General features: G+C 41.6%; 1 protein-coding gene and 1 pseudogene across 2 annotated transcripts; one reads left to right on the top strand and one right to left on the bottom strand.

The window, feature by feature from the left end:
- Positions 1 to 45,180: 45,180 nt before the first annotated feature.
- On the bottom strand, positions 45,181 to 45,861 carry LOC116880875 (annotated as a pseudogene).
- An 8,128-nt stretch (positions 45,862 to 53,989) lies between these two features.
- Positions 53,990 to 132,438, top strand: DPP4 (dipeptidyl peptidase 4). 2 transcript variants are annotated; one of them, XM_032880292.1, is made up of 26 exons: positions 53,990 to 54,243; positions 54,771 to 54,882; positions 76,478 to 76,573; positions 76,972 to 77,063; positions 78,401 to 78,481; positions 85,021 to 85,073; positions 85,190 to 85,262; positions 86,302 to 86,422; positions 90,440 to 90,600; positions 92,065 to 92,177; positions 100,415 to 100,550; positions 102,342 to 102,386; positions 104,848 to 104,955; positions 105,197 to 105,264; positions 106,387 to 106,440; positions 106,820 to 106,941; positions 109,321 to 109,368; positions 109,649 to 109,747; positions 112,103 to 112,172; positions 114,530 to 114,724; positions 117,292 to 117,346; positions 117,933 to 118,032; positions 121,184 to 121,248; positions 130,275 to 130,347; positions 130,610 to 130,683; positions 132,243 to 132,438. In XM_032880292.1, exons 1-26 carry the CDS (start codon positions 54,238 to 54,240, stop codon positions 132,342 to 132,344), a joined length of 2,322 nt encoding a protein of 773 aa, XP_032736183.1. In that variant the 5' UTR covers positions 53,990 to 54,237; the 3' UTR covers positions 132,345 to 132,438. The 2 variants fall into 2 exon arrangements, with proteins under 2 accessions (XP_032736183.1, XP_032736184.1); XM_032880293.1 differs by having other exon boundaries at positions 53,991 to 54,243; positions 54,771 to 54,858.
- Positions 132,439 to 133,115: the final 677 nt, after the last annotated feature.

Here is a 133,115-nt window from a genome sequence, read left to right as displayed (position 1 = left end):
GCTTCCTAGAGTTCCGGTTTGGCACCTCGATGGTAGCATTCACTGAAGGGTAAATACTGGATGGGGAGCAGGTTTGAACGACTAAAGGGAAAACAGTATTTGGTTTAGGACATAGGAAGGATATCCAGTTGGCTTCTGCGCCCACCCCCACTCCAGAAGAACCCACTAAAACTTGTCCCACAAAGGAAGAATGGAGCAGAGCAAGTGAGAATGCATTAAGAAGAGACAAGAAAATGAGGGATCCAGATAACCAGCGTAGACCACCGTGATCTCTCAAGTTCTGCCGGAAAGAAAAGGAGTAGGAGCAGCTCTAAGGTTTATGCATAAAAAGGACATAGGAGCAGGGTGATTAGAAGAGGAATGGGAGTGATGCTAGATTTGCATAATGTTTTAGATAAAATTGAGAAGATTTGCTCGTTGCTCCAGTAGGAAGAGAAAGGGGGAGGGAGAGAGCGGATTTGTAGCAGCAAGAGGTGGTTGTCAGTTGATGGAATATTTCTTGGTCGCTTTGTTAAGACAAGATGACTTGAGAACAAATTGGTATCTCGTCCCAGCTGTGGCAGACCAGGTGCAAAGCTGAATGGAGAAAGGCTGTTGCAGAGACGGGCTTGCACTCTCTTGCCTTCCCTAGAGGGGACCAGAGGAGGAAGAGGCCAAGAGATGGATGGCCGCAGTCCTTACAAGGCAGGTCAAGCTACACAGGTAACAGAAACCTGCTGAGGAGCAACATGGTTTCAGAAACATCAGAAGGCAGAATACGAGCTTAAACCAGAACCTTGCTAGAAAGTAACTCTGAAGTTTGGTTCTTCAGAAATGATATGTTCCCCGGGGGAAATTACAGGGTCCTGCCAAGACAGAAAGAGCTCTTGCTTTCCCCCCAGTGTTTTTGCATGATCCCTCTCACTGTTCCAACAATTATAATTTCGTTTTTGATGTTTGAAATCATTTCCATCTGACATCTGGAAAAAATACATGGCATTTCTAGGAAACTAGCTTCTCTTTTTGTTCCCCCAAGAAACTTACATTTATAGTAACACCTCTTCCTTAGAAGTTCATGGTGCTTCAGATTCTTAACAACCAAACACCCCAGCTAGAGAACAAGAGCGTTTAGCAGCAGCAGATCAAGGTGGTAGACTAGAAAGAAGATAGGCTTTGAAATCAGGCAGAGTGGGGCTGACACATCAGCTCTATCAAAGACTAGCCGTACTATCTTGCCTCTCCAAACCCCAGTAAGATAAGAATAACGATCCCTACATCATGGTTTTGTTGTGGTCTGTAAGTGAGAGATTCATGGAAGAGCCGCTTCGATAAGTGGGATCCTCTGCTACATAAATTATTTTAAAACCAGTGATGAGGAATTAATGTTACCCATAGTCTAGTAAGTACACACTAGTGTTATTGTGGCTTTGATGATGGGAACATAATACTCGATAATCGTTACAAAGCCAGAAATGGTCTGTTAAATAAAGCCATGAAGTTCAAGACAAGCACAGATATTTCCATGAATAGGGCGCTCGTAGTTCACCACAAACTTCGCTGCTTAAAACAACACAAATGGTTATCTTGCTGTTCTGCAAGTCAGAAACCCAAAATGAGTTTCAATGGGCTGAAATGAAATGTGTTGGCAGGGCCATCCTTTCTCCAGGGCGCTAGGAAAGAATTTGTCCTCTTGCATTTTCTAACTTCTTAGAGGCTGCCTGCATGCATCTGCTTGTGGTCTCTTCCCCTATCTTCCCAATGGGCCTCTACCGTCTCAACTCCAGCCTCAAATCCCTCTTCTCTCTCCCCTTAATCCTCCCACATCCCTCCAAGGACATTGGCGATAACATTGGGTACCTGCGGCTAGCCCAGGGGAATCTCCGCATCTCAAAGTCCTTAACATCTACAAAGCCCCCTTTTCCACATACAATAACATCTTCACACGTTCTGGGGATCCGGATGTGGACATTTCCGAGGTGCAGTTACCTATTACCTGACACAAAACCCAGAACATGTCACACAGATAGGACAGGCAGAAAATATCACTTTTACAGTAAAAGTCTTGAGACTTATTGTGGGACATTATCTATGCCAGAAACAAACATGAAATGTTATAATTTAAACCATAAATATACTACCTGGGTAAGAGAACAAGAAAATGTTGCTGTTTACTGACGGCTGATTAGGACTTGAGCAGAGATGCTATCAGTGTATATATATAGTGAGTTGTGGAATAGACTCCAAAGAGGAACATTTTAAATTGCAAAAAATATTGTGGAGGGGGGATGGTATTCTGAAAAATAAAGGAATAGTAACTGTATACCGTGGGGTGGGGGAGGGGAATAGCATAAGTCTTAATAATTAATTGCAAGAGTGTGGAGTGTGGGCCAGAGATAATTAGCGGAGAGGTTGATCTTATCCCTCCCATAGTCACAGAGAGCTGGAAAAGGAGGAAATGAGCCAAACTGCAGTGAGAAGCTGGGTTTTTAAAAAAGGAAGTTCTTGACCATGAAGATCAGACTACCAAGGGAAGCTGTGTAATCTCCATCCTTAAAGAGCTTTAAAAATAGTATAAACAGCCATCTGCACAAGATGATTTATGCATTGACCTTCAGGAGGCGGGCCCAGATCATCTCATGAAGTCCCTTCCAAGTGTGGGATTCTATGATTTAATCAGTATGTGATTTTTCTCAGCTCCACATTTTGTGAGATAACCAGCAGATGGAAGCCACAAATTCCCCAACATCATACCAAAATCATGGTTCCTCACACTGGTAGGGCCCGGTCAAGCTTGCCAAATTGGCATTGGTTGTAAAAATCATTGAAGGACCCACCTCAAACATTTATTTATCTCCTCGTGGGTGTCTGGACCACCCATGTCCACAAAATACAGATAATCCTTATCCTGATTCATGTGCATTTAGCTTTGATTTTGCACAGGAGAAAGTTGCACACATTAGAAACACTTGTCTGGTTTTGAAATCCCAGGCAGTACCTCTCAGAAATGTTATTAGAAATTTCCAGACCCTAGTCTAAGCAGAAATGAGGCCAATTGGGCATTTTGCTTTGAGAAGATTCACAGCTCACTTGGGCCTTCGAGCTTCTCACTTAGATGACAGATACGGTTCTCCGTGTACATTCATTTGTTCACTGAACAAATATTTGAGTGCTGACTGCATTCGAAATTATGTACAAAGCATTGGGATGCAACCGTGAGTCAGACTCTGCCCTTCTCTCATGGAGCTTAGAGTCAACTGGGAGAGACAAACAAATAAACAGGACATTTTGGTGCCGAGCAGTAGAAGCTGCAGCATAGTGAGGGACAGGGTGCTGACTTTGAGGGGCAACCAGCCCAGCAATAGGGGACCCAGGAGGAGTTCTGGAGGAAGTGATGCCTAAGCTTGGGTCTCAAGGATGAATGGACACTGCAGGGGCAGGAGGGTGATGGAAGGACCATTTCATGGAGAGGCAACAGCCTGGTTGAGAGGTTGGTGGAATGCATGGTATGGAAGTGACCACCTGTGAGTATGGAGGGAGCATGCGTGGCAGGCAGAGAAGGGTGAAAGGTGGGTGGGAGGGGGAAGAGGCCATGGGACAGTTAACAATGAGGACTGAGAGATCACCAGAGGCCTCCTAGGCTTGCTAAAGGATTTGGACTTGGTGTGAAGATAATGAGGACAATGCAGTCACTGAAAGAAAAGATAGAGATCAGGTCTGTCCTTTCAAAAAATGCGGTAGTACAATGTTGAATTCAAGGGAAAGAAAAAAATTTGCATTTATTTCTGCAAGAGGAGGAGTTTATCAGGAGGATATTAAAAATATAAGGAATCAGAGTAAGACCTGAACACGCAAGCGGATTGAAGGGCGGCAGTCTGTGTGGGAAGCGACCAAGCCAGGCCCGGGAGCATCGCGATGCCTCGTGCATCTTCCATTGCTGCTCCTTCGTGCCTCACCCCTTCCTTGCTCTTTCTGTTTCCCCAGTTACACTCAGGGTCACCAAAAGCTTCTGCACTTTAAGCTCTCAGTCCTGACAACTCAGAAACAGACTGGGTCCAGTTCTCTCATCCCTAAATCCAAAATGTCAGTGGAAGGGACGTCCAGGTCCTGCTTTAGTTCAGGAGCTCATTTGTTGAACAGGGAGTGGGCCAGGGAGCGAAGGAACATGACAACAAGGCAGCCCGGCTGCAGCAACTTGGATGGGGAAGGAGGGCTCCTTCCCAGAAACGATAGGGCTGCTTTGCCGATTCATCTGTGTGTCCTTTCTGCGGCTTGAACTAGTGGAAAGCCTGGAGGCCGAGCCACTGCGGGTATGGTTGCATGTGTGGAGCTTAGATCTGGGCTCAAGGAGGAGAGTTGAAGCCTCTGTTAAGCCCAAGATCGACGCAGGCACACAAGCCGCATGCCCAGGGCAAGCTCTGGACCTTCATTAGACTCCACAATCCAGAGAACAGGTTTCTGGGAATGGGTTCTTATTCAAAACTATAACTACTGGCAAGTTCTCCTCTCATATATGAATTTCCAATCAGCATGCTTTTACTCAAAGTGTTCTTTTGTTTCATCGTGTTACTAAAAAAAGTATGACAGGTTGGCATGCTTGTTTATGTGAATGTCTGCAACCATAATTTCTCACATGTTAATTTGGGATCATTATATAGGTTACCATTTATAATAGTCTCTGAAACAATAAAATCATATTATCAGTATTAATAAAATCTTACTTAAATTTGTGAAGTGTGACGTGTACACCTTTTTATTAATGAATCATTTACCTCCCTCGAGTCTCCATCCGTTTTAAATTCTGGCCAGCAGATAATACATTAAGCGATATGTATGCAGTTACCTGTTTAGCCACTAGATGGCACCATACATCTTTCCTTCTAATTTTATCTCACACTAGCATTTTCAGAAATGGGATTTGCTTTTTGTTTTTATTGTTTTCCGAAGAGTTAATGGTATACTTGTACCATTTATTGAATAGTCATCAGTGTCACTACTTATTTATGGTACTACCTTTAATCATATACTAAATTTCTATATATTCCACACTGTGTTTCCAATTTTATCATTTTATCTGTCAATCTTTATGACAAAACCATGCTGTTTTAATTATTTTAGTTTTACAATACACTTTCCTATCTTCTATCACCATCATTTCTCCTCAATTGTGTCTTCAATGGCAAAAATCTTTCTTACCCCTTAATTTATCCATATGAAATCTAGGGCCATTTTATCATTTTAAAAATATCTACTGGTACTTTTATTGAAATTGTCAATAAATTAAAGAATAAATTCACTGGTTAATTTGGGGGGAAGTTACATCTTTGCGATATTCATTTCCTTCAGTAAGATGAATGCATTTGAACCAGTGATGTGGACGAGAACATATGCTGAATTCTTGGCATGTGCGTGAACATGTGTGTGTGCCCATGTGCAGATAAACAAGTATATAGAGAGGGACAAATAATCCTTACAAAAGAGGAAAAATTGGGAGAACTTCTCATGTCCAACTGTAGCCAACTGGCTAAATAAAACATGTAATATTGCTTTCAAATGATTGTCAAATGATAAAGTGCTCATAATAAAAGGCCAAGTAGATACAGCATGTGTAAGTATATACAGAATATGAAAACAGTTTTGTTTAAAAATAGAGACAGAAGGAAATAGGTAATATGCTAACCCATTCTCCCTGGGAGCAGTATTACAACTAATTCATATTTTCCTAACAATTTTTAGAATTTTTTATATTTTCTACAGTGAACATGTATTTCTTTCTTAATCAAAAAAGTGAAACACACTTCTAAACATTTAAAACAAATAAGCTTCACGGAGATTGCAAAGGTAAATCATATACATATATATGCATATATGTATATGTATATACATATATATGCATGCGTATAGTTATTCCTCAATTTTTTAGAAAAATTACCTATTATATAAATACTTTTGTAATATTCAAAATGAAAAAGTTTCCCTTAACTCAAAAAGTACCTTTCTGATACTTTTTCTACATATATACTATTCCCTCAGAAAGATGCAGTGACCTATCCCAAGTTGTAAGTACAGTCACCAGAAACCTTACTGTGTTAAGACTCACCATCTTGACTTCTTTCGTACATGTCTAACCTCTCAAATTTTTCCCAGAGACCAAGTCTTCATCTTCCAGTAAGTAATAAAAATCAGTGGGCCTCAAACTTTTTGGTCTCAGTGCAGTGGCCTTTTATCCTCTTCAAAATTATTGACTACCCCAAAGACCTTTGCTAATTTAGGTTATACTTATTAGTACTTAGCAATATTACTTATGAATATTTATTAATACACATTAATATTTATTGCTATTTGAAATGGCTGTATTAATATTTTAAATTAAAAGAGACATTTCTAAATATCTCTTTAATTCACCTAAAATAAAAGTATAAGGAGGGGCTTACCAAAATGGATTTCTGACCCCACTTCCTCCCACAGACACAGAAAATGTACAGTTACCTACAAAGAAATTATCCCCAAAGGAAATCCAGGAAGTATCTAAGTAACTCTTACACATCAGATGAACAAGAAAAGCCCTATACTGAATGGATAGAAATGTCTGAGATACACCCTTGCCGTTAGCTCACCCTTGGTACAGTGCCTACAATCAGGAGGGATGCCCAACTCTTAGCTTCTCCCTGGGGAGTGAAGGGTTTTGACCCCACCTGGAGTGCTCCAACTTTTAAGACTCCTGCTTAAGAGATGGGCCTCTAATCTCCCAGCTCTGAAAGCCAGTGAAGATTGCATCCATGAGACTCTCAAGACCACAGCAAAGTAACAGTTCTTAAGAGGAACGAAAGCATTCATGCAGCTATCTCCACAGGGCTCAGCACGTAGGAAGCAAGGAAAACTGCCCATCTCCCAGTCTTTCCCTAAATGGGTCCATCTGTAAACTTTGAAAGCTGTGGATCAGTCTTCTAATTTAACATACATCTAAAGGCTGACTATGTTCTTCTCCAGAGGATGCCCACTCTCACCACTTTTATTCAACATAGTACTGGAAGTCCTAGCCAGAGCAATTATGCAAGAAAAAGAAATAAAAGTCATCCAAATTGGATAGGAAGAAGTAAAATTGTCTCTATTTGCAGATGACATGATATTATATATAGAAAATCCTAAAGACTCCACCAAAAAAAAAAAAACCTGTTAGAACTAGTAAAGAAATTCAGTAAAATTGCAAGATACAAAAATCAATATATGAAAATTGGTCACATTTCTATACACTAACAGCAAACTATCAGAAAGAGAAATTAAGATAACAATCTCATTTATAATAGCATCAAAAGGAACAGGATGCTTAGGAATAAATCTAACCCAGGAGGTAAAAGATTTATACACTGAAGCTGTAAGATATTGATGAAAGAAATTGAAAAGAATGCAAACAAATGGAAAGATATTTTGTGCTTGTGGATTGGAAAAATTGATATTGTTAAAATGTCTATATTATCCAAAGCAATCTACAAACTTAAGGCAACACCTGTAAAATGACAATGGCTTTTTTTGCAGATATTTTTTTAAAAAAGCAATCCTACAATTCATGTAAAACCACAAAAGACCTTGAATAGCTAAAGTGATCTTGAGAAAGAACAAAGCTGGAGGCATCGCACTTCCTGACCTCAAAGTATATTACAAGGTTGTAATCAAAACAGTATGATAATGACATAACAATAGATACATAGACCAATGGAACAGAATAGAGAGTCCAAAATAAACCCATGCATATATGGCCAGCTAATTTTTGAAAAAGGAGTCAAGAATATAGAATGGAGAAAGAAAAATCTCTTCAATAAATGGTGATGGGAGAACTGTGTATGCCAAGAGTGAAATTGGACCCTTGTCTTGCACTATATGCCAAAATCAACTCAAAATGGATTAAAAACTTGACTGTAGGACCTGAAACAGTAAAACTCCTAGAAGAAAACTCAAAATGCTCCTTGACATTGGTCTTGGCAATGATTTTTTGGGTTAGATACCACAAGCAAAGGTAACTTAAACAAAAATAAAGTGGGGCTACATCGAACTAAAAGGCTTCTGCTCAATAGGAGAAAACATCAACAAAATGAAAAAAGAACAGCCTATGGAATGGGAAAAAATATTTGCAAACCACATATCCAATAAGGGGTTAATATCTGAAATATATTAACTCATGCAACCTGTAGCAAAAACAAAACAAAACAAAAACAAACAAACAAAGAACACCCAAATAACCCAGTTAAAATTGCATGGAGCACTGGGTGTGGTACAAAAACAATGAATACTGTTATGCTGAAAATAAATTTTAAAAAATGATTTAAAAAAAAAACTGGGCAAAAAAAAAATAGAAATTTTTCCAAACAAGACATACAAATGCCAAGAGATACATGAAGATATGTTAATACCATTAATCATCAGGGAAATGCAAATCAAAATCCCAATGACATATCACCTCATACCTGTTAGGATGGCTAGTATTGAATAGACAAGTAATCACAAATTTTGGCAAGGATGTGGAGGAAAAGGAACCCCTTTACACTGTTCGTGGGAATGTAAACTGCCATGGAAAACACAATGGAGGTTCCCCTAAAAATTATAAGTGGAATTTCCATGTGATCCACAAATTCCACTTGTGGTTTTATATCCAAAGTAAACAAAACCATAACTCAAAGAGTTATCTGTAGTCCCATGCTCATTCAAGCTTTGGCCACAATAGCCAAGTTATGGACACAATCTAAGTGGTCCTCAAGGGATGAATGGATCAAGAAAATATGGCCTTTTAAAATTATTCAGCCTTTTAGAAAAGGAATTTCCGTCATTTGTGATGTGGATGAACCTGGAGGATATCATGTTAAGGGAAATAAGCCAGACCCAGAAAGACAAATATTGCATACTATCACTTGTATGTGGAATTAAAAAAGAAAAAAGAAGGTCAAATTCTTAGAAATGGAGTAGAGAAGTGGTTGCCAGGGGCTGGGGAGTGGGCAAAATAAGATGAGACTGGTAAACAGAGTTTGAGTTATAAGACGAATAAGGTCTGAGGAGCTGATGTATATATAATATGGTGACTATAGATGATAACACTGGATTGTGTAATCGAAATTTGCTAGGGGAAGAGAACTTAAGCAGTCTCACACACACACAAGTCCTGTTAATTAACTTCATGGGGGAGTCCTTTCACAATGGATACAGATATCAAATCATCATGTTGTAGACTTACCATTTTGTCAATTATGCCTCAATATAGCTGAAAAAGAAAGATTTTGTCTGAGACTTCAGCCTTATTTGAGATGCTTCTGGGGAAGGACGTGCTTCCCATCTCACTCAGGCTGTTGGCAGAGCTCAATTTCTTGCCATGGTAGGACTGAAGGACTTGGTTTCTTGCTGGCTGTGAGTTGAAAGTCACCCTCAGTTCTTTGAGGCCACCTGTAGTTCCTTGTCACATAGGGTTCCACAACATGGCTACTTACCTCCTCAGAGCCAGGAAAGGAGACAGCAAGCAACTCCAGCAAACTGAGCACTACATTCTTTTGTAAGAGAATTACTAATCACATATATCCCACTATATTTGCCATATTCTATCGGTCAGTGTCTTCAGATGTGTATATGGAAGAGGCTGGCTACAGAAAACTTCAGGTAATTTGTCTGATACAGTGAGAAAGAGCCTTCCTGAGGAGGAAGTATTTTAGCTAAGACCTTAAATGAGAAGGAACCAGCTGTGAGAAGATGGGGAATGGAGGTGAGGGGCATTCTGGGAAGAAGGAACAGAAAGTGGGAAATGTAGCTCTGCTCCCATACAGAAAATATTATCATAGCATTGTAACTTGTGTCTTATTTCTGTGTCTGTTTTCACCACCATCCAGTGAACTATATAAATGATCTCAGAATCTCCAACATCTCTTGCATGGTAGACACTCAGTAAATTTAAAAAATGGGCGGATTTAAAAACAAACAAACTTATTACAAGTCAACATAAATAACAATTTTTATGGGAAAAAATGATAGTTTCCAAAACAGAAATAAAGAAACTGCAAAAACTTGTCATTGTCTTACATCTTTTTGAAATATCCTTAATTTGTAGCTTAATAGAAGACAGCTGGATTCTCATGCCTGCTTCTGCACTCAATCTGTTGTGCTATCATATGTCACGTAGCCTCTGGAAAAAGCCACTGCACATTCACAAGACAAAAATAAAAAATGGGAAAATGATATCTCCTTTTTATTATGCAAATAGTTGTGACCTGAAAAAGGCCTTGGGGTTCTCCAGGGGCCCCCAAGCTGCACTTTGATATTAATTACATGTCTAGATTAAACTATTAACATAACTAACTAATTATCATAAACTATCATTACTGCACACTCTTTCCTCACTCTTTCTATTTTAATACTCATGTACTCAACTGAAACTGAAAAATAATGATAACGAGAATAAGAACACTAGCGTAAAACAATGGTCCCTCATTATCCGCTTGCCTCCCTGGAACACCTGGGGAACACTATAAGCCATAATGGTATGCCATTCTAGAGGTTACTGGATTTGTTAAAGTCATCTAACACCCTCACCTCATCACTGCCCCTCTACTTGTTTACTCGTTATACAGTCTATTTTTGGACCAATAATTACCTTTCTTCCCAGCTCACGTCCTAAACCCCAATTCCTAACAACCCCCAATCCCACCAACACCTCCAATCCACTGATCTTACATTTTCACTGGTTCTCCTTATATCCTCACACACATCCCCCATCATCCAGCTTAAATTCCATGGTCACTTATTATAATCATTCCCTTAAATTTGTCCCCAACTTCTTTGCTTTGCTCTTGCTTCATCAAACTCCCTTGGATAAAAACCAATGCTGGTTAAATTCAACATTCTGCCTACTCTGTGCCTACACCCACACAGATGAACATATCTAGAGAAAAATCCACTGATGACATCAATGTAGATTCATGATCGCCAACATTATGTGGGTGATTAACCCTGTCCAGCAATTACATTGTATTTCCCTAGATCATTTACTCTTCTAAGTGACTGTCTTACTTTCTTTCTCTTCAAACTCCAACGCCTCCTCCATCCTCATTCTCAGATGATAACTCTGACTCCTATGCAACTAAGAAAACGAATGCGATCAGAAGGGCCCTGCCACATCTACCCACACACCTGCACGTGTCCTCATGCTCTGCTTCCCTTCTTGCACTAAGGTTGAGTCATCCATCTTCCTAAAGACCAACTGCTCCAATGGCGCACTAGATCTCATTGCCTTGAACCTACTCAAGCCATTGCTCCAGAAATTTTCCCTCTCTCTCATCCAATTTATACCTCTCTATTGAGTCTAGCCCATCAACCTACCAACATGCTTTCATTTCTATATTCATTGATTAAAACTCTTCATCCAATAACTCTCTTCAGCCATTTTCCATTCTTCTCTTTCCTTAACAACAACAAACTCCTTGGAAGAGCTGTCTATACTTTCTGTTTCAATTTAGCTCCTTCTATTCTCTGTTGAACCTACTCTAGTTGGACCCTTATTACCATTACTTCACCAAATTTGCCTGTCAAGCTCATTGGTAACTTACACAAGGGTAAATCCAATGATCAATTCTTGGGCTTCATCTTCCTTGATTATCAGCATTTGACAGACTTCTACAATCCTTCCTTTTTACAACACTTTCACCTGGCTTCCAGAACACTTTACTTGCCTGGTTTTCCTCCATAAGACTGCTATGAGGGCAGAAGGGAGTTTGTTTGAACTGAATTGTACAAGACTCTGTAGTCATTAAGAGATTGGGTTAGTGAGAATAGTCAAATAGAGAAAGCTCAGAAGCCTCACCTGCCTTTGAAGGAGGAAGAGTAACTGACCCTTCCATGAAGCAATAGGAGGACGCTGACCCTAGAAGGATGGTCCAGGTGGGCAGGTAAATATTGGCATTTAGGACATTTGGTCATCAGAGATCTAGGCAAACAGCCAGGAGATGCAGTAATGACAGGTAAGGGTAAAGATAAGGTAATAATATTGGAAACCCCAACTCCAGCCTGGTAACCAGATTGTACTGATAATAGTACCATTCATACCTTTACTACCTAACTCATACAAAGTGCCTCATGCTTACTGTTTCTGCACACTGTTTCTTTCATGGCTATTGTCATTTCCAAGCAATGCAGCTATTTTTTTAATCCTAATTGTATGGATGAAGAAACCGAGGTGAAATAGGTTTCATACAGGTCGAAACAATTGTGTAAAACTATACAGAGAGTTATTAATAGAGTTGAGACTAGAACTCAGATCCGAGAAAACCAAGAAATAGTGCCAAGGCACCAGCAAGCAATTCCTAAAACCAGAAATTCTGGTCAAGAGAGTCAGAAGCTTCTGATGGTGTGGTCCAGAAAGATGAGGGAATCAACATCAGATATTGGAGACTGGGGGCCAGATACAGATGGGTGTAGGGATGGGGTGGGAATAAGTAGCAATACTGACAAGATGGCAGGAAGGGGTACTTCCTATGTGCCAGAACTCAAGTATGAGCAAACAAACTGAGCTGGGCACAGGTAAAAGGGGCAGGTGTGTTTGCCTCAATAAAGGAGGAGGGTGGAGGTGAAGTTGAGTCATTTGACAATAATTCTAGAGAATAAATAAAACCGGTTCTCTGAGGAAGAGCTCATGTTTACTTCCTGGAATGCTTTGGCATCTGGCCTAAGGAGAAGCAAATAGTTGGCATCTAGTGGGATAGCCATTGGGAGCCTCAAAGGGCTGAGCGAGGGTTGGAAAGGGTAGAATTTTTCCCTACGTTTAACTAGATCACCATCCAAAAGATTTTGGAAATGGAAAATGCATAATCCTTAAAAAGTGGAATAAGAGAATTGACAAATAATTTTTCTGGCATGTAATTTGTTACTTCTTCTTAGAGCAGGAGTTTTGAAATTTCAAGTGCAACAGTGTATTGAACAAGTATGACCCATGATGAAATCACAGCACCTGTTTTTATGATCCACAACCACTACACATGAGTTTGGGGGAATTAACCTTCCCTTGCCCTTGGATAAACACTCAAGCATATCCTATGACTTTTGTAGACACTTTCAGATATCTACATCAGGACAAGGGTATCCTACAGTCTATCCTACCGTCACTTTAGTAACAAATAGACTTAAATCCACTAATTAGAATATCTTACAAAATCCGAAACGGGATCTGATTCAATACTAAACCTCTTGCCCCCTTGCTTGGGCTGTTTCTCTGTGGATGGTTATTCATGATTTCTTCACTTTGTGCTTTTCCTCTTCCTTCCTGATGTTCTTCCTACAGCTTAGTAGCCAGTTTCTAGGTTAGAGCTAAAGCTCGGTCAAGAAAGAGAAATGGTAAGGGGATAGGCAAAGTCCTTCCTGAACTGGCTTTGCTTAAATGTTTTAAATGCTCGCAAATGAGTCTTTCTTTTAGGACTATTGTTTTAAGTATCCTGTAGGGTCTCTCTTCGAACCCTCCCTGCGGTTCCCTTGTCCTGGGCAGATACATCCCATTATGGGTTGTCGAGGGAAGGGTGACCAACCATCCCAGTTTGTCAGGGTGTATCCCTGCTTTAGCACTGAAAGCCCCATGTCCTGGGAAACCCCTCTGTCCTGGGTAAACCGGCACCCTCATCATGCTTCTATCATTCTTATTTAATCTGTTATCAACTACATCTTCTGGCTTCTGGTCCTTCACCCCTCTAGGATCCTATTAGACAAAGCCAGTGATAAATTCACATTGACTCACCCAAGTGACCCTCAGGCCTGGTCCATAGAGAATATTCCTTTGCTCCTTTGGAATCTGGACCTATAAACCCTAAATCCTGACTGAATCCAGGTGTTTGCAGCAATCATCTCCAAAGCACAGGGAAAGAAGCTCCCTGCACCTCCCTTCCCCTTCCATGGAGAAAATCACGTGTACTCTGGTCCCATTAGAATAGATTCCTTTCCATCACCTCTGAGACGATGTGGCAACACCCAACAGGCCTCAAGGGATGTCCAGGTTGGGCTTCTCTTTGGAAAAATACATGTTTCTTATGGGAATGGTCAAGTCTGTCTGTAACCCCTATGATGTGAATGGTGAGCCCCTAAGTAATCCCGACCTGGGGCCACCTACCTGACCTACTGTATGAGGTGGGATAAAAAAGACATGATTAATTAAGTCACCTTTTAAAAGACAGAATAATTTAAATAAAATAATAAATATAATAAAAATTTTTTGAAATTAAAGAACAGTAACAAGTAATAAATTTTAATAAAATTAGATTAAAAAATAAAGATAGCACTTATGTTGCCATTGACTTGTTAGGCTTTCTTTGTTCCTTTCTTTTTTGATGGAGCCTAGTTGACACAGAGTGTTACATAAGTTACAGGTGTACAACGTAGTGATTCCATAAGTCTGTACGTTAGGCTGCGTTCACCGCGAGTATAGCTCCCATCTGTCGCCACATAACACTACTACAATACCATTGGGCTGTGCCTTTTATTCCTAAGACTTGTTCACTTCATAACTGAAAACCCATTTCCCTATTTGGCTTTCTAAGGTGTAAGTTGGACACTAATCCTCTGAAAATCCCATTTGTAAGAAACATAGTTCAAAACACTCCAAATGAACCCATGGAGATCTCCTCTTACTAAAGTTGGAGCAAAGGAGGGAAGACCCACAACATTCCTCAGGATGCAGCAACGCCTTTTCCCAAAGACATCTCTACAAAATTCTCCATCCCAGCTCTTGGAATTTGAAAGTGGTTGAGGGGATTTGCCTCATGGAGTATCAATGTTGTATATTGCGAAGTGGCTGTGGAATATCAGATCAAGTCTATCTTGGTGTCTCAATCTCTAAGTTTGATTTTAACCGTTTTTTGCATGAGACTATAAACACACACACACATACACACACAAACCACCTCTACCCGGCTGGTGGCACCTGCAGAAATACATACAGAGCATTTGTAGCAGATTGTATTTTCCAAAAATTGCCATAGCAATGCTTCCCACATACTTTCCCAGAACCTTGAGATCCTTCCATCAAGCAGTGGAATCTATTCTTTCCTGTCCAATATGGGACACTCCAGGGACTTGCTTCTAACAAATACAATGTAGTAAGAGTCTGACATCCTAGATTAGATCCAAAAGGGTCTTATAGCTTATAGCTTGTTTTCTCTTTCCTTCTCCCCACCCCTCACTTCTCTGTTCTCTCTCTCAAGCAGGACTAGTTACATAATTTGTGGGACCCAGTGCAAAATGAAAATGAGCAGTCTCTTATTCTAAAATTTAAAATTTCAAGACAATAGTGACAGAGCAATAAACCAAGCACAGGCTCCTTTTGAGTGTCGAGGGGCTTGATGTGATGGCAGAGATCATAAACCCAGGAGACCAGCCCTGCCAAAGATGCTTACCCTTGAATGCCAGCCACCATACTGAGAGGAAGCCCAGGCTACCCTGAGGACCCTCATGTAACTCTTCCAGCTGACAGCCCTAGGAAGACCCCAGCCAACAGCCAACTCAACCAGAAGACATGGGACTGAGCAAGTATTCAGATCATTCCAGCATTCATCTTCCCAGTCTTTTGGATGAGGCTGCTATCATTGTGCCCTGTTCAAACAATCCATGTCTGTAATAAAATGTCCCTTTATGCCATTATGTTTTGGAGTTGTGACACAGACATCTTAAGTATAATAAATAGTATGGGTTACAGACACAACTTGTAAAAGGTACAGTCATACTGCCCACCACTGGACCCTTGGACACCAGAGTCCTCCCCAGTGTTGCTGAAAAAGTTCCAATGTTCTGGGCTACAACGATATAGCACCATAGTGACTGAAACCCAAACCCCTCCCCGCCAGACTCTAGTGTTGCCTGATGCAGCCCCTGCCTTTTGCACCCTGGCCAGCGTCAAACCTCAACCATCCTCCACAGAAGGTTCTATAGCTCCCTCCTGGGCTTCAGCCTCAAAACCTTTGAGACTATTCAGCTCTGATACCATGGGCAACCCTCTCAGGACACTCCCCAATGAGACAGGCCCTCCCACACCACCCACCCACCGAGTTCAGATTTAGGGTTGCTCATCCAGCAACTTTGTACATTAAGTTTTTCTGATGGAGTGGCTTCAGAACTTCTGTATCGTTTACATCAGGATTTCTAAGAAAATGAGGGTCTGAAACCCAAACCTCAATGTTTTGAAACCCATTCTTTTCATTAGTTAGGAACCACAATCGAGTCTGTAATCACGTATTATCCATGTGACTAAAATAGCGACGAGGGGCCAAGGATTCTGTCTTTCCACCCACTGATTTGAGTGCCTTTGGGAGCCATAGCTCTTGGAATTTAAAACACTAAACTCGAAGTAATTTAATATGCCATAGAATTCTAGAAAAGAAATACAAAAACAAAAACTCTAACTAGAAGGTTAGACGTTTTTTAGGTTTTACAAATTATGAAACCATGACCACTGAAAGAAACTCATCCATTATACAAAATGATGTTATGAGTTATTTTGAAAAATATAGGAATGTTCTCAAAGTAAATGGGGTTTTTACTATAGTAAATTTATTCCATGCAACAACTTACTAAATTATCTATCTGCTCTACTCTTGTTAGTTCCCAAATTTAGCTGTTCCTAAGCAAAGATGCTTTTTTTTCCCTGACTCTTCCTTTCAGTCATATATGAATGCATGTACCATTTCAAAACCATGTAAACAATTAACTTATATAATACATACTTTTTAAAGACCTAAATATTCTCTTGGGGCCCCTGGGTGGCTCAGTCGGTTGAGCATTTGACTCTTGATTTTGGCTCAGGTCGTGATGCTGAGGTCTTAAGACCCATATTGGGCTCCATGCTCAGCATGGAGTCTGCTTCAGAGTCTCTCCTTCTTCCTCTCCCTTCCCCTCTGCCCAGGCGCACATATGTGCTCATGTGCTCGCTCATGCTCTCTCTCTCTCTCTAAAATAAATATTTGGGAAAAAAAATAAAAAAGTAGAAATAGTCTCAAATCTTGAAAATATTTTCTTACTATCCAGTTACCAAACAGACTTAAGTTCAGCTATTTATCAAACTTGTTTTCCATACCCAAACAGCACTCTATTTGGAACTCATCATGCATAAACAAAAATGAGAGAAAAAAAATGGCATTGTATCCTTCAGGGATCACATTTAATCATTAAGAAACAAATCTGTGAAGTTTTTTTTTTTTTTCTGTTTTCTTTTCTTTTTCCTGAACTATATCCAAATTGAAACAAGCCGGATCATAAAGAAAGGTTATCAAAATATGCCATTCAGGTTTCCTCCCAGACCATTCATGCTGCTATCATACTACAGAGTCATAACACCAGTAAACTAGGAGGAAATGTGAATTCCTTGCTGAAAATCCAAAAACAGGATGTTAGAGAACAATGGAAAGCCACCCTGCCTAGCAGTGTATGTACAGTGAAAGCAGTCGGCCAACCAAATTCTATCCTGAAATAAATGGAAACAGTATCATTTTTAAGCACTTTGGAATGTTTTCACAGCATTTAACTCCAAGTAGATATTCAATGATAAACTCGTTAAATAAAATAATATAGTTTATCTCGTTTTTTCTCTCGCCAACAACTGTGCAAGACGGGTAAGACCATCCCTGTGAACCAAGGGCACATCTGGGGATTATGAAGCTCCTCGCTGCACACAGAGTTCTTCCAATATTACACATCTGACACTGTGCTTGGTCATTCCTGTTCTCATTTGTTGGCTCATTTTCTCTTCAAAGCCAAATCTGTGGTGAATACATTTGAAGAGTACCCAGTCCAGTGGGGGAGAGAGAGCCGTGACTCAAGACACTGCATTATGGAGTAAGTGGTGTGACCGAGGCAAACAGTTTTAGGGTCAGGCAGGACTCCCTAGAGGAGGTAATACCTAGTAGCCTCCTAAAGTAGAGATGATCTTAATGAATCTGTCTTAATGCACATTATCTAACTCAGCACTTCTCAACCCGGGCTTGAAGGAACACTAGTAGTTGGCTTAGTATCAATAGATATTCTGTGAATGACTGAATATCCCAATTAGCAAGAGGTGCTCTGTGCTTTGACCTAGCCCTCCAACCGTGTAAATAATTTCTGCTGGCCCACTGCTTCACCAATGAGCCAACCGAGTCTGAGCAGCCAGAATTAGTCTGACATCATCTGGCTCGTTCATTCAACAAGACCTCAGTGGTGGTCTCACCGCTGACTCTTCTGACCTCGTAGGGGAAGACACAAGACCCGAGAACAGAGAGGCCAACTGTTAAACATTGCCTCATACCACAATTCTGAGCCTTCCTGTAGCTCATACTCTTTTCTTGCTTAAGAAGACAGTAGTGTGTACCGCGGTAAGGCAGCCAGCACCCACATTTCCCGGGAGAACAGAGAAGAGAGAGCCAGGAGGTTGACTGTTTAAAGTGGGTAATCTGAGCAGCATGATGTTGAAAGCTGAAATCGGAATTAGGTTAGCCGGAAAAAATTCAAAGTGGGAAGGAGCCTCCCCACATCTCTTCAGTTGTGTACAGCAAGCCTCCGGGCCTCAGGAACCACCTTGAGAAAAGCACCCCCCTTTGTGAGTTTAGAATCTTGGCAGCAACCTAAGTAGTCCCACCTTTTCGTGTGTGTTTCATGTCATTTTTATGGAAGCCTCAAATAGGTGCTGGTAATCTCTACTACAATTTCCCTCAGGATGAAACTTGCACTCCTGGAATACTTTGTAGGGGTTCTAAGGTTTGTTTCTGCTTGCCGCCGCCGTTGGACGTGTTTGGAGCAAGACAGCGCGAGTTGAGGGCGTCGAAGGGATGCCCTCTACGACGTGACAAGGCCCAGCTCAGGTCTCTCTGCTTTAACCTCAGAAGGCTTTTGATTTTCAGCAGCACAGAAAGCTCCTTGCTGTGGCTGATATTTCCCCCTTGCAATTCCCCCCCGCCCCGACACTGTGCATCCTGACGACGTTAGCACCCAGGCTGCTGGGGGCTGCCGTCAGAGTGGCGGGGCCGACAGTTCACTCTGTGCTGGCCTCTCAGCAGTGATTTTTGCCTATCCTAGCAGGGAATGGGGACTCTCTGATTCTGAAGGACCCCAAGTTCGATTGCCACACCTGTAATGTTGTCCCCACAGCACCTGGCTCAAGACACAGCAGGAACACACATCCATCCCTCAGCCAAGATCCCAGTTCTTTCCATGACTCATGGGAAGGCTAATGTCTTTCTTATTCTGCCAAACTTCACGTGAAGTGTATTTTTACTTTGGTGACACAGGGAGGGAGGGAGTGGCAGAAAAAAGGAACAGAGAAAACCGTGCTGGTCTTCTCATGGAATAGCTGTAATTCTCTCTTTCTCAGAGGAAGTATGGACTGCACGGAGTGTCCCGTTCCTCCTCTCTCTACATCAGTCCCCCAGCACTCTTATTTTCTTGCTCTTCTGAGACCCATCTTTTGCCATAAGAAGGCAAAGAAGACGGTAAGGCAAAGAATGTTTGAAAACAGGGAGCCTGGGTGGCTCAGTGGGTTAAACCCTCTGCCTTCGGCTCAGGTCATGATCCCAGGGTCCTGGGATCAAGCCCTGCACTGGGCTCTCTGCTGAGCAGGGAGCCCGCTTCCTCCTCTCTCTCTCTCTCTGCCTGCCTCTCTGCCTACTTGTGATCTCTCTCTGTCAAATAAATAAATAAAATCTTCTTTAAAAAAAAAAAAAAAAAAAAGGATGCTTGAAAACAATTCTAGTTCTTCTTACTTCATGTCCCAGAACACATGTAAAATCATACTTTTCCCCATATGCAATATGCCCACCTGAGCACCTGCCACGATCTCACTGGCTCCAGTGACCCTTCCCCTGTCACCCTTCACCTGTCTTACCTGTACTGTGATGGAAACATGAGCAAAGATGCAACACCACGTTCACAACCTTCTGGAGGCTTATTTTTTTTTTTTTTTTTCATTTTGGAGTTTCAGAGCAAAAGCAAATTGTACTCATTAAAAAGCAAGTTTCCCAAACCAAATAATAAAGGATTTTGAAAGGAAATTTTCTAATCAGCTGTTTATGATGTTTGGCTTTACTCTGTTTTACAAACACCAAATCGGTCTTCAGTGATCTAGTTCAGTGGAAAAAAAAAAAACCCACAAGAAATAACAAAATTAAAAGTGACCCTTTTTTTAGCATTGTAATTGTAAGGAAATTTCACAATGATACACATACATGTGCATGTGAGAGTCGTCTTGTAGGTTTATATACTCGTCTAACAAGTGTTTTCCAAACATCTCCAACCCTAAGCATGCCAGCTCTTGCTAGGTGCTGAAGATAGAGGAGTTAATATAAGTAGTTTGATGAACGATCACCGTATAGCAAGCCACCCCAAAGTTTAATGCTTTGACATCAGGTAGTGGTGACAGCTGCATAATAATGCAAATGTTCTTAATGTCAGTAAACCGTATACTTACATACGGTCAAAATAATAACTCTTATGTTATGTAAAAAAAATTAAAAATAGTTCATAGTTCAGTGGGTTGACTGGGCTCTAGCTGGGCTCACAGAGTTACAATCAGATAGTGGCTGGGACTGGAGTCATTTGAAGGCTTTACTGGTCAGGACATCCAGGTTGGATTGTTTCACAACTGGGATGGCTAGAGTAACTGGGGCTTACTGGCCCTCCCTCCCTTGCTTCCTTCCTCCCTCTCTCTCTGTCACTCTCATTCTCCCTCTGTCTTTCTCCCCATGTAGTCTATGCACAGAGCCACATTACACTTCCTTAGAGCCATGCAGCTCACAGCAGTCACACTTGGGAATTCCTCCAGGAACCAGAGAGACCAACACAGACATTGCAAGGCTTCTTATGGCCCCTCTTCCAAAGTCACCAGCTTCACTTCCACTGAATTCTATTGGCTTCACAAGAAAAGCCTAGATTCCCCGGGGGCAAAAATTACCCAAGTCATGAATGCAGGGAGGTGTGATTTGGTGGAGGCCATCTTTAGCAACCAGCCAAGATAAACAAATGTGGTCCCTAACCACGAGAAGCTAATAGTAACTAAATAAACACTAAGCTAAGAGTTTTAAGCCCTGAGTACTAATTTTGGCTTTGCCATGTGGTTGTCAAAGCCATTTAATCTTTAAAAATGAAACAACAAAAAACAGTCCTTACTGAAATGGCTTTTTAATGGTGTGTAGAACTAAGTGCCACGTAACAATGAACAAATCATACCTTCAAAGAGTATTTGTGGATACTGTGCACATGGAAAGCAGAACACATCATGTATATTTGTAGACTATTCCTAATTTTGCTTAAAACACGTAGGTATATACCTACACATATAAACTCATGGAGACAAGACTAGAAAGAATCCAATGAATATGTCCCCCCCCATTTTTTTTATTTAATTTCTTTTCAGTGTAATAGAATTCATTGTTTATGCAGCACACCCAGTGCTCCATGCAATACATGCCCCCATAATACCTACCACCAGGCTCACCCAACCTCCCACCCCCTGTCCCCTCAAAACCCTCAGATTGTTTTTAGGGATTTTTAATTTTGAAGTTTATTATGTAATTTATTTATTTATTTTAAAGATTTTTATTTATATATATAGAGAGATATATAGTGCACATGCATTAGCAATTAAAGGAAGGGGCAGAGGGAGAGGGAGAAGCGGACTCTCCGCTGAGCAGGGAGCCTGACTCCAGATTCATTCCCAGGACCACAGGATCATGACCTAAGCCAAAGGCAGACTCTTGACCAACTAAGCCATCCAGGGACCCCTCCCATGAACATGTTTAAGATGGTTAGGATATGTGTTTGTTTTTTCTTTCTTTATACTTTTCTAAATTTCTACAATGAACATTTATTGCTTCTAAAACAAAAACTATGTTATAATATAGTACGTTTATAACTAACATCCTGAAGAGAAAGGAAAGTGAACAATTAGTCTTTATGCTTGTTTCTGGAACCTGGATTTCCCAAGATAATCATAAGAAGATGGCAGATTAGCACTGAATCTTAATATGATACTTGGTAAAAGTGAAGCAAAGTCTTTGGGGTGGCTGGGGTGAGGTTCATGGGACTTGAACATTAACAACTTTATAGAAGAGGAGTCAGGCAACAGAGTATTTCCTAAATCTCCTAAGAGCAGAAACTACATCTTGACATAGGAAAGAGTCTGAGTTCCCTGGGTTCTGTCCTCGAATGCTGAGGTTCTTAAGAGAGAAGTGCTTTTGACCATGATACTTGTGTGATGTCATTTGACTCAGTTTCCAAATTTCCAAAAAAGAGAGTAAAAATTTTTTTTAAAAGATGGAAGAATAAATATAATTAAATATTTATGTATGTCTCCACAGTGTATGAGTTCATCCACCAAGGCCATCCATTGGGGAATCCAATAAATGGAATGATGGTGGGAAAAGAGTCCTTTCCTATCTCACAGGAAGGTTCTATAGTTATATGGAGGGAACAGGAAGACATTTCAGTGGGAGGAGCCCATGAATGGAAAGCAGAAATGAGAACTTAGTGGTGAGATAGTGGCTAGTTGAGCACTAAGCCATAGCTCATGTGGCTCAGCCTCAAATCTATGTCACAGGCAATGAAATATAGGGCAGAAACCAAGGTTTTATTTAAAAATAACCCAAGTCCTTCATTTCTCAAGGACTGTTAAAAATACTGAAGTACACTGTTTACAACACCACCCTAAAATTTTCTTTCCCCTCCATGGGTTGTCTGCAAGTCATCTGCCCCAATGATCATTTTCCTTTTCTTCCTTAGGAGTAGAGCTTGTCATTGGGCTGGATACCTCAAATAAAATAAAAACATCTCCCAGGTGCTGCCACGTGATTACGTTCTGGGCAATGAGTTTAAGTGCAAGCGTTGAATGCAACTCCTAAGAAATCTGTTCAAAGGGTGTCAGCAGGCCTTGTCTCTTCCTTCCTCCTTTCTTCCAGCAATAAGACAGATAATCTGACCAGAACTGAAACTCCTATTTTGCACTAGGTAGAGCCTGCTAAAGACAATGGAATGAGAAGAGAGAAAGATCCCGAGTCCTTGATGTTCATGGAACATCCGTGACGGTGATGAATTACCTACATTTGGAATTCTTAAAATGGCTGAGGAAGAGGAACACTCTTCTGTCCTAGGTAAGCTACTATTCTTTGGAGAATTTTCTGTTGCTTGCAGCTAACTATAATCTTAACTGATTTGAGGTCAAATCCCTTAGATTCCATATTTCTAAACCCTCCTTTTCTAAAAATCTCCTAGAATAACTAACTGCTCCCTAATTGTGGTCTCCTGGATCCCAATCCCAAGAGGCTTTTCTCTCCTTTCCCTAGAAAAGAACATCTAACCTTCCCAGTGACCAGGCTTTTGTCAAATTCCCTCAACTCCTTTGTCCTCCTGACTCTGAGGCTCCAGTTACCTGTCCTTATTCTCAAGTCCTGCACCCCACAACCCACACAACTGGTGGCAATGGCAGGGCCTCTTTGGAAGTGGAGGGGAAGAAAATAAGCAAGCATCACCTAATCTTTCTTACGAGGAAGGGGGCAGAGAATCGTGGGGAGATTCACACATCAATAACTTTTAAGAGATCACACAACTTTTGGAGAAGTGAAATGATTAGAGAAAATTTCAATGTTGAAAAGATACCTTTTCACATTGTAAATAGCTTTATAGCAAATGCATATTTTTCTTATGATTATCTTATATTGAATTAAAAAAATGGAGAAGGTGGGGCGCCTGGGTGACTCAGTTGCTTAAGCGACTGCCTTCGGCTCAGGACATGATCCCAGGGTCCTGGGATGGAGCCTGGAATCAGACTCCCTGCTCAGCAGGAAGCCTGCTTCTCCCTCTCCCACTCCCCTGCTTGTGTTCCCTCTCTTTCTGTGTGTGTGTCTCTCTCTCTGTCAAATAAATAAATAAAATCTTTTTAAAAAAAATTGAGAAGAGAAAAATTACACAACTTTTTGAGATGATAATGTTTGAAAAAGGGCAATTCCTGGGCAGCATTTTAATTATCTTAGCCCTCACACTTTCATGGAATTTAAATGCATCGCTTCCTTTTACCTTCTAAACAACCCTGAAGGGTAAATACTATTATCGTCCTCTATACATAGAGGAGAAAGCTGAGGCTCAGAGAGGCCCAGTGCCTTGCTCAAGTTCACATTATATGTCAAGCTGTATTACTGTTCTCAAATATTGCCTGTTCCACACCATGGTAGGATTAGACCCTGTCACATCTTTGACAGTGGGCTTGGCAGTGTAACTGGCTTGGGCCAATGAAATGTGAGTAGAGGTCCAGTGTCGATTCCAAACACAGGTTGTACGAGTGATTCTTCTACATTCTTTTCCTTGCCTTGAGACCTGCCTGCCTGGCGGGGTGGGGGTGGGAAGCTGGGTCATTGAAAGACTATGTAGAGAAGAGCCCCTGCTGGTGGACACTTTATCTAACCAAGAAATATCACTGTGTTTATTTATTCTTATCATAGAATTTAGACTTAGGTAACTGATGCACAAAATCAGTGAATGGAAATCCTGGGGCTGAACACTTAGTCCACTCCAGGCAGCCCTGGCTTAGTATTCCCTGGCATTTCAGCCCAATCTAAAGAGCTGAGGGAATGGCAGGTCACTCTCCATTTCCCATTGCATCCTCTCTCTCCCATGGTGGGAATTTCAATATACTCAAACCTGGCAACTTATTAACCTAGGCCCGTAGTGATGTTTCTCAAAAGGCCTGCTGTCAGGCCATTCTAGTACAATTCAATACACAGCCCTGTTCTTGATTGGCTCCCAGTGCCCCGGGGTCCCACTGCTGTGGGCGTCAGCTGGGCAGTAGCTTCTCTGCCCACAGGAGAACTCTCACTCTGATTGTCACCAAACCCCAGCTTCTGACTCCATAGATGACCAAATGCGATAGGAGAGTTTCCCCAGAAACTTCCCTCCTTCCCTCTTCCCTGTTGGAACCCCTCAGCTTTCTAAGAGAAAAAAAGGTTTGAAATGGGGGTGGGGGCTGTCCACTGCAGTTCTAAGACAGAAGGTTTTTAACAAGCCACCAGAAACAGACTACTTGTAGCTCAACTGCATTTAAAAAAAAAAAAAAAAAAAAGGAGATCAACAGGCATCTTGTCAAGGTCCAAGGAGGAGAGCAACCATCACAGAGAAAGCTAATAGGTAGGCCAGAGCTATACCAGAACACCGACAAGGGCTGCCTAGCTGCCAAGGAAACCCCAAGTACCCCAGATTTTACAGCAAGGTGGGGAATCAGCTCAGGAACTACGTGACAGGAACATGGGTATCCCAGAAATCCACTGGGTGGAACAGTTTGTTCATCCTCTGCAAGGCTGCTGTGGCCTGAGAAATTTACGTCATACTCTGATTGTATTTGTCATAGCAGGTGCTTTTTGCCAAAAGTATTTTTCCAGGACAAACACACACATGGGTACAACGACTTGTGATGACTTGAAGCTGTGTGAGTTTTCCCATATCTTCTGATCAATAGCAGCATTGTTAGTGGCTTTGAGAGAATAATGGGGAAGTTTTAAACTAAATCTACAAGGAAACAAAATTCTACCGGTAATAGGGTTTTTGTTTTTGTTTTTGTTTTTTAAGGAAAAATACTTATCCTTCATATTTTTTCTGAGCCAATATGGTTTTAGTAACCATCTTAAAATTTATTTAAAATCTCATTTCCTCTAAGGCATATTATGAACTGAGTGGAGAAAATCTCTTTACCACAGGGCAGAGGATACAAGGAAATGTGGAGAAATGTGGAGATATATTTCTGATATATTTTGTGGACAAGAATCCCCTCTCCAAAAAGGTATTTGTAAATTCACGAAGTTCCTGTGCACCTAAGCAGAAGGCCCAGCATTTTATTCGCCCCTGCCCTTTTTCCGAAGGAGGGTGAAGCCTGAGAGAAAATGAGGAGGAACAGAAATGAGAACAGGGGACTACGCAAAGATTCAAAGGAGGAACTTTCAAATACACTTTGCCAGATCGGTTTGACTCACAGTACAGAAGTGATGCCAAGGTCAATTAGGGCTGTATCTTACTTTCTTTAGAACAAATCAAGTGTGTTTTTTAAATGGATCCCGTTCTGTGTGCAAATATTCTGGGAAAGTCCTATGTATGTTTGCGTGTGTGCGTGTTTCCCAAAAGCTAAGAGAAAAGGGGATTTTCCTCACTCCGGTGAAGCTAACGGAAGAGATCTGTTTCTAGGGACCATCAACCCTGTGGGCAACAGCTGTTCCAACCGGACAGAGGGGGGGACTGAAAAGGAAAAATGGGAACAGCTGTTATAACTGATACTATGCCCCTCAGCTCTCCCTGAAGATTCCTTTTACGAGATGTTCAAGTCTTCTTTTTCACTTGTCTACATGGCATCTATATTTTAATACTCTTTCCCCAGACCTCCTCATGGCCACTCCCTCATCTCCCTCAGGTCTTGCCCAAATGTGACCTTTTCACTGAGCTTTCTCTGCCCATTTCGCCATCTAAGAGTGCAATGCTTTCCTCTCTAAACCAACATTCCCCTAATCTCCCTTTCCACTTATTTTCTTGGTAGCACTATTTTATTCTTTTAAAATGTCATATATCATGCATACGAAAGAATATATATTTGTAAATTACAAATCACACGAATAGAATAAATACCTATGGAATTTACCACAACATAAGAACTTAAAACATTTTAAATACCCTGTTGCCTTCCTCGTTATATTCCTGATATGTGCACTAGGAGAATGTCTGTAATAGCATGCATAATTTTAACACAAAACTGAAAAGGGGGGTGCCTGGGTGGCTCAATCGTTAAGTGTCTCCCTTCAGCTCAGGTCATGATCTCAGGGTCCTGGGATCAAGCCTACATCAGGCTCCCTGCCCAGCGGAAAGTCTGCTTCTCCCTCTCCCACTCCCGCTGCTTGTGTTCCCCCTCTCGCTGTGTCTCTCTCTGTCAAATAAACAAATAAGGTCTTTAAAAAAAACCCAAAAAACTGAAAACAACACAAATGCCCATCAAAGAATAGATAAATGAACTCTGATATATTCACCCAATAGAAAACTCATCAGTGGAAATCAATGAACTACAGTTATACACAGCTAAACATGGATAAATCTTAGAAACATAATGAGTAGAATAATTAAGTCCCAGAAGACCAAACAGAATATAATACCATTACATAAAGCTCTAAAACAAGCAAAAACGATGTTATTAGCATGAATCTTAGTAACTGTGAACCCTCTGAGACATACTGATCATCTTTATCTCAGCTTACTATTCAAGTAGGACTCTTCCAGCTTCAACGTATACGTAAAACAATGTCTTCTAAATTCATGCCGATTTTAAACAATCTTAGTTCCCCAAATACAAAACTATATTTAACCTTCCAAGTTGGAAAATACGAGTCAATCTTGACATCTTTTGTTTCTTGCCCACCATATAAAAACTGATCAGTCAGGTAACTTTGCCTTTTACATCTGACCCCGATCTCCTCCCAGTTTCCCCTCTCCCACCTCCTTAGATCTGCTCTTCAACTCTGAATTCTAGATATTTGATAGTTTCCTAACCCACTTCTCCATTTCAGTCTACTCGCAGTTTTTCTGTGAGTTGTCCAGAAGATTAATTTTTTTCATTTTTATTTCAATAAATTTCAACTTAATTTAATATGAGCATAACTGATTTATCAAACACTCTGAAATTGGTGGGAGTTCAAACTTGATATTTTTATTTTGATCTCCAGTTGCCACATTTGTGCGAGGATGAACCCTCCTTTTCAGTTACTCTCAAATTACTTCCTGTTCAGTCCATTTTCATCCAGTTAAAACTTCATTCTCAAAGAGTTCCCCACTCCCCTTGCCTCCAGCTCATGCCACATGACCCATGGCCTGAAACCTATAGAGCACAAGAGGTGGGGTCCTCACCTTTCTTTGAGTATCTCCGTTACTTGGGTGAGAGTGGGCAGGTGGGGGAATTGCGTCCTATTTAAAGGGTGCTGTCATGGTTTTCACTTGACTATACTAATTATCCACTCCCTCAACGTGGCAACAGTCCAGTCATTGGCTCTTTTGGGGGCACAGTGTATGTTCACTTCGAGCACATTGTGTTCTTGAGGGAAGGCTCATCTCACCATGGAGTTCTGGGTATAGGAAATCTGATCCAGCTCAATGGATTCCAATCTCTTTATTCAGTTAGATTCTCAAGCCCACTCATACTAGCCAATCATTACATTTTCTGCAATTTTGTGAGCTGCTTATTAATCCAGTGGTAGCCTGAAATCAGCCCCAGTGGGAGAATTCACACACATTGGCGAAAACTACAAATCAGTTCTAATTTTTTCTTATGAAAAGCAAGTTGTTAAACATTTACTAGTATTTACTAGAATGTATATGGATTTCTTCTCTCCCCAGCAATCTGCTACACCACTTCTTGCTGCTAGAACCTCTTCGTCCCAGTCTTTTTGGGCAGGGGACTGACAAAATGGTCAAAGCTTGATCCCACATGCTATTCAAGTCACTCCGAGGAAAATCATGCACCCTTGCCACACCAAAGGGTATGAGTGCCAACATTTGCAAAGCCTGGATATTTACTCTTCTCATCATCTATCTCCAAATCCCTGCTCCTTCTCCTCAAACTAGGATAGTAGCTGTCTGAGCAAACAACTGCCTAAGCGGGCATACAGCTCAGGAAAGACATACCCATCCCTTCTTGGAGCATTCACAATGTCTGGAAGCAATTCTCTTGGGGAATTAACTCATCCATTGAAGAGTGGGGGAGGACTGACGTCTTGTATAAACAGCACTCCCTGATGATTTTCCTGGGGCAGCAGTCGTCAAACTTTCTATCTTAGGACAATTTTACCCTCTTAAGAAATATGGAGGACCCCAAAGAGCTTTTTTATGGGTTATGTTCTATTGAAATGACTGTATTAGAAATTAAAATGTAGGAATTTTTACAACACATAAATACAGAAGCGTACGTTCTATTAACTTCCAGAGTGATGACATCATCTCATTTCATGTAGCCTCTAGAAGTCTTCACTGTATATTCATGAAAGATTAATAATGGAAAAGGTAAATAATATCTTAATGTAACTATAAATGTTTTGGCTTTATTGACCACCCCACCGCGTAAAGTTCTCAGGGATCTTTAGAGATCCCCCTCCACTGTTGGGACACAACTCTCCATGCCTGCCTCACTAGTACAGGTACCAACTACCCCTTTTCAAAGATGTTTGTGTTGTGAACAACTTTGGAAAACTAAAGACATTGTCTCCCTCCCAGTGTTTGCTCAGAGAAAAAGGCAGGTTTATTACTGTCAATTATAATAAAGATAATGTCTCTTTCTGGAATGTATATTGCTTTAGACTGTATATTTATGAGTTATGTAACCATAACCACAGCCTAATTTTAGAACACGTTCATCACCTCACAAAGAATTAGCATTACACTCTATTCTTCCTCATTCCTCTTCAGTCTTGAATAAGATTATTAAATGATTATCTCTTCATATTTTGGAATTGGACATCAACAAAAACTTCCCTCATTTAAGTAGATGATAAGAAATTTAAAATCATTTTTATTAGCAACTAATAAAATATTTCCAGCAATTGAAATTATAAAAAATCTAAAAGGCATTTTTCCTTTTACAAATCTATTAATATTTCCCACACAAATGTGAATGGACTTCTAAATACTATTCAACTTTTTCATGTTATGTTAATTATCTATCACTTAGTAACAAATCACCCCTAAATTTAGTAGCTTACAACAATAATAAAAATGTATAATCTCACATGTTTGAAGATCAGGAATTTAGGAATGGCTAGGGTGGGCATTTCTGCCTCAGGTCTTCATGAGCTTGTAGTCAAGTTGTGAGTAGAGGCTATGATCATCTGAAGACTTCACTGGGGATGGAAGATCTGCTTCCAAGGTGGCTCACTGATATAGCTGTTCTGGTAGGTTGAAAAATAGTCCCCCAAAAGATGTCCATGTCCTAATACCAAGGATTTGTGAATATATGATTTTACATGGAACTTTGCAGATATGCTTTAGTTAAGAATCTTAAAATGGGAAGATTATGCTGGATTATCCATGTGGCTCCAATGTAATCACAGAGTCCATATAAGATGGAGGTAAAAGTATAGGATGAAGAGTAGAAGGGCACCTAGCTGGCTCAGTTGGTAGAGCATGAGGCTCTTGATCTCAGGGTTGTGAGTTTGTTAGTTCGAGCCCCATGTTGAGCATAGAGATTATCTTAAAAAAAAAAAAAAAGAAGAAGAATAAATAGTAGAATATGTAAAGACAGAAGGAAGAGATTGGAGTGATACAAGAAAGGACTCATAAGCCAAGGAATGCAGGTGGTCTTGAGAAGTGAAAGGAAACAGATTTTCCCCTTTGTACCTCGAGAAGGAGCCAGCCCTGCCAACACCTTAACTTTAGTCCAGAGAGACTGATTTGGGATTTATGACCTTTGTAGCTGTACAATAATAAATCTGTATTGTTTTAAGCCACTATGTTTGTAGTAATTTGTTATAGTAACAAGAGGAATAGTAATAGTTGGAAAATTGGGGCTGAGTAGTTGCAGAAGACCTCATTTTCCTGCCACAGGGCCATCTCCATAGAGCTTCTTAAATGCCCTCATGACATGGTAACTCATTTCCCCCAGGGCAAGTGATCCAAGAAAGAACAAGGTGGAAGCCACAATGTCTTTCCTGATCTAGCCTCAAATATCACACTCTATTGTCTCTATAATATTCTATTGACTACACAAGTGAGTCCTATCCAAGATAGGGGAGACCTATGTGGGGCATGAATTTGAGAAGGCAAGAATCATCAAGGTCCACTTTGGAAACTGCTAGCACACACAAGTATTATAGATGGTGATGAAACTCTAATTTAGTGAACACAAACATGCCTCAAAAGAGCTGTTACCTTTGTCTAAGTTTTTATGCCACTAAAGAGTACAACAGCAAGCAATGGCCAGATGACCAACATAGGTAAAGACAGGGATTGGGGGCTTTAGCTCACAGGAGAGAATTCTGATATCCCTCCTTCCCCCTCAATACTGGCCTTGGGTTGGAGCAGTGTTCCTTGGAGCCATATGAATTCATCCAGCAGCTCCATGTACCCTGTGATAGTGTGGGTTCCAAAAGCAGAGCCTGAAACAAAGGCTTGACAGCAGACAGTTTATTTGGAGAATGAGTCCAGATTAAGATCTAGAAGAGGGAAGCAAAACATGAGGGAAAATCAATAAAAAGATGGGCTTACAAATTAGCCACCATTACGGACAACTGAAGTTCATTCCCATAGGACCTTCTGGGGACCCTTTGCAAACGCATTCAGAATGATGCCAGGAGATGAAAATGGAAACTTGATCCATCCCACCCCCTTGGTCAAAAACTGCTCCACAGACTTTCATTTCTCAGACTTCCAGGTTGTGCATGTGCATGTGCATGTGCATGTGCATGTGCATGTGCAAGCTAATCCTTGTGCATGCGTAGACAAATGCTGATCCCAAAGCTATGGCAGCTGAGAAGCCCTAGGGCAGTAAGCCAGAGGAACATGGAGGAGTCACAAGGAAGGTGTTATTGGGTTGCCCCTATGGGAAGCTGTTAAGTCTGTATGGAAATTGGTCACCACAACAGGCAGTGAGGGAGCGAATGGAGAGGATTTGGAGTGGTCCATTAGTAGTGCTCCCTATTTGTTCTTTGTCTAGGATAGAAGGTCTGTAACTGGCTTGGGAAACAGGTAAGTACATGCCCAGATGGCAAAGAGCCATCTTGGCCATTCTTAACATACAAGATGGTGGCAGAGTAACACATGCTATGTGTTTCTTCCTGAGGACCTTATGGCATTCTGCCTTCCATGGGAAAGGGGAAAGCAAAGTCTTTTTGCCATTTCCTAAGTTCCAGAGGACGTACCTAGCTCCAAATGCCTAACAGGAAGCCCTCTAAAATGGGAGATCCTTACCATCCCATTTATTCTCAGATTTGGAACCTAACTCCCAATTTAGAGCCTGAAGGAAGAAAAATCTCATTTATTATTCTATTAGTAAGCATATTTTAAATCACCCAGATGACCACCATATAAGCAAACAAAAACCAAGGTGCTTTTTGTTAGCGTTCATTGTCTGCATTTGTGTTTAGTAAGATCAATTACCACAGCCTGTGGCAGTTTTAAAAAGTAGCCAAAAAACCCCTCTTCGACATTCTTCTCATCAAGACCTCAAGACATGGGTCCATGTCCCCTCCCCGTGAATTGAGGGGAATTGTGGCTCACTGCAACCAACAGAATACAGTGGAAATGACTTTGTGTGACTTCCGAAGCTCGGTCAGAAAATGCGAGGCAAGTTTTAGTTTGTGAGCTGGGTCACTCGGGAGCCCTGGGCTGCCATGTCAGCAGGCGGACTACCCTGAGGGTCCCAAGCTGTGAGAAAGCTGACACTGCCTGCAAAGGCTGATGTGGAAGCTCCTGTTGACCACGCGGCCTCCACGACCAGAGTGAAGATGTTGCCTTACCTCCAGCCCTCGAGTGTTCTCGGCTGAGCCCCAGCTATCACGCGGAGAAGACAAGCCATTCCCCACTGTGCTCAGTCTGAATGCCTGACTCACAAAATTCAGAAAGCATAATAAAGTGGCTGTTTAAGCAGCTAAGTTTTGAGGGAGACTTAACATATTAAATGAAGGTCAAAGAACTTCACAGCATGTTGTACAGATGAAAGACGCTCAGCCGTTTGAGCAGCAAAAGGAAATGGAGGAGCAGACTCCTCTTAAAACACAAAATATTATAGGCCTGTGGAACTCTTTCATGATTAATGAAATTCATTCTTTTCATGAATTTATTTGAGCAAAACATAATCCTTTGCATTAAATTAATGTTAATTTGAATTTGAGAATGCATATGGTTTTATTTTTATTTATTATGTAAATTAATTTTAGTTCTCCAGTTGTTTAAAAAACTATAAGCAAAAAAAATTGATATTTAACTAGCTGAAGCTGATATATATAGGATACATACTATAATAAAAGTCAGATAGATCCACCCTGACAAAGTCCTCAAAAATCATTTCCATTAAAAGGGTGCATGTAATAATCAAATTTGAGAAACACTGTTTGATATTGCAATCAGCTTACCTACTGCTTAAAAACCCACCGATGTACCCTATTGCCTGTTGCCTTTGGATTAAGTCCACACCCCTCCATAAAAATACACAAGGCCCTTCACCATCCACCTCGAATCTTCCTTCCCTTCTTCCATTTGCCCTGTGTTCCAGCCACACTGAAGTTCTCCCCCATCTCCACAGAAACTCCTACCCTTCCTTAAAGACTCCGTTCAACTGCCACTTCCTCTGTGAATTCTACCCACTGCGCTCCCACAGTGCTTCTGTCCAGGCCTGGTGGAAAACAGGTGGCACATTCAAATGTGTAATTTGAAAACATGACCTGAAAGAAGCTGTGACTTTTGGTCGACAGACAAAGACAGGCCACTGCTGAAGGAGCAGGAGATTGAATTCCTGACCTCGTGTTTATCCCTTCCTCTGATCTGCTGCCAGGGTCCTGTTGGCTGAACCCAACCAGAAGCCAAAGGGCAAAGAAGCCCACTAATCCAGTAGTCTGTACAGATCAGCCTCCCCAGGGAAAAGCAAGGTGGAGAAAGATGGAGGGAGGCTATGGGGTGAGAGAGGAACAAAACATACCGAAGCTTTTATATGTGAATGACAGACATTCTATTGCAATCACCCGTTTTCACGAGTGCCTTCCTGCGGGCCTCTGACCCTGCTGTCATTATCTCCATGATCTCTGCCCTTGGGAAAGGGTGCGGACAGAGCAGTCTCTCAGTAAGGGTTTATAGAATTAATGAATTGATAAGGCAGTGACGGAGCTGAGAACAGCAACAGTATAACTGGTACTCCTGAATGTTTTTCAATTTTTATTTTTAAATTCTTTCTCTACAGTTGTTTTATTTCTGTCTTTTGGAATACACCCTCCTCCTTTTTTTTTTTTTTTCTGTAATAGAGTTCTTGCATTTTTTTTTTCCTAAGCAAAGCAGCTATTTGTATTGTATTTTCGTTTATTTGAAACTTGTTACTGAGATTTTAGCTCTTCAAGCCAGTTAGGATTATATCTTATAATAAAGCTCATTTTAATCTGTTTTATTTGTGTGTATACAATTGTAGAGCAATTTAATTTATAAAAGAGGACACATTTATGGCACATGGTTTAAAATTTTCCCTTCAGTTTTGTACTGATTTCCTAAAATTCTTTACACTATTTGTATGGATCCTGTCAATCAAATTTTATTCTGTATAAGAGATTAATAGAGGAATGCTACATTATGAGCCTTCCAGTTTCCTTGAATGATTTTTAGTATTCTGTAACACTTTTTTGTAATTAAGATTTAAATACCCAATCCCTCAAGACTTGCCATACAGAGAGCTGTCAATCAAAGAATTGGCAGGCTGTACGAGCTGCATGATGAAGTCTTTATCCCTACTCTCTGATGCCTTCAAGACCAGCTTTTGCGAGCTGATCCTTCATTTCACATGTCTTAGAACTCACTCACACTTCTTACGCTTGGAAATGTAACACACAAAGTGACAACGTAATCCACAGCTAATAAGTTAGCGGCTATAAAAATGAACATTCACATAAACGTGCCAAGCATGGAGGATGGAGGTGTTACACCGTACTCTGTCTATATGTCTGCCAGGGCAATAGTACATATGCCTTTGGAGATGCTTCTAAGTTATGCAGAGAAGCCGACAATAATTCTTGAACTTTGTTGTCAGGATCCAGTTTCATTTAAGAGCCAAACCAACAGCATCAAAACACTTGGCCATGATCAGCCACAATCCAGGCGGTGAAGAACACGTGTAAGACTAGCCCTTGCGTTGCAAATTTTGGGGGGAATCAGGCTATCTCAGCTCACTTCGTTGTGTCCTAGTTCAGGGTCTATGCTTTCACTGAAAAAATAAGAGGAATGAAGGAGTTCTTGGATCTCTTTTCTGCATATCTTTTAACTCATTGCAGAGTCAAGTAAAGTGAATAATTACTATTATTATTTAGAGAAAAATTTTGATCTCAAATTTATATCATTATTACCAAGTATAAATGTATAATTTCAATGTTTTAAAATCTATATTAGAAAAGTAAAATTTTAAGTTTACTCCATTAATATTAATACTTAAAGTAATACATAATGAAATTTAAGAGTGGCCTAAAATTTGAACCTTACACTGTAAAACCGTTTTCTGCCCATTGAAATCTAATTTTAAATTTAATTATCCTAGGGACCCCTGGGTGGCTCAGATGGTTAAGCATCTGCCTTTGGCTCAGGCCATAATCTCGGGGTACTGGGATCGAGTCCCTCATCAGGATCCCTGCTCAGTGGGGAGTCTGCTTCTCCCTCTCCTTCTGCCTGCCTCTCCCCCCGCTTGTGTGCTCTCTCTCTCTCTGACATATAAATAAATAAAATCTTTTTGAAAAATTTACTTCTCCTATTCAGTAAGATAGGGTATTTGATAAACAATGCTTCAAACATTTACAAATTCTTCATGTGTGTGTCCGTTTTTAGTGTATTATATTTATGAATATTGTTTTCAATAAATGAATAAACTCTCTTAATGTCTTCCTAGTATGATTTTTTTTTTAATTGTGTGAGCTTGTGGTCACATATGTGAGGGAACAGCACCTCGAGTCCACAGAAAGGTGAGCAGTGATTTGTGTTAAGTGGGAACAGGGCTGCATGTCAGTAGAGAAAGGAGGCTAATGTTACCACAAGCCTGTTAGAGCATGTTTAATGGATCTTGTTTTAGAACTTATAAGAACCCCATGAGGTAGACATCTTTTATCCTTATACTGATTCATATATTAAATCTCAAGACGGTTGGATAAATCACCTTAATTTACAGGACTGGGAAATTGAAAGCTGGGATATAAATCCAGATCTAATTAACAGGTCTGTTCTTGGGGCGCCTGGGTGGCTCAGGGGGTTAAAGCCTCTGCCTTCGGCTCAGGTCATGATCCTAGGGTCCTGGCATCAAGCCCTGCATTGGGCTCTGCTCAGCAGGGAGCTTGCTTCCTCCTCTCTCTCTGCCTGCCTCTCTGCCTGCTTGTGATCTCTGTCTGTCAAATAAATAAATGAAATCTTTTAAAAAAATTTTTTAAATAATTTAAAATATAATAAAAAAATAAAAGCTCTGTTCTTTTTATTATCCGACATAGTTTTCCAACATATGGAAAGTAAAGCAGCCTATAAGCTCTTCAAAGATAGGAGCTCTGCCCAAAGTGCCATTGTGCGTATGTCTGCCTGTCTGTCTCCCTGTCTCTCTGTATTCATTCATTCAACAAGCAGGTGTTCTGGGCCTACTGTGAGCCAGGCTCTGTGCTAGGCCCTGAGAATACAATGGTGAATAGGACAAACAAGAGGCCCTGTCCTTGAGGAGCTGAAAAACCAGAAAGGGCAGAGCAGAGAGATTACAGTCATCTTGTGTGATCAGAGCTATGGGGAGAGGAAGGTGGAGGTTCTCAGAGAATTCAGATTTTGGGGATCTGGGAACATGACTTGGAGGAAGCAGCCTCCAAGCGGAGACTTCACAAGCAAGCAGGGATTGTCTGGGTGCAGGAAACCAGGGATGCTGCTGGAGAGAGGTCCCGGAGGAGTGTACTGTTCTTGTTCACAAGCAAAGGTCTGGAATGAAGAAAAGGGCCACACTGAGAAGGGGCAGGGTTGGCAGGGGGGTGGGGTGATGTTACAAAGGAATTTATAGACAATGTTCAAAGGATTGGAAACAATAGGATCACACTTGCATTTGAGGACAATCTCTCCGAGCAGAGTCTAGAGACCCAACAGAGGGGTTGGGGGTGACGAGGGCGAGGAGCACCGAGAGACTGAGTTGGAGGAGGTGAAGGGTTGGGGGCCTGCGCTACTGAGTGGTGCTGGGGGCCGGGAAGTGGAAAGGCTGAGTCTGGAGACTGATGTGAGGGAGAAGAGCATACCCCGGACTGTCCACAAAGGTGTGTTCAGTTTCTCAAGAATACTGATAGAGAGCCTGAAAACAATGGATAGAGGTCAAATCGCATCACACAGAACTCCATGAGAAATGGCTATAATTGAATGCTCCCTGTTAATGAAAATGGAGACATCTACGAAATATTATGTAGTCTTAAAGAATGTGAGATGTTGCCATTTGCAACAACACGGATGGACCTAGAGAATATAATGTTAAGTGAAGGAAGTCAATCAGATAAGAACAAATACCATATGATTTCACCCATATGTGGAATTTAAGAAACAAGACAACTGAACAAAAGGGGGAAAAGAGAGACAAAAAACCAGTCTCTTCAATGCAGAGAACAAACTAGTGGTTGCCAGAGGGGAGGTGGGTAAAGGAAAATAGATTAAGGAGATTAGGAGTACAGTTATCTTCATGAGCACTGAGAAATGTATAGAATTGTTGAATCATTATATTGCACACCTAAAACTGATATAACAGTGTATATAATTATACTTGCATTAAAAAAGTAAATTTTAAAAAGCAGAGACTTCTCATGAGCTCTAAAGTATAACTATTCCTGGTTTGCTGGGGGGTAGGGGGGTCGGGAGAGGGGGTGGGGTTTTGGACATTGGGGAGGGTATGTGCTATGGTGAGTGCTGTGAAGTGTGTAAACCTGGCGATTCACAGACCTGTACCTCTGGGGATAAAAATACATTATATGTTTATTAAAAATTTTTTTAAAAAATTAAAAAAAAATAAAATTTAAATTTAAAAAAAAGAAAGGAAATCTTAAAGGTTATCACAAGAAAACAAAACAAAACAAAAATCTTGAACTGCAGCACCCAGAGGGAAAGTCTCTGGTAAAAAAAGTACTCAAGCATTTGAAGGTATTTATCTCTTACAAGATTAGAGGTCTTCATCTAACTTCCTGGAATTGATAGGAAGAGAAGGAATTCTTTCCCTTCAGTCAAGATGCAATCATTCTATGATTTTGCATGTCCTTGCTTTCCATGGAAAAAGATTTGCTCCATGATTGGTGAGCCTGTTAGTTTCCTCCTTAAGTTTATGTGGCTCAGTGCTGTCAGATACAACTTCTTTATCAAGACTGTCTATTAGATGCAAAAAGATGTAAATCTTTTTCCATGGAAAGCAAGGAAATGCAAAATCATAGAATGATTGCATCTTGACTGAAGGGAAAGAATTCCTTCTTTCCTATTAAGACTGTCTATTAGATGCACACAAACTGAAAAAGAACATTAGATCTTTGGCATAATTTAGATTTTGAACTATTACCATAAAAATACAAGGGAGGGGGTTATGTTTGGACCTAAGTCAGAATTTTTTCAATGCCAAAATGTTTCATATATTTCTTGGAATTATCATTATAATGGTGAATTAAAATTTTTACTGATCACTTTTTATTAATTTTGTGTTAGCACTATTCATACAGAGTAGTTAAAAAATGTAAAGCATTTCTTGTTGAACTACACAGTCTTCGGTGAGATACAGGAAGATTTCCCGCATCTCTTCAATACAACTAACCTCTGATTCAAAGAACACAATAAAGAGTCATTTCATAAAATGTTATTGACATTAGGGTTGACAGCAAATTAATATATTTGTATAAATTAGAAGACTGATATTTAATTACAGGGTACAAAATAAAATAGTGTCTTCTCTCATTAAGTACTGGTTTATTATAGCGTGGAACATGGTATTATGTTTCTGTTTTGCTAGTATATTTAAAACAATATTTGGACTTATCTTCTTAAAATTTTCTTAATAACACTATGTTACTATTTCAATATCAATTTTATATTTGACACAGTCTAGGATGTATTGTTTTATGGATAAAGCTTAGACATATTGGGTTGTACTATATTAAATCGTCATACTATAAATCACAAACAGTCAAGGATCAGCAATGCCACATGGCTCAAATCTAACCTTTACATACCTGTTTTCTTATCCCTTTGCATCATCGGGAAGGATCATGGTTGCCCAATCATTAAGTGAATGCCTAAGAGAAATAACATCCATATGGCATATATTCCATTAACTCTAGTTAAAAGTACTTCCCCCGTACACAAGCATTAACTTCCTAAATGGGGGTCTGCATAGAAAAGAGGTCCAGAAAACTGATCTTAACGTGTGTGTGAGTTAAGTTCATAATTCCCACTAAAATAATAAGAGTCGTTTGTTTTTTCAGTAAATTCTGTGTTTGATTAAAACTTCAAAGGGAAGTTGCTAAACGAACGACCTACTTACTAAGCATCGCCTTTCAAAACAACAGGGAGGATAGTCACCGAGAACTGTCTACCAGCAATGCTTTCAATAGAGTATAGGAAAAAAACAGAGGCTCTTCTCGGGAAAACAGGAAGATCCATGGACTTTAATTGGAAAACCTGGTTTGCCTGGGCGGTTTTATTTCACTCCCCTCACAAGTGAGAATGCCTTGGTCACTCCTTTTTCAAAGCAGCTGTCTGGCCAAGAGAGGACGGCCGGACACTGGGGGCAGAGATGCAGACACCGTGCATTCTTGAGCCTCTGAGATCTGGCAAGGAGCGGACAGCTGTCAGGTGGAGGTCTCTGTAGGGCCGAGGACTGTCATGGTTTGCACCAGAACTAGCATGTCAGGAGTTGCACAAAATCATTGGGTAGAAAGAAACTCTTGCCACTTATACTTTTTATGAATTGTAGTTATCTAAAATTCTACACATATTGAGCAATCTAAGTATCTTGAATTTTTGCATGGGTTTTGTCCCTATGTACAGTCTTAGTTCCTGAGAACCCTGAGAAAGAAATAGAAAGGTTATAAATAGCATTTCAAAGATCTCTTCCCTGCCTGTAAAGTGCGTGCATTCTTGGGCAGAAAAGATGAACCTGAGAGAAAGAACGAGAGATTACATCTCTGTGCAACGATGGCCTCCTGCCCCAGGGCATTCATCCCTACAACCACTTAGATAGCACCTCCCTTCCAAGCCCCAGCACCGCCTGTGGGACAAACTGCCCGATAGGACACTCCTCGCAGTCTCTCCTAGCCAGTGACTCCCGCTGGCAAACCAATCCAGTCCCTTCTTTCTAATCATCAGCTCCTCTGACTTTGGGATCTACTTTAACCTTTGTCATGGCAGGGCAATTCCCCAGAATCCTAGAGGGAAAATTAAAATAATACTAGTGAAAAACAATTTTCTTAAGATTTATTTATTGGTTAGAGAGAGAGCACAAGCAGAGGAAGCAGCAGGCGGGATGGGGGAGAAGCCGGCTCCCTGCTGAGCATGGAGCAGGATCCTGGACTTGATCCCAGGATGTTGGGATCATAGGCTGAGCTGAAGGCAAACACTTAACCGACTGAGCAACCCAGGTATTCTGTGAAGAATAATTTTAATGACAACTGCACTCTCATTTGTGGAGACTACCATGAGCTTTTTGGAAATGTTTTACTTATTCCCCCTACCTCTTTAACCCTTAAATACTGCTTGTAAAGTACTGCTCCAAAAAGACAATGAGGCTGAGCCTGAGTGGGCAACCCGCCCATACTCTCTCTACTGTACCAATGTGTGCATCTGTCCAGTGTTAGCTACCATATAACCCAGCGATTGGAACAAAGAACGTTTGTTCGCATGACCACAAATTTCTGACCTGCCCCCATCCTCCACCCTACCCGAAGCTTCCAAAGTTTCTCGAGAAATTCTGCAATGCACTGTAAAAATCTATTGGGATTTAAATCTAAGGGAAAAGAAAATTGCCAAATAGACTACGACCCGGAAAACACCATCATTACTCATGGACCCCCTTCCCTTCTTCCTAGGTCACGTGCCACTCAAGGATATTCTTTAATAAGGGTTGGCTGAAGCCTAGGCTGTCTTTCCCCTAGAAAAGTTGTCCTCTCCCCTCTGTCTCAGCTCCTCAAAGGGCAGCTTAAGATTATTGCATGTGCATTCCTTTTTTCCTGCAAACATCTGTTCAACATCCTTCAGACTGGAACCTGTTCACGCACGGACCTTCAGGGTACCGGAAGACTGACCCACAGCTTTTTCCTCTCACAACTATTCTTAACCTTGTAGATTGTATTTTTCAACCTTTCAGTAATTTTTATGTCTCTGCTTATTCTCATTTCTCCATGTTGTGTAATATTCCTTTGAGTTCTCTTTTTCCAAGGAACGCGAAGAACTCGATGATTCAGCTCTCTGCCCACATATCCGCTTGAGGCAGGAGGCTCTCCTCCCTGCTTATCTGAGCTACAGAATCGTTTGGCTCCAGTGCAGCTCTGTTTTTCCAGCTGTCAAGCAGCAGCTGACCAGATTTTTTTTATACACGCTGAAAACTGACATGCAGCAAAGTGTGTTATGGAGTGGTAGAGTGGATGCAGGGTCTCAAAAAAGCACAGAGACAAAATAGCATCTTAGAACTCAGAGCGGCAATGAACCTACGCAGAAAGACAAGGTTGACAATTTCATTATGTGCCAGGTACCAGGCCAGCTGCTGGAAATAAACAGAATAAAACCCAGTCCCTGGCCCTTCAGAAGGGAGGGACAAAAATGAATTAGCATTTATTCATTCAGTGAGTCTGTAAACACATTATGAGCTGCTATTACGTGCCAGAATTTATTCTAGGCCCTGAGAGTATATGAGTGAACAACATAGACAAAATCCTTGGAGATCACTGGATACAAAAATGCATAGTAGATAATTATGTGGATTGGAGTTAGACCTCTTGGGTGCAAATGCTGGCTGTGTGATACTGAGAGGAATGTTTGCCTCTCTGTGTGTCACCTGTAAAGTAGAGGTGGTCACAGTCCCTACTGCATAGGGTTGTTGGGAAGATTACATGAGCTAATACAATTAAAGAACTTGGAAGAATCTCCACTACACAACATGGGATCTGTAGCCTTAGCTGTTATTACATTACGTAATGCGAAAATTAATAAAAAGAAGTCTTATTTATTTTTTCTTTTTTAAATTTAATTTAATTTTATTCTTTTCGGTGTTCCAAAATTCATTGTTTATGCACCACACCCAGTGCTCTGTACAATACGTGCCCTCCTTAATACCTACCACCAGGCTCACCCAACCCCCAACATCCCTCCCCTCTAAAACCCTCAGATTGTTTCTCAGAGTCCACAGTCTCCCACGGTTTGTCTCCCCCTCCAATTTCCCCCAACTCACTTCTCCTCTCCATCTCCCAATGTTCTCCATGTTATTCTTATGCTCCACAAGTAAGTGAAACCATATGATAACTGACTCTCTCTGCTTGACTTATTTTACTCAGCATAATCTCCTCCAGTCCCATCCATGCTGATACCAAAGTTGGGTATTCATCCTTTTTGATGGAGACATAATACTCCATTGTATATGTGGACCATACCTTCTTTATGCATTCGTCTGTTCAAGGGCACCTTGGCTCTTTCTACAGTTTGGTGACTGTGGCCATTGCTGCTATGAACATTGGGTACACATGGCCTTTCTTTTCACTACATCTGTATCTTTGGGGTAAATACCCAGTAGTGCAATTACAGGGTCATAGGGTAGCTCTATTTGTAACTTCTTAGCATAATAATAGGAATCTCCTCTTAGGAAGTCTTATTTAGATTGGAGTGGGAAGACTGGCAGGGGGAGCTTCCACGAGCAGCATTCCTCATCACTGGCAGATGGAAGAGGAAGAGATGTACCCTGCACTTACACAGACACTACTTCACTATCCCAGCAAGAGGAAGAAAGTCTCCCGCCACGCCCTCAACAGCCCAACCAATGAGAGACTGTTACAACTCAGCCAATAGAGGGCCACTATACTTCCAACTCCCAGTTTACTCCAATAGATTTTTTTGTTTGTTCATTAAACCCCCTCACAACATTCCCCTTTCCTCTGTAAAACAGTGTTTGTCTCCTTTGTTCTGAAGACTTGTGTTTGGTTTTGCCATAGTTAGTGTGTCTCCAACGGCAATTCTCTGCTATTCCCAAAGAAACCCATTTTTGCTGGTGAAGTAACCAACAGGGTTTTGTATTTTTTTGCTTAAGTTTAACAATAATTGCATTACAGAGTAAATGCATTTCATTAAAAGAAGCGAGGCATGAGGCTTTCTAGGAGCACAGACGCAAAGCCCCTCACCTGGCAGGGTGGTGGACAGAGCTTCTCAGAGGAGCTTGACACCACAGTCCAGAAGGTTGAGTAGGATTTAGCCCGATAAAAAATGTGGAATGGAGTACTGGGCAGAGGAAGCATCATGTCTGAAGATCTGGAAGGAAAGCAGAGAGCAGCAATGCTTAGAAGTGCCCCTAACTTAGCGTAGGTGGGAGAGGTGGGGAGAAGTGGTAAGAAGCAGGGTTAAGCAGAGATCAGACCGTATAAAGGAACTCCAGCTTTGTCCTTCAGCAGGAGAAGCCATTAACTGTAGATGGGAAGGTTTACAGAGGCTGCACTGGAGTGAAAGTGCAAGAGGAGAAGCCAGTCAGTGACTAGGATGGGAAGAGAAGGCCTGAGCTCACGTGAAGGTCTTGAGCTTAGCGGGGTGTGGACAAATAACAGAGATATTAAAGAGGCTGATGTGTAAGGTCAGGAATGAGCAGACATCAGGGAGGACTCCTAGGTTTCTGGCTTGGGCAATGTGGCAGAAGATACTTCTCCCTGAGATGGGGCCTGATGGACAAGGATCGAGCTTGGCATATGGGGGACCATTGGGGAGTGAGTGTGGGTGATGCTAGCAATAATGAATGATTAGCTTACTGCTGGCTACATTTTCTCTGATAGGCTCCTGAGTGACCCCGGCTGGGACATCCAAGAGCTCAGGACCCAGCAGGCAGATCCCAACTGAAGATATATGTGCAGCAATCGTCAACATGGAAAGCTTCTGAGAGTAGCTGAAATTACTCATTTATTATCTCATTAAATCTCCACAACTCTGTGAAGTAGGTTAAAAAAAAAAAGACCCACGGGCATATAATAATTAGATGACAGACCCAGGCTTGTCTGACTTTCAAATCTTCACTCTTTCCTCTTCTTCACTCTGCCTTCTGGGTGGTATGTCGAGTGCCGGGAAGAAGGAGTTGTTTCTGTGTTCTCCTTCTGTTCTGCGTCTGTATCATTTCGATATAGTAAAGGCAGTGACAGAGGTATGCACAGGGTTTATGTACCACCAATTTTGAGATTCTGGAAGGACTCTGGCCTCAAAAGTCTTGTTAAAAGTGTAGGTCCAATCAGGTCTGTTCATCAGAATAAATGGAGTTTGAGAGTGGAGAGAGGGGTGGAGAGGTGGGGCCTTTGCCTGAGAGAACTCACTTGGAGGAAGATTACGCAAGGGGATACTTGGCACAGAAGGGACAATGAGAAGAGAAGATAGCAAGCCCCGGGAGAATGGGGGGATGGGAGGAAGGGCCCTCAGGGTACTGTCCCACTCTGAAACATCAGACCATAGCTCAGTGCCTTCATGTGGCCTCTGGAAAATCTAATATTCTTCCTCAGATTCCCCGCAAAAAAAAAAAAAAAAAAAAAAAAAAAAGCTTTTGGGGGGGCCAATAAAGCCCAGTCAACTCCGGAATTTGGTCTTGGATTTTGCTAGCAAGTTTGGATGGGTTAGCAATTGTAAACTCATTTATAAACATTGTGATCTCCGTGATGGACCTGACTTGTTCACGATGAGATTCCCAGTATCTCATACTGCCTGGCAACGTAGCATTTCAGTAAGTACGAACCTTGATCGAGTTAAAGCTAAACGTAAATAAACAGTTATACAGAGAACGTTAAAAAGCTTTTCTAAAATACATATGGTAAATCTATATAGTACATTCACCATGTTGAAGTTTTTTGGTCTTCCTAATAGAAGCCAGAACGCTGAGTTGCCCATTGAGGACCTCTGATGGTAGTACTCATGGCCATCATCTAGTTTCTACCCAAAAGACTTCAGGTGGTCTTTGCAATGTTACTCATAACCACATGATCTGATTTAGAATCAATCTTCTGTTGAAAAGAACACCACAGACCTCAAATGAAACCACATAAACCAAGTTACCAAGTTACCACATTAACCAAGACTTAATATCTAATCTAATTGCTGTTCCAACCTCCTCCAGAAATGTAGTCTTCCTGACACAGTGGGGAATTTTCTGATCAGCACCAAGAAGGTAATCAGTCCCATGGACTCACCATCCCTGAATGGAAAAAGAGGGGATCCATTTCAAAGACCCCCTACCTTTCCCCGTAAGAGGAGGTTATCTTACCTGGAATAGTCCTCTCTTTTTCTTTTGTTAATAAATTCCTTGTCCCACCCTCCTTTCTATAAAGACACTTCATCATGTACAATTTCTCAGAGCTTCCTTCTATCTGCTAGATGGGATGCTGCTGGATTGATGAATTGATTAATAAAGCCAATTAGTTTTCCACTTTACTCAGTTGAATTTTGTTTTTTAATACTTCTTACCAAGCTCATAATCCACTGTTTCTTGTGAAATATTTTATAGTTTGGCCACCAACATATTAATGCTAACACACTGGTGGATGTGACAGAAAGTCTTAACTAGAAAGAGATAAATGTTTGGTTTTTTGTTTTTGTTTTTGTTTTAAGAGAGAAATGTTTGTAATGGAATCCTCAAGAAGTATTCACTTGAGCCCTGAAACTTTTCTTGGGTGCCGTCAAAGTCAAAGTCAAGTTAAGTATTCAACAAACTCAGTAGTCGGGTATTTTTCTGTATAAGATTCCTGTCAAGTGACTTACGTATATTTTTTAGGTCTTGCCTCAATTTCCAAGCATCTTTGAATATTATAACTGCTACAGTCAAATGGCCACAAAATGTGGACATGTCATTTAAATTATTAAGATACTGTGGCTGATAGAGGATGAAACAAATGATGTTGTAACAGTCTTTGGGGTGCTCGAAGAAAACAAAGACCAATGAATAAGGTATGTTTGCTGCTGAAATACTGGAGTAGAGAAATGAGATGATTATTATTTATGGTGTCTTTTTAAACATGTAAGGTCTACCATGGCTACACCTTCATTCCATATTATGGAAATAAACAAAGACCACCCAAATAAGAACGATCTAAAGCTATTTTTTCAGAACTTAATATAGGAAGGGAATTAACCACCATCACTTGGCATTTGGATTCAAAGGTAGGCAGGGGAGTGGGAGTGCTTTATAGGTTAACAGAAAAAAAAAGAAGAAGACAGGGAGATTTCAAGTATGCTCTGATTGGAAATTATTGACATGGGAAAACAGGAGGCAGGCTAACTAGAAGTGAAATATCCTGCAAGATTGGATTGGGGAGCATATTAATCTTTTTTTGGTTAGTTCCAAGTCAGAAACCTAGCCACTCTGGGCAGGTTACTGTAAAGGTTGTGCGTCAGAATCCAATTGTCATATATGGTCTGGCCACTCTCTGTGAGCATATGCAGCTTCTCAGAGTTGAGATTTCAGAGGTTAGCTTTCCCGGAAAGAGCCCAGTGTAGCTAGCGCATGCTGGAACAAGCGCTCTAAAGGAGTCACGACAGTCTGCTGATTCTGAGTACTTGCCACATTCGTGTTGGAACTGTGCATTAACCTTAAAGCAAGCATTCTTCCATATCACCCCAAAGGAGTGGTTCTTGGGGGCAAAAAGAAAAAAATTGTTACTTATATATAAAAATTGTTTCTTATATATAAAGATATCTTATATATCTTATATATATATATCTTATATATATATCTTATATATCTTAAGATATATATATATATATATCTTATATATAAAGATATAGAAAGAACATATAGTACATAAAGAAATATACAATGTATCTGTGGTCTTCAAGTTTCATAGGGAGTTCATTAGAAAAAAAATATATCTAAAGTAGTAAAACCAGGGATGCCTGGGTGGCTCAGTCAGTTAGGCATCTGCCTTTGGCTTAGATCGTGATCCCAGAGTCCTGGGATCAAGTCTCACATTGGCTCCTTGCACGGTGGGGAGCCTGCTTCTCCTTCTGCCTGCTGTTCCCTTTGGTTGTGCTCTCTCTCTCTCTCTCTCTGACAAACAAATAAGTAAAATCTTTAAAAAAAAATAGTAAAACTGGTCTGGAGTGGGGAGGGTAAAGATAGATAGATAGATAGATAGATAGATAGATAGATAGATATATGGAAACATGTTATAGAGACTTGGTAAATACATCCACCTAAAATTATTCTTTCCAGCTGTAGAGCTAAATAGCATCCAACCATCCCTCTTAGACTGCATTTGTCTTGAAGCTTCTGGCTTATCAAACTTTTTCCCAGCTGGTGTAGTTTCTGTCTGAAATACTATAACTACTGTCCTTTTTTCTCTCAAAACATGGGGAATATCACCAGAATAAAGCTCTCTGCATACACCCATAGCAAAGACCCCATGTGGTATCCTTAAGAAGATCCAGTCTCCCTCGGAGTGTTATTTTCCATGCCATATCGCCTTTATAAAGAGCACTGAGTTCAAGCCGCAGAAACCAGATGCCAGTCCAGAAAGTACATGATGAGAGGAATAAAGTTGAACTCCACCATCTGGGCAAGACCAAGGAGAGTCATAAATGAAGAATTTTAAGCTGTATGCTTAACCTGCTAAAATTACATGATAAATTAGGACTCCTGGGTGAATCAAGTGGTTAAGCCTCTGACTCTTGATTTCAGAGGGTGTCATGATCTCCAGGTCTTGGGATCCAGCCCCATGTTGGGCTCCTCTCAGCGGGGAGTCGGCTTCTCCCTGTCCCTCTGCCCCATCTCCCACTCACACAGAGGCACTCTCTCTCTCTCTCTCTCTCTCTCAATAAATAAATAAATAAATAAAATCTTTAAAATAAATAAGTAAATAAAATTATATGATAAACTTTGAACTAGTCTAGATGAAAATAAATGACTGTCCACTTAAAAACAGTTAAGATGATAAATTTTGTGTTATATATATTTTACCACAATTTTTAAAAAAAAGAGATGATGTCTTATTTTCCATGCTAGTCCAATACAAACATGAATTCTTTGCTCCCCACTTACTACTGTGATCCAGAAAACAGTACACAACAAAATCAGGAAGTCTTCTGACACAGGAATTTCTGATTATGTGATCTACCACTCAGAAGAGAATAGGTGGTCTCTCCCATGGCCAATGACATCTCTCCTTTAGTTTACTGCTGTAAACTAAAATGATGTTCTACTGATCCTTGCTACTTCTTCCTTTCCATGACAGCAACCATGAACCCCTGGCTGCTCCACTCCACCTCTAACTCAGCAGCACCCCCACCATGGGTTTAAAGTTTGGGAAACCCTAAGGAGGAGAGGTCATCACAGCCACAGCCACTGAGTGAGAATGCGGTTCTAAGGATCTTAAACACATTTGCTCATAAAGTCATAGAATTATTTGTCAGGGACTAAAATAAGCAAATTCTCCAAATTAAAACAAGACAAAACAAACAAACAAAAACACAGACTAGCCAAAGGACACCAACAAACAGAAGAGCACAGAAATGTCCTCCCGCTTTGGCTGGTGTCTGGTCTGACAGCAGCAAAAGGCCTTTCATGACCACCAAGTGGTCACCACCACCAAGAATGCCTTATTTAGCATTATTGATAACTGGGGCAAGGAAAACACACCAAACCACAGCTGAGAAACAGGTTTTAGAGAGTTACCGATAAGTACAAATCAACATGATGAAATTTTTTCACGAGAAGCTTCACAAAGAGAAGCACCTGGCCAGTTAATTTTGCAACGTGGAGCTGGTCGACCTTCATCCCCTCTCTAGTTGTTCTTTCTCTCACCCACCTAGCATATACTACTGCCTGATTCTCACAGCTGAAGTTCAAGTATGAGCTGGTTCCTTTTCCTGGTAAAAACTTGCAGTGGCTCCCTAGTACATACGAAATATTGAATTTCAGACTAAAGAAAGTTCCACAACTGACTTTTATCTCCCAACACTCTCAAACACCCTAGATTCTGGTTAAACTAAACCCAATAAATATTCCCTGAACATCTTCCCACTCTCTCATTCAACCTTTGCGTGCAGTTATTCCTTTGGCCCCAAATTTCTTCTTTCCTTACATCTAAGTCCATAGAATTACCCAGCTAGCTATCTATCTTTTATATAACTCTTGGTAGATATTTTATTGTAAATTTTGTTGCAAATAGGTTTCATCTAGGACACAAGCGGAATAATCTTCCAAACTGTAGTTGGTAGGAAAAGCAGAAAATTGAACAGAAACAGATGGGGTCAGTGTTGAAGGTAACTGGTAAAGTGAGTTTTAATCTGGATTTTAAAAGAGGTGAGATGTGAGATTTGGCTTGGGCAGCAGGAGTCCATCCCCAGATAAGTGGGGCAAATTATGGGGGCGGTTAGGTGTCCACTGAGCAAAAGAACAAATAAAAACCTTTGAACTTGGGACACCTGGGTGGCTCAGTGGGTTAAGCCTTCGCCTTTAGCTTGGGTCATGATCCCAGGGTCCCAGGATCGAGTCCCACATCTGGCTCCCTGCTCACCAGGGAGCCTGTCTCTCTGTTTGCTGCTCCTCCTGACTGTGCACAGGGTCGGTCTCTCTCTCTCTCTCTCTCTCTGACAAATAAATAATAAAATCTTTAAAATGAAGGTTAAAAAAAAAAAAAAAACAACCTTAGTACTTAGTTTACTTCTCCTCCAGAACCAAGGCCAAGGAAGAAAGTCTATTTGGTTCCCTTACCACTCCTTCTGCCCTCACTAACCTTCTCTCCCTTCTTTCTACATGTGAGATCCCATTTCTTCCACGCCTCTGGTTCCAACCCCCAAGATCACAAAAAAGGATTTAAGATATTTTTTCTTCACTTATCATTTCTTGTTTTCATTTTTTCAACTCTTGGTCATTGGAAATGTCCCATTTATTCTTATTTTCTTCCACCCTTCATTCTCCAGGGTCTAGGGAAATGCTCAGAACACATTGGTAGTCAATAAATGTTGAAACATTTGGATCTTAATGACCTCGCAGACACAATAGTTATTAGACATGTCTGTGGCAGCTGGAGATACCTCACAAAGCCTCTGGCAACCCCCAATCACAGAGTGTATGCCTAGGAGTTTTAGCACAAAGTCATGCCCTCTTTGCCAATTTATTAGTTATCTGTTCATGTATAATAAAATACCCCCCAAAACTTTGGGGCCTATCTTAGACTTTGGCTACAGTAGTCTACAATTATTCACTATGTCAAAATCAACTCCTCTCTTTTTAGAGGGTCCTGGTAGAGACAGAAAGCATGATCATGGAACGCCAAGCATATTAGTGTGCTAGGGCTGCTGCTGTACCAAAGTAAGACAAACTGGCTATTTACACAACAGCAGTGTATTATCTCACAGTTCTGGAGGCTGTGAGAGAAGAACTTGGTCTGAGTTTCTCTCCTTGGCTTGGAGATGATCATGAACTTGTGTCTTTTTACCTCCTCTTCTTTGTGTGCATGTCTGTCTCTGTGTCCAAATTTCCCCTTCTTATAACCGGTCATGTTAGATTAGAGCCCCCCCACAAGTACTTCTTTTTAACCCCATGACTTTTGTGAAGACCCTATTTCCAAATAAGACCACTTTCTGAAATACTGGGGATTAAGACTCCAACATGTCTTTTCTGGAAGAGAGGCATCCCATTATGAAGTGAAAATAGTATTTATAAGATATGGCAGGAGAGGGGCGCCTGGGTGGCTCAGTGGGTTAAAGCCTCTGCCTTCGGCTCAGGTCATGATCCTGTGGTCCTGGGATCGAGCCCTGCATCAGCCTCTCCGCTCAGCGGGGAGCCTGCTTGTCTCTCTCTCTCTCTCTCTCTCTGCCTGCCTCTCTGCCTACTTGTGATCTGTCTGTCAAATAAATAAATAAATAAATAATCTTAAAAAAAAAAAAAAGATATGTCAGGAGAGCCTGAATGGTCGAGCAGGCACAAGAAAAACACATGAACAGAGAGCTTAGTCTTCATGATGGCTTTCTGGATGGTTCCATGTCTCTTAGGACACACCTGTAGCTTCACAGGAAGTGCTGGAGGGCCAGGTAACAGGAGGGAAGAGCAAGCCTTGTGCCAAATGAGCTGGCACCAGTCCTAAGTGGATGGCTGCTCCCATCACAGCCCCATCCAGGGATGCCCAGAAATACGATAGAAGAGAAATCTTCCTAAGGGACAGAACTTTTATTACAGCTGTTTTTCCATTTTGTCTGGGAAGAGAGATGGCCTGATACAACATCAACACTGACTCACAGGTGGTGGCGAATGTGTTGGCCAGCTGGCTCCTTAGGGACTTGAAAAAACAAGACTGGAAGACGTGATAAAGAAGTTGGGGTAGGGGAGATTTGGGAAAGAATACCTTGAAATGGGAAGAGTGGGAAGGTACTTGTGTCTCATCAGCGTCTCACCTCCAGAGAACAAGTTTACCTGTCCCGTGGATGTAAGCCTTCCTCCCTCCAGCTTCCCCTTGCTGAACATACAGTGTGCTGGGACAGGCATGGAGGTTAAGCAAGGGCTCAGCTATATTGCCTTCCCTCCCCAAGGCTGGTATGACTTGTGGCTTTCCTCCCCCACTGCTTTGTGTACAAACTGGTGAGAGAGCAGAGGTGAACACTGAGCTCCCAACATGGCACCATTCCCGTAGTCTTTGTTGAACTTTTTTTTTCTTTTTTTAAGAGTCTCAAATATCAGTAAAATTTTATTTGCTTCCACTTTTGCCTTTAAGAGAAACCTGGAGAAAGCAAAAGTGTTTTGTGTTTACAAAGATAAATGGCCTCTTTACCCAGAGAAGATCAAAACCTCAAACAACAGAGAAGACTAGAGGACCCTCCCCCACATCCCCTGAGCTGCCCTTGTCATCTTAGACAAAGTCTTCAGTCCACTGACCTAGGACCCTGGGTGTGGCCAATTCAAGATTGAGGGCCAAGAAATCAGATCAATCTGTTCCTGTGATATAAAATTGAACAGAAGCTACACTAAGGGTCAAGTGCCTGTATTTTACAAGACACAGGAACCAGGCAGCTACTTATAAAAAAAAAAAAATCAAAATTCATTTCAGGCACAACTTTTTTTGTTTGTTTTGTTTTTAAATCAGTGAAAGAAAATGGACCCTAGAAGCTGCAGTGATCTGAGCAGCAGCAAGTGTGTGCATTAGTCTTTGTTTTGTTTTTGTTTAAATTACCACAATGCTGGCACACCTCATTTGCATGAAATTCTACACCATACATACTCATTGTTGTAAAATTACCCCCTCCCCAATCCCAGGAGAAAAGAAACTACTCAGTAGGATAAATTTCACTGAAATCTAACCAAACTTCATTAAGTGGACTGTGACAAGATTATAAATGGTATGAATGATATAAATGTATATATAAATGATTATAAATGAAAAATAACATTTTAACATTTGGCCATCAACTTAAGGAAATGGTTTTTCTATACAGATTTTTATGGTTTTTGTAGTTTTTAATATATTCTACCTTCATATGGTCCTCAGAATTAAAGCATAATGAACAGGAGAGAGAAAGAAAAGAACACCACTGAGAGCGAAGACAGTCCTTGCTGGATGGCTCTTTTCACAGCGCCAGCTCACAGTTTCCAGAAGCCGTACTGACTTACCTTTTGAGCAGGTGGGAAAGTGAAGAGTGGATGGATTTGAGATACACTTGTAAAGGCAGATTTGAGAGGAAGTAGTGGCCGAGTGAATGTAGTAGGAGAATAGAGAAGAAAACCTGAGGTGACTGAAGTTTTCAGTTTTTGTGAATGGTGAACAGGAATGCTTTTAACGAAGACCCAGATGATTCAAGAAGGGCAGGGAGAAACTGACAAAGGAGTTCAGTTTGAGCCTCTGGAGGTGGGTGTGGGCGAGCCTAGGTAGGTGTCATGAGCAACCAGTGGTCAAGAGGGAAAAAGATCCCTGAGATGGAAAGCAAAGTCCGCACTTGAGATAAAGGATGAAAACTTGAGTTTATTCATAAACATGTGTTAATGTCCCACAGGACTTTGCATGTTTAATCTTTTACCTCTATGGGCACAGAAGCTTTGCTTTTCCAGTGCAGTGAACCCAAGCTGAAGAGGCTTTTAAAGGGGTGGGAGTACTTATCCTCAAGAAAGGAAGTAAGTGTCACGAGACCCTAAAGGCAAATGTTTACCAGAGTATTTTATACTGAAAGTGCTAAATGCACAGGCCTCATCTATCTTGTTTCACTTCTCTCTCGAGCAACTAGAAGAGGGTCTGGCACCAAGCAGCCGCTCCAGTATTTGGGGGAGTGGGCAGAATAAATGGTAATAAATGCCACAGAGGATAGGAGGGAAGGAAGGAAGGAAGGAAGGAAGGACGGAAGGAAGGGTGGAAGGAAGGAAGGGAGGGAGGAAGGGAGGGAAGAAAGAAGGAAGGAAAGAAGGAAGGAAGGGAGGGAGGGAGGAATCCACAGGGCACAGTGGGAACTGAGGAAGGAAGAAGCCACGTGCAACCACTTTCTCCTCCCTAAACTCTCCTTGCAAGACCGAAAGATGGGAAACCATGTGAAGTGACGGTTAAGAACACCGGACTCTGTATTTAGGCTCCACGAAGTCCTAGCTGAGTGCTTCGGACCAGAGTGACTTAACCTTTCTGTGCCTAGGTTTTCTCCCTGTAAAATAAACACAGTAAATCCTTAGAGTAGCTCCCAGGGGGAAAAGTAAGTTCCACATAAGTGTTATTGTTATTTTTGGCATCTTATGAGAAGGTAAGCCTGCAAGACAAGCTGGAAATACCCTACGGAGGGAGAATTCAGCTACTTAGCCTTTAAGCGCCATTCACAAAGGAACAATCACCTTTTCTCTCCCTTTGCCTTCCAGAAGGTTGGAACACCCCCACTACCTCCCAACAGACTTTCACTAGCACAAGACAGAGGCCTGGGTTTTAGCTGGGCTGCCAGCAGTGAGGCGTGAGTTTGCAGACCCCTTGGGACGGCAGCGCCAAGGTCCCTTTCCGCTCCGGCGGACCACCTTGTGCGCGCCGGCTGCCAGGCGCTGGCTCTCCCCGGCTCCAGCTCTCGCAGCCCCGCCCGCGCGTCCCGGGGGCCCTGCACCCTGCGCGCCCCGGCTGCAGCCCCGCGCCCGGCACACGGGGGAGGCGCCTCTCGGGCGCCCTCCGGCCGGGATGCCAGTGCCCGGCGCCCGGCGCGCCTTCGCCCGCAGCCTGCCCGCGCGCGGCCTTTATACAGAGCGGGCGGGACGCTCACTAATGTTTAACTCCGGGCAGAAACTTGGGAGCGCCCAGTGACTCCGCGGCCCGGAGCGGCGGAGCTGGACGCGCGTCCCTGCGGTTCGCCTGACTTCTGCCTGCGCTCCTGCTCCCGGCGCTCAGTTCCGGGCACACGCCGACGATGAAGGTGAGTGAGCAGCGCCTTTCCTAACCCCAGGGTTGAATTGTAGGTGCTTCCTCACCAGATTCTCCCCCAAATGGACCCCGAAGCTGGAGGAACGCGACCAGGAGCTCCTCTTCGGTGGAAGCTCCAGGGCCGCCCCCTAACAGGTGAAGGGACGTCTCAGAGCCCCCGCCTGGCGCTCGGCCCCCCGGGGTTTCTGCTAGAACCAGGAGCCGAGCCTGGGAGAACGCAGAGAGCCACCCATAAAACGCCCGCTCGCACCCTCACTTGGCTTCTCTCTTACTTGGCTTCTGACCTGCAGGAGGCCGTAGAGAAGCAAACGCCAATGGGCTCAGCTGACACAAGTTCAGGGGCAGCCACTCTTGCAACCTCCGCACTCCAAACCCTCTCAACCCACTGTGCCCCTCTTCCGATGTTCGCCCATGGGCAAATCCCGCTGCCTACGGTGCAGCGCGGGCCCCGAGCCTCTACCTCTACCAGACTGGGGCAGAGGGCTCGCTCTAACTGGGTATGATCTGACCGGCTTGCAGACGCCGTGGAAGGTGCTCCTGGGACTGCTGGGGCTTGCTGCGCTTGTCACCGTCATCACCGTGCCCGTGGTTCTGCTGAACAAAGGCAGTAAGTTTGAAACATTTGCAAATGATAAGAGAGTCAGAGACCAGTATAGGTTCTATCTTACCACACTAAGCACACGGAGGAGAGCTAAGGATCTCGCTAGGGGCTTGGACCAGTTCACCAAGTTGTAACTGAGGCTTCCCTGTTGGTGTGGCTGCTTGCAGGGAGTGGCTAGATGCCCTTGCTGGGGTCTTCAGTGTTCAGTCTGCGACAGCTTTGTATCATAAATACATACTTCCTGAAATCAAGGAGAAGTCTTAAGATTTCTTTTTATTAAATTCAAGTTTAAATTTTAAATTTAATATGATTTAAAGTAGAAAAAACCCAAACCTTTGTAGTTGTGATCTTCAAGGGAAAAGATGTGGTGTTTAAAGTTTTCAAACAGTAGTAAGGATGTCATAAGAGGAGGGGAAAAAAATAACAGAAGGAAAAGCCCCCAAAGACAGTTTTGAGAAAAGACTTGGTGGGGAACCCAGTTTCTTTTCCTTCCAGGATGATGAAAATCCGTTAATCAGAGAGTTAAGATGCAGAGAAATAACTGCTTCACCATTTACAGGAATATGTCACAGTAAATCATAAAGCCGGTGTACACGGTAATATTCAGAGGTGGGTGGGATCAGTGATGTTTGGTGGATTCTTTCATTTAAAGCTGCCTTCATTTTTTTAGCTTGCCTGATGCAGTTCAGCTCTAGCTCTTACTATAAAACCTTCATGTAATGGGATACACATTATTGGATGCAAGCAAGTTGAGAACATCTAGTTTGGGTTTCTTCTGGCCTTACTTTCCTTTTAAGTAAATATTTACTTTCGTTTCAGTATTACACATTCTAGTCAGCCAACTGAAGCATTCTCTCTGGATGGTCTAGTCAGCCAGGAAATGTGCAGACAGTGCTCACATACTGAGGGGTCTTCTGTGAATTGCAAGGGGACGGTTCAGAATTAGTTTGTGAAGCTGTCAAGAGCTGTTTGCCTGGCAGTTTCAGGGCCAGGCAAAGGTGCCAAAGGTTAAGTACCTGAGAGTGCTGACCTACTGATAATGACTTTTAGTTAAGAAAGCAATTGTTAGCATCTGCGTTCAGCTCAGGTCATGATCCCAGGGTTCTGGGATCGAGTCCCATATCAGGCTCCCTGCTCAGCAGAGAGCCTGCTTCTCCCTTTCTCTCTGCTGCTGCCCCTGCTTGTACTCTCTCTGTGTCTCTCTGTCTCTCTGTCTCTGTCAAATACATTAAAAAAAAAAAAATCCTTAAAGAAAGCAATGGTTACCACCATTTAAGACAATTCAGTGGCAGACATCAGTTCCCTTACATTTGACTTTGTTGTGTTAAAATGTAACTGTTTTCATAAAATGATACTTCATATTTTGAAACAACCACATACACAAAGCTTAGTTGTAAGAATGAGTCATTCAGGGTGCCTGGGTAGCTCAGTTGGTTAAGCATCTGCCTTTGGCTCAGGTCATGATCTCAGGGTCCTGGGATCGAGTCCTACGTCGGACTCCCTACTTAGTGGGGAGTCTGCTCCCTCTACACCCCGCCCCTGCTCATGATCTCTCTCTCTTTCTCAAATAAAGAAATAAAATCTTTAAAAAAAAATGGGTCATCCATACCATCAACAGATAGTCACATGACTGACACTACGTGCCAGGCGCTGTGCTACTTGTTGCAAATACAAAGATTAAAGTTTATAAAGATCTCTGACCTCAAGAAGTTTATATCTACTGGGAGACAAATATGCAAAAACAAAACCAAAAAAAAAAAACCCAAAGTAACCTGGATAGTCCATTTGTCTCCAGAATATCACTGAGGCAGCACAGCACCACTGGAAGGATGGGTATAAAACTGTAATTATCAGCACTTTCCTTAGGGAAAGTTGGAAGGAACACTGACCTTCGATAAGCCACTTGAAATAGGCAGTGAAATGTTCTAGGGGTCATGCAACTGCCTTCTAGGGGGTTTGGTCAAGTTGACTCCGGGGGGATTTTGCTTTGCCAGCTGGGGCATGCAGACTGGGGAGGGGCTGTCTTGCCATTTCCCTTAAACACCTAGTCTCTTCCCTAAATGAAATTTGGACAGATATTTCAAGAACATTCTTTTGATGAGGACTTCTCCAGAGATTCATGTGTCTCCATCTAAGCATCAGGATTCAATAAAATAATTTAGAGAGGCTTGAGCAAACTTACCTGTGGATTAGAAGGATTACTTCTGGGAATGTCAAGGAAGTCTTCTCAGGAGAAGTTTCTTCTGTGGGGATGCTCGAATAGTTAATGTCGGTGTCTGGAGATAAGGTTTTCCAGAAAATGTAAATGCCTTATAAGTCAAAGAGACACAAGATCGTATCTATCCTCTAATTGGATCATAAAAGGACTCCTGGCAGAAGAGCAGGGTGGGCAGCAGCAAAAGGAGTTGATTTTAACTTGCGGATAACTTGCATATGCCTGGACTGTTGGGCATGACAGTGGGAATGTGGGTTGAGGGGGGGCAAGACTAGAGAGGAAACAGGGAAGTATCCCAGAAGACTGATGATGCAGAGCAGAATTTAGAGGCTATCACACTTCTCAGAAATGTGAACAATTAGGTTTCAGTAATTGATTAAACATAAAAAGAAAGGGAAGGGAGCTCAGGGTGCTTCTTGGGCAACTGGGTGGATATGTGGTTTCATTGTGTGCTTTATTTACACTTAAGAAATAACACCCAAGTTATTTCTTTTCTCATATTTCTTAGTATGTGCATATATATATATATATATATATGCATGCATATTTCAGCAGAAAAGAGAAGTCATCTTGTTTCAACTGCTGCTTTATTATAGATGAAAACTCAGGAATGTGGCATTTTCACTAAATCAACAACCTCATTCCTGGGCTATGTCACAATGAAGGACAGCATTCTTACAAAGAATTCAGAGTCACCACCCAAGAAATGTTCTCCATATTGTCAATCTATGTTTGAAGTTTAAAAAAAAAAAAAAAACCATGAAGGAAAAGAGGACAGGAGGTGGGAGAAAGGAAAGTTGAATGGAAAGAAAAGGAAGGAAGAAAAGAAGGGGAGGGAGGAAGGAAGATTTTTGATAGAAAAAGAAAGTCCTTGATCCTGTGGAGAGCTAAGAAATAAACAGCCAAAAGGAAGGAGGAAGAAATGAGCAAACCCAAGTTCATATCCCTGAGAGGTTGGTTTAAGAGAAGGTTAAGTGTTTCCATATGAAACAATGTCTTAAGCAGAACTAAAGACACCCAGAAGAGAGAGAGAGGAGAGAGACAGTCAGAGAGGCATGAGCTTAATGCTACTGTGTTTTTTTTTAGAATAAAAACTCCCTGAGGTCAAGAATTGTGCATTTTGTCCAGCAAAATTAAAAGTTCACCTCTTTCTGTGTGTATAATAAAAGATTGTATGTTTGTTTTGAACCCTTCAGATATCCTATTATAGAAGGATGTTAAATTTAAACGTTCAATTCCCCAGTCATCAGTAAAATAGATAAATATACTTACTCTTAATGAAAGTATAGTAATCCTCATGGTTTGCGGGTAATAAAACCTCTGACTCAGTATTTGTGATCCCTTTACTTCCCCTTTCATATCATATTACAGGCTATGCTTTTGAAATATTTGTCAGATAGTTTTATTATTGAGCTGTCACTCATCAAATAGTTTTATTATTGAGTTGTTATTTGTCAAATAGTTTTATTATTGAGTTTTATTATGGGACAGAAACATCTCTGTTGTTCTTTTGTTCTTTTCACCACTTTAGCAGTAAATTTCCTCCACATCATTTTTTCAGTTCATAGGAAATTTGACTGCTCACCCATCCAGCAGTAATAAAAGGAAACCCAAATGTGAAGGAGACAGGAATAATCAGAGAAAGAAAAGATAGCATCTATGAAGTTTGCCTGATCTATTCCAGGTTTAAAAGCCCATAAGTGAGCCTGAATGAAAGCTTTGTGTATTTCAGAGGTCAATTTCTAAACAGTGAGCTCTGTAAAAGCTCAAGTTGACTTCAGCTGGCTCAGCTGACTATTGTCTACCTTTGTCAAGTGCTCATGAGGTCAGTGGGTTGGTCTTCTTCAGGTCAGCGACTGTGGTTCCCTAGCCCCAGTATGTGCCTTAAATTTCTCTTGTAAGCATCTCGCATCTCATCCCAAAAGGGATCAGAGAGGAAAAAAGGGAAGACTGTTTGCCTGGTTGATGGTTAGAGAAAGACAGCGTAAAATGACTGACTAGAGCCAGATCTGTGTACTTAACAAAGTGCTGGGGGAAAAAAAGCCCTTGGGAAAAGTGACTATAAGCACATGCAGGACCACCTTGCATATGGAAGACAAGGCATGTGGACCTGTAATACCAGTTAACATGTGTTCACTCTGTGCCAAGTACTGGGCTGAGGGCTTTCAATGTACTTCTCCTTTGATCCCTAAGACCACCCTTTGAGAGAGGTTCTATTATCATCTCCATTTGTACAGAAATGTAAATTTTACTTTGAGAGGCTGCTTTAGGGATTTACTACTGCATAATGAATTCCCCCAACACCTGAAATGACAGACATTTGTCATCTCACACTTTCTTCCAGTCAGGAATTAGGTGGTGGCTTAGCTGTGAGGTTCTAGCTCTAGATTTCTCAAGAGGTTTTAATCAAGATGTCATCTGAAAGCTTGACTGGGGCTGGTGGATCCAAGTCCAAGCTCCGTCCTGTGGCTGTTAGCCAGACATCTCGGTTCCCCACTGTGTGGGCCTTTCCATGGGGTGGAAAGAAGGAGCCAAGAGAGCGACCAGGTAGGAAGCCACAGAGCCTTTTGTGACCCAGCTTCAGGAGCAATACACATCATTTCTGCTGTATTCTCTTGCTCACCCAAGCCAGCCCTGATACCATGGGAGAGGGTATGGCACAAGGGCATGAGTGCTAGTAACTGAGATCCCTGGGGATCCCTGGGGATCTTTGTAGAAGCTGGATACCCCAAAAGTTAAGGAACTTGCTCAAAGCTCCGCAGAGTTGAGATTCACACGCAGGCAATGTGACTCTAGAGTTGGTGCTCTTAAACTCCAAGTCATTCTGCTGGTTTTGATCAAGTATAAATTTATGTGGCCATATTAGCATAAAGTTAAAATTTCCCATGTATCTGCTGAGATGTCCTGAAGATGCCAACTGTCCTGAAGAAAAATTCCTGCTGCTTTTAACTCCATTCCTGTATAAAGCTGTAGACAGGGAGTGACTTCCTGCTCAGGGCTGAATTCCCATCCTTTGGACAGGTCTTACTACATATTTTTCATAGGTAGTAGGTCCAGATTTGCTTCTTGAGCTCAGTTACACTTATTTCGTTTCTAATGCATATTGTAGTATTTTATTTTATCTTCACAGAACAATCCATTAAGGTATTAATATCTTCACTTGTTACATTGAAGAAATGGAGGCATAGAAGTTTAGGGCTTTGTGAGTAAGTCCTACAACTTGGAAATCCAAACCTTTTGACTTTTAGCCTTTCCTGAGTCTGCTAATTTCCATCCATAGCTGTTTTAAAGAAGTGCTTCGGTGGAAATTTTTGTAAGTGAATGATTAATCACAGCTTTATGGTTTGACGCTAACCCATCATTTTTATAAATCAATTATCTTGTAAATATTTTTACCCTTAGTCTTCATAGCTCCACTATGACCTCCAAAGGAGGGTGTGTCTCTCAATCTAAGAGTAAACTGAAACGACAAAATCAAACTCCTGAATTAGCTGTATTAATTTTGCCAAGTACCATTTTCAGCTTTATATTTTACTTCAAAATTCTAACTTCCTAGGAAGTTTTTTAAACTTAATGATAAACTCTTGGCTCTAGTTACCTGTATACATTCATGTGCACGTTTCTTTGTTATTTGGTTCATGGGGAAGCAAGTGGATGCATGAGCTATTTCAGCATCGAAGGCCCAAGAAGCACGGTAACTCCAGGCAGAGCCAAAACCTGCTGCGACCTTGTTCCTGGCACCCTGAGGACTATGGAAGGAAGAGGGAGCAGGAGGGGTATCAAGTGGGAACCCCCACATACCCCATCCCTGACTTTATACTGTGTCCTCCAAAACTGGTTGGGAGGCCCCAGTGGCCTTGACAGCATCTCTGTGGGGCTGAGACTGCCTCTTCTTACCTTCCTCAATTTTTTTAAAGCCTGACCTGCTCAAGCTCAATTCCATGAATTTCACGGATGGCTCTATTCCCCTGTTATTTTCCTTTTTTCTTTTATTTTGGGTAGAAAATTTGTACTATAAGACTTAAAACCTCTTTGGAGCTGTGGTCCTGTGGTGACCAGATTCAGGATTTGTTAACTTACCAACATGTCTGGAACAGTTACTGCATGTCGGGGGTTATCATGGGTCTAGGGAAGCTGGCCCTAAACAGTAGAAGGGAGCTGCCTGCTCCCATGGACCTTTACCATCCATGGGGGAAGCAGGGGGGAGGCAAGCACCTGACTGACTTCAGACAGGAATAGTGCTAGTACAAAAATGAAGGGTGATAGAGAAGGCAGAGGGACACAGAAAGGAGTTTCTTTTTATTCCATGCATGAATGTGGTTGATCTCAATTCTACTTTTAAAACATGTCTCTGACTCTTTCGTACATAATAGAAGCAGATGGGGGGGGCATTTGTGAGATAATGGGAAAACGGGAGGGGGGGGGTAGTATTGGAGAGGTAGAAAAAAAAGAAAGAGAAAAAACAGGATGGACTTTGGAGGCAGACAGCGTGTGGTGGAAAGCAAAGAGGGAAGGAAGGAGCACAGATAAGGATGACTCTTGAACAGCTGTCTGTGTGGTCCAAGTGGAGAACTTTCTTTTGCTCTCAGGGCTCTGTCTTTCCCACGAGAGCTAATCTGCAGTGGTTCCTCTGAACTAATTCCTTTGTCCTGGTGCCTCTGATTCAGGGACAAGGAGGAAGTGCTCAGGGACGCCTTCTCCACTGTGCACCAAGCACATACTTGTCAACAGATGGTGGTTCTCCAGTTCAGCAAATATTTATGGAACATCTTCTACATGCCAGGCACTTTGTTACCCACGAGAGATATAAAAATGATAGGTACGGCCCTTATCCTCGAGCAATTCCCAATATTAAAGGAAGCATAAACATTAACTACAGTAAAAAGGGCTCAGTATCCTTCTAGTAAATGATCAAAGTACTAGGGAAGCACTAAAGGGCAGTGATAAATGCTGTCCGGGGAAGTCTGTACAGAAACCGACCAGGCATAACTGTTTAATAATTAATGGACCCGAATACACTCTTTCCAATACGGGAACCACAGGACCAAGTCCCAGGCACACAGTTCACCACCGTGTTTTGCCCTTAGCAATTACGGCCCCTGATTCTGTAGGAGGACTGTGTCAAACAGAACGTTTCTGGCTGCAGGTAACAGAGTACCTGCCCAAAACTTATTTAAACTATAAAGTGTTCCAGGGCACCTGGGTGGCTCAGTGGGTTAAGCCTCTGCCTTCAGCTCAGGTCATGATCTCAGGGTCCTGGAATGGAGCCCTGCCTCCAGCTGGCTCCCTCCCTGCTCAGCGGGGAGTCTACTTGTCCCTTTCCGTCTGCCCCTGGGGCTCGCCCCACCAACGCATTCTGGCTCTCTCTCAAATAAAATCTTTTAAAAAAAATTGTTAACTATAGAGTGTTACTATTGCCCTATTATTAGCCTCTAACATAACTGGATGCGTAGAAGTGGGGCAGTTCTTGAGTTTAACGCAGTGGTCCAACAACATCCTCAAGGGCCTGGCATCTTTCTGTCTTTTTAGCCGCACCCCTCCTCAGACTGTTGGCTTATCTTCTCAAGCTTGTCCTCTTAGGGTCGAGTATGGGTGTCACAGAAGCGCATCATTTGTTCACACAACTATTTCCCAGGACAGAAGATGATACTTCCTCATTCACAGTCTGTTCTATCAGGGAGAGATAGCCTTTCCTGAAGTCCCTAGGCCTAAGGCAGACATTCCCTCACATCTCATTGGCCAGCTTTGTGTCACTCACCCATTCTAATCTAGTCACCAGCATGGGGAATGAAGGTTGGTCTCTGGATTTGTGTTTGTGTGTGTGTGTGTGTGTACTGGATTAATCAAGACTCATCTTTCTGGGATGAGGAGGAAACTTCCTCCTTAACACATGGAAGGGGAAGGAGAATTACCTAAGTCGAGCTGGGAATTCCAAAAGAAAGAAATGGGTGGGGTGGAGGGTTTATGTAGGCATATTATATATTTTATCATTGTTTTCTTTTCATTAGATTGAAAGATTTAATTAGCTAAAATAGAAAATAGATGCCAAGTCCACTCTGATCTCTGAAGTATCTGATCATATAACTTTTCTTCCCCTCTTCCCACTTGGTTTCCTAACCACCTAAATTTATTGCAGAGCATACTGTTTCGATGTTGTGTTTTCTATCCTAAAGGCATTTTGGGCCCAGTACCTGCTCTAATTTGGCATCTAACGTGATTAAGAACGGGGAGGAATTGATTTGAAATGTTTAAGATACAAGTCTGAGACATAGAGCAGGTCAGTGATATCTGAGGGGAGTTACTCTCAATTTTTTCATTAAAAGCCCATATAAATTGTCATGTTTTATCCAATTAATAATGCGAAAAGGTAGTAGAAACAGTCAACAAAAAATAAAAAAAGCAATGTTTTAAAATACATGGTAAGCATTAGACCTGCAACAGTTGACCCGGGAAAGTAGGATTTGAAATAACTAATGGCCATAAAAACAAAATACAATCAGTAAATAAAAGCAAACAAAATAAATTCACTGGGTCTGGATTTGATGACCCAAATCTTTATTGTTAAATCTCTGGGTTTGGCGGGGGAGGGGGGTAGTTAATCTACATGGTAATGATTTTTTGCAGATGAAAGTGGTTTGACTGTACTGAAAAGAAAATCTAGAACCCGGTATCAGTGGCTTCTCATGAGGCCTGGCAATCCCAGGCTCCCTGCCTGCTTCCTTACTCACGCTGCTGGTGGGCTCTGTCGTATGTCTTCCTGCCCCAAGCCCCCAGCATCCCCTCAGCTGACAACCTGGATTCCTATTTTAATGAGAAAAGAAAGGCCCTCCTAAGAGAGACTAGCCTCCATTCCCACCAGCCCCTCTGAGCCTGCACCTGCCTTGGCCCCTCCTAGGGCATTAGACAACTTTTCCAGCACCTGCTAGAGGCCAGATCCTCCTTTGGGCACGGATTCTACCCCTTTTGCTTTGCATAGAAATAGGGTTCTGGCCATTTCTCCTGCTCTCTGCATCATCATTTTCTCCTCTCCATCTAATTGTGCTATAACCTCTCACGAAATGAAAGGAAAAGAGGGAGCAGGGAGGAAAGGAGAATCCTCTCAGGATCCCACATCCCTGCCAACCTCCCAGTCCTTCTCCCTGCTCTCTTTACCACAGAACTCCTCAAAGAACTTTGTCTTATCTCTGTCTACAGTTTCTCTTCCCATTCTCTCTTAAACCCACTAGAATGAGGCTTACTCCCACCCTGCCACTGAAACAGATCAGTTCTCCTCAAGGTCCCTAACCTGTGTGTGGCTGAATTCAAAGCCCAGTTCTCTGTCTGTGACTCACTGTCCTGTCACTTGGTCTTCCTTCTTTTCCCCCTCCCTCTGGGTTTCTACTCTTTTCCTGGTGTTCCTTTTATCTCACTGCATGCCCCCCCCACATTCTCCTTAGAAGTTTCTCATCATGTCTGACTTCTAACCTTGAACCCAGCAGGGCTGCGTTCTGGAACTTCTTCCTTCCTTCTCCTTCCTTCCACTGGGTGATCTCAGGTAATCCCATGGCCTTAAACACTATCTATAACCCGACAAAGCCCCAATCATCAGACCAGACCTCTTTCCAAAACTCTACATGTATATCTGAGCAGGCATCTCCATTTGGATGTTACTGGCATCTCAAAGCAACATCTTCCCAAAGTCCTGTCAAACCTATTCCTCCCTTATGGCACCTTGTCTCAGCACATAGCAATGCCGTTTCTCTAGTTGCCGAGCCCAAGATCCATGAAGCTTTTCTCTACTCCACAGACCCATTTACACTCAATATCCAGTTGGTCTGCAAAATCCTATCACTTCTGCTCTCATGTTCTTTGAAAATTTGACCATATCTCACCACCTCCATTGCTACCCCCCAGTCCCAGATTCCCATCACCTTTTCCTTGAATTCTTGCAAAAAACCTCCCAATTTCTTTAAGCTTCCACAGTGTGTTCTCACCACAACAGGAAGGTGACCAAGGGGACCAGAATTCTAAAATGACTCCCCAGGGATGCCTGAATGCTTCATTTGATTAAGGGTTAAGCGTCTGACTTCGGCTCAGGTCATGATCTCAGGTTTCTGGGATTACACCCCACACTGGACTTCATGCTTCACAAGGAGTCTGCTTGACCCTCTCCCTCTGCCTCTCCCCCTGCTCATGCTCTCTCTCTCTCTCTCTCTCTCTCTCTCTCTCAAATAAACAAATAAAATCTTTAAAATGAAATAAAATAAAATGACTCTCCAAATTTCCTCCTTTCTCCCACGTACAACCTCTGAGATCATGGATATGATGGATTTAATTCTGGTGATTAGGTTGTGTTCTGTGACACAGTCCACTTCAAGAAGGGGAGATTACCTAGATGGGCCCGACTTGATCACATGAGCCTTAAAAAAAAAAAAATAGAATTTTTCTGGCTGCTCACAGAAGGGGTAGTCAGAGATTTTTGAGGCACAAAAAAGATTTTTCACACTATTGCTGATTTGGAGGGGCCCATGTGACAAGGTATGTGAGAGGCCTCTCAGAAGTGATAGCAGACTTTGGCTGGTAGCCAGCAAGGAAACAGTGACATTGCTCCTACAACCGTGCAAAACTGAATTCTGCCAACAACCTGCATGAGCTGGGAAGCAGCTTCCCCCTCACCATACCCTTCTCACTCCCACCTCCAACCCCAGAGCCTCCAAATGAGGGTGAGGGCTCAGTGTGGCCAAAGCCTGGATTTCTGCCTTGGGAGACCCTGGGTGGGAAAGCCAGCCATGCCAGGCTACAAGTCCCACCCACAGAACCCTGAGCTAATATGAGGTGTTGTATTAAACTACTGTGTGTGTGTCATTTGTTAAGCAGCAACAGAAAACTGATATAGTGACCACTTTGAAACAGAGGTCTGATCACATTCTTCTCTGCTCAGAAGAATTGGATGACTCCCCATCTTTCAGAGCAAAAACCATAATCCCCACAAGGGCCTAAAAGGCCCCTGTGACCTGACCCTCCTCACTGCCCCTCTGAGTTCCTCCCCTGCTCTTTCCTCATCATTGTTCACACATCCTGCCTCCGAGGTTCCAAATCTGCAGATATTTTGCCAGGATCCCTCTTCCCTGGAACTGTCCATTGCTTACCCCCTTACCTCCTTCAGGTCTCCACTAAATACCACCTTAGGCTTGGGGCCTCCCCTCACCAAATTACTGAATACAGCCCTCTCTCCAAACCTGACACTCCTTTTCCCCCTCCCAGCTTTATTTTCTCCACGGCACCTATGACCACCTAACCTATGGCATTAGGTGCTTGGTATTTGTTCCTGTACCTTCCACCGTTTGAATGTAAGCTTCCTGGGAATAAAAGGTTTCCTGTTTTGTTCATGTTTTCCATATTTTGTGTCTCTAGGGCCCAAGAATATTTTTTGATTAACATTTTAATGTTGCCCTGAATCTGATTAAAATAATTATATTCATAAATATGGAGTCAAGTCACCCATTTGTCTAGTACCTCCTGTGTGTAGAGTCCAATGCTGGCTGCTATCTAATGAAGATAAAATAAGTCATCCTTCCAACCAACTTATAACTTGTTTAGTTAAGACATGATTGTCCAGATTAAATATTCAAATAATGATCTAAAATTGCCTGATTAATTGGCCAAACATATTGTACAGAAAATAAACCCTGATAAAGACCAGGAAGGAGAAATGGGTGTGGTGTAAGTAGCTAGGGGTAGACCCAGAGACATGAGGAGGAACAGTGAGAAGATGAAGACCACAGATGTGGATTGGTGATTTTAGACTTTGCTGATAAAATAAACACAGGCAGAGAAATGAGGAGATGGCAGTACAGTCAGGTAAACATTTTGTTCTGATAGCTGTACCCCGTGTCTGCTTAAGGGCAGGCCAGAGGGAGCAGCAAAAAGACATTGGATCCTGAGGGAGGAGAAAAGAAAACATGTCCCTTAGGATGAAGAAGACAAGGATTGGAGGCGCAGGTTGGGCCCACTTCTACCTCCAAGTGCTGAAGGGTGGAGGCGTGGTGGGAGGGGCATAGCACAGACACGGGGAGCGTGGTGGGGAAGAAGCTCCTCAGGGTGGCTTTCGCTTTAAAGGAAATATCATTGTATCTTTTTACTGGATGACTTCATACTCATGAAAATGGGTACTGCAGGGCCCGAGTTATTCAGGATTGTGTTATATCTTACATCTGGAAACTATGAAAAGAAAGGAAGAAAAGAAACTTATTATAAGTTCCTACTTTGGAAGAGAGAGTTGGGGGTGGTACAACCTCCTTTCCAGGAAGCCACAAAGTTGCCTTTTTTTTTTTTTTAAAGATTTATTTATTCATTTTAGGGAGGTGGGGAGGGGTAGGAGAGGAACAGAGAATCCTCAGGCAGACTCCCTGCTGAGCATGGAGCCAGACTCAGGGCTCGATCCCATGACCCTGAGATCATGACCCGAGCCTAAAACAAGAATCAGACCCTAAACCAACTGAGCTCCGTAGACACCTCACAAAATCGCCATTTTAAATAACCATCTGGAGAGAAAACTCTGGGGTTTCCTAAAAAATAAATGGTACCCCTTAGATTTTGCAGCACTAGGACCAATGATGTTCTGATACAACCTACCAGCTCCACAAGTCTAAATGATACCCCCAACCCATCTGTCTGGATTCATTGCAAACATTGAGTTTGAACACTTCCATAATGCCCAATGTATCTACAGCAGTTTACAGAAACTGCCTGTATAGCTTCTACCATGTGCAGCCACCCTCCCAAACACTCAGGTTGTTTAGAAGAGTGGTTGTAACCACAGGGTTCCGAGCCATGCTGTCTTCTTCAGGTGTAGCTTCTTGGGGCTTAGTAGTCAAGGACTTGAGTTTGCTTACCCTCTAGGCCTGTCTGCACCTCAGTTTCCTTACCTGTAAAACTGAGATGAGAATAACTTACTAAGGGTACAATGCCTGGAATAGCCCAGCACCCCGGAATAAGTCTGTAGGTATGATTCTTTATGTATTTTTAACTTTTTAATTTTTTTTAACAGTCCAGAGACTAGCACTCTAATTACACTTGTCTCACACTCTTGAAAGTTTTGCCTGGAGAATTCTGGGAAGGGCAATTTTTGTGGCAGTTTTGTTTTCCATTGAGCATCTTTCCTCATATCCTAGAAGACAAGCACTTATCACAGAGTCGCCTTGTTGATTATGCCTATAAATCTTTCTGGAAAGTTCTTCAGTGATTCAGTATTAGAGCTTGCAGCATCACCAAAGGTTGATGTCCTTTAATCAGTTTTTCTTTATAGCACAAACTAATCATTCTCGGTTTGCATGGTAACACCTTTTTTTGATGTCCCACTACAACTACTTCCAAGTATTTTTCAAGGGAAAACAGCCCTTTGCTACAAGGGCTGAATGTTTCATGGGCTTGTGAATCATTTATCCACGTAGTTCATAGGTTTCCACCTTTCAGCTCTTTCTCATCATCTGGGATTACACTGGCTTAATGTCAGTCAACATCCTGGGACGTAAAAGCCTTATAAATATGAATGTCGGCCATTATCCTACCTGTCTTATTTATTCCCAGAAGAATCCTAACAAGGGGAGAGGAAGTGACTACAGATAATAAATAAATGAATAAATAAATAAATAAATAAATAAATAAATAAATAAATCCCTTTCCATTTCAAAGAGGAATAAAGCCTCTCAGATGTTCTGTTTGGTTCAGGCTTCCGGTGTGGGCTATACTTCCTGACTCATTCCTGGGGTCAAGGCAGAGTGAGTAGGGCAGTGTAAGCTGGGTTTAGATCAGGAAGTCCCTCTGACCTTGCTCTTCTTTGCCAGTGGCTGCAGATCTCTTCACCTCGACCTGAATTGTGCAGCATGAATATTCTGCCCACTTTCGCTTTTCTGCATATATATTGGAGTCTTATGCTGATGTTCTTACTGTTTCAAGGCAATTAGAGTTTCAACCTCAATCTTTCAAAATCAATCTTGGGAGCAGTTATGTTTTTGTTATGTTTTGTATTTTTGTTTCTTAAAATTCCCGAGGAATGTCTACACAGTGTTATCAAAGAAAAGCTAAGTGTGGCCACTGTTGTTTCTAAATAAAGTTTTATTGGAACATAGCCACGTCCATTCAATTACATGTTGTCTGTGCTGTTTTCAAGCTACAGGCAGACTAGAGTAATTGCAACAAAGATGCATGACCCACAAAACCTGAAACATTTACGGTCTGGCTCCTTAAGGAGAGGTTGCCAAACCGAGGTCTAGATATTGGATATTTGGAGCCAGAAAAGACCTTAGTTGATAGGCAAAATGTGTAAGTTTTTATATTGTTAAATTATGGTGGTGTGAAAAATACAGAAATCACACTCAGTTTCTAGGAAGAGGGATTTAATATAAAAAGCGGTTGGGGTACCTGGGTGGCTCAGTAGGTTAAAGCCTCTGCCTTCAGCTCAGGTCATGATCCCAGGGTCCTGGGATCGAGCCCTGTGTCGGGCTCTCTGCTCAGCGGGGAGCCTGCTTTCCCCTCTCTCTCTGCTGGCCTCTCTGTCTACTTGTGATCTCTGTCAAATAAATAAATAAATAAAATCTTAAGAAAAAAAAAAGAATATAAAAAGTGGTTGCACAGATTAGAGAGCAGAAGAGAAATTCTGAAGTAACTCATAGACAGAAGCTGCAGGAATGGCTTACCTTTGGGGTTGGGAACAAAGATGAAGGACACAGAAAGTCTGGGCTCAAAACTCTGAGGGTTGTGAGGCACCCAGCTGCTTCTGCCAACCACTGAGAGGCATGACGAGGAAGGTTTGGGCTTTCCAAAGGAGCTAGAGGCTGAGCCAGGTGCTACTTCTGGGCACATGCTAAATGGATCAGCAGGAGGAAACAAGTTCTTTTTCTTCTCCTACTGGCCAGTCCTCTAGACCCACCTGACCAGTGCACTGCTCTTCCTACTACCACAGTCACTTGGAGTTCACAGTGTTGGTATTTGGAACCATGTTCCTGTTTGTGTTCCTGTGCTAGTATTATCTGGCTTTTATTTTTTCTTTCAACAAATACTTAGGGACCATCTTTATATGCTGAGCACTGTTCTAAGCTGTGGTGATATAATAGTAAATGAAACCAAACACAATAAAATCAGTGCCCCTGTGGAGCTTACATTCAATCAAAGGAGGCAAGCAGTAAACAAGATAAAGTAAGATATATGGTATGATAGATGGTATCACTGTTAAGAAAAAAAAAAAAACATATATATATATATATGTATGTATGTATAAAATAAGAAGGGTTCTAGAGAATGCCATGGGGGATCAGGCATCAAAAAAAGACCTGGAGATGGTAAGGAAAAATAAGCCTTGGGCATATTCGAGGTCAAGAACGTTCCAGGAGTAGGATACAGCAAACTCAAAGTCCCTGAGGCAGCAGTGGGAGGAATGTGTCTAGTGAACAGCTGGAAGGCCATTATGGAGAGAGCCTCCTACTATCTTGTTCCCTTTATCCCAAACTATTGCTGTTCTGGGAGATATGCATTGTACCATTTGGTTGGCCTTTCAAAGTAGACTTTTGGGAGAGACAGCACAGTGATTCTGTCTCTAACAAAAGTTTGGTCATCTGACACTCTGACCTTAAGTAAGTGCATGGAGGAGGTAGTCCCAGGCTCCCTGGGCTCCAACTCCGCGGGCATGCATTTATCAGGTGTCACTTGATGGACATGGGGTGTTCCTCTTCTCGAGGCGAATCTGGCGATCGTGATTATGGTCTAATGCCTCCTGTGTTGATAATCAGAAAAACATCCCTCCTCACAAATTCTCTAAGTCCACCAAGTTCAGTGTTTTCCCTCCATGCTTCAAACTGCTGATGCCCGCTGCGGATGGGAGGGAGGGCACAAGACCGGTTCAAGGGAGAGAGTGCCACTCATTAGCACTGAGCAAATGACTAGACTGTGCTTATCCTAGATGTTTTCTCAGCATGATGTTCCTATGCTCACTTATTAGGATCATTTGGGATATGAACAACCTGAAACTTGTTATTTTAACCATTATTTTCTTGCAAATCAATCTTAATCTCAGCACCCCTGCTCAGTACTTCAGAGGAGAGACTCCTCTGTTCATGTTTGTAACCTGATTGCCTAGCACATGCTTGGAACAAAACAACAATAAATAGTGTGACATATCTGGAGAGCTTTCTGAATTCTATGTCCTAAGCTAAGCATTTTACATCCCTTATCCCACTTAACCACGGCAAGTCCCCATAGGCTACGTAATGCTATATTCTGGTTTTATAGATGAAAAAGCTGAAGTTTTGAAAGATTCAGAAATTTTCCCAAGGCCTCACTGCAAGAATTAGACCTAGGCTGAAATCCAGACTCTCTGATTTCAAAGCCACCAGGGACACAACACTTTATTGGTATTTGTTGGATCAATTCAGATGGGTGGTAGCCTGCCCACATATGCTACTGGGTGATACAGGGTATGCAGTGTCTTCCAGTCAATTTCTTCTGCCTTCTTGATTTTGCTTCTTCTGTCCCCATGTCAAGGCTGCTATTTTGCTGTGGCAAATTCTGAAGCGACACGCATTTCATTTCTTTAGCATCAATACAAAATGTTAACTGATCACCATATGGAATCCAAGAACTCTATAACCAGATATCTTTTTCCTGTGTTTAACAACTTAATAAGTTTATGAGCCGTAAAGAGCACATTTCTTTTTAATGGCATTTCATTAGCTACTTATTTACCAAAACAATTTATTTTTGTGAAGTAGAAATATTACATATCCCAGCCCAACACAGACAAAAAAGTGTATCATTGGGCAGCCTGGGCAGCTCAGTTGGTTAAGAGACTGCCTTTGGCTCGGGTCATGATCCCGGAGTCCCGGGATGGAGTCCCGCACCGGGCTCCCAGCTCTATGGGGAGTCTGCTTCTCCTCTGACCTTCTCATCTCTCATTCTCTCTCTCACTCTCTCTCTCTCAAATAAATAAATAAAATCTAAAAAAAGTTTATTATTAATGTATACAAAATAGTCAAAATATTCTGCAATCATAAGGTAACAAGTGGTCAAGGCAAGATGATTCCATGGAACTACACTACGTCCTTAATTGGATCTTACTATTTTGGAAATACTTTTATTCAGAAATGATTTTGATCCTACAACAAGAAGGCATTGAGATACCATACACTTCAATAAGAATCTATTATTAGGTTGAAACATTTTAAATACTGCTATTCTACCATTTTTAACTGAAAAAATGACATTTTCAGATGGTCTAGCCCAATAGCTGTTCTCACCAGAAAAGTAAAATCTAAAGTTGTTAACATTTTTTTTTTCTTTTTTGATTTTGAAATTCAAGAAGACAGGAATCTAAGAGTTTCTATAAAAGCTGATGGGTAACATATGATTAACTGCTTTACTTGGCGAGCACAATGCTTTGAACCGATAAGTCAAATGAACGACATGTCCCAGGCCCACCAGGAAAACCACACGAGCAGCCAAAGACCTTCATCTGTTGCCACAGCAGTGCCCTGTCAGTGAGCAAGGAGACAAGGGGAAAGAAACATGAGCATGTCCTGTAAGCGTTTGACAGAATAGGTTGTAACTTGGCAACAAACTAGGAACTTGCTAAAGGTCAAAACCTGGACTTGGCACTCAACGTTTTACAGAACTCGCTTATCTAGATGTTTCAAACGTATCTTCCAATGTGCACTGCTTATCAAATGGCAAGGCAAAAAACAAGGAACATTTGTTGCTTGGTTTGCTCCAATTCAGCAGCGTTGTTCTGGGACCGGGTAGCCAGGATGTGGAAAGGAGCTCTTGGGGTCATCGTTGAGTGGGTGAGTGAGCCTGACACAAACCAGAGGCACCCCGGGGTCTTCACAGATGTCCTAGGTCATAGCAGGAGTGTAATAACATCAGTGTTGATATCTGGGACAGCAACGGATGGAATAAAATTATCGTGGGCCCAAGCAAACATGGTAGGAGCCCAAATATGGTAGACTTGATGGGTCTATGAACACTATGGTCTGAGGAGAGAATGAGCTCAGCCTTGTCTGAGACAGGGGAGAGATTAAGTGCTCAGTGAATCATGCGTCATGAATGTGAAGGTTGGCGCCAAGGGCAGCAGGTGATGTCACAGGGAATTTTGCCTCAATGATTTTAATAGTCCAGGTTTAAGTGTGTTATCCTAAAAAGCCAGGGTGAATACCCTTACATGAGATAGCGTTTAAAGGAAATAACAATGTGCGTTTTCTGTTGTAAGTACTCGGTTAATTCTCTCCTTACAAAATCAAGAGGCAGTGGGAGATGTTCTAAGTTGATATGTCTGTTTTATTAGAGATACATGTTTTAGGTTGTTCAGGCAATGCTGCATTAAAAAAAAACACCATAGACTGTGTGGCTTAAACAACAAGTGTTTTTATCTCACAGTTTTGGAGTCTGGGAAGTCTCAGTCACTGGCAGATTATGTGTCTGGCATCTAGTGAGGGCCAGTTTCCTGTGTCCTCGCATGGAAAGGACAAGAGATCCTTCTGGGCACTAATTCATAAGGGTAATAATTTCATTTATGAGTGCTCTACCTCCATGACCTAATCACCTCCCAAAAGCCCCATCTCCTAATACCATCACATTGTGGGTTAGGATTTCAACATATGAATTTTGGAGGACACAAACATTTAGGTCATTGTAATGAAGTGTGTTTGCGTGTGTATGTGTAAATTGTTCAATATCAATAGGTCTATCCAGACATCGATATCAGCAGGTGATACAGGATTGTGAATGTCTATAACCATTTATATCTTGAGTTGTACTAATTTTGGAATGTCTTTTGTGTCCATTTTAGACTAATAGCTCTTGATAACAGGATATATATATATATATATATATATATATATATATATATCTGCAACAGTATTTTTCAAATAGTACTTACTTTATCGCTGTTCAGTGCATCAAAGAACAATTAGATGAATATGAACAACTAAGGGTATTTAGTGAATAAATCTACAGATATGTAGAGTTTCAAATATTTTCTGTAGCCCAGGGCTTTACTTCTTGCTTGACAGTTGGCAAGTTCAGGGGCTGATTTTACCCATTTGCTCTATCTCTGCTAACAAATAGAAATATCTTTTTAATTTTCTGGGGTGAAATGCAGGCCTGAATGGAAAAGAAAAAAAAAGGGTGTTTTTTTTTTTTCATCTTCAGCTTATTTAGCAAACTAGGCTTAAACAAAATCAATAAATTAATAAAGTGTAACAATTTATCTACTGAAGCTGAAAGTTTTACAGGCAGAACCATGGCTATGTTATCAGATAAGATCCAAAGAAATAAAATCTTGAGAACATCTCCTGAAAGAGCATTTCCTGTGAGAGAATTACCTTTCTACAGACCGTAAAAAATTAACAAGAGAAGCTGCTATTGATTTTTCAATCCCCGAAAGAGTAAGAACAGTTCTTGAAAACTTACGATGGTGCCTGCTTTTATGAGCGTATGTTTGCAAGTATGTGGAAGGAATATAGTATATGGAAAAACTCTTTAGGCTGCTTGTCATCAGTGGGGGTTCTGTGACTGGGGAATCACGCTGGCCTCATCAGCCTTGGAGAATGATATCCCATGTCATCAACAAAAGCTGTGTGTACCTACTATGGCATAGAACTGTGCTAGGTACTAAGTTGATGAAAAAGAAACAACCAACCAACCCAAGACACTTTCTTCAATGAATAGATAGCCTAGCTCAGTCCACCACAGTGGTAGGCATGGAAAAATAGTTATCACCAGAAGTTATTAATTAGAAAAACCAAATGAGTAGTCTGGGGGCAAAAGTCAGAGGAGGCAGCACTGAAGTCTTGATGAGAGAGGAGGGAGCTGTCAGGTAGAGGACTGTGACAGCCCCGGAAGTGGTTGGAGATGCTGCAGGGGAGAGGCTTAGGACAAGGAGCAAAGTCAGAAAAGCCAAAAAGAAGGCTTACTGGGTCCAGCAGGCAATCAGTGTGAGTGGGTTAGAGGGTTCATACGTGAAGTAAGTGGAAATGAGCCTGGACAGTCTCATGCCAGACTGTGGAGACCATGAGTGCTGCGCTGAGGAGTTGGAATCTTTCTGTAGGCAATGGTGAATCAGGGGAGGCTTTTGAGGAAAAGGTCACTGGGATGAAAGTGGCATTTTGGAAAAATCTTTCCAGCGGTTGTACAGTAGAGGGATTGGACTGGGAAAAGACTTAAGGGCAAGATACCCAGAAGAACAATGTCATAGGAAGAATCAAACGGGGTTAACCAGATACAGGTGGTAGTAAAAGAGAGGGAGACATCAGAAATGATTTTCAGACTTTGAATATGGGTTTCTGGTAACAGAATCTAAAACCACACAAATTCCCTAGGGAAAATTATTTTGGAAGGAAGGCGATTAATTTAGACAAGGGAAGTGTAGGGTTAATATGGGGCAAGTCAACTAAGAAGGGCCAACTCAGCACTAGAAATGTGATTTTGAGGTGTGAAAGGCTAAGGTAATGAGTATAGGTTTTGTCATGAATTTAAATGGAAAATATGCCTGAAGCCCAAGAAGTCTCATTCTCTGGAGTCCTCTAGGAGGAAAAATGAAGAGAGACAAGAGCAAAAAGCTGAAGATTGAGTATCAGGGCATTTCTGCCTTGGAGGTCAATAGAGAAAAATAAAGAGATAGAAAATGAATGATCAGAGGTTAGGAGGAGAAGTGAGGTGTCACAGAGTCCATGGGAGGGTTTCATGAAAACCTCCCCCAAATGCAAGGAAAGGTCACCATAGAAACAAAGATCAATGCATTAAACGATCACCCTGTCTTAAAGGTCCATGCAAAGCAAGAGAGTGTGGAAAGGCACCTTCAGGCCTCTAAGAAAGACAGCCTAGCCTTGTGCCATCTACTACATGACCACCGATAGCTACTGACCAGGAGTGTGTCTAGTCAAATTAGGACATGCCATTATCATAGACGACATACTGGATTTCAAAGAAGTAGTATAAAAACAAAGAATGTGAAAGAGCTCATTAATAAAATTTAGATATTGATTCCATGTTGAAATGATAATATTTTGAATATATTGGGCTAAATAAAATATGCTACTAAAATTATTTTCACCTTACCAATCTTTGCATATGGCTACTAGAAAATGGACTCACATCATATTTCCCTTGGATTTGGGGGATCTAGACCTTCATGAGGAAGTTCACTAATGCGGGCACTAATATAGCTCAGGGAGACACACCACTCACTTGTGCTCTAACAATTAAGTGTATTTCCACTCCATCCATCCAGCCTGAAATCCTTCAGAATGTGTTCTGCATTTTGTGAGTGTAATTCCTATAGTTTGCGACCAGTGTGTATTGCAGTGATCCATTTGTTTATTTTATCCCAAACTTAGGTTATTACATCTTACTGAACATTTGGCTCTTTTCTTTAATCAACAGATGATGCTGCAGCTGACAGTCGCAGAACTTACACTCTAACTGATTATTTAAAAAATACTTTTAGGATGAAATTCTATTCCTTGCGTTGGATTTCAGGTAAGGACTTTTCTGGGGGAGGGGACAGATTTTTAAGCCTGTGCTCCTTCTAATTATGTTGTGGGACACTTTTGTGGCCCTAAGAAGATACCCTTGTTTTGTTAAGCCATATGGGAAAGTATTTTTCTCTATTTACAGGTACAAAGGAAAATAAACCTATATTTCTTTGTTACGGGCTATGAAAAGTTAAAAGTGAATTGAAACTTTGACAATAATGATGGAAAAATGGATGCATACTAGTGTAATATTCATCACTTAATGTTTTTCCAACTTCAAAATGCTTATTTAGTTCTAGTGTGAGCTTAAACCTTCAGTTTTTTTTTTTCTGTTTCATTTTTAGCTTATGGAGATTTTTAATTGCAACTTGAAATACTGATCCAGCCATTTTCTTTCTTTAGATCAGGAGTACCTCTACAAACAAGAAAATAATATCTTGCTATTCAATGCTGAATACGGAAACAGCTCCATTTTCTTGGAAAACAGTACATTTGTATGTTTGATTGCATAATGCATTTATACTTTAAGGAAATTCTGAGGATTTTTTTTTCATAACCTTTCAAATCATGAGTACTATCATTTCTCATCCTGTTGAACTCTCTCTGCAGCATATGGCACAGTGGATCTTTCTCTCCTTCTTGGAATGCTCCCTGCCTTGGCTACCTTTTAGTCTCCCTTGACGATTCCTCCTCCTCTGCCCATACTCCTAAGCGTAAGTGCCCATCAGGGCTCTGTCTTCTCTTGCTGGCCTCTCTCCACAGTTTGCCTGCTCTCCTTCAGTGAATTTCATGCCCTTCCCCAGCAAGAGGGCTCTCCTGTCTGGCCTTGATTCTCGAATGCACATTCTCAACACTAACCTTCGGCCAAGATCAAAGTCTCTATTTCGCATAGCTGGCTTGCTCCTGCCCACCCGTGACCTGCAGGTATTTTAAGCTCAGTATCCCAAACTCAACTCATTATTTCCCTTTCATTCTCCTCTCAAGCTGAAAGCACCCTATTCCTCTTCCTGAGCTCGCAATCTCGGTAAATTATGCTCCCCTCCAAGTCACGTAGGCTAAAAAGTGAAATTCTACTCCCTGAATCCTCAGAATCTTCCTTGATTCCTCTGCCATCCCTCGTATTTGGCCATTTAACAAAACCTATCACTTCTTCCTCTACAATGTCGTGTCCCTTGGATTCCTATCTCCACCGTAGAGCCCTGGTTCAAGGCCTTTTTAATCTGTGTTAGTACTCCAGTCTTGTGTCCCTGTCTCCATTCTGAAGATGAGACCATTGCGTTGCCCAAGGCCAGGGCTGATGGAGGCCCTCTCATCTCATGTCTGCCACCATGTCCCAGAGCATCTCTGTAAAGAGAGATAAGACTCTATCACATCCATGTACAAAAAGTGGTTTAGAGTTCCACTTCTTATATTTCAGGCCCAGCTGCTTTTCTAATTCCATGCCCTCTTTTATATGTTGTCTGATGTACCCTATACTGTACTCAGTTTACACCAAACCTCTGGGCACTCTTAATATGCATGCTCTCTCCTACATCTGGTTTTTTGCTCATGCTCTTCCCCCTGCTGGGAAATTTTTCTCTCTCTTCCTGATCCCTACGCTCATGGTGGTCTTCCCTTGGTTAGATTTAATTCTTCCCTGCCTGGTTCTCTAACCCTGATAACCATACACCTCGCATCATGATCATTTGTGGGGGGGGATTGTGCCATTTCTAAGAGCTCCCAAGGCATGAGCCATATGTCTGTCTAGAACTATACCCTCTATGTAGTAAGTGCTCAGTAATGATTGTTAAGTGCAATTGTTCAATTGTTCTTTTTTCTACTTGTTTGACAGGAGGAATTTGAACATACTATAAATGATTATTCGGTATCTCCTGATGGACAGTTTATTCTCTTAGAGTATAACTATGTGAAGGTAAAAGAAATGCTTTCTTACTGTGACATTTAAAGAATCTTATGAGTGTGTTATTTTATAACTGATTTCTAGTCCGTGAATATTTAAGGTTGACGTGTAAGTACAGAACAAACTGAGGGTTGATTGGAGGGAGGTGGGTGATGGGCATTAAGGAGGTACTTGTGATGGGTACTGGGTGTTGCATATAGGTGATGAATGTCTGACTTCTGCTCCAGGAACCAATATAGTACTGTACGCTAACTCACAACATTTAAATTAAAAAAAAAGAGATTGACACCTAAGTAATATGATAGGCACTAAAAGCTCATTAATTCAGCATCAAAAGAAGAAATAGCCATTCTCGTTCATAAAAGGTAGGTCCAACAACTGTTTTAAAAGAAATTCATTTTAGTGTTTTTAAATGCTAAGAAGTATAAGTAATGTATCATAGATACTAAAAGCATAAGTTAACAAAGGAAACTTGTAATTTAAAAGCAAGCTTCCATGTCTGATTTGCACAGCCAGTAATAGAACCCCTTATTTCCTTTGTCTCAACTTTACATAAAGTAAAACTCTCAATAAGTATTTACCTTACAAAGAGTTGTACTTCCTATCCTCCAGAAGAGACTTTGCAATGTGACTCAGACCACCTTGCAGCCTTCAGGTGCCACCATATACAAACAGTTCTCAAGGCAGAGCCTCAGCCCAACATCAGATCCTCACATCTCAGGAAAGTTTAATCACGCATCCTCTTCATGGTCAGGCTGGCTGCAAATCGCCAGTACCTTTAACTGTAGCTTTTTAGTTATTCCTGAATTTGACAACTGTCACCAAATACAGGAAGTTTTGAGATTTGTAGGAAACATTAAGGCGGTGGGGGGGGGGGAGGTTGTGGGGTGTAGGCAAGGAAAAAATGAAACAAGATGGGATCAGGAGGGAGACAAACCATAAGAGACTCTTAATCTCAAGAAACAAACTGAGGGTTGCGGGGGGGGTTGTGGGGGAAGGTTGGGGGTGGGGAGAGGGTGAGAGGGTGGTTGGATGATGGACATTGGGGAGGGTATGGGCTATGGTGAGTGCTGTGAAATGTGTAAGCTTGATGATTCATAGATTATTTACCCCTGGGGCAAATAATACATCATATGTTAATAAAAATAATTTTAAAAAATTTTAAAAAACCCTGTAGGGATATTCTGCTTTAAAAACAAAATACAAAGCTGGGAATCCCCACCTTTGCCCTTCTATTCTAGAATAAATAACAAATACTGAGGGGCCTTATCTCATACCCCAACGCTTCTTTACTCAGGCAAAGCAAACCATTTCCTACTCCATTTCCCATTCCAATGTGGTAACTTTGAATCATAGTATTTACCCTGAGCTCACGGTGTCTAGCTCCATTTCCTGGACATGAAGACTCTCGGATTGTACTACTAACCCTATCAGCTGGGAGCCGGTCAGAATCCTAGTTCCCAATTAATGGATTATTTACTTAATTCAGTGGTTTTTATTGGTGTCTGAAGATGAAAATAACTTGATTAGCTTCTAAAAATTCCCAGTGGCCAGGTCCAATCTCCAGATTAATAAATTAGAGCCTCAGGAGTGAAGTTGACATCTTTTTTTTTTTAATGGGTAGATTCTGAATGAGCAACCAGGGTAGAGAACTACTGAATAGCCATTGCCCATGTTCAGGACAAACATATAAAGACAATGAGGTGAAGGTAGAAACAGAAAGGTAAATGGCAGCACAATTTACTGTTTGGCCAAGTTCAGTAAGTGTCGTATGTTGTATTTCACTGGTAGACCTCAGCTGGACAACCATCACTAGTAGTTTGCATTTATGGAGTCCCTGGAGTTTCCATGTGCATTTAGCTGTTTTTGCTGTTTTCATGCTATTCCCTCATCCCACTGCCATGCATGCATTTCAGGCAGTCCCTACAGTGCTCCTTTTAAAACCTAGGGTAGGTTATATCATGCCTGTGCCTAACCCCTCATGACCAGTGGTTTCCCATCACTTTCAGAATAAAACACAAACTCTAACCACAGCATCCTCAGAAGCCTGTGTGACTGGACCTCATTCCATCCTTGCTAACCCATCGTCCGTTACCCTCTCTAGACTCACCGTGCTTGGCCAGTGCTTCTCACCCCTGCCTGAACCTTGCAGTCACCTCTGGAGGTTTTTAAAAATGCAAATGCCTGCAGCCTACCCCACACCAACTAGTTCAGTGTGGTAATGGGGGGCAACAGCAGACAAGGGTTCCCCTATGACTTAAGGGCTCCCGGGTGATTTAGTGGTCGGAGAACCTTTAGGGGCACTCTTCAAATTTCTCAAGCATCATTCATTCCCATCTAAGGGCCAAAGTATTTGCTATCGTTTCCTCCTGGAACCTTCTTCCGCTGATTATCTAACAGCGTTCCCTTTTTTAGTAATTCAGGTTTAGGCTTTCTTAGATTGCTACACCTAAATTTGCCCCCTGCCACTCTGTTCTCCCACACTCCACCATTCACTCTCTATCACATTAGCTTATTTTACTCTTTTTATACCTTTGATTGCAGAGTGCTAAATTATAAGGTCATTGAAAGTAGAGCACTCTATCTTCTTTTTTATTTCTTAAAGTATCCACTACAGTTTTCTGTACAGCATACATGTGCAACTTACAATAATTTCTGCTCATTGCCTCATGCTCCAGAATGAGTCACAGTTGCAACCCCTATCGCATGCGGACAATATTCCAGTTGACTAATCAGTTCTCAATAAATTTACCCAAAACAAAGAAAAGTCTAGTTTTATGCTCTTTCCTTGGAGGTCTGCTGTGCAAAGTTCTTTAGATTCTACTCCATGGCTTTTCCATGACAGAGTTAGTGCATTCAGAAAGAGCAGTATTACTTCTATGTTGTACCCTACAGCCTGCTATGGATGTTTCCCCAGCATCTCCATTCACTGCTGAGTGCTCCAGAGGTAATAGTTGCAACAACTATGATATGTTGACAATATTCTAGGGCCCTGCTCAGACTTCACATGTATTCTCACGAACCTCTTATGAGATTGTGGCTGACATCAGCCGCATTTTCCTAGAGAGAAAATTGAAGCTTAGAAAAAAATTGCCTGATATTACACAGCAGAGACTGGTCTTGGTCCTTTTAAGCTGCTCTAACAGAGTACCATAGACTGGGTGGGTTAATAACCCATCTATTTCTCATAGTTCTGGAAGTTGAGAAAGAAGTCCAAGGTCAAGGTGCTAGCCGTTTCAGTGTCTGGTGACATCGCACTTGATGGAACATAGTTGACCGTCTTCTCCATGTCCTCAAATAGAGAAGGGGCATGGAATATTTTTGGAGTCTCTTTTATAAAGGAACTAATCCCATACATGAGGGACCTACCCTCATGAGCTTGTTATTTCCCAAAGGCTCACTTCCAACATCATCACACGGGAGGGGTGGGGGTGGGGGTTGCGGGATTAGGATCAACATATGGATGGTGGAGGGTGGGCAACAAACATTCAGTGTATATAGCCAGACTTGAATCCAGATTAGAAGCTCCAAATCTTGAACTCTTAAACATAATCTTTCCCAACTTTGTGCTTCAAAGTCTTTCTGCTATGATGCTTTTTTAACCCCTTCCCTGTGTGGCAGTTCTCTGCTTTGAGACTCAGTCTAACAATCAACTTTTCCATTGACCTTTCTCTCTCCCCAAGGCCTGATTTGTGATTCCTGCCTCTCCCCACCTACCTCTGTTAGATGTCCTGTGGTTCTTTCCTTGTGTTTACTTGCCCATATATATCCCCCATTCAACTAGCAGCTCCTCAAGGAAATTGAGCCTGTCTTATCCAGTAATGCCTGAGAGAGGAGAATTGCCAAAGTTTCTAACCTTAATAGAAGGATGAGTCTGTTTCAAAAGACGAAGTGAACATTCCAAACTTTTTGGGTTTCTTTTTGCATCTCATGATGGATCTGTCATCCTGAGCGATCTCAAACCTTCTTAAACCTCTTCATATTTTTAGCCTGTAATATAAACCTTTTGGCTCTTTCAAGTAGAGTATTCAAAGGTTTCCCAGGAACAAGCATGGATTGTGTCAAAATAATCCAGGATTTTTAAAAAAGTATGACTTTCAAAAAGTAAGGTCTTAATACGTAATTGTTGACATGAGAGGATAGAAGGATGATAAATGATAAGTGGGAAATACTCTTCAAGGTTAGAACCTTTGGCTTGTATCTCAGCTCTGTCTTATACAAGCTGGGTATCCTTGGGCTACCCATTTCATTGACTTCATTTTCATGGGTAAAATTTTATTTTTTTGTTAGTTTGGCTTATTTCTTGAACAGAGACTATGCGACTTGCACTAGATGAGACTTCAGATTTAAAGATGAATAAGACACAATTTCTTACATCTAGGATTATGGTAGGGAAGACAGACATAAAGACATGTAATTTCTTTTAAAATATCTTTAATGTATAAATGCATCCACATATAAATATAATTTTTCATAAATGCAAATCTGTGTGCATGTGTATGTGTGTGTGTATATATACATTATATATATATATGTATTCTTCAGTCTTATCTCTTTTCCTCTTATGTCTGTCTCCTTACTCCTCATCTCTCCCCCACCTTTTCCCCAAGTATCACATGTTAATGAACCTAGTATATCTCTCTCTCCATATTTTATATTTTGCCCTTATTCAAATAATTCTATGAAGATAGATATTTTATGAAGATAGATATTATTTTAGTCATTGCTTATTCTATAAAAAATAAAATCCTATTTTCCATACTTTTCTGTAATTTGCATTTCTCAATGATTCTGTGTGGAACTTCTTCCAAGTTATCTGGCATAGCTCGAATTCATTTATTTTTAAATTAATAGACTTAATTCTTTTAGAACAGCTTTAGGCTTAGAGAATATGAGTGGAAAATACAGAGTTCCCACATACATCCTCATCATCTCCCCCCAACCTCTGTCCCAGTTTCCGATATCATTAACATTTTGCATTAGTATGATACATTCATTACAATTGATGAGCCATTATTGATACATTATAACCAACTAAAGTCCATAGTTCTCATTAGGGTTCATTATGTTGTACATTCTATGGGTTTTGGCAGATCTATAAGGTATAATGACATGTACCCGCCATCCTGGTATCATGGAGGATATTTTGCTTCAGCTTTTCATCCCTCCCTTCCTCCGAACCCTTAGCAACAACTGATCTTTTGATTGTCTCCATAATTTTGCCTTTTCCAAAATGTCATATGGTTGGAGTCATACAATATGTAATCTTTTCAGATTGGTTTTTCTCACAGGAAAATATGCATTTGAGTTTCTTCCATGGCTTTTTGTGATGTAATAGCCCATTTTGTTGGTAAATAATATTCCAGTGTCTGGATGGACCATAGTTTGTTTACCCACCACCTGTTGAAGGACATCTTGGTTCTTCTAAGTTTTGGCAGTTATGAATAAAACTAAAAATTTGTGTGGAGGGTTTTTGTATATGGGTAAGTTTTTAGTTCCTTTGGTTAAATAACAAGGAGTTTGCTGCTAAAGGTATTTGGGTTTGGAGTTTCCTTTGTGCACATGTTTTCATTTATTGATTCAATATCTTTTTAGGTATAAGACTATACAGAGTTTCCATTTTTTGGTCTCAGTTTTGATAACTTGTTTTCCAAGGAATTTGTCCCTTTTTAAACTTCTACATTTATTGGCAAAACAATGTTTATAAAAGGTCTTAAGAGCTTTTAATCCCATTTTAATCCCATTTTAAAATTTAAGAATTTTAATTCTTGAGACGGCAGTTTAAAATATCAATGGTATATATGTTTCAATGTTAACAGATACTGCCAGGTGGCTTTCTTTTTTTATTTTTTTGGCCAGGTGACTTTCAAAAAATCTGTAGCCCTTTATATTTTCATGATCAACGTAGGAAAGTATTTCTCCACATCAAACACTTTTAAGTATTTTGTCAGTAAGATGGTTGAAAAGTAAAACTTGTGGGGCGCCTGGGTGGCTCAGTGGGTTAAAGTCTCTGCCTTCGGCTCAGGTCATGATCCCAGGGTTCTGGGATTGAGCCCCGCATCGGGCTCTCTGCTCAGTGGGAAGCCTGCTCCCCCACCATCCTCAAGCCTGCTTCCCCCTCTCTCTGCTTGCTTCTCTGCCTACTTGTGATCTCTGTCTGTCAAATAAATAAATAAATAAATCTTAAAAAAAAAAAAAGTAAAAACTTGTATTTTCTTGGACAGGTAGACTTCCCATGTTATGGTTAATGTTAGGAGTGATGTTGGCCGTGAAGCAACACTTCAGCCCACTGTGATCTTGAGAAGTTTCCTTGGCAGGGGTGATGCCAGAGCTAGGTTACAGACGCGGTTCAGAGGAATTCATACTAGATATTCTCTAAGAATCTCTTCCTAATTCCAAAATTGTAAGGATTGAGCTAGGAATTATAAGACATGATAAAATGTGAGATTTATACAATGTCATATTACTTCACATGTCATCTTGTGCTCCTATAGCAAGTGGCTTAACTGTCAAGAATCACAGAAGTCTGAGATGCCTGTTTTCTTTTATAGCAATGGAGGCATTCTTACACGGCTTCATATGACATCTATGACTTAGCTAAAAGGTCAGTGACTTCCTTGTAAAATCTGTAAGCTTCTTTAGCGCAATAACATTTTTTTCAAAAAGGAAATCCCACTGTGATTTATTCATTTGGTAATGTTGCCTTTTCTCTTTTTTCAGGAGGCTGATTACAGAAGATAAAATTCCAGACAAGACACAGTGGATCACATGGTCACCAGAGGGTCATAAATTGGTTAGTGAGTCTCTTCTGTTTTCAGAAAAAAATAATGACTCAACGCTCTCACATGCAGAAGCTACATAACCTGACACAGAGCAGACACTTCAGAAGCAAATACTTCAACGTCAAAGATAGTGTTATTGCCTAAAATAGCATATTACTAGTCTAACACAGTAAATAGGATTCCTGAAAGTTTCTGAACTACTACTGGAGAATTCATTATTGACTGGGAAAATACCCATTAAAATTTTAATTTCTCTTGTATTCAGTTTGCTGCTGTTTGCTTGTTTGTTTGTTTTGGGGGGTGTACCTCCTTCCTGCTGGTTCTGTGACCTTCTCTGTGTCCCTATAGATATACCTTCATGTTCTTAATGCTAGGAGAATGTCAGAAGTGCAAAAGAGTCTGCATAGGAAGACGGGATGTTCATTTGTAGACAGAATTCTCCCTCCCAACATCCAATGCACTCCCTCAACTCACCGCCCCCAGAATGCAATGGGAAGCAGACATTATTCTGTAGAAATGGTCAGGCTCCTGAGACTTCACAGGCACTCCAGCATTCAAACAGTGGGGTTTGTGAGCTGAGCTGCTTCTTTTTAATATATTGAGTGTCTTTAGAATTATTTGGAGTTATAGCTTGTATACTTAATGATTTTTAAAATGCAAAGGGTGGGTCATCTGGGTGGCTCATTCAGTTAAGCGTCTGCCTTTGGCTCACGTGGTGATCCCGGGGTCCTAGGATCCAGTCCCACACCGGACTCCCTGCTAGGAACCTGCTCCTCCCTCTCCCTCTACTCCTCCCCGTGCTTGGGCTCTCTCTCTCTCTCTGTAATAAATAAATAAATAAAATCTTTTAAAGAAATAAATAAATAAAATAAATAAATGTGAGAGGGTAGTGAATGACTATCTTGCTGAAATTGAATAACCCAAGGTAATCATTACATTGACATGTCAATATTATTTGAGGATAAAACAGTTGACAGATATCTTTTAACTCCAGAATAAGATATGTTATAACAGGTTATTACTCACCAATCTGTTTTTCAACATTTCTAGGCATACGTTTGGAACAATGATATTTATGTTAAAAATGAACCAAATTCAACAAGTCAGAGGATCACATGGACCGGAGAAGAAAATGTAATATCCAATGGAATAACTGACTGGGTTTATGAAGGTAGAGATTTTAAAGCTTTTTCGAATTAGAAAATTTGTAAGTTTTTTTTAAATAGTTAAACATTTCTCTTAAAATGGAGAAGTTCAATGGCATTCAAAATAAGTTGCATTTTTTTTTTTAAAGTCATCAAATCTCTTTAGCACTCACAATACCAGGTGTCTCCCAGAACAAGGATTTCTTAACAGTGGCTAGTTTCCCTGATGTCCTCGTTGTCTCTCAATGCCTCTATTGTCTTCAGTCTCCTCCTACAAAGGGCCTTTCTGTATAGGTAGCTTTTCTGCTTTACTGGGGCATAAAAGCTTGCAGATTAACATCAGATGTTTCTCTAACTGGGCCTACCTAACCCAGAGTTACTAAGGAAAGCTAAATACTCCCACAGCATTCCAAGAGCTGACAAAATATTGTCTGGAGGCTGGAGAATAGAGGGGGAAGAAAGCATCTGTTTTACAGAGAATATGTGTTCATTTGAACTTGGACAAATCATAATTTCCTGTTTTTAAAGCAGGAAAAAATAATTAGAAAGTCTTCTGAAGGAAAATCAGTAAAGATAAAAAGAACTAAAATTATTAAAAAGGATTATTCTCTTTTAGGATAGAGTTTAAGAAAATATTAGAAAAACATTTTTCGCATCTATAGCTGCCAAGGTAAAAGGCATTTTGAGGCTATTCCAGACTGTTCACAAAGTTGCCTAACGCTTATTAAGTTCTCATCCTATTTCATCTTCTTATTTCTTCCTCATAGTTAAAAAAAAAAAGAAAAAGAGTTTTTCTTCATGAGTTAATTTTGGTTCTTACCCAGTACAAGTCAAGTTCAGTTAAATGACTAACATTGTAACAACAACAACAACAATCACTTTAAAAGAAAGATAAATCCCCATGACCCAGAAAAAATTTATAATGAAATTTGCTAGCACTTGTCACTTAGCAATTGAAAAACACTTGCTGGATAGCACAGCACAACCTGCAGGACCCCCAAAGCAACCTGGATAAGGCTTCTTCCCAAAGCTGCAACTCGACCCTTCCTCGAAACATCTGAGTATCTCTAGGATGAAAACACAACTAACACTATTAGTCCTTTCTTAGGTAGATAAGAGCTGGAAAGATCTCATTTTGTGTGTTGATGACAAACAGAAGAATGGCTTCCCAGTTCCAGTGTGGGTCTGTCGCTAAAAAATAGACTTTGGTTCCTCTGGGGAACTTCCTATAATTGGTTTTATATATTTATGAATGATCCATATTTGGAAAGAGCACACTTGTATCTCCATATATGAGATCTGTCTTCCCATGCAGCGTCTCCATTGCAGCCATGAACGCTTGTTGAGTATAAGACTGAACAAGTAGATTTTGAGAATTTATAGGTTCATAAGTAAAAGAAGAAAGAAAGTTGCAAAGGCCAGATGGGGCTTTCTGCCACATCATGGAGGAACACTCACACAGCAGCCTACCCTCTGGGACATGTGTCCCCAGCCCTGCCCCAGAATCCCAAATTACTTTCTTTCTCAATGTCTTAACGTTTTCACTTTGTTTTCTTTCATGATTTTTAAATTATTACTTTAGTTAACAAGTGTCTTCTTTTGTAAAAATAAGAATACTTTATCTCCTGGTTTGAAGTGAATCCCATGACATTCACTCGAAAGTATGAGTATAGTTTACCTAACAAGAAGTGAGAATGAGAATTTTGAGAGGGAGGATGAAGAGGGATAGAGAAAGAAATAAGCTTGGAAGATGGAGCCCTCTTCGCCCTATGGTAGCTGGGCTGACAGTGGGGGTGTGGGTAATTCAGAGAGTGCCAAGTACCTATGAGGTGCTATGTCAGGTTCTAGAGACACAGGGAAAAAAAGCTATCCAATGGCTGCTCTCAGGGAATTCAGCCCAGAGCGGGAGAAAAAGAGGTCAATTGGTAATTCTCATAGAGTGAATCAAGGGACCTATTCAGGGGCAGGCAGTAAGTCCAAGGGAAGGTCAGAGTGGCCAGACGGCAGGTATCACAGGATATCGCAGGTGAGGGAGGTTCAGGGGGTGGGGGAGGGGGTGCCACAGACACTTGTGCTCACAGTCAGCTTTGTATCAGAAAGCACTGGAAATCTGTTCCCCCCTCTGTTATTCTCCCTTCTCCCTACTATTCATTCTCAGAACTTGGAGTTTGACTAGAAGTAGTTTTATAATAATGGTTTTAATACATTCCTGTATGGAAGGATATGTTCTATATATAATTATAGAACAATATGTTCTATATTACCAATCAAAACATAGATATTACCTGTTACCTTTACTTAAAAGCAATTTTAAAAACCATAATCTTGCTGTAATTGTTTTCTTTTTATGGAATTTGCATCTTGATCTTAGACTGGAAACCAATGGGTAGAAGCCACAGGAAAGAGACATCCACTCATTATCTGAAGAAGTTCTTGGTAGAAACCCCTAGACTCCGAGTCACGGGCCTGTATCCCTGTCTTATCTCTGGCAATTCATATTCTCTCTCTCTAAGCCCATCAGTTGCCTTGTCTGTAAAATGGGATATAAATAGAATAGACTCATCTAGGCATCTTTGTAAAGACTAAATTAGATAAGTGTTTTGTAAATTCTAAATTACTGCACAAATGAAACTATGACATAGGTAGAAGACAGATAAAGCCAGAACAGGCTGCCTTACCCAGTAGGTTTTCTGTTACCGGAAGAACTGAAATAGGCATGGAAAGACGTAGAGCATGGAGGTGAGAAGCATGGATTCAAACTAGACAAGTCTGGATTCATTCTTGAGTCAGTCAATTATTGGCCATGTGACTATGGGCAATGACTTCTCTTTAAGCAAAACTGCCCCTTTCTCACCTGCACGATGAGCTACTGTGAGGATTACCAGAGATCATAGATGTTGGTTGCATATCAAATCTACCTCATGGTTAGCACTCTCTAAATGTTGGTTGCTCATCATAGTGATTATTATTACACTGTGTTACTATTGTTATCGTTGTTACTGTTACTGCCACTACTATTACCATTATCATTATTATTATTGAAAACCAACATTTGGAAGACACTTGTAAAGAGGCCTCAGGAATCAGAAAAGTGATGGGGACAGATGATTTCCTAACTCTAAGACTCAAGTTTCTTTACTTCTGCTTTTACCTTCCCCCCTCCTCCCCCACAGCAGAACATGAGATTTTGTAAATTAAATCTGCATAAAGGACTAGGAGTCTCCATTTGGTCTACCTGAACCCTCCATGAAAGAGGTTTCGGCATTTTAAGAGCCAAACAATGGAAGTCCCATGAAGAGACTCAATAATAAACACAGGAAAGAACTACATTTGCCAGAGAATGAGAACGAGTCCAACACCATTCTGGAGAGCAAAACCTCTCCTTTCATTTGCCTGTCTCTTTGACCCTCTTCCCTTACCATCACTGTAGGCAGCAGAGGAGTACGCTAACCCGCTAGAGTCTTTAGTTTTGAGGCTAAGCGAAGGAGATGTTTTTCAATTGGGGTCTCACAGAGAGCCTTGTCATTCTAAATCCATCCTTCCCACACCCTGTTTGTGCCAAGAGTAGTAAACTGTGGGCACCATATTAGTTCGATAGTCTGGAACCACACACCACCCACCAGTACCCTGTGGGCACAGTACAAACTGAGCCCAGTTGGGGAGAGTATGCTGGCATGTTGACTGTTTGAAAATTAGAAAGGAGAATCAGCCCCTTGTGTGAAATTTACTTTTAGTATGTTTTGCGGCATAAATTTAGAGGATTATAAGATAAAGAAAAAAATGTAGAGCTTATATTAAATATTGTGTGCTAAAATATTCTAAAATGGTCCAACGGGTTACTTATTTTTACAATCCAGATCTATCCTTGAAGATTTTATTTTTATTCATTTGTATTACTCTGAATTTGGAAGCCCAACAAATGCAAAATGGTTCATTAGTTGAACTCTACTGTAATTACTAAAGCTAATGAGAACAATATTTTGAATGCCAAAGCCAATTTATCAGCTACTTCTTGTAACAGAACAATTTATGTCTTTTTTCAGAGGAAATCTTCAGTGCCTACTCTGCTCTGTGGTGGTCTCCAAAAGGCACTTTTTTAGCATATGCCCAATTTAACGACACAGAAGTCCCACTTATTGAATACTCCTTCTACTCTGACGAGTCGCTGCAGTACCCAAAGACCGTGCGGATTCCATATCCGAAGGTCTGTGCTCCTGTTCACGTAGTGGTTCCGTGATTTGATAGGAAGAGAATGGTTTCATTTAATCCTTTCCTGCTAATGAAAATATTGTCAGTCTCTCTTCAACAGCTTGCTGTGATTACTCTTGCTGAAGTCAACAGCATCTGGCAATTTTAAAGTATTTTTATTATCCCAGGAAAGAGTGTGATTTAAGGTTTTGTAATTTCTCCAAAAACTTTGAGGAATGACAAGCCGAAAAAGATGGGGAAAATGCTTTTGAAAGAGGTAGGGGGAATGAGAATGTTTCAGTGGAGGAAAAGAGAAGCTGTCCTTGAATCACAAACTCCTCTTATTTGTAGAAGTTGGAATGTACCCTGGATGAAGTTGAAAAGCTCGGTTACATATCAGGTTGTATTGCTAATTAACCGATTCATAACTAGTTTCAGGGATTCTGGTATAGATTTGGCACTAATGTGAATTTCACACGTCCTGCATTTGGAATAATGGTCTCACATCTTGGTTTGCAAGGCTGTTCTCCCCCTACGGGATGCATATTTATGAAAATCCAACAGCTTTGTTAAGCAGTGTAAACCGAGGAAGAGGGGGATTTAGAAGGCAACCAGGATTCTTCACTAGTATCATAATATTAATGGCCACAGAATCGTCTATAGGAAAATCTAATAGTAAATGTTTCTGCTGTAAGCAACTTGGGAAAAGGGATTTTTATTTTTACCAACTCACTCAATTTTCTTCATGAAGAGCTGCCATTTTAGGAAGACAGAGGAAGTAAAAAGAAAAAAAAGGATCCTAGACTAAATATAGAGATGTATTTTCAGTGGAATGTTATTTTTTGATGAGTGAAACTGGCAAAAAAAAAAAAAAAAACATGAAATGCTCCCACTAAAAATATATTATTTCTAACTAATTTGTCAATTGAAGGTCTGTGTGTATATATAAAAAAGTTTTGTAGATTTCTGTCTTCATATTGATTGTAAAGCTCGAACGTGGTGAACTCGAATTTGGAGTGCAAATGATGGCTTCCTCATTAGCGTTATTGGCTCTTGGCTCAGGTAAACTCATTTTCCTGGTGGATTGTGTCTTTGGCTGAACCCAGGGTATTCTTCCTAGTTGTCAGCCATTAGACTTTTTGCCTTCTGGAGTCAGAGTATATTTGCAAAATAATAGAATTGATTTTTTAAAAGTTTGTCCTTGTTTGCACAAAACACATTGAGTTATGAACATTCATGATTTAAACAGGAGTGCTAGGGGCTGTCAATAGACAAGTTTCTGCCCGAACATGAAAAAGTTGCGTTTCATGACTCTCTTTTATGTTCATTTTATCTGTATTAGATTTACCTATATAGATTTTTAACGTGTCTTGTGATTATAATTTTATTGCTCTAATGTAGACATTTTGGTACAGTTGTAAACCTGTGCAAAGATGTGGTATTTTTTGTCCATATCAATTCTGTTACTGATTTTTCCTAGGCAGGAGCTGTAAATCCAACCGTAAAGCTCTTTGTTGTAAAAACCGACAATCTCAACCCAAACACCAATGCAACTTCAGTAGAAATCACTCCTCCTGATGCTATTTCAACAGGGTAAGTGTCTTGATCAGAACGTGTGGGTCGTACAGTTTCACAGATCTCAGGGAGAACATTTTAAAAATGAATGGCAGAATCAGGGTTAGTGTCCAGTGGTGTCCCCCCACGCCCAGAAGCCCTTCATCAGCCACTCTTTGGTGAGCCCCCACTTCATGTCTTCATGTTGAGCACAGTTACCGTGATGGGGTCGCACAGTGACTAGAGCATCCAGAGTCCCGGGAATCATGGAGCCTGCATTCAAGGTGGGGGAGGCAGACAACAACCAGGTGGACAGAAAATTGTGAAAACCATCAAAGCAGGCAAGGGGTTAGTGATGGTGGAGGTCAGGGAAGGAAGCCCTCTCTCACAAGATGGCCCGTGGGCAGTGACATAAGACAGAGGGCCAGCTTGCCACCTGAGTAGCTGGGGGTTCGGTATCCATGCAGAGGAAGAGCAGGTGCAAAGGCCCCACAGGGAGGCTGTGCCTGGTCTGTGAGAAGACCTGCAAGGAGGCCAAGCAAACAGAGCAGTGTGAGTGAAGAGGTGAGTGATAAGAGTGAGGTCAGATCACAAGGGCTGTGCAGGTCCCCATGAGAACCGGAGAAATTTAGGGATCCTCATGACACCGACATGCCCCAGGATGTCACTTGCTTAAATAATCGTTGGTGGTTTGAAAGTCTGCCACCGCACACCCTCAGCCCCCTGTGCTTTTCCTGTAAAGATAACCACCTGGCATTGCGTGCAGCTTACGGCTGTGAGTTGCTTTCTATTCATTTCTGTTCATTGTGTTGGTTTTCTTGTTGCTTTTAAATAATAACTAGTAGATACTGAGCGCTCACGATGTGCCAGACTCAGGGCATGATTACAGGCTTTGTATTAGTCTTAGTCTTTAAAGTAGCTCTTTCCAACAACTATAATTATATGCCTCTTCTACAAATAAGGAAATGAGGCCTAGAAGTTAAGAAAATGACCAAGTAGGAGTCTGTATTCAGTCCTGTCTGACTTAGAAGAAAGAGCTTACAAGTACTCTGCTAGCCGCCCTTCTCTGTGTGAATTCAACCACTGCTCTCAGCTTCCTGGAGTTACCATCAGAGCAACATGGAAGCAGCCTTGTCAGGGTTGAATGCACCACATCAGGAATGCCTTAGGCTCTGCTCTGTAGTCATTAATTCATTGACTTCATTAGAAATATCTTTTTAACCTATTCATTTGGAGGAAAAAAATAAATTATCAGTAAATTTTTAAAAATTGCTTTTTCTGAGTTTGCCCAAAGGTATAAAAATTTACCTGAAGGTTTTAAAATCTGCTGTGTGGCCCCATCCAGTCATCTCGTCTGTCAACATTGACTGAGCAGCTGCTGTTTACGTAACAGATGTCCATAGGGCTGAGCTACTATCTTTTTAGCACTTACGACCAAGCAGAGGATAGAATATATTCCGATAAATGACCCTGAAGGGAAATACTTCAGAGGCATACACAGAAGGGCAGAAACATTCTGAGGTGGGGGAGATGGGTTTTGATGACCCCAGGGATGAGAGAAAGTATCCTGGGGCATATGTGGCTTGAGCAGGAAAGAACCACAGGGCACAGCCCAGGGGGATGGCTCTGAAGGGGAAGGTAACCCATGTGTGGGGAGTACAGGGCTGTCCAGGGAAAGAGCAGCAGGGCCTGGAGGTAACTCTCGGTCTATGACCAACATCTTTCTGCTGGGAGAATGAGCCATAAGCCCCTACTCTGAAGAACCTTAGATCTGGAAGGGGCTTTAGACCTCACTCGTGGTCTATAAACTGTGGAAAGGACCCAAAGGCTTTTTTTCAAGTGAGACAAAACACAGCAGTGCAGGTCCAGAAACCAACCAGACCATTACCACTCAGGTTGCAGGCACAGGCCTTGTCCCCATCTGCTTCCTCCAGGAGTCAGGATATTAGACAGAACCTGTGGGCTTCCGGAACACACTGAGAACAATGCTGTGGGACACAGATGAGCTAACTAAGGCTTAGAGAGGGAAACTCTTTTGCTCAAGGTCACACAGCAGTTAGCATGGGATCTGGGAATAGGACAGAGGCCCTCACCTGCCAAACCAGACTCATCGAATAATGGGTTTTCGATGCATCAAGTGTTTCCTGTGGGTGGGGACTATGCCTGATGCCCCACTCACATCTCACTCAATACACCGCCTACCGTGTCATTGTCATGGCCATATCACAGGTCTTCATCTGTGGGCTCTACCCCCCTTAGAAGCCTCATCCAGGAGCTGAGCTTAGGAAACGTGCGCAAGTTCACGGACTTCATTTTGGCCCCGTACAAATGAACCCTTAAGTCATTGTTTGCGGTTCTTTGTGCTGCATTCCTGGTGAGGACTGCCTCACTCACTGGGGATATTTTGTGTGAGATGTATTTTACTGAGGAGTCGTTGCTGGAAATGCCTCAGGAATGTGTTATATAGGGAATTATAAATCCAGCTCTGGTCTCTATTAACACCAGGGAGGCCGCAGTTTATGTAAAACCAGGCTCGAGCTCCTCTCTGGGGAAAATGTTCTAGCAGGCAGTGATGCCCCACTTTCTGGCCTCACGCAAACCTCCAGCGGGGCCAGGTTAATACAGGCAAATTGTGCCTCTTCAGACACGGCCCAGCACCTTCTGCCGTGTTTTCTAGCCATCCACGAGCTCCTGGAGTGTAGGATCGCCTGGAGTGTAGCCCCAGGAGGGTGGGGCGTGTTTCTCCCCTCCTCTGCCCCCGTGTGCCCATCACTCATTTTCCTCTGAGGCCACGTCCTTGCTCCACACAGCTTTGAGCAAGTAAAGTCCTACCAGAGGCAGGGAGCCTCCCCGCTGCCCTCCCTGAGTTAGAGGTCAAGTGGATTAGATTCATTAGGCTGCTCATTTGTCTTGATGACTATAAGAGGAATTGGTGAGCTCAAAATCCTTGAGAGAAAACAACATATATTATAAAATCATAAACTCCCTACCTGCTTTCTTTAGAGCCTGGCTTCACAATATTTATATTTACATTTCTATATTTATATTTATATTTTATATCTGGTGCCTCTCGTGCAGGGCCTGAAACACAGCAAGTGCTCAATGAATATGTGTAGAATCAATGAATAAGCTTCTGTGTGGAGGGATGAGGGTGACTTTATGTGTGTAGAATGGTTTACACAGCCAGGACCGAAGACGACCCTCCAAGTGACCCTGCCTAGCAGTCCCTCTTTTCTGCCTTCTCCCAGCCATCTGCACATTCCCTGGCCTGAGCTAGAGGACTGGGAAGGGCACATTCTACTGAGGTGACCCCACCCCACATCTGCTGATCGGCTCCGGGGACCCATCACACCCAGCTCATGACCTGCCCCACCCTATTTTTTCTGCTCCTGAGTGATGTAATAGATAAATGCCTCCTCCCAACAGTTGATAATCCTTGATCAATAAAGTAGAGATGTCAGGGTGTGGGCTTGTCACACAGGAGATAAAGGAACTGGACTGAAACAGCCAGGAAACTAGCGACACCTCAAGACAGGAAGCCCTTCAGGACCTCATGTGCTGTGGGTGCTGCCCTCTGTGACAGGCTCCCCCTCACCCCACCTATCCTTCTCCTCAGCGATCTGTCAGCAGCCCCAGGAGGGCTGGCATCCCCATCAGAGCAGAGAGTGGCATGGAGCCCGGGGCCAGCACTGGCAGAACGCCCGCTTCCTTGGTTGATTCACCGAATTAATCACTCCACCGTCTGCGGTTGCTCTGAGGAGCGATTTCTCTCCAATATTCTTCCCAGTCAGTAATGCCGACCTGATGTTAAGTACTCTTAACATACCAAAAGAAACATTTACACAAATTAGGGGAATTAATGCAATGCAACAGACATTTATTAAACGCCTACTGTTTACAAGGCATCGGTCACTTTGCAAAAGGAGTCTCTGAAATATGCTTGAAATATGCTTCAAAAGCAGGTCTGTCCCAGCACTATCAAATATAATTTGCTTTATAGAATTCAGCTATTTAGTTTACACACACGCTGTGGGAATAAATAGACCTCATAGAGTGAGGAATTTTATCCTGAAAAAAAGGCAAGAGGGTGAAGCTAGCCCACCGTATTTCCCAGAGGGACGGGTGGAGGTTCTGTATAGAGGGAGCTACTAGGAACAGAAAATCTGAAGCCAGCTGGCTTAGTTTGAATCATGCCTCCCAACACTTCCCAGTGTGTGACCTTGGGCAAGTTACTTAACCTCTCTACACCTCTCTTTCCTTGTCTGCAAAATAGGATCCCTAGCATTCCTACCCTGTAGGGTGCCACAAGCTTTATGTTGAGCACTTGGAACAGTTCCTGGCACATAGTAAACTGCTCATGGGTGTGCACTCCTATTATTATGTCCAGAAATCGCTCCATTGCTTTAGTATTAAAGTCAACCACACTCTCCTTAAAAACAACATTGTCCCAGAAATTAGAAGAGCTTATTGAATCGCTATGCCTGACGGAGAGGCAGTCGCTGGCTCAAGGAAGGCCAGGCTGCCTGACATTCCCTCTTCCACTCCTTCCCACCATTACATAACCAGTCTGTTCAGTAGAGCCTCTCTGTTTTTACAGAATAAAATCAGCATGGAGGGGCACCTGGGTGGCTCAGGTCATGATCTCAGGGTCATGAGATCCAGCCCCAGCTGGGCTTCGCCTCCAGGCTGGGTAAGGAGTCTGCCAGCTTGAGATTCTCTGCCCCTCCCCCACTTGCTCATGCATGCATTCTTTTTAAAAAATCAGCATATAGTGCAAAGTATAGTTGATAAATCTGCTTGTTGGATATTTCTGGTCCTAAGTAGGACTTAATTAAACCTTTCAATAAAAAGTACAATTGGGCCATTGGTTCCCTTATATAGTTTTTATGATTCACTGACATCTTAGACTGGCACGATCTTGGCTCAGGGCGGGGTCCGCAGCACCGCTCTGTCTCCCTTTAATTCCAAATCCTAAAGAGAAGCTGTGATTAAACAGCGGTGTGTTTACAAAAGGATTCAAAATGTCCTGTCTGCTGGCTGGCGAGCAGCCTATACGGAGGGTGCAGCGTACACCTTGGGCTACCGAGAGTGACAGAGAGAGTGGAAGACATAGGTTTGTGAACCTTTGATCTAGAAATGGTCAGGGCAAGTGCCAGATGCATGTGCGTTCCCTGGCAGGCTTCCCAAATTCCATTACTCCGTAATTTCAAGTGGGAAAAAAGTTACTTTTCTACTGCTGATTTCTGAACCTGAAATATCGTGTATGGTTTTTATAGATAAAGCCCTTAGTAAAGGTGACCCATTAATTGTGTTAAAGACTTTTCTTTCCCCTTTGCCTGCCCTTTCCCCTAACCATGCCACTTTAGAAAAGTTTCCCATTTCTGGAGCCTGTGATCCTAATCGAGGCCATGGAGCTCTGGGTAATGTGTGCATGTATGTAAGGAGACTCCCCCACCCCCACCCCAGAGAGAGGTACCTGATTTCCATCCGATTTACAAAGGAATTTGATCTGTGAATAAGAACCACAGGCACAGAGCAGGGATCAGCACACCAGGGCCCACTGGCAAATCCAGCCCCAGGCCTGTTTTTGTATGATCTACAACTAAGAAAGATTTTTTTTTTTTTTAAGATTTTATTTATTTATTTGACACAGAGAAAGAGATCACAAGTAGGCAGAGAGGCAGGCAGAGAGAGAGAGAGGGAAGCAGGCTCCCTGCTGAGCAGAGAGCCCGATGCGGGGCTCGATCCCAGGACCCTGAGATCATGACCTGAGCTGAAGGCAGAGGCTTAACCCACTGAGCCACCCAGGTGCCCCAAGAAAGATTGTTACAATTTTGAATGGTTGGGAAGGAAAATCACCAGAAGAGTAATATTTCGTGACATGTGAAAATTATGTGAACTTGAGATCTCAGGGTTTTGTTGGAACTCATCTACAGATGTTCGTTGATATATTGTCTCTGGCTGCTTTTGTGCTGCGAAGGTGGAGATAAGTAATTGTCACAGAGCACATGTGACCCGCAAAACTTAAAATATTTACTATCTGGCTCTTGACTGAAAAAGTCTTCAGACCCCTAGTCAAGAAAGTTAATCTCAAAAAGTTTTGTTTTCTCCCTTGCATGTCATAGTTCCATCCCCTTTTGCAATGATTTATTCCTATCCCCAGCAAGATTCATTAATGCCTGTGGCTTGGGCACAGGGCAGAAGCATTGAACTCTGAGAGGCGCCGTTGGTCCTGTGCGTGCAAAGAGGGATTCGCACTCTCAGACCCTGCAGCCTGGTGGTCTTTAGGGATGAGCACCTTAAGAATGCTGATGTTGGTGCGGAAGGAGGGACTTTCCAAGAAGGCATAGTGGATATTTGAGGAAGACCTAAGGAAGTTAGAACATAGCAGTGGTTTCAGACTGAGGGCAGGTTGAACAAACGGGGGGCAGGTTGAACAAAGTGAGGGCAGCTGGGAAATCTCAGAAGGTATTCATGGAATACCAGACATGCAGATTGGATGGTGTATAGGTTTCTCCTTTCCTCCTCCTCCTCCTCCTCCTCCTCCTCCTCCTCCTCCTTCTTTTTTAATGTTCTATTTATTTACTTGAGAGAGAGAGAGAGAGAGAGAGAGAGAGCACAAGCTGGGGGCCGAGGGGAGAGAAAGGAGCAGAGGGGGAGGGAGAAGCAGGCTCCCCACTGAGCAGGGAGGCTAACGCAGGCTCCATTCCAGGACCCCGGGATCATGACCTGAGCTGAAGGCAGACGCTTAACCGACTGAGCCACCCAGATGCCCTGGTGTATAGGTTCTTACTAAGCAAGAGAAAGGCCTGAAACGGCGAGGAGTCCCTATTTATGGGAAGGTGGTGCTTTGCTGCTGGGTGAAGGGGTTTGATCTTCGTTCAGTACTTGCCACCTGCAACGGGAACAGTCAGGAGGGGACCCTGGAGGACCCAGAAGGGGACCTTAACACAGGAGATGTCCCCACCTACAGAAGGGCGATAGTGAAGCGGTGATCCATCCTAAGCGCTCAATAAATATTGGCTATTTGGTTTCATGTCTGTGGAGGGAGTGCAGACAGGACAGGGTCTGTGAATTCCAAGGAAGGACAGAGCTGTTCAGGCCACAGAGAATACAACAGGACTTTTGCATTCCACAGAATTTCAGTGTCGATTTGGTGCCAGGTACTCATTCCATTGGAGCCCAGGGACGCCCTGTGAACAAGAAAGCTGCGGCCGGTGCCTCAGAGAACTTGTAGTCAAGCAAGGAGAGCCGAGAGACAGAGGAGGGGGTGGCCACAGCCTGTGAAGGGAAGAGCGAAGGAGCATTTTAGAGCATTCAGCGTTGATGAGGAGGCTATGGCCATGGGGCCAGTCAGAAAGAAAGAGGAAAAAAGAGTCTCTTGGAATTTTTCTGACAAAAGGGAACAAAGCTTTGATCAGACAGTGGAAAAAAAAGGATTTAAGAATGATCACTCAAGATCATCACATGGGGGTGGGGGGCTAGGAGGAGCAAATCAAATAAAATAATCAATCCAGAGCAAATATTTAGGTAGGCTAGCGGAAAAGTAAATTGAGAATTCCATGCATCTCACTATAAATCAAAAGGTAGCTCCAAAAATGTTTAAAGGTATGTGTTGGAGGAAGACATACTGTTAGAGATATCTCTGTTAGCATAAATTTCGTGTTAAGGTTCCTTGATTTTTTCACATGGTTCATGTTTTGACTTTTGAGAAAAGATTTTTACAGTATAATTATTTGATTTTCAAAATTCATAGAGATGTGAGTCAATTTTTTCTCCTTTGAAAAACGAAGTTGAGAAAAGGGTCAGTTATAATTTCACCCTAAAAGTAAGAATTTTCTGGAGAAGCACATCAGATTACCAGAAAATATTCGAATCTCAGCCAGTGTGTCTGGCCTCACTGTAATGTTCTCTCAATACAGCAGTAAAGAGATGGGAAAAATGTCACCCTTGACTTCCTGGCACCACCAAAGGCCAAGTTAAGGACTTGAAAAAATCCTGAGCGGTGGTGTGAGTCACGTTTGCTAAGACACTATATAATGTTAGCTGCTGTTTTTCCTGTCAGGTATATTTTAATTTCCATTCAAAACTAAATTACACTTCAAGCTTTCAGAAAAAGGTAAAATATTGTGGTATTAAATGGTTTCAACAGCCATTTAAAATTATATGCCTATTAAGATTGATTTCATTGAGTAAAATGTCTATCTGTACCAAGGCCTGGAAATAGTTATTCTCTCTCTCTTGCTCTCTCTCTCTCCTTCCTTCCTTCCTTCCAGGGATTACTACTTGTGTGACGTGACATGGGTAAATGAAGAAAGGATTTCTTTGCAGTGGCTCCGAAGGATTCAGAACTATTCAGTCATGGATATTTGTGACTATAATAATGCCACCAACAGTTGGAGAAAACCAGAGGTAAGGTTTAATGGCAATGCTCTGCTTCTAAAGCTGCATGTGATCCAAGGACTCCACAAAAATGGGGAGAGTGAATGGTTGGGGATCAGCAAATAAAGTTTGAGCTTCTTTTCTTTCTGAGTCTGTCAGATCCTGAGGCAGTGAGTGAGTCCTGACTAACTTTTAGAGAGAATCTGATATTTGATGGTACTTCCATTTCATCTCTGCTCACTAGTCATACGGTTTCAGTTATGGATATTATCACTTGGGGAGGGGGTGGTGATTGGAAACCCAAAAGATAGAATTTGATGTCAAAATTCAGACAGCCCAAGAAGGCCAGCGGCTGCAAGGTCAACGAAGTGTGTTTCAACAGAGAAAATATGGAGAGCAGAGAATGACTGACTGAGAATGTGTGAAACAAAACTAGTATCAAAAGGCCACAAATCTCTTACCACCCTGTGACTATACCTCAGCAGTCAACAACTTTAGAACATAAATAGATAACAACCAGGCAGAGAGGGTGGCAACATTAAGACAAAGGTGAGTGTTAATTCAACCTTGAGGTGCTGGGGAATGGGGGCAGGGCATTCCCCACAAGAAACCACAAGGTTCAGCCAAGCTAGTGAATCAGGATTAAAGCCCCTTTGGGAACCAGCAGCCTCAGGAGGGGCAACGTCCAGGGAAGGGTTAGTGACATATGTGAAGGGCACCTCTCCAAGCCCTTTTCTGGTAATGGGTTCTGTGCCTACATGCTTCCCCCTCTACACACTTCCCACCTGGTTGGGCACAGTGAAGATTCTTGCCTCAGAAAGCTTGGGCACCCCTTGTCTTGATTTGTCAATTCATTTATTTATACAGCAAACAATGAATACCTACTACACCCCAAGTTCTGTGCATAGCTCTGGATTTAAAACAAACAGAAACAAACCAATGAGACAATATGCTGGTCCCTAAAACATGGTTGTTTTAGTAGGGGATACCATTAGGATAATCCATATTAATAGTCACCATTTCTTGAACACTCAGGGTAGCCAGACCGGTGGAGACAGGGGTTCTGAGAGGTTAAGAAGGTCCCTTAGGTCACGTGACAGCCGGACTCCAAACTAGGAAACCTAAGCTCTTTGGTTAGGTGGAGGTAGGCTGAGGCTCAGGCGCCGCTCTGAGGGGTTCGGACTTACTTGTAAGACACGGAGAGCTATTTCTAGGTGTTAAATAGGACAGGATCCTAATGAGCTAGAACTGTCGTCTGTTGCCAGATGAGGTCAGTGGGGGTTGAGCAGACTGGAAGAGGAGAAGAGCGGCAGGGTCACCGGGAGGTCAGGGCAATGGACCAATGGAAACCTGACGAGAACAGAAGCTAAGGCAGTAATGGTGGAGAAGGACGAGGGGAGTCAACAAACCAGGAGGCAGGGGCTGAGGAGGTGGCTCTGAAGAGAGGAGGCATCTAGAGTGACTCCCAAGTCTCTGGCTTGCGTAAGCAGTGGCACTAAGCAGAAGAACAAAGGCGTCAGAACAAGCCGGGGGGGATGAAGGCAAGATAAAGGACATCATCTTCTGTGCCGTGCGTGTTGAGTTGAAAATGCCAGGGGAGCTTCTAGGGCCACGTATGGAAGACAGAGCTCTAGGCAAGAGAGGTAAGGTCCTGATGCAATCCTATAAGCAATCTGAGCACAAATACAATTATATAAATGGAGATCGTTTTCGATTTTTTTAAGTACAATTTTGCTTCTATTACCACGAGTTGCTGATAAAAAATAGAATTAATACCTCACTTCTCTCTGAAATGCTGCCCTTGTATTTTTCCCTCTCTAGGCACAAGAACACACTGAAATGAGTACCACTGGCTGGGTTGGAAGAGTAAGTGCTTTGAGTTATGGGTTTTTTGTGGTCTGGATCAGATACTCAGAGCTATTTGATATGCATATATACCAAAGTAGGGCCCTATGTTATTTGCTATTAATAGAGCTATTAACTGACCTATTTCTCAAAATATTTAAATGCTCCCTGCGGAGATGTCTTTTCTTTTCTTTTAAAGATTTTACTTATTTATTTGACAGAGAGAGAGACACAAGTAGGCAGAGAGAGAGAGAGGGGGAAGCAGGCTCCCCGCTGAGCAGAGAGCCTGATGTGGAGCTCGATCCCAAGACCCTGAGATCATGACCTGAGCCGAAGGCAGAGGCTTAACCCACTGAGCCACCCAGGTGCCCCAGAGAGGTCTTTTCGTGGGGAATACAGAACATGCTCAGTGGGAAAAAGGACAGGACAGGTGAAAACTTGAGAGCAGACAAAACAGAAGACATCCTGTAGGTGGACGGTAGCTCCTGAAAAGTTAAAAAGCAACCACTGCTGAAAAACAGCTAAGATGCTGAAGATGCCCACTGAGCTCACCTCTAAAGGCCTGTGCTCTGGAGGCAGCAAACATGGCTTCCATCCACAGCCTACACAGATGAGCAAGGAGCCGTGGCTATATGCGGCGGCAACTCGGTGGCGACTGTATCCATCCAGCAACCCTGCTGTGCACCCCACTTTGGAGGAACTCATACTCTTGTGGCTTCACGCTTTACTAGGCCCCAGATGCAGAGTGGTATCCAAGAAAGCACAGTGACCCGCAGAGACTTGTCACGCTTCTCATTTGTGCTGCGAGCGCTATGCCTTGGGCAGAATCACCAACCATGAGGCCACCGGACTGTGGGAGGAAACACGTTATGGAAGGATCTCTAGCCGTTGTGGCCCCTCACAGAAAGACGATGAACAAATCTCACCTAATTCTTGTGATCACTTCTATTAAGCCTCCTTTAAGAGAGAAACAAAGGGACTGAAAGCAAAAGAAAATGTAAAGATTTCCTTCACATCTCTTGGGGCAGAGAGGGGAGGCCCGCGGTCCAGAAACAGGACCCCTTCCAGCTGGGCTCAGAGCTCCGATAGCATTCACACGTCCCTTTTCTTCAGGCTTTGATTGGGCAGAGGGGAGAGGTTTGCCAACATGAAAAGTGGTTTCCTCCATGGCAAGAGACACGCTACACTTCCTCACGACTCTTTGAAAAAAATATGTTTTTTCCTCTCTGTATTTAACCAGACAGATGCCACTTTTCACACATTTCTACTAGGCACAACTCCATCCAGGGGAAACAGGGAAATGTATTAAAAAGATAAGGCTGTGAACACAGGTCTAGAGAGGGGAATGTGTTTTAGAGCTCTGTAATGAGAACACCAAGTGTACCGCACGCCGCAGTTTGCTCCATAAATGAATCCACTTTGAATCACTAAATAGAAGAGGGAAGCATTTTTCTTCCTTCCCAAAATGGGAGCTGATAAGAGAGGAAACATCGAGGGTAAAGTGAACCAACAATTTTAAAAGACCATCTCCTACCTGCTCCCAAATGTAGTAAGGAAATCGAAGTCGTAAAGCGACATATTCCTTTCAGGCTGGGGTAGATATTCTTCTGCTGAAACTACATTATGTTCTGAGAACTATCTTTTATTGAACTGTGAAAAATGGAAATTTTATACTGTATTTCCATACAACTACTTTTTTGGTAAGTTGTTGATCCTATTTAGCAAAATGAAAAGGCATACAATAAAAATGGTAACTATAAGAATGTTTCCACGTGAAATACACAACAGACATTCCTTACAGTATCCAGTCCAGAAATGGTTAAAGAATTTTTGGCTTTCAAAAAGAAATATGTATTTAAAAAGGAGGAAACAAATCCCTCAAATTATAAACCACCTCTTATCTGAAACAGTAAAAATAATAGTCTGTTTGAAACAAACAAACCAAACAGAAAGCAATCGCTCATGGATGCCAGGAGGGAAGGGGTGAGGGGAATGGGCAAAATAGGTGAAGGAAATTAAGATGTACGAACTCCGACTTATAATAGTAATAATAATAGTCTGTTTCAAGAAAGCACATCTGTGACACTGAGGAAATTTACTTCTTAAAACTGAAAGACAAATGCTAAGTTTTGCACATTTATAGCCAGAAGTCATAGAGTCATCCTTCGTAGAGAGATGTCCAGAGATAACAATACCACGGCTATGTGTTGAGAGTACTGCGTAAGCCTCTTTATGTGCTTTTTCTCGCTTACTCCACGTAAAGATTTCTCTGAGAGAGATCTTTTTGTCTGCATTTTCTAGAAGGAGAATTTTCTTTTGAGACACTCTGGTTTCTTTTGAGACCCTCTGGTTTCACTTGGCAAATAAATGAAGCATGGGTTTTGGGCAGAGGTGTTGAGAGGACTTTCAAAAACTAAAGTTGGTGCTGAGATGAAACTGATGTGCCCTCATCTGTTTTTTTTTGTTCTCTATTATTCTGTAGTTCAGGCCTTCAGAACCTCATTTTACCTCTGATGGGAAGAGCTTCTACAAGATCATCAGCAACCAAGATGGCTACAAACACATTTGCCTATTCCAAATAGATAAGCAAGTAAGTATTCTTACATAATTTATTTCAGGTTGATCTCTTTTTTAATGAGACTAAGTTGAAGGGGAAATCGTTTAGTAAAGTCAGTCAGTATGTACCAATAATCCGGCTGATCGAAATTCTGAAGTGGTGTCTGGAGGATGATGGGATAGGGAGGAGAAACCCAAGGAGATAAAAGATTCAACCCTCCACTTCGATTAGAAAGTTTAATAAACATCTTTTTTTAAAAAAATAATCCCATCAGGATTGCACATTCATTACAAAAGGAGCTTGGGAAGTCATCGGAATAGAAGCTCTCACCAGTGATTACCTGTGAGTATTCTAATAATGGGTAGGATGCAAACATACTCGTTGCAATCACACCCTCTATGCCCAGAAATAGGGGAAAATCTCCTACAAATAAAGAATAGTCTATTTGGAATGTGTTCAGTACTTTTTTCTTTTTAACATACGGAAGCCTTAATGATTTTCACATATGCTTAGCAGACTTGATACCCTGCCACCAAGCAGCTCTACCTCTTGCTCTTACCTGCTTTACATTAGCAGAGCTGCAGCCTCTTTTTCTCAAGCGTCTTGGAGCACCGCACCAGCATCCGGGCATTTTGTTACATTTTAACTGGCACCGGATTTTTGGAAGGCTTGGAGAGGCTATTTCATTTTATCTGTCCACATCTCGGCCTTTCTCTGGAAAACGGAAAGCTTTGCTGAGGCTGTCAACTATCATGCACGAGTTGGTGGAAAGGGAGTGTTATTTTCCATTAGAATCTAAGGCATTTCTAGAATTCATTATCGGGTCTCACTAGGGACTATTGTTGCCACTGCCCAAAGCAGTTTTTGAAAGACATCCTTAGAAGGGGCTCTGCTCCTGTCAGAAAGATGGGGCTCCTGCCATCCAGTAGCTTGGGCTATAAAAACAGAAAATACGGAAAACAATGTAGGTACGTGGTTGTCCAGCCTTACTTTTCTCACAAAAGACCTTTTTTGAGTTTTTACTTGTCACCTGAATGAAGGGATCAATCCCTGCATCCAGATATTTTAGTCTGCTTTAAAAATGGAATCTCTGGGGCACCTGTGTGGCTTGGTGGGTTAAAGCCTCTGCCTTCGGCTCAGGTCATGATCCCAGAGTCCTGGGATCGAGCCCCGCATCAGGCTCTCTGCTCAGTGGGAAGCCTGCTCCCTCCTCTCTCTCTCTGCCTGCCTCTCTGCTTACTTGTGATATCTCTCTCTGTGTCAAATAAATAAATAAAATCTTTTAAAACAAAAAGTGAAATCTCTTATTTAGAGATGATGGGAAATATGGCTTCTGGGGCAGAGGGGGCAGGGAAGAATGATACGACAAGGGCCAGCATGAATGTTTTGTGTTGAGTCAAATAGAGTGTACTTGACTTTCTTTAAAAACATAATTAATATATATTTTATTTGTTTTCTTCCCAGATACTACATCAGTAATGAATATAAAAGAAGGCCAGGAGGAAGAAATCTTTATAAGTAAGAACTGAATCAAATTGTTGACTTGAGTCTTTCTAGCTGAAGAACAATTTCTGGTCTTGTTTTGTTTTTGTTTTTGTTTTTTTCCGTGCCTTAAGTAACTGAAGTTGTAATTGAGCACTTTCATTCCCCTATAAATCAAACTCCAGGTGTCAACAACAGAGAATGACTTTATTAGATGTTTTGTGTTATTCCCAAACAATGGAAAGTTTGAGGTTATTGTGAATTAATTCGTGTATTTGTTGCACATTAAAAAAGAAAATGTTTTGAGCATTGCCTTAGCATTCTGATATCTTTAAAACTAGAATATGGCATTATTCAATTCTGTCTTTTCATTTATTCTTTCATCAAGCACTTAATTTCCACCATTGGTTTACAGAATCCAACTGAGCAACTACACAAAGGTGACATGCCTGAGTTGTGAGCTAAATCCAGAAAGGTGTCAGTACTATTCTGTATCATTTAGCAAAGAGGCAAAGTACTATCAGCTGAGGTGTTCAGGTAAGTGTGAACTGCCAAGGGGAGAACAGCCCAGGTACCACCGTGTCTGTCTGTCTATCTGAAGTGGTTCCTTGCATTCCCTCAGCCTGCATGCTTTTCCTGCTTTCCACTCACCAGCTGACTTCGTTCCTTCCACTCTTCAGACAACATTCTTACCACTCTCCTGGTTCTTTTTTTTTTTTTTTAAGAATATTTATTTATTTGTTAGAGAGAGAAAGTGAGAGAGAGCTTAGAGCAGAGGGAGAAGCAGGCTACCACTAAGCAGGGAGCCTGATACAGAACTCGATCCCAGGACCCTGGGATCATGACCTGAGCCAAAGGCAACCAACTGAGCCACCTAGGTGTCTCCCTCCTGGCTCATTCTGCCCATCTTTCCCTTTCTGTGTCCAGTCTGGGAAACACTCTTTCTGCCCTGCTTAGTTTTCTCCTCTTGAATCTGAGGAGCTCTTGAAATCACCTGCCTCCTTCTCTTCAAGCACATCTAAGTGGTAAGTTAACAGCCTTTCCTCCCATTCTAACCAAGAGAATTGCATGGCTTGCTTTTGACTGAACGCACAAGAAATATACATACACTGGAGACTATGTATAGCTGAGGTACTTCATTTTACACACACACACACATTTTTTTTTAAAGATTTTATTTATTTATTTGACAGAGAGAGATCACAAGTAGGTGGAGAGGCAGGCAGAGAGAGAGAGAGAGGGAGGCAGGATCCCTGCCGAGCAGAAAGCCCGATGCGGAACTCGATCCCAAGACCCTGAGATCATGACCTGAGCTGAAGGCAGCGGCTTAACCCACTGAGCCACCCAGGTGCCCCACACCTATTTTTTATTGGAGATTTTTTTCATTATTATTTTGTGCACTTGCCCCTTTAGATGAGAAAAATGTATGTGGGTAGTGTCTGTCACCCACCCTTGCTCACGGCTCCATCTTCTGTTGCTTTTTTATTATTGTTTTCTTTATTGTTAATGAAGAAACTTGGCAAGGACAGACAACGGCACCTCCACAGGTCACACAGCTAATAAGAGGCACAACAGGATTCAAGCACAGGTCTCCACTCCTGAGCCCTCCTGAGCCCTCCAATAAGCCCTCTGCTAGAAGATTTCTCAAAATGAAAGATTCTGGATATTCTGAAAAAGAACTATCCCTTATAGGAAAGAGATCTCCAAACCACCTATCGGAACCTTATTTACTAGCACATTTTCTTTATTATTACATCTTTCTCTCTCTCTCTCTCTCTCTCTTTCTTTCTTTTTTTTTTTTTTTTTTTTCCTGTGACTGTTTTTAGTTACCATTGCTTGGGCAGACACTTTATACTAGGAACTGTGCTAAAAGTTTTATATTTGTAGTCTTGTTTGATTCTTAAGAAAACTCTATAAAGTAGATATTATTCTCCTTTTATATGTAAAGAGATCAAAACATAAATATATTGTCACACAGCAGGTAAGCCAGGATTCAAACTCAGGTCTTTCTAATGCCTTCACTGTGGTTCTGATCAAGAGTAAAACATTAATATTATCTAAATGCATCAAAATTAAATAGCTCACCAAATAGCTTTTCTATACATTACCTTCTAGTCTGCAACTACCACAGTTGGGATAAATAGTGAAGATATGTTCATGCGAGAAAAACACTTTTGCATGCCAGAAAGGAATCGCTTATCCAAGTGAGGCACTGTGCAGATGTGCCCCCTGGCTCACGACTCCGTGGTGTGGAGGCCGCGGGAGGGAAATCCGCCCCTCCCCTGGCTGAGGCTGGCTCCCGAGCTCCGCCCTAAGGGGGCGGGGCCGGAGAGCTTGCGTGGTCATCGGCAGATTGTCGCTTTAGGGCTGGGAAAGAAAAATAGCAGTGTCAGGGGTCCTTTGGCTTAGTTCACAGTCGAGGAAACGGGAGGCAGTATGCCCAAGGCACTCAACCGGGCCAGAGGTTCAGTTTCTGCTTCATTCTAGTGAGCCCTGTAACTTTTCGGTAATCCTTCTTAATCTCAAATTGCATCTATTTTGGGCCCCTGGGTGGCTCAGTTGGTTAAGTGATTGCCTTCAGCTCGGGTCATAATCCTGGCATCGCAGGATCGAGTCCCGCATCAGGCTCCCTGCGTGGCAGGGAGTCTACTTCTCCCTCTGACCCTTCCTCTTCTCATGCACTCTCTCAAATAAATAAATAAAATCTTAAAAAAAAAAAAATGCCCCTATTTCAAAGAAGAGGAAAAACAGCTAACTTAGTAAGTCCCTCATCTACGATGATATTTATTCTACCACAGTTAATTAGTATTAAAATCATATCAAAGTTAAGTGGTATCAAATGGCCATTTTTGAAAAAAAATATGTTAACCTTCTTTTCTTAAAAAGCCTCACCTAAAACATTTTTCCTGTTAACAGGCCCTGGTCTGCCCCTCTATACTCTGCATAGGAGCAGTGACGATAAAGGTATTTTCTAGCATTTTACTTTTCATTTTACATTTTGCTTCTTAGTGTGTGTGAATAGGATCAACATGTACTTAGCATAGTGAGGTGTGTGTTTTGTGGGGTTTTTTTGTTTTGTTTTGTTTTGTTTTTTGGCTTTAGTGTTTAAACAATGATTTGAATTCAAGGTTTATAATCTAATGTATAGTCCCATCAGTGAATTGCCACTTGTTCGTTAGCCCTTTGCACAATCCGAATTCTTCACATTGTTAATGAATTACTGCCGTCTGGAATATTTGTTTAGAATTGAGAATCCTGGAAGACAATTCAGCTTTGGATAAAATGCTGCAGGATGTCCAGATGCCCTCAAAAAAACTGGATTTCATTATTTTGAATGAAACAAGTAAGTTGAATTTCTTTAGGAATAGAACTGTTCCTGGAAACACCAATAAAAATATAACTAAATGTGATAACTTGATCTGAAAATACACATTTAATGTTATATGTACTTCTAATTTGAGGTTATTTTTCCTATGAAAAATTTTGTTATGAGAACTGCTAGTTTTTCATTCTTTTTGTTTTAAAATAGAATACCACTCTATGTAAAAGTTATTCTGTTAAAAGGAAAGGATTTGGAAAAAAAACACACTATTGCTACTTTGGTTTCATTCTGTTAGTAACTCTGTTCTACTATAAAATATTAATTGAGTGTTTAACTTAGTGTTATCCTGATATATTTTACCTTTAACCCATAGAGATTAAAAAAAAAAAATCTGAGGTGATTGTATAAAAAAATTAAGGTTAGCGTAAAATGTTAAAACTTCAGTCTCGGGAGAGAAATCTTGAATTTTTCCTGACCTTCTCCCTGCCACAGTTAGCCTGGTCCCTGTGCTGGATGCCTGAGCAGGAATGGTGTGCAGGAACCACTGAGAAAGGGGGTGAAGAGAGGTGATCTTTGAGTAGGAAAGTTTGTAGTTTGTTCATTTGTATTTGTTTGCTGTTTTTCCCATTAAGAGCTAATTACTCATGGGCGATGGGGGGATCCATCAAGATTGATTTAAGTTTTTTTTTTTTTTTTTTAAATATAGGATAATAATAGAAAAGATGCAAAAAGATCCAGTAGTAAAGATCCATCCAATTTTAAATGGCAGGAAAGGCGCTGGGGAGTAGAGGGTACTTGTAAAGAGGAGCTTAGAGCAGGGCTACTCAAACTCAACATGCATATGAATCACCTGGCACCTTGTTAAGGATCTGTGATCCAACAAGGCAGGGTGAGCCCAGGGTTTGTAATTCGCTCTTAGGTGATGCTTGTGCTGCTGGCATGATGGCCAAGGACTTAGAGTTCGGGAGAGCTACCTGGGCTGCTAGGACAGAAGGTGCTGCTGAGATTTGAAAGACAGTGGGGGACCCCGGAAGTTTTTGGTTCAGGGAAACCACAGGGTTGGATGGACAAACTGATAGAGAGGAGAGTGAGGCTGGGTCTGCCGGAGATGGACAGTCCAGCTGGGAGGTGGTTGTACGTTCAAACTCCAGAAAGTGGGGTAGGGGGGCGTTGAGGACGAGGGGCAGAAGGAGGTGGGACTGGGGATTACAGAGAACCTTGCACCCCACCCAAAGCGGGGTGGGGACAGTATCTTCAGAGAGATGGAACTAAAAACACTTCTAATCAACTAGGACAAATTCAAAGGAGAGAGCAAATGGTGGGTTTGGCATATTTATTTAAAACATCATGATCGACACATAGTTTGACATTCTACTGAAAAAGAAGAAAGACTTAAATTTTTGTTCTTATAAGCGCATTTAGCCAGAAGGGATATATTTAAAATATAAAATCCAAATTGAAGAGAAATCTATCTATATAAAGATCTTACTCTTAAACCTTTCTTTTTTCCTCAACTAAAATAATTTTAATGACAACAAAAAAAAATAAAAGAAAGAAAGAAAAGAAAGATAAACATAAAGAAGCAGCAGCTCTAGAGATATGGATTTTTTTCCCCTATAGGTTAAATCTACTGAAGCTGGAAATAATCTGATTAAAATATAGGACATCTCTCGATCTCTCTATCTTTAAGATTTATTAATCTAACTCATCATCTTAACTTGGGAGCAAAGGAAACCAATTCATTATTTAGGGACAAATTTTATTAAACTGATGCTAAATCAAGCACAGAGAATTAAACAGATCTGCAGATCATACAGAACGTACACAACAGTCTGCTCCATGTAAACCTGATTTCATTCTGTGAAACACAGAGCTGAAAATGGGAACTCAGCTTTGCGGTCTGGGATGGCAATAAGAATTACAAAAATGTTATTAAATCAGAATTTTAAAATAGAGTTAGGGCCAACTAAAAATCCTAAACATCTTCAAGGAAATTCAAGAAGAGGAAAACATTTTGGAGGAAAACTTAGAACATAAGCCATAAACAAACTAGATAAGTAGATCAGATGCCAAAGAACAGAATCATAAAAACAAAACATTAGCAATTCTAAGATGCACTTTTATTTTACAAGGCACCAATATATTTAATAGATATATTAGAAACAACTTTAGTGCTTTCATCTTAACTAGTATTCTAACCTGAAAGAGAATATTTTCATATCTTAAAGACATACTGAATCCAAGCAGTTCATTTTCTTTTTCTATCATAATTTAACAAATTGTTGAATACTAGCTATGATTTATTACCACGCAGAAACCTAGATCATGTGCTAATAGTTACTCATAATTTACTAATTAATCTTTCTGTTTGTTTAGAATTCTGGTATCAGATGATCTTGCCTCCTCATTTTGATACATCCAAGAAATATCCTCTACTAATAGATGTGTAAGTATTCAAGAGGAGGGAACACATTAGAAGTTAACCATTAGACATCCTTTACTCAGTGCTGCTTACAGAAAATTAAAGCCGAATGCATCCTTTGTCTCTTCCTGAATCACTGTGAAGCAATTTGTCTATGTCCTTCCATTTTGCAATCACATACCCAAACCTTTGTTTTCTACCATCTTTCGAATGAAGAAAGACACCCTTCTGTCGTAATGACATATGGTCCTTTAGTTTTGATTTTTTTCTCTGAACTACAAGGGAATTCCAAAGGAATTTTAGGTCACCAGTTTTATCTTTACCTTATAGACATTTTAACATGAGAGATGGGTATTAATAGCCTTCACAACTTTTTTACCCCTAAACTTGCCCAAACATCACCATTAGTGGCTTTTGATGCATTAAGACATCAAGTTTCTCTGCCTTTAGTTCCTGAAATACCACTGCCTGGTAGCTTTCATTCCCCTCTTTGGTGAAGATATGATGTGATATAGGAAATTGTTCATTACAATCCAGACTTCTTCAAGTCTCAGAGAAAGTTCTGAAATCACACATCTTTGAACAGTAAATGTAAACTCATGCAAACTCTAAATGTGACATCTTCGAAAAATGTTTTTGATAATGATTGGGAATACATTTTACTTTAATCCTTCTAAAATTGCCCTGACCTCACACATAATGCCACAACACCACTCCTTCTGTCCTAGATTGTCTCATTTCCTTGTATAAAAATAAGACAAAAACAAACCCAACAAATGTGCCCGCAGTGGGCTGCCTGCCAGGTGATTTGCAAACAAATGTGAGGAGTTCTATTGGGCCCATTATACAGAAAAGGAAACTGAGACTCGAGAACATCACTTTTCCTTGTAACCACCACCACCAGTAACAGAAGAGGGGTGTTAGCATTCAACACAGCCTTGTTGCCCTGTATTTAGAGTTCCATGTAAACAAAACATAAAACCTCAGAGAAAGAGAAAAAGGTATTTTAAACTTCCAGATGTGCTGTTTGATTTTCAGTAAGCCTAACTTTGACTAGAGTGACATTAATTTGCTTTGGGCTTCAGCCCCAATAAGGGAAGCAGATATTTTAGGGAAGAGTGAGAATTTTATCCTCCTCAACTCCCCAGTGAGGAAAAAACATGGTAAATTTACTGCCTGTTTCTTTTTAGTTGTTTTCCTCTTCCCATTCTTAGATGTCCAAATCTTTGTTTTCTGTTTTTAAAAATAATGTTGTTTAATCTTAGGGGGTAGAGTAACTTGACACATAACTAATATTAAGGGAAGTTATTACGCTACACAATCTAAAATCATTGAAAGGACCAAGGCATTTCACACGTTGTTAAAAAATGTTTACTCTCCCAAGAAATGCATGAAAGCATTCTTCTTTTTAAATTTAGAATGTTACAATATTTAGTTTACAGTGGAAGTAAAATAATGTTTGTTTAAAACCAAAGTTCTTTTGACTTCCATCCCTAGGAAGAACAAAGCCATGCAAGTGGAGGGGACAGTGAGCAGACAAGTAGGAGAGATGGGGTGGGAGGGAGAGGTACTGGAGTAGGTCTGGGTCCAGGAGTCCCATAGATCGTGCAAAGATGACATGTTTAAGTGAGATGCAAGGAGCTATCGGGAAATTGTCTTGATTAACACATGGCAATGACAGGGCTTGTTGTAGATTGTGCACCCAGCTGTGTGGGAGTGGGGTCTAGCCTGTACAGATTGCAGACAGCAGGGAATTAAGCTTGTTGATAAATAGAATGCAGTTGTCAATATCGCCTACTTCTTTCTGCTTTGAAGTTTTGAGGAATAGTGGTCGTTCATACCTTGGCTCACTCCACAGTGACTTGTGGAGCCTTGGTGTGCAACCTCGGACTTGGGTGGCGGGGGGGCAATGCAGTGCATATCACGCAGTAGTCAAGCCCTCCTTTGGGAAGTTCCAGCCTAGGAAATACACATGTAGCGTAGGAGTGCTTGCAAGCCAGAGAGAAAGGATATAGTCAAAGCTGCATTTATTGTCATCCTCATTAATTTTTCATAACACAACATCCCTATCCCAACTATTAAGTATTTATTTCTTTGATTTCTAAGAAATATACGACTTAGAAAATGTTGGCCTATGAAGTCTGTGTTTGATACTGATCTTCAAAGGTAAAACTGATGGGCATCTTTGAAGGAAACACACAGCCATTATAGTCATGTTGCCAAGTTTTAGAGGAACCATTTTGGACACCCTGGTGGCTGGCACAATTTCAGCCTCGTGGTCGGGAAAGACGCATGCTTCTTGTCCACAGGGAGTAGAAACACAGGTACTCCTCATTTGATTCAGAAAAACACAAAGGCTAACAATTTGGGATTTTTCACAGATATGCAGGCCCGTGTAGTCAAAAAGCAGACGCTATCTTCAGACTCAACTGGGCTACTTACCTTGCAAGCACAGAAAACATTATCGTAGCTAGTTTTGATGGCAGAGGAAGTGGTTACCAAGGAGATAAGATCATGCACGCAGTCAACAGAAGACTGGGAACATTTGAAGTTGAAGATCAAATTGAAGCAGCCAGGTGAGTGACTAGGAGATGAATCCAAAGGTCATCTGATTCTTCCCTCTCGATTTATATTTTAAAGTTGTAAAGTGGAAAGAATGTCAAGTGTCCTAGAGGAAGTCATTTATGTTTGGGGTACATTTTTAGTGAAGATATAACACTTAGATAAAAATGTATGTCATTAGAGACTTATATAAAGGTTAAAAAAGACTTACTTCTTAAATTCCTCTCTGTGACTCTAGAAAGGAGTTGGTATATGTGTTACCACCTTCTGGGAACAGAGACTCAAAATTCATCAAACACATGGACAAACTGAGGGATAAATGCTCCGCTGGGGTAAACATCTAACTAAACGAGTGGACCATCCCTATAGTCAATGGCAAGCGAAGGAGTCCAGTGTACTTGCACAGCATAGGAAGCTACATTACATGTGACAGCTATCTGTCCTAGGAGTGGCTCCTACAGTTGGGATGAAGGTTACTCTGGCACTGGGGGAGAATTGTGGGGCACAGCCATCTTTGCTCACAATTATAAGAGCTTCAGTAAGTATGAATCACATCTCATTCTGGTGCTTTCTATTCATGAGTCCACAGATAAGTGTTGTGGTCTGGCTTGGAAGAGATGTTACTGATGAATAATGGTTCCCACGTAGCACACGTGTACATGGGCAGTGTTTTACCTGCACTGTCATGGAAACTGCACAGCACCCCTAGGAGGTGGAGATCTGTATCCCATGCCTCAGGTAGAAAATGCAGGCTCTTAGGTTTGGTAATTTGTCAGGGGAAGTCATAATCTAAATCAAGGTCTCCAATTCAACTCAGATGCTTTCTCCAGTTCAACCGTGCTCAACTGGCAAATAGGAAATGCAGTCTTTGAGTTTCTATAACCAAGTGCCTGGATGTCTGGGGAAGCATGACAAGTGGTTGATTTAAAATAATGTTATGAAATCATAAACTAGGAAATGCAGAAAAATTATGAATGGTGAGATGGGTGGAGGAAAATGCCTTTAAGAACCAGAAACAACCAAAGAGAAGAGAAGAGGACAATTGATTTAAGTGTCTCTAAGTCTCTTACACCATAGTTAACGATGAGCTATTTTCCTTCAAAGCCAAATAGAGAGAAAGAGAAGTTTAGATTCAAGAGAGAGGATAAACGGTTCAGGAGTAGGGCTGTCATATTTTAAAACCAAAATTGTATTTATCCAGACTGATCCTCTCTGAGAGAGGGTGGAGCGTCGGGGCTTCTCAAATCCGAAATTACATAATTGGGTATCCGCAATATACATCTCAAGTTTAAAAAATTAATGAGATGTCATGTATTTATACAGTAGAATACTAATTCAGCAACTAAAGAGAGGTGTATACTGCAGTGTAGATGAATCTCACAGGCTGTTGAAGGAGAGAAGCCAGGCATGAAAGTGTATCTCCTGCATGACCCATTTTATATGAACTCCAAAACCAAGCCCAAATTGGAATCATATAAAAAGAAAACATTTCCTTTTTTTTTTTTTTTTTTTCCTTTTGCAAAGGGAAAATGACTCAGAGGCTTCCGGGGCATGATAATGCCCTGTCTCTCAGTTCAGTTCAAGGATATGTTTGTTCTGTAAGGTTTATCAACTTGTATACTCACGCTTTGGTGCACATTTCTATACATATATGTATTCTAAGTTTTAAAAGTTTACAGGGAGAAGATAATGAGTTGAAAATGATGTACTTCTCATTTTTTCTAATACTGTTTAACTTGGGGCCGCCTAAGCCATATCTATAATTGAAAACACAAAAATTCCCAAAGTCCCATATAGGTCAATGCAAGGGTCCCCCCTACTCCGCATCAGTACTATAAAGGTTAAAGAGCCGCATTTGCTAGGTTGCTTCTTAAAGCAAATTACCTTTTGATGTAAAAGATTTTAAAACGTGGGTGCACAAAACATTTTTCTCATTTCTTTAACTGGGTACAAATCCTAAGCACAATTTAATGGCAAAAAGACTTCTTAATCCATCAAGGAAAGATTGCTTCCTACTTAACGGTGCTCAACACCCAGCAGAAGAAGGGATTTATTTAGAGAATGGTGTTTAAGTTCTCAGGTAGGGGGCCCAGAGACCTTCCTAAGCCCTGCCCAGATGTTCTCTGTGCCCCTCTACTTCTCCATTGCGGGGGCAGACTCTCTTCAACTGAAAAACATCTGGAGAGATTTAAATTCAATTATGTAAAGAAAAGTGCATCTGGGCTGCAAATTTTTATATAAAGCTGTGAAAAAAACTGCCAGGATTTGTTTTCTGCGAATCATACACACAAACACATACACACACACACACACACACACACACACACACACACACACAAACACACAGACAAAATTTTTATGGACTCCAACAAAAGTAAACCTTGTTCATCTGGCTCTTAAGTTAAAAAAAAAGTAGACATCCATCTCAGGTGCTTATTTGATTGTTGGCTCTAATTAATCTTAGATTGCATCAGGAGCAAATAGCAAATGGCAGGGTTTCACATTTGTGTCCTTATGTACTTATGCTAGTTTTCTATATACAATGCAATACTAATTCGTCGACTTTTTCCATGTATTTTAGACAATTTTCAAAAATGGGATTTGTGGATGACAAGCGGATTGCAATTTGGGGCTGGGTGAGTCGTTGTTTGGCTATGAATCTGTGTCCATATAGTTAGTGATTATAACCCGGAGCATGATAATATATCTTTGGCATGTAAATATTTGGAGATGAAAATCAGGCATTTTTAATCAAAGAAGTCCCTGATAAAATGTCTTAGAACTCTAGGTGGTGAGTCCCTGCTAGTCAGGTGTATATCTCTGCTTACTATGATTAAGGAGGAGGGTTTGGGAGGTAAGAAAGGTAGAGAAAAGGGAAAGGGGCTGGGAAGGAGAGCAGGAGAGAGGGAAGGAGGGTGATTTTTCTAATGAGTCAAAGTCAGTAAAGATCTAGTGTATATTGATCTTTTTTTCTTTAAGTACTGCCTGACAATTTTTTGATGCTTTTCCCACTTAGACCTATCAAGCAAAGGGACCAGGGCTCTGAAAGTGTAGTCTTTAGATATTGTCCAATTAAGGCCAATTTAAGCCCTTCTCTACCATGCTTTCTATCTCTAAAGAGGCACAGTATATAAAGATGTGAGAAATATGGAAACTGCGACTCGCTTACCATATGTCCTGAATTCCTTTACCTCTATAAAAATAACCATTTCCATTCCTTAGTCATATGGAGGGTACGTAACCTCCATGGTCCTGGGAGCCGGCAGTGGCGTGTTCAAGTGTGGAATAGCCGTGGCACCCGTCTCACGGTGGGAGTACTATGGTATGTCATTACTTTCAGGTACAAAAAGATACAGAGTGTTGACCTTAAAGTTTCAATGACAAAACCATTCCTTTTTGAGTTTCACTGTTCCTATAGGAAATAAGCCTATTCATTGTAGATGCGCCTTATAGATACCTATAATCAAATGATCTCTCTTATTCTGCTATTGTGAAAGTCTAGGTGGTATTGTTATCTATATACTTAGTTATCAACAAATTCTGTGTTCTAAATTCCAAAATATCTGTAATGCTACATTTCTGCAGATAAACCCTTCCTTATCTTATTTTAGTTTGGGTTTTGGGGCTTCATATATTAACTAAATAAAAGAAGCATGTATTTTTTTTTTCTTCCAGTAAAGGTCAAATAAAGAAGGGCTTTGGATAGAAAGACGGGAGTAAGGATTGGGGGAATTCCTGGGTTGTGTGTTTTATTTCCCCCACTGTCTCTAAGTTAGTGAAAACCACTCTAGGATCTCTTCTTAATCACTGAGAAATAATTCTATAAGATATCATACACACGTAAGCCTTAAATTCCCCAGGGGAAGAGAGTAAACATTGGAACACTAGGTAAGGGTAAAGAGTCAGAGGTGGTGAGAAGATGAATTATTTTCCTGTATCTTTTCAGACCCCATCTCAAGTACTTTATGTGATAGACTCATTGAAACAAATATGCTCAATACGTATTTTCCCCCCATCGTGTGGTAGTACCAATCTTGTAGGAAACCCTTTTTTAAAGGCCAAGAGCATCCAATGTAATATATATATACATATATATATGGATGGATACAAATATATATATATATATATATATATATATATATATATATATCCAATGTAATATATATACATATATATGTAATATATACATATATATGGATATATATGTATATATTTCTATCTTTCTGTTAAAAAAAAAATTAGAAATCATACTTCTGATTCAGTCCACACACGATGGATTTGTTTTCATAATACTTTCCTGCTTCCTACTAATTATGCTGTTGGATAGCTTGTTTTTGGAGACCTCTGGTGGTCAATAAAATAATAGAAGCCATCTTTGTGAGTTTAGAAGTATAATGATAAAAGAACTTCATTAAATATATTTAGACCAAGTCAACTTTCTAGACGTGAGCACTTTCTAGAGATCTTACATATGTATTAATTTGAGAAATTTTACTCACAGATCAGATAGAAGGAATACATAACTGGTATTTCAAAGGTGCATTTGTAAAAGTTTACAGCACCTATATTATGTATTTTTAAAATACTCTTATTAAAATTTCAGGGGTGCCTGGGTGGCTCAGCCATTAGGCATTTGATTTCAGTTTAGGGGTGTGAGATCTAGCCGTGCGCTGGTCCTTCTCCCTCTGCCTCCTCCTCCCCTCGTCGCTCATGCACACACATTTGCACACTCTCTCTCTCTCTCTAAAAAAGAAAAAAATATATTTCAGCTCTTCTCACAAATGTAAACCTGATTAACATAATAAAAAAGAGGTATAATGTTCTAGGACAAGAATTGAAGTCTGCTGTTGTTTCAGGAAAAATTTATTCTGCCCTTAAAGGCTATTTTCAAACCTCCTTTCACATGTCCAAGCTATATTATTCATATTTAAATGTTGAAAGATAAGAACATTTTATGAAGATCTTGTATTTTTAAATGTCCCTTAAAATATTGTATTTTCTGTATTAGTGTCCTCTAGATATGTAAAATTACATATATTCTGTATTCCTTTTAATCAAAAGGATAAAATGTTGAGGTTACTCAATTTGAAAGACGTATTTTGATTTCCATAGAACAGGCATAAAGGATACATGTGAAATAACTAACACTCATTATCAGTGTAGTTTTTAATGATGCTCGTCGTTCAGAAAGGGTTAGAGTGTTGCTTAAGGTTGTTGTTTAGATGATATATTCATTTAAAGAATTAATGAGATCAGTACTGAACTACCTGTTTGATTTGCAGTGAAATTCATCATTAACCTAAACAGCACAGTGACAGCATATTATTTTATATTTAATCTGTTTACTATAATCTGGTCACTGGAGGAGGCAACTTTCAAAGCAATTACTTCAGATTTTTAAAGTTATTTTGGAATTTAGCCACAGAAAATTGTAAAATTTTCTCATGTCTATTTTAGGATATATCTATAAAATTTCTAAAAATAGGGCAAAGATATGTTTCATTATCCAAAATAACCAAACCAATTATGTATCTTGTTTTTAGCCATACTTATAGATAAAAGAGCTTACTTCATTTCAGCAGATATTAGTGTGATTTATTTCATAATACACAATTGTTATAATCCCAAAATTGAGGGCATGCCACAAAATGGGCAAAACAAATGTTTGACTTGCATTGTGATGGAGTAACTGAGCTAATACGGGGATCTTCCGTGAATAAGTGATAACTTAACTCTTTGTTTTCATTATAATGAATTTTAAACTGCCCAAAATATGATTTAAATAAGCAACTAGTAATTGAACATTAAGGGATTTACAAAAGAAAATTAGGGCATATGCTTGTGTCAGGACCAAAAATTCAAGAGAGTTGAGGCATTAAGTCACTTCCTAATTAAGATTCTTGGAAAGGATCAGATGATAATGGTAAAAGCCCTTACTTTTCAGCTCTTAACATTTGATTTTTCTGCAGATGGGTTTTTTTTTTTTTAAAGATTTATTTATTTATTTGAGACAGTGCGCGTGAGTGAGAGAGAGCAGAGCAAGGGGAAGAGGGAGCGACTGAGGGGGAGGGAGAAGCTGACTCCCTGCTGAGCTCAAAGTGGGGCTTGATCCCAGAATCCCAGGATCCTGACCTGAGCCAAAGGGAGATGCTTAACCAACTGAGCCACCCAGACACCCTCAGTAGATGGATTATTGACTGGTTTTAAATCATCTAGTTTGATCTCCCTCTACTTTCATTTGTTCCAGCTGAGCATGGAAAGGCATGAGTCTGAGCTGGTGTCCAGCTGCATTAACAAGCCAAAACAAACAAACAAACAAACAAACAAAACCTGATCTTGAAGAGACGCTCCCGAGGGAGATGCTACAGACCCACACACAAGTAACGACATATGAAAGCACATAAAGTCACCCAGTAAGAAAAAGAAAACTTTATTGTATGAATTAACTATTTTTACATTTTTTTTCATCACAGACTCAGTGTATACAGAACGTTACATGGGTCTCCCAACTCCCGAGGACAATCTTGACTATTACAGGGTAAGAGATAAGAAACTAGATCTATTTTGTAACCTATTTATAAGTTTGTTTAAGAACATTTTTAAGTGTATCTATTCTAGAAAATATATATTTTTTATTTCCAACAAAATTCTTGTTAAAAAGAAATAACACAGGTGGTTTAGAGATACTCCACTAGCTTCCCCTACTATATTCTGCATTAATTAAAGTCTTTATCGTATGCTATATAGGTCACAATATGCATTCATTTGGAAATACAAAGCAACACCAGATAATTACTTTAATTATAAAAATTTCATTTAGAAAACATGTCAAATTCGACATATTCCTTTAAAGCCCAGAAGACTCCTTAAACCTTTAGCTATATATTAGATTTTCTATGGTATTATAATTAAGATGTATGTACAAGCTTTTAATTTTCCTATTCATAGCCAACTATGTAGTTTGCTCAAACAAGATTGGAGTAAAGCAGGTGAAGAGTATAGTTGGGCAGTGCCCTGAAGAGCTCTGGAAGCCACAATGCATAGCCGCCAGCGGGGTTGGCTGACGGGGAACCCGTGGCCGGTTGCTCTCAGGCTACAGCTTTTGAAGTGCGGCCTGGAAGCCACCATGGTTGGCAGCCATGTGTGCTAGTGTGGAGGCCACCGCTGAGCCAGAACACTGTCTCTGGTGTCACACTGAGGTAGCCGCAAGTGCCAGCCTAACTCCTAGAGACCTTTGTAGCACTTTGGCCCTTCCAGAACTTTCCTGAGTTGCTCTGTCATGGTTGTCGAAAACGACGAGGTCAGTCGTCTCGTGGTTTACATTCTCCAAAGGAAATTTAAAACGCTTTTTCGACAATGAATTAAAAAGCAAGAAAAACAAGAATAAGTTAACACAATTTCTTATCTGGGCCACAACTCTCAATATGCAGGCTTCGTATGAGTGCCTCGCTCTGAGCAGTATGGGTGCATTTTCATAAAATGCCACCATTCCTATAGATTCTGAAGCTATGTGATCAAAACCCAGTAAAACTCAAATAAAATTTCTAGTTTTCCAACGTAAGTATACACAGCTTCATTTTCTCTCTTTTGGTTTCGTTTAGGAAGGCTTAGGCAGAGGGGGTGCGGGGAGGAGTACGTGGCTTGGTCCGTGTCTGCCTGTGTGTTTTCCAGTCAAGATAGAAAAGCAACAACCCGTAAAGTGAGATGCACCAATCAACTTCTGCTACCAAGCAGCCCCGGAATCAGGTTGTCCCCATTTCTGCCAGTTGTCCTCCATAATACTTTGGACTCAATTCTTCCCATTCTTTCTCCTCCACATCCAGTAAGCTTGCCTTAAACGTCCTTTTTGTTCTTCATCAGTCCCCGCATTACCACTGTCAGGTGACTGTCTGCTTTTCTAATAATAACTCCGTTGGTGTCCCCTTATCTTGTCTTTCTCTGCCCCCGTCTTTACCACAACGGGGCATGAGATTAATCCCCACGGCTCCACATACAACACTTTCATGGATCCTCCATGTGACTACTGGATTCTTCGACCAGATGCTTAGCATCCCTCTTACAATGGTCCAGTCTGCTTGTAAGAGTCATTGTCCTCTGTTTCTGGGCCTTTCCCTTTTATGCCCTTGGCTTCTGTTCCCTCTGCCTGCAATGTCATTTCCCCTATATCTCCATTTAATAAGAAATTGGTGCTGCTCTCCTGGCGGGCTGGCATCCCCTCTCGACTCTCATGACATTCTCTTGTATCTTAATCTTCAGTTTCTCTTTCTTGGACCCATGGTTCTTTCGAACCCCCATTTCTCTTCTGCATGATGATTAACTATTCACATCTCTACTCAACACTGAATTCTTTAGACGACCCAGTATGAAGTATAGCCCTTAAAAACCTTTCCTGATTGAAGAATTTTTTAAGGAAAATGTTGTTTTAAAAATTGCCTGTCTCCCTCAATTCTCTCATCTTACTTCTGGAATTTTCTTGTCCCTAACCTGACCAGGATGCTGGCCTTTGAAAGCCATCCCTCTTGTGGTATGCCGTATTTGCTGAGTTGCTGAAGGGCTTTCTCAAGTACCCCAAATCCTAAAATTCCCAAAACAGAGATGTACTTACTATCCAGGACCCCAGCCCTGGCTCTAGAACAGGGTGGATGTTGAGTCAAAAGTTCATTTCTAAAATCCCATCCTGAAAAGTCTTTGAACCTAGAGGCACAGGGCCAAGTCCAAACCCCAACATCGAGGGACGTCCACAGCATCTACCCTGATTCTCTACTTCTCTCGGTGCACATCAGCGGACAGCCAGCAAGGTCTTTCCTTTTCAGCCTGCCCTTCCCTCTTTAGGATGATTCATTCTAATCTACCCTTTCATCCTGAGTCTTTTTCCAGATTTCCCCAGAGGCTCCTCATCCCTGCATCGACCCCCCCCCAACAACCCCCACCCTCCTGGAGGTGGCCATGTTCGTCTCTCCCCTTAGGTGTTCGCTGCATGAGGTAGTCATGTAAATAGAAGTCACTTCCCACTGCCAATGGCAACACACGCACACTGGGTGCACCGAGTCACTCTTCCACTTCACTGCACAGATGGCACCCGAGGACTGTTTAATCCTTCCACGCCAGGAGTCGAGTTTTCTTGGCACCAGATTCAGTGCTGGCAATGGACACATTAAAACTGCCAGTACCAGGGAGCTAAAGGTTCCCAATGTGTTACTCGGAGGAATGATTTGGGCGGGCGAGAGTTAAGGTGTGGAGGGAGAGGGAGGCGAAGAAGGCTCACTGAATTGTTTCCACCCTGGTAAGTTGCTTCCTCTGAGTGTGGAGAGAGCCGAATCTAAGTGCCTATATTTGGTGCACAGCAGGCTTTAGAATAAAGCTGCCCTCCTTTGTTTTTTAAATAAGCCTGTGCTTTTGTCTCTGGCAAGAATACATTCAAAGATTCTATTTTCCTCCAAGGCCCCAGCTGCCCCTCTGGACCCCATCTTTTACTTTTCTTTCCCAGGTTGTTTTTATTTCTCTCTCTCTCCTTCTCTCCCTCTCTCCCCCCCCTCCTCCCACCCTTTTGGAAAAGACAAAGAAGACAATTCCTGAGAGGCTTTCAGTACCCTGTGCCTGCCTGTGGGTCAGAAGGAAATATTTTGAAAATGATTCCCATTTCATTTGGCCCACTGACTCACTGCAGGACATCCAGGACAGGAAGGACCAAAACGTAGAATAAGCAAGGCCCTGATCTTTGTCTACATTTGCAGCTAATGAATCGTCAATACCAGAATTATAGCCTTTCTAAGAAAAGACAGTCTTTAATTAAAAAAAAAAAAAGAGAAAAAGGATTCATTATTAAGTCATTGATGACCCAGATTTGGAAGAATTTGGAGAAACCCGTATCACCAAGGGAAGCACATTTTATGAAAGAAAGGTCCTACTTATGATTTAGGAAAGAAATTCCAGAAACCATTTGTACACACTGGTGGAACAGGTAGGGATGCCATGTATAGTTCTTCAGCTTGTACACTGCTGAAAACTAGTCCATGTTTCATTCACTAAGGCATGGACGTCTGAGGGTGCACACAACCAAAAGGAATGCTTTTTCCTATTCATACAAAGATACCATATAGATTAGCGGACCCGGGATCAAGGCTCAGACCCAATGCAGAGACATGAGCAGTGACCCTATGAGATCCTTTGTAGATAATCACCCCCCTACTGCCAAGTGAAAGAAACACTTTCAAAGGCAGTGGAGCTCTGTGGAAACATCTTTTCTGCAGTGAGTCTCAGCCCACAGCAGACCAAAATGGCAGCAGGTTTAAGCAAAGGAATTAGATAGGCAACGAGAAAACCCTTATCCCCAAGAGCAAAAAGCAAATAGCAACCGCAGCTACACCTTGAGGAGTGTGGTGCTCACTAACATTGACAGGTGGTCTTCCGTGTGGTCAATCGTAGGTCTTTTAGTCAAACCTATTTGAAAAATGAACAAATAGTAAACTTACACTCACCCATTCAAGGTGCCTGGTATTTTCATTGTTCAAAAGTTGATTGCCTTGTTGGTGAGCAAAGACATGCACACAAAATTATCAAAGAGAAAAAAAAGAGATAGGTAGTGAAGCATGAACTCAGATATGACAGAGTGCCCCCTATGTATGGAAAAGAGAAGTTGTTCCTTAATTGTGACAAGCCCCAGGGATTTTGTCCTTTGGGAGCATGGGTAGGGAAGTGGCCGAGAAGTCCGTGTTTCACCTCCCTCTCCCCCCCACCAGCTCTTCTTAACTCGTGCCGGGGAGGATTCCAGTTTCATTTATTTCATTCATTTTTTTTTTTTCCATTTATTCCTTAAGTGCTTGCTTCTACGGGCAGACACGATTCTAAGCGCTTTACTCAGATTATTAGGTTCGGTTCTCCCTCAGATTCTCTGGGATAAGTGCTCTAATTATCTTCATTTATTGACACTGTAACTGAGGCACAAAAATGTTACATAACATGTAGATGCTGAGGGGTAGGAGTGGGAGGGGCACTTGTGTGAAGCCAATAAAGAAAGACGTCGGAAATAAAGAGGGAGAGCGTAGACGCTCTCCGTGGGTTGCAGAGAGGGACAAGACAGAACAGCACAGCTACACATGAGTAGCAGGTACAGCTGGTTTTCTGGGGATCTGTGGAGCAGGTTGGATAGACCAACGGATAACATGGAAGCGGGGCTGTGGGGAGAGCAGGCCAAATGGTGGCCTATAAGGCAGGACGTAGACTGGGCCGGGAATGGATTTATGGATCCGCAGAGAAGCAGAAGATCAAGGGCAGGAGAAATGGGGCCCAAGTCCTGAGCCTTGTTGCCAAGAGAAGAGGGCAGCCTGGAACACACAGAAGGGACTGATTTAACTTGTAGAGGAGATTTATTTTGCATTTTGCTCAAAATTTGATAGGCTTTTGGCAAGTGTATGAAACAGTCATAGATTTGGCAGTCTTCTGCTAGCAGATTTGAAATGTTCAATCCTTAAGAACTGCTGCATCGTTAGGTTATGCAAAACAGGGTGCAATTTTGTAAATATGCCATCTTGTACTGATTTGACATTTGTTCTATTATCCCAGAATATGCCAAAGGGAGAGAGACCTTCAGATTTAAGCCAAACCTTAACTTGTTTGTTGAGTGCTGATAAAATGTTGACTGCTGTGTGATCTTTAAAGAAGCCAGTGTTGCTTGGTGAGGACTGAGGTAGAGCCCCCTGTCGGGTTGACGGGCTCTCTTTTCCCTTGGCATCTCCCAGATACAGTTGTTTGATAGATGTAAACAAGTAAAACATCCGATATAGTGGGTTGAAATAATTTTTTTCTTAAAAATGTTCTCTGGCCTCTGTTTTCTGCGGCATTAATGGTGCTTCCCAAAATAGCATTACTTAATGCTGTTTGTGAGGTTTTGGTTGCAAGCGGGAGAAAGCACAGAGGAAGTCAGTGCACCCGTAGTAACTCGCTGACGTGCTGGGTTGTCCGTTAGACCAGTGGCCGTTTGCCGTTTCCACGAAAGCCTGGAAATGGTGATGAGTTAGTTGTTGGCTGGGCCGTGAAGGGACACGAGGACGTAAGGTTAAGGGGAACGGACTTCGGAGTTGGACCTCTACTCAAATTTGGTTTCCACCATTGACTAACAGTGTGAGCTCGGGGAGGTGACCTAAGCTCTCTGAACCTCAGTTTCCTCATCTGGATAATGGGGATCATCAAGCTGACCTCACAGGTTATTGAAAGGATTAAATGGGACCCCTGTGCCTGCCCCAAGAGAAGCTTTCGAAACACGGCACCTGCCGCCATCATCGTCCTCAGGAAGCCAGTTGTCCTTACGGTTCCTCGATGGCACAGGGGTGGCTTAAAAATTGTTAGAACTTCTGTTCCTTACAGTACTTCCCTGCTCTTGTCAGCTCTCTCTTTATTTCAAAAATACAAAGATTTATTTGCTGGAAGGTAACTGAGGAACCAGCGTGATCCAACAAGCAGCTACAGATGGTTCTTCTCAGGGCTTGAAGGAAAAGCTCCTCACAGAGATGCTGTGGAATCGGCACTGCCACTGGACCAATCCTTCCCACTTCGTTTTGCCAGACTGTTGCTGACAGCGGGGCTCTCCGGAAGTTTCTAGCCTCGGGAGAGTGCCAACTGCACCACCATTGCATCCTTGCCCATTTATCACTCTGAGCTTCCTTTTTAGTAGCTGGTGATAGACTATTCGGCTTCTAACTTAGTCATCCATTTCCTTTTCTATTTCTGTTTCCATCGATAGGCAAATGGGGATTATCCTATTTTCCTGGGTTAAAATAGCATGGTGATATTATTTCCGATTATTAACCACATCTTCTGTTAAGGCACGCATCTCTTTCTCTGGCTCCGGGGGTCGCTTCCACACGGCGGACCACCGAGGGTCTCTCTTGATGGAGAAGCCAGGATTCTCGGTCCAGTAGGGAATGATGGGTGGTGCCAGACACAGGGTGCCACAGCCTCATCTTTGGGGTAGTGGGGGGATGCTGCCTGCCGCCTGAGAGCCCAAGAGCGGGTGTGCACCTCCAGGCTGCCCTTCCGCCTGGCCACCTCACGCCGGGAGGCCCCTCTGGAAGCTTCTCCCGGAGAGCAGGGGGAAGCGTGCGTGGAAAGGGCACACCTAGCTCACCATTGCAGGGGAGGCTTTTGTTTTATTTTTCTCGTGCTGCATTAAAGTATTTGTCTTTCTTTCTTTGTAGTGTAATATTGTTAATGTAAAACAATTTGCATCATGACACTTTTATCACAGTTTTCGTCTTTTTCTCAGTATGTTGCATTTCTCACCATGTCTAGTTCATCACAGCTACAGTGTGTACATCACAACATTTATCTTAGGCTCAGGGTTTTACTTGTTTATAAAAATTGTCTTCTTTCAGCCTGTATTCACTCCATTTAAGAAAAAAAAAGGCAGCCAGAAACTGTTTTGGTCCAAACTCCAGTAGTTATCACATTCCTTGCTAACTGTCCTGCGTATTTATATGTCTCCTAACTATTACTCTATGTTTCAATGACATTTCTCAGTTTTATGGCTCGTGGAGGTTGTAGGAGCAGCTTTCGCTGTTCAAGCTGCCAAGCCAGGAAGGCCCGTGGGGCTTCTGGAGGTGAGGCGACAGGACAGAGCTGCCCGCATGGGTCGGGTCTCCATGTGGTAGTTGCGTGTGTTGGGGGAGCAGAGCGCTAGGTTCGGGGTGGCGGGGGGGACGGCGGCAGAGCGAGCGGCAGTTGGGGGGCAAGGCTGTGAGCAGGGCTGGCCAGAGGATGGCCGGGGTGGGGGGCCTGTGGCTCACATGATGGGTGTTTGCTGGCGGTGGGGGAGCCCCAGCGTCTGGCAGCTCAAGCTCAAAATCCTCTTCTGTCTTTGGGGGAGATTGATTTTGACCCTTTCCTCTCTGGAGAGCAGACACTGCTCAGGGTTCTGGCTGCTGCATTGGGCTCTGCGGCAGCTGTACAGGGGGAAAAACCCGCCTTGCAAATCTCGGGGGCTGGGGGGCCTTGCAGACCTGCTCTCTTTTGATTCGTTCAGTCTACACAGGCATGGGAACCCTGCGCAGGGATACCCAGCGTACTCGCGCGGGGCAGATTCTGGGCCCGTTAAGTTACTTCTCACTGTTCCTTTGCTGGAAGATCACATCATGAGCAGTTTGGAATTTGCATGGCCTCGGGGCAGCATAGGAAGTAAAAAGAGGTTCTGCCATAAGACTTTGTGTCCAGCTCTGACACTTCCTACAGATGTAACCTAGTGTGAGTTCCTGCTTCTGAATCTTGGGGTCTCCATGGAGAAAACAGGATTGCTGTAGACCTATCTCAGAGGAATGTTGGCAGGGTGAAACAGAGCAGTGCTTCTTACAAACACTCCCGTTCTACAGAAGACCAGACTCAGGGAGCAGCAGGTCTCCCGGTGCACAGCTCACCGATGTTGAAGCTAGACTCCACATCCAACACCTTAGCCCTATCCCCTTCCTGCCAGACCATCCGGGTTCCCATCAAAAACACCAAGCTGGTGTTAGCTACAAAGCGATCTGTAAAATACATACCTTGGCACTCGTAAAGTTGACTTTGATTTACCGAGGTGCTAAAGGAATAATCGCTGGATGATTTTTAAACCTATAGGAAAACTGCTGGGCCCTCCTTCTGCCCAGCCCCTAAGAAGACAACAGGAGCGAACTCCAGCTTGCCCCCTCCCAAAGGCCCTACGATGCCTCTGTAACACTTTTGCCTTCCTCCCAACTTGATAAACATCCCCAAATCAAGATCAGATGACCAGTTCCGCGTTTCCAACGGCTTTCTCATCCGAGGCCCCACCCCAGTTCTAGAAGTCCTGCCTCCCCGAGGCCAGTCTTCGAAAAGCTTACCTCCCAATTTGTTGCCCTATTTCTCTGGTTGATTTGGAAGTGACTTGATCCAATCGCAAGATTTTCCCTGATAAGGAATGAGGCAGACAACAACCCACCGATTTTCTAAGACCATGCTTGATCTTTTGCTCCCCTTTCCCCTCCCATATGTTACATTTGCCTGGGTTTTAAACATCTGTTCGAAAAGAGGTAATACTTGCTTCTCATTCATTGCCTAGCAATGTGGACCAAAGTTCATATGACATATTGCAGAGTATGTTTAGTTGCAAATGCTATGTACAGGCTCTTTGAAATGTAGCATGTATGGCACCATGTGACACACGGTTGCCATGGCAATACACTTTTTGGCTGAACTACAGCATAAGCCCATGGAACATACATTGCTAATATGAGACTCTGCCCTGTGCTAATGCATAGGACACAGCCAATCTGGGATCTGGGACTTAAGGGGCTTTGCGTGCAGCCCTGGTGGCAGGTGCCCTCTGCCTGCGTGTGCAAAGAAGATGTGGCATCCTCCCTTTGCAGTCCTGTCTCCCAGGCACAGGGCATGCTGTGCATTCTGCCATGCATGGAGACAGCATTTGCTTAAATATCGGTTTGCTATATTTTGTATCAAAGGGGGCCCCAGCTGAAAACATTTTATTTTGTAAACTGAAGTGAAAAATCAGTTTATGGCAGATCTTTTTTTGAATAATGACATTCTTTTTCCCAATTCCAGAATTCAACAGTCATGAGCAGAGCTGAAAATTTTAAACAAGTTGAGTACCTCCTTATTCATGGAACAGCAGATGGTGAGTTTCAGTTAATTAGACTTTTTAGTATCACAGACAGGTTTGCAATTTCACTACTGACAAAACAAAAGCATGAGGGGCAAGACTGTTACATTTACTTCAATAAAACAGTGTTGCTTTCCACAACTCACTTGTCTTGGGCTAAATGGGATGCTAAGTCCTAGAACTTCAAATAGTCCCTTTCTTCTTGTGCCTTTCCCACCCTTCCCATCAGAAAAGGAGCGGCTATTAGTTACTTTGTGTTTCCTTTCTCTCCTTGCAGATAACGTTCACTTTCAGCAGTCAGCTCAGATCTCCAAAGCCCTGGTGGATGCAGGAGTGGATTTCCAAGCAATGGTATCACAAAACTTGGTGCCAAAGGGAGAACTTGCTGGTGGGGTCTTGGTTTCCCCTGTCCCGGCTCCTTCTCATCAAACAGTGCCGGGAGACAGGGACAGAATTGAAAGGGTTTTTATTTGTCCAATGAGAAGTCAGAAGTGATATCCTTAAGCCATAGACAGAGTAACGTTCAAAACGATTAGAGAACTGGGGGTTGAGAACCACAATATTGCATATCTTGGGAGTGTCAAAACACTGCTCTCCTACCCATGTGGTTCTTCAGTCTCTCCCTATTTGGTTTCAAAAGTAATCACTTACTCAGTAACTGTGTGGCAGAGTAATTCTAAAGTGAAACCAGCATGATAATAGCTCAGCTCCAATATGAAAATCCATTTCTGTCTAGTACGTATTACTAGCCATTCTAACAACAGTGGGACATTAATAATTGGCATGCTTCAGTTTTTGCAATTGCAACGTTATCTTTTGTTGAACAACCACGAGCAATAGACAATTAGGCTTGTTTTATAGAGTTGGAAATAGCTAGAGCTATTTCCTATACAGTTGCCTATACAGTAAGCTGTTTCTAGGTATTAAGTCAGATTCATTTTCAGATCAAGAAGAAAAAAGAAAAGATGTTTTGTGTGTGTGTGTGTGTGTGTGTCTAACATATATATAAATGTGTGTTTGTATATTTATATGTATACGCATGTGTGTGGTGCACTAAATATTTTTGTATAAAATGCTTTCTTGCCGTTATTAGGTAGAAAACCTACTTTTCCTCACTCTCCTCTCTCTCTCTCTCTCTCTTTCACACACACACACACACCTCTTTGCTCTGTGATCAGTTCAAATGGTGCCCACTGAATTAGAGTGGGACAGTTAATACCAAAAAAACAAAACAAAACAGAAAACAAAACCACCCATTTATATGTCTTTTGGAGTCAGATTCTTCTAAGAGGCCGAGGTTTCATTTTCTACGACTCAAAGATGATACTTTAATTAGGCAATTTTTTTATAAAAGTTTATTTATGTCTCCATAATATATGTTTGCCTGGTAGTGACCTCCCACTTGTTTAATGTGGGATGCATTGATAAATTTTTGTCTCAGATCATCCACTCTTTCATAAATGTCAGACATCCAGATAGAAAATTCGAGTGAAAAATCAAAGTGTTTGCAAATAATACATTTGACTTTTGACCTTATGTTAAACATATATATGAAATATTGGAATAGATTTTTCTAGTTCCTTGGTAACCTACATTAGGAAAAAGTGCTTTTGAAAAACTCATTTTTCTTCCTGCAGTGTTGGAGAAATCTGACACTTGATAACACTTAATTAAAACTGGTGTGCTTAATGGGATAAACATTCTCTTCTATGCATGATGTGGTTCTAAGTGTCCTTTGAATCAAATCTGAAAATACACTTGGATAGTTTCATTAGAATATGTACACACACACACACACACCCTTAAAACAATGTTTTAATTCTATGTATGCTTGTGAGAGCTTATTTGAATTATTTTTTTAAAAAGAAGACAACTGACTTCCTTCTTCCGACCTTTGTCTTCCTCTGCAGTGGTATACAGATGAAGACCACGGAATTGCTAGCAGCACAGCCCACCAGCATATATACACCCACATGAGTCACTTCATAAAACAATGCTTCTCTTTACCTTAGCACCCTGGAATAGCATGCCTGACCTATTGAAAACCATTTTTGTTCTGTCTGAAAACTGCACTGTTAAGATGATGATCTTTAAAAAAAAAAAAAATACACTCAAATCAAGAAATTCAAGGTTACCTTTGTTCCCAAAATTCATGTCTGTAACCTTAAGTTGGGACTTCTGTCTTCGCACCAGATTATTACCTTACTGAAGTTTGAATTATTCCGTCTGGTTTTGTTTATTATTTAAAATCATTTCCACATCCGTTGCTGAAACAACAAATATGAATTGTTTTTATGGGAGCTCTGCATAGGTTCCCTGGGAAGCATTTCATTCTTTTCTAACTGGACCAGTGCAAATCTCATTCTCTTCTTTAAAGGGATGGCAAGATGTGGGTGGTGATGTCACTGAGGCAGAGGTAAGAAGGGAAGGGGTAGGGGAAGAAGCGAGGAGGCCTGGCTGGGAACCCACGGCCAAGCACAATGACCCGACCAGGCTCCTGTCAGCAACTCTTGGAGAAGAGCTGTTCACAGCCAGACTGGCACGGTTTTCTGAGAAAGACTATTCAGTCTCAGGAAATCATATATGCAAAAAGCACTGACTTCTGAGTAAAACCACAGCAGTTGAATAGACTCCAAAGAAATGAGAGGGAATCTGCCAACAATGCAAGGCCCCCAGGTGCCAACTATGGCTATAGGTGCTACAAACACACAGCGAGGGGGAGGGGAAAGCACTGTAAATGTGCCTTAAAAACCACTGATGTTTCCTAGTGAAAGAGGCAGTTT

The sequence above is a fragment of the Lontra canadensis genome, unplaced genomic scaffold, assembly GCF_010015895.1.
Source record: "Lontra canadensis isolate GAN:19392208 unplaced genomic scaffold, GSC_riverotter_1.0 scaffold69, whole genome shotgun sequence".
In the NCBI taxonomy this organism is placed as follows: domain Eukaryota; kingdom Metazoa; phylum Chordata; class Mammalia; order Carnivora; family Mustelidae; genus Lontra; species Lontra canadensis.
Note: the sequence above shows the minus strand (reverse complement) of the source record. Positions and strands in the feature narration are given on the sequence as shown.

Bases quoted from the DNA above. Each gene is read 5' to 3' on its own strand.
- DPP4 (XM_032880292.1), top strand. The intron at 78,482-85,020 runs GTAAAAGAAATG...TTTCTTTTATAG, and splicing joins TAGAGTATAACTATGTGAAG to CAATGGAGGCATTCTTACAC. The intron at 118,033-121,183 runs GTATGTCATTAC...TTTTCATCACAG, and splicing joins CTCACGGTGGGAGTACTATG to ACTCAGTGTATACAGAACGT.